This window comes from Anomaloglossus baeobatrachus, chromosome 8 (genome assembly GCF_048569485.1).
Source record: "Anomaloglossus baeobatrachus isolate aAnoBae1 chromosome 8, aAnoBae1.hap1, whole genome shotgun sequence".
Taxonomy (NCBI): Eukaryota; Metazoa; Chordata; class Amphibia; order Anura; family Aromobatidae; genus Anomaloglossus; species Anomaloglossus baeobatrachus.
In genome coordinates this window covers 184,073,673-184,195,568 of record NC_134360.1, presented here as the reverse complement: position 1 = coordinate 184,195,568, position 121,896 = coordinate 184,073,673, and the positions used below count along the sequence as shown (strand labels likewise).

The window sequence follows — 121,896 nt, the reverse complement described above, 5'->3', positions numbered from 1 at the left end:
TTTTTTCACCCAGACACATATGCAACATTTCAGGTTCTTATATGAAGCCCATTAGCTAGATTGATACCTTATTGAAGCCTGTGATATCAGACTGTGACTGTGTTTTTCAATTTAGATATTTAGTTGAGTTAAACACACACAAGCCTTGCAGGATACTACACCGCATTTTCAAGATCCTACAGTGCCTGCGACAAGAGCAGGCAGTTGTGTGACCACAAGTTTGCTATATTTATACATGCAGCCACATACTGACAAGACTTGAGCAGTCTAGTCGGAACATGGCCATATTGCATACTTGTGGACACAGGACCGTCCACTCTAGTCTCCCAAACTGAAGAATCCTGGCACTGCGGGATGCACATACTTTGAGCAGAAAGTCTGCAGACTTTTATTCTAAAGATGGACAACGATTTTAAGGGCTGGTTTGCATCCATTTGTATTCAGGAGGCAAGTTGCTTTGTAATGGTTAGAAGATGAGTAGGGAATCATTTTGAATTGTGTTCTATACCAGGTTGTTTTTGTGACTGTCCCAGATATAGGGGACCAAATGCCCATAAAGGAGAGAAAATATAAACTACCCTGATAGAGACTTTTCCCTGAGAGAAGTGCTGGGGAACAAGGGCGAATGTGTCGCGGGCGGCGGGGCGCTGCGATCACTAACGCTCGGGTCCGGCGCTGCTGCTGCTGCTCGGTAGCTCGAGCGGTGGGCCGGATCCGGGGACTCGAGCGGCGCTCCTCGCCCGTGAGTGAAAAGGGGGTGGTTTGTTTGGGGATTTAGTCTGTAACGCCACCCACGGCGGGTCACCCGCTGCTGGTGACAGGGATCCCGGGAGCGATGGTAGGAAGCAGCTGGGATGTTGTTCTCCCCCTCCGTGGGTAGGGGTTGGTGGTCCCGGGGCCCGGTGGTGTGACGGGGAGGCAGGGTTGGTGAGGTGCAGGGTTGCAGGGACAGCGCGGTGCGGTGCCGGATGGCACTGGTGTACTCACTCAGCAACAGATGCACAAAGTCTCCGGTAAACCAAACGGCTGGATGGACAGGTCCCGCAGCCGGCTGCAGTGTCTCTCCCCGGACAGGTGATGGTGGCTGTCTTTCCCTGCACCTTTGTGTACTGAGTTGACTACTATGGGTTCCCAACGGTAGTCCACTCCCCGGTGTAGCCTTTAGCCTGTGGTGGTGGCTGTATACCCTCACGGTGCAGACGGTTGCCTTTTGACGGGACTTGGGTAGTTAGGAAACCCCTGGGGTTCCTGTCACGCTCGGATTTGACCGTTGTCGGCGGCTCCAAGCCTAGTCGGGGTCCGATGGCCCTGCCTGTGTGCTTAACTTCACTCCACTCACCGGTTCGGTACCGGTGGGCCACCACCCAACCCCGGTCCTACGGTTCCGCAGAGATCCGTCACTCCTGCAGACGACCACCACCGTCTGCCAACCTTGCTGTCAGTGCCTGGGCTCCTACCCAGGCACACGCAGACCTCTTACTCCTCTCACTTTCACCTCCCAAACTCAACTCTCCTCACTCCTTCACTCCTAAACTGAACTCACTGCTTTTCCCGCCTCCAGGCCTGTGAACTCCTCGGTGGGTGGGGCCAACCACTTGGCCCCGCCCCACCTGGTGTGGACATCAGACCCTGGAGGGAGGCAACAAGGTTTTTGTGTCTGACTAATGTAACTGTCTGGGGTGGGGGTGTGTATGTCTTCTGTTTGTGGCTACCTGGCTAGTCCAGGGCGCCACAAATGCATGCTGTGACATCTGGTTTGCCCCTCCTACATACCAAGAATAAAAGAATGCTGTTGTGATCTTGAGTCTATATGTCTATCTATCTATCTATCTATCTACTAGTTGACACAGGCAGAAAAGGGTCCATGTGTAAGACCAATATATGGGCATTGCAGCCCAAGAGCTCATCAAAATACACAATTCCAAATGCTTTGGAGGTGGACATGGACCCCCTAACCTCTTAAGCCCTTGTTGCACCAATGTTATGTCCATCCCCTCTATCTATCTATCTATCTATCTATCTATCTACTGTATCTATCTACCTACTGTATCTATCTATCTATCCATTGTAGACTCTATATACTAGCTAGATGGATCATCTAGCTTTTTATTCATCGATATTGATTGATATATATTGTATAGTGTGTGTGTGTATATCTAACTATCTATCTGTATAGTGTAATATATATATATATATATATATATATATATATATATATATATATATGATCCAGGTTCTCTTGCCTTGTCCATTTATGGTTTGTTCCAATAGCCCATCAGAAGACAGCAATGATAATAGAGGTGGCGGTGCCTAATGACAGTAACATCAGAAAGAAGGAATATGAGAAGCTGGAGAAATGCCAGGGCCTTAAAGAACAACTGGAGAAGATGTGGAAGGTGAAGGTAACAGTGATTCCAGTGGTGATAGGAGCACTTGGAGCAGTGACCCCTAAGTTGGAAAAATGGCTGCAACAGATTCCAGGAGCAACATCTGAGCTCTCTGTCCAGAATAGCGCAGTGCTGGGAACAACTAAGATCCTGCGCAGAACCCTCAAACTCCCAGGCCTCTGGTAGAGGACCCGAGAATGAGGAAGGACAAATAACCACCCACAGGAGGTGAGAAGGTAATTTTATTTTTTTTTATGATTTATTATACAGCAGGATTAAAGATTGAAAAAAAATCCTTTTATTCACAATTCCCCTGGTCCAGATCGTCACCGGTGGCCGCCCAATATTGCATGATCATATCATTAACAATGTTTGCTTCCAAATCAGTTATTCTCTCAGGTTTATAGATATCAGGTTGAGGACCTGAGGGCACATTAGATACCACAAAAGAACCTCCTGGACATGTTCTGCTGAATTCTCCAACAATAAGATCTTCTTCTGCTATTTCAGGACGCGGAGGGTTCATAGTAATCGTACCTACAAAGAGAAGCAAGTGAAAGGATCATTGCATTTATTGGATGAACAGGGAGATTGGCGGATTTCCCCTAAATTATCAGTCTTATTACACATGGATTTTGGTAACAGTCTATTATAATAATTTATGTGCTGCTTTTGATGCAAGTGTGGACTGTCACAATGGAGCATTTCTTCTACAGAAGAATATACCTAACATATGGTGCTGCAAGGACCACCATACAGTGGTATAAGGCCAGTGGTAACTCCAATCTGGTATGTGTAAGAAGCGTAAGACTAATTTATATTTGCGTTTTATGGGTAGTGCTGAATAAGGGCAGCATAGCATTAGAATGAAAGTTTCTTCTAGTTTTAGAGAGCCCCTGACTTGTCAGATGTTATTGTCACTGGACGTCCAGATGTTTCGTCCCCTGTAATAATGTAGCTATATCAGAGCGGCAAAGCGAGATGACAATATGGCTTACAATGGCTACTCCTATCCTCCTGAAGCCAAGAGAAACCACAGAGACCCTAGGTTTCACATTACTGATGACTTAATGTAAACTTAAAGAGGAACTGTCACCAGGTCAAAAGGGACCATGTTTTTGCTCTTTTTTTCTCTTTCCGCTACTTCCCTAAATAATCAATTTTTTTTTAATCTGCCAATTAATTACAGAGATATGGGTCTTTACATTTAGCGCTAATTTTTATAGTCGTTACCAAGGAGTTGAGGCGTATGGGATTACCCTGTGATCACCGACCCCTGGGTAAAGATCATGAAAAATTTGCAGTAAATATAAAGTGTCATATCTATGGAACTGATTGGAGGTTTTTAAAAAAGCAAATAGGGGAGTATTAAGGAGAGCAGTGGGAATAGACTGGGAGCTTCCGTTTTTGACCTGGTGACAGATCTTCGTATATAGATGATTTGCTTTTAAATTACGGTAGGTATATAAATTAATTTGTATTTTATTAAAGTGCCTGAAAAGTTTCTTACCGTCTATGATAAATCCTGGAACATAGAGAGCACGGTTCTTGGGAAGGATCAGGCGACTTTTACCCTTCTTATTGTTTTCAACTCGTACCTTTAGACCATATCTTCCATTTTCTGCGAAGTTCATGAAGTATTTGGAATATATTCCATCATTCTTCAGAATATCAGGCCCTGAAAACAAGATATTTACTGACATCTGTTTGCATCATTGTTTTAATTCATTTTTTTATTTCTATTGGTACCTCTATAAGGTAAAAAATACAATAACATAATATCGTTATTATTATTTGTCTTACAAGTATTTCACGGGGTTAGATAAAGGGCCAACCACACTCTCAAAGAGACTAGCCAATATATTAATATCAGAAATATTATTGCTCTTGATACAGTACTCATTATGAGTAGAGAACAGCAGACCCATTGAAGTCCAGATTCTGTGGGTACAACCGGACTTTAGATAAAATTCTGTTCTAGCTCCGAACTTGACCCAAACCTCATTGGAAGTCACTGATTGGTCAGTTCAAACACTTTGACCCAGGATGCTACCTCAATTTGTATAATATAAAAACAATTTTATTGATATTCATTAAAACATTCAAAATTCCACCTGTGAAAAAATGTGACACATAAACAAAATCCCAGGACCATGGGACAGCTCCAGTATATCCTACCAGAAGAATGAAAACAATCGTTCCACAGAAAAATCACATTAATAGTACTGCCAGGGGGGATAGTTTTAAAATGACCCTTGCTCTCTCTTTCCTCTGCCTGCCAATGGAGATGTAACTTAGGTCACGCACACCCTAAAGGTAAAAAGGTGCCCCCATTCCTCGGCGACTTTCCCTACTAGGATATCCCTGATCTCCCTCTTAATTGGGTAGAATCTGCGGGGTTATACCATCAATAGTCAGGGAAAATAGGGAAATAACACTTATCTGAGAAATGTTCGGGTCAAAAAGGTCCCTTAGCAGTATTTTTCATAACGTGAAGGTGTCCGGGCTTTCCATGGTCCTCAACCCAATAATATAAAATCACACAGCCTCGACGCGTTTCTCCCCATATAATTAATTGGGGTTCATCAGGAGATAATATTAAATAGATGGCCCAATCGCCTGTGGAATAAATAGATATCAACAAACCCCAAATCTAAACCATCATGCAGAATATCCTTAAAATGTTAAAAGGCAGGGATTACATACCAGAAAGCTGTTAAGGGGGCTACTCATTCCGCAGCACACACCTCTCCATGTGGATGTATATCATAGACGTCTTGCCCTGCGGCTACCCATCCTTAATTATCCCCAGTAAAGGTTAATTGACCAGGTGATTGCCCCCGGGGACGCCCCATTGCCATAGAAACCCCGGATGTTTATCATACAAACAATCGCCATTCAGGGAAAAGTGGAGCCCTCGCCGGAAGTAAATAATCCCACATGACCCGTCCGGGTCACGTGACCACACAGGCTATGTCACCGGGTTGTCCCAGGTTAGTTACAACCAGCGTGAAAGACCCGGATATGACGTGCGGTCCCAAACACTGTGTATCCCAGCTGGTACTGCCCACGTGGGCGTCATCCCCGGAGTCACCTGACAGTATAATCCGTCCCCATCAGCTCCGAGGTGCATCCCCGCCCCCCTCACAGCGTCACGCAGGATCACAGTGTTTATCCATTTAAAGAATCTCTATCGATTCACATCATTCTAATCTTATACATGTATACACTCATATAAATGTGTGGCAGCTTTTATTTTGAGGAGGGAATCACCATTCAGGGAGAAACGGAGCCCGCGCTGGAAGTAAATAATCCCACATGATCCGTCCGGGTCACATGACCGCACAGGCTACGTCACCAGGTTGTCACAGGTTAGTTACAACCAACGCAAAAGACCCGGATGTGACGTGTGACACTGTGTATCCCAGCTGGTAACGCCCACATGGGCGTCACCCCCAGAATCATGTATACACTCATATAGGTGCGTGGCAGCATTTATTTTGAGGAGGGAAGGAAACGGGGGGGGGGGAAGGGGAGGGGAGGGCAAAACATCCCATCCGCAAACGAGCACACTGCTCTTGTCATACAAATGGCTGGTCCCGTTCAATACAGGATCCCCTCTAGATAGAGGAATTTAATGCTAATTATTCCATTAACCAGTGAATCTAAAGACAAATAAGGGAAGCTATAGATGAACGCACAAACCTCCCATTGGGTTGGCTCTGCATGCACCAACAAAAAGACGCTACATGGGTTCAGATATGGGGTAATTATGGATAGAGAAATTACATAAATTCAAGATATCATATGGAGGTGAAAATGATTTCACCAATCCAAACATGGCTTATTCCTTTACGGAATGATATTAGCCTGACGGGTATAGATCAATATTTATTTTGATGCAGTCTAAGGTGTCTCCGTTTCCGGACAGATGCCTCTTATAGAAAACATCCAAACGTCAACTGTTCATTCAAGCCCTTAGGATGTACGCAATCAAAGCGATATATCCACTTGCTTTCCCTTTGTAGGAGGAGTTTGTTCCAGTTACCTTTTCTGATTGGCTCTGGGACAACTTCGATGATTTTAAAGCTAATGGAGTTCAGATCTCCACCGTGCACCTGTCTAATATGTCGATTACCCCCTCGGTACTGCAATTGGCCCATGATTACCTTCCAGAAGGGGAGGTCCCTCAAGGACAGGCTGGTACACAGTTTTTATCAGGCTCCCCAAAGAGAAGGGACGTAGCTAGATAGGAAGGTGAATGGAGTTTATAGATGCGGACCTTGTAAGTTCTGCAAGTGGATCTCACCGGGGAAGCAGGTGGTGTCCGCATGTACGCACCGTGAATATGCGATTCGAGACTTTGCCAATTAGAGTACCGAGGGGGTCATCTATGTGGCTAAATGCACTTGCCCCCTGGACTACATTGGCAAGACAAAAAAAGAACTAAGAAAGCGGATAGGGGAACACCTGGGAGATGTACGGAATAAGAGAGATACTTCGATCTCACGACATATTGTATTGTATTGAGGGTGCAATGCAGAGGTGCTGGAAATAGCTTGGCACCAGTGGGACACTAATGATGTCCAACAGCCACTTTTAGGATGCCACTAAGTTTTCTCAGTGTTTGCTATTATAATGGCTTAGTATAAATGAGCTTGAGGGTGCAATGCAGAGGTGCTGGAAATAGCTTGGCACCAGTGGGACACTAATGAAGTCCAACAGCCACTTTTTGGATGCCACTAACTGGCAGCACTCTGCAATTAAAATGGCTTTGCTAAAAAGGGCAGGTGGGTACAGTGGCCGGGTTGTGCATCAGTGTAGAGGAAAGGAAGCCTCACTTTCTATCCCTCCTAATGGTGAAATGCAGCAAGGAAGTCCCTGAGCTTAGCTACACAGACGCTGTTATCTGTAGCTGTTAAAAACTGTTTCCACGGACCTGACTGTCACCTATGGCTCTGAGCCGGATGAAATGAGCCCTGAAAAGGGCTGAATTAAACTTCTATCTCTAATCTGTAGAGCGCTGTGTGTAGAGCGTACAAAGCAGAATCGGCGGCAGGAGCTGCGTCAGCGGTGACTGACACCCAGACGCAGAAGGCAGATAATGCCGTGCTGGAACAAAATGTCCGTTTTTATAATGCGAGGACATGTGACATGGACAACCTATGACACATGCCCTTGCTTGTCTGGCAAAAAGTCCACTTAGCTGTGTGTGTGTCTGGGATTGGCTGACATGCTGGCCCGCCCCACTACACGCACGCTTAGGGAAGGAAGAAAAGGAAAAAAAAAAAATGGCGATCGCCATTATCCCAGCAGCAGTGACCTGAACGTGCAGTCCCCGCACACTATACGCTGAAATTTCATAATAGTGTGAGTCACAGAGTGACTTACACTATTACAGCGAAAAGCCAGCTAGTAATTAGCTTGGCTTTTTGCTGATAAAACCGTTCTCGAACGTAACTCGAGCTAACGAACTTTTAGCAAAAAGCTCGAGTTCTAGTTCGATCTAGAACACCCCCCAAAATCACTCGAACCGCGAACTGGAGAACCACGAACCGCGCTCAACTCTACTCACTGCTGGGTCCAAACTCGGCAACAACATGTGGCTGATAATTCCAAGTATCTTATACAAGGAGACCTGCGATAACTCCGTCGGCAGCATGTACAAGCTGGTGGAGACAGAGTTCGACAAGGTAATTGGACCGGTCGTCTCCGCTTGCTACACTTCAGTGACATAAAAACAGAAGTTGAGACCTCATTGCTTCGAGCGCTTCTCAAGTTGGTCATCTATGGTGCGAGCCGTAGCTCGTCTTATTCTCATCGCTCACTGTTTCTACAAGTCTTCAACGTGCCACGGCTGGAACATATGCGTGAATCATCCTAGTGTCACCGAACTCGTGCTACTTTTACCGAAGGAGGACATTACATGAACTAACTTTGACGTTGGACACTGCCACGGCGGGGAGCGTACTTTTCCTTACCCCTGCTGTACTGAGACACAACTGTCCATGTCCAATTGAACCTTGAACTTTTCCTTTGGACTAAAACTTTACCATTGGATTATTAGGTTGGAGGAAGAGTTGGCATGTTTGCGGCTTCCCCAATCTAAAGATGGGTTTGTTGTACTTGAATTCATTTTTTCCATTTTTCTACTTTTACATTTTTACGCAAGGACTATGCATTATCAACCAAGCATGGACTTGAATTCAGTGCATTACCGTTGCATTTTTTTCGTGTTTGTCTCTTTTCTCGTAGGGTAAACCAGCTGAGCAAGGTGTGAATGAATGTGGTAACAATATAAAATGTAACCTTTAATATACTGATTAAAAGAGTAACAAACCACACAACATAAATGGTTGTAGAACCAACCTATTAAAAAGGAGCAATTTTTTACAGGCTCCTATTATTATTCAGGACAAACTCCACATTTAAGCGGGAAAGAACCAACGATTTCCTCCCTCTGTGGTGATGAAAGGTAATGACAGCACTAGAGAGGCTGTCAATTGCTATAACCAGTATTCAGCAGGGTCATGTAGACAGCACTTACTAAATCTTGATACAACAAGGAAAAAACAATGTGGTCCAATGTAAAGAGGGGGGAGCCAATTTTTGCCTCACATTACCCCACAATTGGCCACCATCTGACCTTATATGCTCCAGGACCTCCCAATGCGTTTCATAATTCGCTTACTCCTCAGGGGATAATGGTCATAAGGGAGCTTCAATAAAGAGGACCTCCAGCATGCTCTGTCTGGGCCTGGCATAAAGCTGGCATAAACCTGTTTATATTTCTTGCATTGCATATTTTTCCTCCTATCAGGAAATTCCTTATTGTTACTAGGTAGATTAGACTGTATGAAGTTTGTCCCTATGTTCTTCCCTTAGTTGGCTTCTGTATAGAAAGCTCCTCCCTTCTCCTTCAGTTTAGTCTAGAGAGGAACCATTGCTGAACACATGTCTACAGCCCTGTACAGATTATTCCTTTTCACCTGCCTTTACTTTGTACTTAATACAAGATTCTAGAAGAAAACTACAGCGTTTCTCCTGGTCTTCCTACAAGTCATCGTTTCAGGCTGAGTTAAACTATATGTTGATGCCGGAAGTGTGAGTACAATCATACAGTTATCTAAGGGACTGATAATTAGAGCGCTTAGGATTCACAGCTTCTAGGATGAGACAGAATACTTAGAGTCCAAACATTATTCATATGCTCCTTTAATATATACATTTTAGTAGTAATATAAAGGAGTAAAATGGTTTTTGCAAATCAAGTTTATTCAATGCATGAGAATAGGTTTCCAGTAAACACTGTGCATCAATTTATCATAGAAATCAAGATCTCTTGCCATAACCACCCGGCGCCGCTGTAAGCATCTGTATTTGGAACTCCCTTATAAGTGATAGAGAGTTATAGGGGTATTCCCATCTTTATACATTCTTTGCATATCCACAAGATAGTTTTAAATATATATTAAATGCAGATACCACCCATAGGAACCTGATGTATCTCAAGAGACCCCATTGCAGGCTGATTTAAGTGGAGTGGTGGTACAATGAAATAGGAAAGGGAATTCCAACCGCCTCTCTACTGACAATTGCTTGCATCACGGCCCCGTTCTCGAGATAGAGGCAGGTCCAATTGGTGGGTCTTGCATCTATTATACAGTACATTTACAGCATATCTAGTGGATATGCTATAACTGTATGAGATTGGGATACCCCTTCAGGCATACATGTCCACTTCTACTTTCTCAGTGGCTGCAATACTAGGTACGATGGCGGTTGGGGACCTTAGTTCTGCAGGCAGGTGTGAGACCCAGAAGGGAGACCTACATCTTTCAGAGGTTTATTGCATACAGGGAATATGCCATAAATGTACTAAATTGAAATAACATTTTAATATTTATCCTATATTAGCACAGGCAATGCTGATGTTCTTATAGTCTCATTTCCGGATTTCTTTTCTTCCTTTGGCAGCTGGCAATACCGACAGTAATACTTATAATGATGCAGATGATGATGACGCTGCCACAGACTATCAGTGTAAGTATGGTTATGTTTGGTCCATCTGAACTGTCAGCTGTAGGGGCAGTTGTAGGGGCAGTTGTAGGGGCAGCTGTAGGGGCAGCTGTAGGGGCAGTTGTAGGGGCAGTTGTAGGGGCCGGTGTTGGTGGGATGACGAGTGCCGCCTGCGCTATGTTAGAAACATCTGATCTTTTATCAGCTTTATCAACAGCAACTAAGGCAAAGAAAAGTATGGTTCCATTTTCTATTACAACATTTTCTGGCACGAAGGAGAAAGTTTCTCTGTTTCCAGCTTGTTGTGGAACGTAACTGGAAATGTTTACTTGGATTGATCCATCGAAGTTATCTCTAAGGTCTTTAGGGTTGACGCTCATTCTCAAGTCATAACTTGTAGCTGGTGACAGAAATATAAATATACATCAGGTTAATTATTACAATAATGTTGCATTAACAGTTAACATTTTAGTGGACTTTTTGTAAAATAAATGAAAGACCCATCCATTTCCCATTTTAATCATTTGGTCGGAGACAAAGACATGTCTTTTTGTCTGAAATAAAATCTTCTTATGGCTTTAAAATGAAATTAGAGAAAACACCTACTCATATGTAAAAGGATGTCATCGTCTACCCTACCTAGTGCAGATAATTGGCATAAAGTACATTGCCAAGCAATCAGCCATAAACTACAGTCATACAAAAAAGTTTGGGCACCCCTATTAATGTTAACCTTTTTTCTTTATAACAATTTGGGTTTTTGCAACAGCTACCGTATTTCAGTTTCATATATCTAATAACTGATGGATTCAGTAATATTTCTGAATTGAAATGAGGTTTATTGTACTAACAGAAAATGTGCAATCTGCATTTAAACTAAATTTGAGAGGTACATAAGTATGGGCACCTCAACATAAAAGTGACATTAATATTTTGTAGATCCTCCTTTTGCAAAAATAACAGCCTCTAGTCGCTTTCTGTAGCTTTTAATGAGTTCCTGGATCCTGGATGAAGGTATTTTTGACCATTCCTGTTTACAAAACAATTCCAGTTCAGTTAAGTTTGATGGTCGCCGAGCATGGACAGCACGCTTCAAATCATCCCACAGATGTTCAATGATATTCAGGTCTGGGGACTGGGATGGCCATTCCAGAACATTGTAATTGTTCTTCTGCATGAATGCCTGAGTAGATTTGGAGCGGTGTTTTGCATCATTGTCTTGCTGAAATATCCATCCCCTGCGTAACTTCAACTTCGGCACTGATTCTTGCACATTATTGTCAAGAATCAGCTGATACTGAGTTGAATCCATGCGACCCTCAACTTTAACAAGATTCCCGGTGCTGGCATTGGCCACACAGCCCCAAAGCATGATGGAACCTCCGCCACATTTTACTGTGGGTAGCAAGTGTTTTTCTTGGAATGCCGTGTTTTTTTGCCTCCATGCATAACGCCTTTTTGTATGACCAAACAACTCAATCTTTGTTTCATCAGTCCACAGGACCTTCTTCCAAAATGTAACTGGCTTGTCCAAATGTGCTTTTGCATACCTCAGGCGACTCTGTTTGTGGCGTGCTTGCAGAAATGGCTTCTTTCGCATCACTCTCCCATACAGCTTCTCCTTGTGCAACGTGCGCTGTATTGTTGATCGATGCACATTGACACCATCTGCAGCAAGATGATGCTGCAGGTCTTTGGAGGTGGTCTGTGGATTGGCCTTGACTGTTCTCACCATTCTTCTTATCTGCCTTTCTGATATTTTTCTTGGCCTGCCACTTCTGGGCTTAACAAGAACTGTACCTGTGTTCTTCCATTTCCTTACTATGTTCCTCACAGTGGAAACTGACAGTTTAAATCTCTGAGACAACTTTTTGTATCCTTCCCCTGAACAACTATGTTGAATAATCTTTGTTTTCAAATCATTTGAGAGTTGTTTTGAGGAGCCCATGATGCCACTCTTCATAGGAGATTCAAATAGGAGAACAACTTGCAAGTGGTTACCTTAAATACCTTTTCTCATGATTGGATACACCTGCCTATGAAGTTCAAAGCTCAATGAGGTTACAAAACCAATTTAGTGCTTCAGTAAGTCAGTAAAAAGTAGTTAGGAGTGTTCAAAACAAGAAATTGATAAGGGTGCCCATACTTATGCACCTGTCAAATTTAGTTTAAATGCAGATTGTACATTTTCTATTAGTACAATAAACCTCATTTCAATTCAGAAATATTACTCAGTCCATCATTTATTAGATATATGAAACTGAAATAGCTGTTGCCAAAACCCAAATTGTTATAAAGAAAAGAGGTTAACAATAGGGGTGCCCAAACTTTTTCGTATGACTGTATGTGCTGGGCAGATCATGTTCTTTCTTTCCATGCTTGTAGGGAACCTGTCACCAGTTTTTAGTGTATGAGCTAATACCACCACCCTACTCTGCATCTGTGCTGCATTCTAAAAAGTGGTGTATTATGTCCTGGCCCCCTCTATATCCCCCCAAAAACCTTTTTGAATAGTTCCCGTGCTGTATGCAAATGTGACCGGTCCAGTCCGATGGGCATCATTGCAGCAGCTCTTGTCCCTCCTCTCCACTGGTAATTACTGTCCTCCCCATGTGATTGATGTGCATGGTGTCTCCTGCGTCATTCCCATAGCCAGACAAAATCTTGCACCTGTGCAGGTAGATTGCGGTTCGCGCATGCGCACTTTGCTTTGCCCTACTGTGGACAGAGCCTGAAACCTAACTGCACAGCAGTGCAGAGGAAACCGCAATCTCCCTGCGCAATTGCGAGATTTTGCCCAGCAATGTGGATGACACAAGACAAGTCATCCACATGAATCGCATCGGGAGGACGGCGATTACCAAGAGGGGCAGGAGCCACTGCAATGACGTCGATCAGACCAGACCGGTTGCATTTGCATACAGCACGGGAGGTATTCAAAAGATTTTGGGGGGGATATGCAGGGGGGTCAGGACATAATATACAATCTTTTAGAATGCAGCAAAGACGCAGCATAAGGTGGTGTTATTAGCTTATACACCATAAAACTGGTGACAGGTTCCCTTTAAGAGCGTCATGCTTTGTGTCAACACTAGTGACAAATCTGATGTACTTCTGGATTTCTAAAATTCTATATTACAATCCCTATTTAATAACATCATATTCTGCATTAGGCTCTATACAAGACATCCCCATCTTGCTTTGTAGGGATGTATCACCTGTATTATTTAAAATTCAATAGTGAAACATACTATATTTTTTAGAATCTTTTATTTTCTGATGGTAGAATTTTTCAATCGAAGTCTTTCTTAATCTAAAACATTGGGGAGGGATCCGTTAGGTTTGTCCACACTGGAAATCATGGCTTAGTAGCCTCAGCCTGGTTTATGAGCTCTGTATGTTTCCTCATCGCATCTTTCACATGCATTTTGTATTTATACACCCCCTACTCTCAATTTGAATTTCCAATAGGACTTTGTTTGGCATATTGTGCTTTTCATTAGTGATGGGCGATCCCCCCGATGGTCGGGATCGGGAGCCTCGCCCGTTCGCTTTGTAAAGATCGAGATGACACGATCTTGCATCCGATCACCAATCTCGTGCTTTACAGTTATGGGATGGGGCGGGGGCTGTAAAATAAAGAATATAGTTAATAATAAATATTGTCATTATACTTACAGGTCCTGTGACGCGTCCTGCAGACTCTTCCTCCACTTCTGCTTCTGTGTCCGATCATTGGTGTGCCACCGGTAACCAGCACTGACTTACAGGACCTTCAATGACGTCATAACCTTGTGACCAGTCTGGTATGAATGTTGTACAGACATTGGCTTACAGACTGGTCATATGACTATGACATCTTTGAAGGTCCTTTTAACTAAACTTTGACTGTCACCATGCAAGGGTCGCATCACGCCGCAGAATCTCCCCACAGGTGCAGGTTAGCTGCTTATATTTCCATGCAGCTGAGGCACTGAGATTGTCAGGCCGTGCGGGGTGATGCCAATGCGAGACTGCAAGAGTCATACCGTCAGTGTCAGCCTGCTTCATGCTCTGTACAGAGCGATGTAGCAGAGCTGACAATGCTCTGTCTACTTCTCACTGTGTATAGACTATCTGTACAGAGTGATGAAGCTGACATTGCTGTCCCTGTGGATTACTTAGGACTAAGGATTTTTTGTAATAAAGATGGAGTCTCTAAATTTTTTTGTTTTATTTCTAATAAAAAAGAATTTCTCTGTGTTGTGTTTTTTTACTATTTACTAGAAATTCATAGTGGCCATGTCTAATTTGACATGACACCGTGAATTTTGAGCTTAGTACCATCTGAGAATACAAAGCTGGTATTAACCCCTTTATTACCCAGCGTGCCACTGCCTCCAGGGCAGCTGGACGAGCCGGGTAAAGCACCTGGAAATTGCGCTAGGAAACAATGCGCCATTTCCAGGGGCGGCTATGGGCTGCTGAGAATACCAGCCCCCAGCTGCCTGGCTTTACCTGACTGGCGATCAAAATACGGCGGGAGCCCACACATTTTTTTTTTTATTATTTTTTTAAACAATTAAAAAAAATAATGGGCTCCCCTGTCTTTTGATTTCCAGCCAAGGTAACGCCAGTCAGATAGGGTGGCAGCCCATAGCCGTCCACTTTATCTGCACTATGTCATTTTTTTAATGATTTATTTTTATACAATTATATATTCTGTACACACATATATATATATATATATATATATATATATATATATATATATATATATATATATACAGTGCCTACAAGTAGTATTCAACCCCCTGCAGATTTAGCAGGTTTACACATTCGGAATTAACTTGGCATTGTGACATTTGGACTGTAGATCAGCCTGGAAGTGTGAAATGCACTGCAGCAAAAAAGAATGTTATTTCTTTTTTTTTTTTTTTTTTTAAATTGTGAAAAGTTTATTCAGAGGGTCATTTATTATTCAACCCCTCAAACCACCAGAATTCTGTTTGGTTCCCCTAAAGTATTAAGAAGTATCTCAGGCACAAAGAACAATGAGCTTCATATGTTTGGATTAATTATCTCTTTTTCCAGCCTTTTCTGACTAATTAAGACCCTCTCCAAACTTGTGAACAGCACTCATACTTGGTCAACATGGGAAACACAAAGGAGCATTCCGAGGCCATTAGAGACAAGATCATGGAGGGTCACAAGGCTGGCAAGGGGTACAAAACCCTTTCCAAGGAGTTGGGCCTACCTGTCTCCACTGTTGGGAGCATCATCCGGAAGTGGAAGGCTTATGGAACTACTGTTAGCCTTCCACGGCCTGGACAGCCTTTGAAAGTTTCCACCCGTGCCGAGGCCAGGCTTGTCCAAAGAGTCAAGGCTAACCTAAGGACAACAAGGAAGGAGCTCCGGGAAGATCTCATGGCAGTGGGGACATTGGTTTCAGTCAATACCATAAGTAACGTACTCCACCGCAATGGCCTCCGTTCCAGACGAGCCCGTAAGGTACCTTTACTTTCAAAGCGTCATGTCAAGGCTCGTCTACAGTTTGCTCATGATCACTTGGAGGACTCTGAGACAGACTGGTTCAAGGTTCTCTGGTCTGATGAGACCAAGATCGAGATCTTTGGTGCCAACCACACACGTGACGTTTGGAGACTGGATGGCACTGCATACGACCCCAAGAATACCATCCCTACAGTCAAGCATGGTGATGGCAGCATCATGCTGTGGGGCTCTTTCTCAGCCAAGGGGCCTGGCCATCTGTTCCACATCCATGGGAAGATGGATAGCACGGCCTACCTGGAGATTTTGGCCAAGAACCTCCGCTTCTCCATCAAGGATCTTAAGATGGGTCGTCATTTCATCTTCCAACAAGACAACGACCCAAAGCACACAGCCAAGAAAACCAAGGCCTGGTTCAAGAGGGAAAAAATCAAGGTGTTGCAGTGGCCTAGTCCGTCTCCTGACCTTAACCCAATTGAAAACTTGTGGAAGGAGCTCAAGATTAAAGTCCACATGAGACACCCAAAGAACCTAGATAACTTGGAGAAGATCTGCATGGAGGAGTGGGTCAAGATAACTCCAGAGACCTGTGCCGGCCTGATCAGGTCTTATAAAAGACGATTATTAGCTGTAATTGCAAACAAGGGTTATTCCACAAAATATTAAACCTAGGGTTGAATAATAATTGACCCACACTTTTATGTTGAAAATTTATTAAAATTTAACTGAGCAACATAACTTGTTGGTTTGTAAGATTTATGCATCTGTTAATAAATCCTGCTCTTGTTTGAAGTTTGCAGGCTCTAACTTATTTGCATCTTATATAACAGTTTTGGTCCTAGATCTCGGATCTTCATCATAAGGCAAACGGATTGCAGTAGATGTCTGATGAAGGTCCGAGGTCTAGGACCGAAACAATATTCTTTGTGCAGCTGGATTGTCTCATTAAAATACTTTGATTATTTCACTGCTCAACGTTTAAGTGCTCAATCTTTCTATGTATATTATATATGTATAATATTATAGACTGTATTCCTACCTCAACTTACACAGAGTACTATTTGAAGTTATAGGTATGTTATGTTATAATCTAGTTTGGGCAGCAGATGTCACCCACGTTCTCCTGGTAGAACCACACATTAATTTTAAGTATCTAATAACTGAATTGTGAGTAAGATTTGGCATGTGTTTAACCATTGGGCTATGTGTTGTTTACACAATTTTGTAGGGAGGGGTTTTTCAGCAGATCATCTCCAAAATCGTCATTAAAACAATTGCAAAACTTGTCCACTTCATTTCTTTGAGGAATCCAAGTTGCTGTTAATGTGATGTGCCACTTCTTGGGTGGCTTCGGGCTGGTATATTTAGGCTGGAAAAGCCCCAATAAACATAGACCTTCCCAGTCTGGTTATATCAGCCAGTAGCTGTTTGCTTTAACTTTGCTGTTTATCAAAAATAGAGGGAACCCCACGTCATTTTTTTTAAGCTATTTATGTATTGGGTTAGGGTAAATAAACACCCTTCACTGTCACATGAAAACTTCTTTCAAGAAGACATATGGCTGTACTAGCTCAAAAGGGGGCTTCTACTCAATACTGAGCAAAGGGTCCGAATACTTATGACCATGTGATATTTCAGTTTTTCTAATTTAATATATTTGCAAAAATGTCTAAATTCTGTTTTTTTCTGTCAAGATGGGGCGCAGAATGTACATTAATGAGAAAAAAATGAACTTTTTTGAACTTACCAAATGGCTGCAATAAAACAAAGAGTGAAAAATTTAAAAGGGTCTAAATACTTTCCGTACCCCCTGTAAATAGAGTATTCTGATATTAAAAACACATTGCATACAGATGACATACACAAGTCATATGTGTGTCATATGTGTGCTATGCAAGAAAAAAGAACACACTCGCAAAACAGTCACATGACATATGCATGATACTCGTCCCACTTTTCGGGATGAGTATCGGAGATATTATTTATAAGCAAGTGGGAGCGAGGCCCTAGAATGAGACTATGTTGGCATGGTTTGTAAAAGTGACATCCTGCTCACACACGGAGGGTCTCCCCATGTGATTGGTAGAGTCAGACTTTCAGTCACATGAGAAAGAAGAGGACTGTACCACAGCTGGAAACCAGAGAAGGAGGGGATCGGTGAGTATATTATTACACTTACACTATACTACAATATAAATTTAGATAGGTTAGGGAATCAAACATTTTGTCGGACTGCTTCTTTAAGGCTAAATTAATGGTATAAATAGTTTCCTACACTTGCATTGGTTGATCAAGGTAACCGGATTTTCTTAATAAAGCTTTATGTATTTCCCCAGCAAATATGCGATTTTTTTTTGCCTAGCTAAGACAACATATCAATATAAATGAGTGGTAATGCCAAAGCACTGACTGGTCATTTATCATATACTAAATTACTAGACCTAAAAAATAACACATTTATTCCATAGATATGCCTCACCTGTTCCTTGGTCTAGTTCATCACCGGTGGCTGTCCAGGATAAAGAAACACTGTTATCCACTATCTTTGCCTCTAAATCAGTAATTTTCTCTGGTGTAAAAATATCTGCCGGAAGTCCAGGGGGTATATTAGATATCGTAAATGATCCTCCCGATGCCGTTCTGCTAAATGTATCCACATCAAGTTGCTCTTCATCAATTACTGGTCTTGGTGGATTCATGGACACCACTCCTAAAGAAACCAGAGTCCACATATGTGTTACAGTTGTTTTTTAACATTTTTTTTCCTGTGTATATTAACCTTAAGCCTCATACAGACGTCTGTGGAACATGGTCCGTGTACGAGCCATGATGCCCGAACATTAATCATAGAAAAGAAATTTACTCCTAAAATACAAATTTTATTGAGGTACAAAGTTAAAAAGTAAAAAATGAAAAAACTCCCAATAACAAACAATGTGGAGAGAACGCCCACTATCCAAGTAGGAAAGGGGTATGGTGTAGAAAAACCAGCTGGTTGAAAGTGAACCAGTAGGTGATATATCTGGATAAGGATAATTATACCATAATACTGATTAACTTATGCTAATATCTGCATAACCAAATTAGACACAAGTTACAACTACCAGACAATCACCCTCAAAAAACATTCAAACCAGTTGATATTACAATAGTCAGATAATGGACAATATTGTCACAGGTCTGTCAGTCAGTCAGATCAGTCTATGATACATAGTCATCGATCACATTGATTCAAATATCAGATTTGAGCATCCCCAAAGGATCTGGGGAGCAAGATAACATCAAGAGAAAACCCAACGCGTTTCACCTCTCAGAAGAGGTTCATCAGGGATATATATATATATATATATATATATATATATATTTATATGGAATAGACTATTTAGGTACTCATAGATAGGTATATTCGTTCTGTCATAAAAACAAAGATTCTATAGTATGGGACCACCAAAAAAAGGTTATATGAGGATAATAGGCTAGGTGCTTCTGATGTATCAGCACTCAGGGTGCTCCTTTATAACATAGCTGTTGGATTAGGAGGCCTCTTTTGCAGGAAGGTCCATTATCATCTCATCTCCATTAAGTAGAGTTCAAAATATCATAGATCCACGGTAGCAGCCAAACGGTGGTATTTTATTTCCCATAGGGCTTGTGACATATACAGTAAATGTATTCAATGGAAGCTGACAGCACAGCTAACAATGTGTGCACATTATAAGTCCTCACTATCTGCTGTATATCAGATTGGATACCAAAGGTACACAGATAACAGATGTCCTATACTCCAGAGAGACTTTGCATAGACCGAGTTGCTATAGCTCCAGTGTCTGTCCTCAAAGTGGCCCATGATGCCCGAACTGACAGCAGGTCTCCTGACTCAGTCACAGCCATATAGGAATATCTATGAGGTTGTCAAGTTCAGATCAGAAGATCCGCATCCAATCCCATACGTCACCATCTTAAGGTTGAATTAAAGCCCCCTGTAATGTGTCTTTAATATTTCTGGTTAGCTTTGCATGTTTTTGTAAAAATGGAAAACATTGTGATCAGATGTTATAGGACAGTAAATAAGTCATTCTGAAACACAATATAAACATTATAATTTTTTAATTTTTTTGTGATTTTTTTTTAAACAGAATACTTTTTTATTGGAAACAGTTAATTTAATGGTTCAGTTTGATTTCACCACATTAATATCCTAAGTTTCTGCTTTTATTTATCCTTTTATTTTAGCCTATATGATTGCAGACTTCTGAATTCTCCTAATGTGCACAACAGGCATTGTCAGATTGTCTAGGGCCAGCAATGAGACTGTGAGGAGGTTATGTAACCGCAAGTACAGCTGGTGATATAAGTATTGAAAATGTCATCAATTTTCTAAGTAAACATGATTCTCAAGGTGCTTTTGACATCAAATTCTCACTAGGTGTTGGAAACAACCCATGCAATCCATACATGCAAATAAATCAAACCATAGATTCTACAAATTAAGTTATGTGTAATAATGAGAAATCACAGGGAAAAAGTACTGAACACATGAACAAAATGAGGTGCAAAAAGCCAAGGAAAGTCATGGCACCGGCTGAAATCAACAGTAATTAAAAAACAAAACTCCTGCTTAGTGGAAAAATATTACCAACTGGTTCAATTGATGGCCTATACAAAAGTGTCTCATTAGCAACATGGCACACAAAAAACATCTTATGATGAGTAAAACCAGTGAGGTGTCTCGAGACCTTTATAACCTTATTGTTGCAAAACATATTGATGGCATTGGTTACAGAAGAACTTCTAAAATACTTAAGGTTCCAGTGAACACTGTTGGGCCACAGTCCAGAAAAGGAAAAAGCATCATTTCAACATAAACTAACCACGACCATGTGTTCCTTGCAAGATTTCAGACAGAAGAGTGAAAGCATTATCAGTTGAGTTATCCAAGAGTCGAGGACCATCTGTGGAGAGCTACAGAAAGACCTGGAATCAGCAGGTACACTTGTTTCTAAGAAAACAATATGTAATGCACTCAACGTCAATGACCTGTATGCATGCTCACCACCCCAGACTCATGTTCCAGCAGGTTTTCAGTTTGCTCAACAACATTTTGACAAGCCTGTGAAATACTGGGTGAGTATCGTCTGGTCAGATGAGACAAAAATTTAACTCTTTCGATGCCATAAAGCACACCATATTGTGAGGCCAAAAGGCATTGCATATAACCTCCAAAAGATGATACCAACAGTGAAGTTGGAAAGTGGGAACATCATGGTGTGGGGCTGTTTTTCAGCATATGGCACTGACAAACTTCATATAATTGAAGGAAGGATAAATGAATAAATCTAACAAGACATTCTTGATACAATCTGCTCCATCTACCAGGATGATGAAGATGAGATGAGATTGGACATTTCAGCAAGACAATGATACAAACACGCAGCCAAAGAAACTCTCAATTAAAAAAATTAACCTGTTAGAATGGCCCAGCCACTTACTTGATCTGAAAACAATATAAAAAATATGGAAGGAACTAAAGCTCAGAGTTCATAGGATGAGCCCTTTAGGATTTGAAGAGTGTTTGTTCGGAAGAATGGACCAAAATCATACCTGATTAATGCATGTGACTAGTTTCTCCATACAGGAGACCTCTTAAAGCTGTCGCAATCGTCACCAACAAAGGCTTTTTTTCAAAGTATTAAATACATTTCAATAAGCGTGTTCAATACTTTTTCCCTGTGTCATTTTTTATTAATACACATCACTAGATTTACGGACATCTATGGTTTGATTTCTTTGCCTTTGTGGATTGGTTGGATTGTTACCAACATCTGGTGAGAAGTTCATGTCAATAGCACCTTTAGAAATATACTTACTTAAAAAATTGGTGACGTGTTCAATACTTATTTCACCCGTTGTATGTGACACGTATACTCACAGCCACATTCCGACTAGACGTGCGTGGCCTTGATCAATTGACTTGTATTGAACGAGGACGTGCATGTTGCAGAGAACATTGTAAGGGGCACTTTGCACACTACGACATCGCACGTGTGATGTCGGAGGGGTCAAATCGAAAGTGACGCACATCCGGCATCGCACTCGACATCGTAGTGTGTAAATCCTAGATGATACGATTAACGAGCACAAAATCGTCGTAATCGTATCATCGGTGTAGTGTCTGGGGATTCCATAATTACGCGACAGCGACAGGTACGATGTTGTTCCTCGTTCCTGCGGCAGCACACATCGCTGTGTGTGAAGCCGCAGGAGCGAGGATCATCTCCTACCTGCGTCCTGCAGCTCACGCCGGCTATGCGGAATGACAGAGGTGGGTGGGATGTTTACGTCCCGCTCATCTCCACCCCTCCGCTCCTATTGGTCACCTGCCGTGTGACGTCGCAGTGACACCGCATGACCCGCCCCCTTAGGAAGGAGGCGGTTCGCCGGCCAGTGCGACGTCGCAGGGTGGGTGAGTGCATGTGAAGCTGTCGTAGCGATAATGTTCGCTACGGCAGCAATAACATGATATCGCACCTGCGACGGGGGCAGGGACTATCGCGCTCGGCATCGCAAGCATCGGCTTGCGATGTCGTAGTGTGCAAAGTGCCCCTAACTCTTTGCGGTAATTTAGCGGTTTGCAGTAGATGGAAGAACACCATCAGCTACAAATAAATTGATACATGAAGCTGCAAATTTATTTCAGTCTCATTTTGATTTACTCTCCAGCCTCTATTGCCATTTTGATTAGCAAACTGCAAACAATAAGAACATTTGATGTATAAGAAAATACATTCATTTTACAATGTCTAAAATGTAGCAATATTAATAATTTTTCATACCATTCTCCACATAGCCTGGTATATAGAGAGCACGATTTTGAGGAAGAACCAAACGAGCCTTTTTTTTGTTGCTTTCAACACGCACTTTTAAGTTGTATCTTCCATTAATTGAGAAAGATGTAAAGTACCTCGAGTAGACACCATCATTCTTAGCAATATCAGGACCTTGGAGGAAAATAGAATATTTTAAGTAGCACAATAAATAATAGTACATAACTGTTTATATAAATACTACTTAACTCCTTAAGGATCAACCCTAACTTAGCCTTAATGTCTAAATATCATTTTATTATTTTATGTCATTGCGATCCAGAGGCCATTATTTATTTGTTTTTCTCAATATAGCTATTTGAGGACTTTTTTTTGCAGGATAAGTTGTGTTTTTCAGTGAATTTTAGGGTACGTACAACACAATGTCTAACTTTTATTAACTTTTGAAGGGAAGAAATAAGAAAAAAATTGAAATGTTTCTGTTTTTTGCATTTTAAATTGTAGGCTTTGTATTTGCAAATTCAAGTTTTAATTTTATTCTATGAGTGTTAATTTTATTTATGTCGATACAAATTTTGTCTAGTTTTCTTTACATCTTATTACTTTTGTACAATAAATACTCCGATGGAAAGAAAAATTGTTTCGTGTTGCCATAAGTTAAATATGTTTCTTTCAACTAAGCTATCTGAGGCCTTCATTTTTGCATGACAAGAGGTAGTTTACATTGCTCCCATTTTGAGACTTTGTTTAATTCTTACTGTATTTTTTGGGAAGTGGAATGAGCAAAAAAATCCTATAATTGTCTTTTTGTTTTGTCTTTTTAAACACTATTATCATTCAGTGTAATTCACATGCAGATTCTTTTCTGCATGTTGATGTGATAATGACAGTACCAAATGCATTTATTTTTGTTCTGTTTTTATTATTTTTGTTAAAAACAAAAACCCTGCAAGTGCAGGTTTTCCTAAATCATCCCAGCTATATGTTTATCCAGTTTCTGCTTGAAGATTTCCATGGATAGAGAGCTCACTACCTCCCGTGGCCGCCTGTTCCACTCCCTGACTGCCCTCACAACATCCCGTGGTAGCCTGTTCCACTCCCTGACTGCCCTCACTACATCCCGTGGTAGACTGTTCCACTCCCTGACTTACCTCACTGTCAGAAAGTTTTTCCTAATGTCTAATCTGAATCTCCTTCCTTTCAGTTTCATCTTGTTGCTTCTTGTACTTTCTTGTGGTAATGAAAATAGAGTGGTTCCCTCCGCACTGTGACTGCCTTTCAGATATCTGTAGACCGCTATTAAGTCTCCTCTCAGTCTTCTCTTTTTCAAACTAAACATTCCTAGTTTTTTTAGCCATTCTTCATATGACAGATGAGTGACAGCTCAGTGATCAATTCTATACTGTGAGGTGCTGTGTTTCTGCAGGTGTTCCATTTTCCTGTGATTTCCTAGCTACTTAACTGAAATTGATGTTGGGAAAAGAAGGGTTAGTTATCCGCTTCCGATGTACAAGATGCACAGGATGTAAAGAAGACATGCCAGGTAGGTATAATCCAAAAAGTTTATTGTGCCTATGTGTTTCAAAGTATAAAACTTCTTCAGGAGAGAAACTACTGTGACTATTTATGTCCTGAAGAAGAACCTTTGGGGGCAGGTCAAAGTAATTTAGTGCGCATACGCGGATGGTCTTTGACCTTTCACTGCACCTGCGCATTACTGTACTTTGCTCTGCCATCAGCAGTGCAGAGAGACATGTCCATACACAGGATCGCAATGGAGACCTCTGTGGGGATGACGTACGATGCATTATCCACACAGAGCCGAGAAGGAGGACAGCGATAGATGGAAAGAGGAGGCGCCAAACCAAGACCAGCGACAACCATTGGACCCAACCACCCCCCAGATGAGTATAATAAAAGATGTTTTTACATTGTACAAAGCTGCCTGGGCACTTACTGTATATACAGTATTCTGAAATGCTGTGTATAAGGACTTACTGGTGGTGGCCGCAGCTTACAAGGGTCAAATCTGGTGACAGGTTCAATTTAACTCTAACGTGCTTAGTTTCTGACCCCAGAATACTCAACCACCCCACAACATGACTTGTTAATGTTAGGACTAGCACCACATTAGTGACTACCATCACAGGTACATTTGACATTTTGATCAATTTTTATTCCATCTTTTGATATGAGAGATGAACAAAAATGAGCAATTTTGGCATTGTATTTTGTATTTACTGTATGGGGTAAAGGAACTCTGTCATGAGGATCAACTTTTCTGAGCTGTATATATTGGCATGAAGGTCTTAGGAAGCTGAATACAATGATACCTTGATATTAGTGATCTTATGTCTTATTGTAGAGAAATCCATGTTTTTTTATATATATGTAAATGAGCTGTTTCAGAATGTAATGATTTTGAAATCCGTTATAGCCATATTTTATTCAAAACAAAACATAGAATTGATAATTTAGAAATTGATGTCAGCAATACAACTCAAAATAAGTTGGGACAGGGTTTAGAAAAGGCTAGAAAAGCAATAATTACTAATGAAAACAAATGGAGGATCAAGACTGCGTATAAAAAGTGCATGTTAGAAAGGCAGAGTCTCTCAGAAGCAAGGATGATCAGAGGTTCACCTTTCAATGAACAACCATGTCTAAAAATTGTGGAACAATTTTCAAAAAATGTTCCTCAATGTAAATAAAAATAGAAATAAATGTCCAAATGTCTAACATTTAATGTCTGATCTGTGTTCTATATTTTGTTGTGAATAAACTATGGCTTTAAGAGATTTCGAAATCATCGCATTTTTGTTTTCTTTACACTGTCACAACTGTTTTGGAATTAGAGTCTTATAAATAATTAAATTTTAAGTAACAAAATCTTTTAAAAACTTGTTAGTAAATTAAAAAAATGCAACATTGAAATTAATTTCATTATAATATCCTAGTATTTAGGATATAAAGCTGTCATTCAGACCTATACAATAGACTATTATACAGACAAAACCTGTGTAGTCTGATCCTGACGTCATACTGCCTACCATCTTTGTAGGACCCTCCCATTAAAATTAATCATATTGAAAAGATGCAAGTAAAATTGTAAATATATTTCTTATTATTGGCTCAGAATAAAACAACAATGGTCAAAACTACATAACATAAATTTAAAGGGAACCTGTCACCACTTTTTTGGCCTATAAGCTGCGGCCACTACCACCGAGCTCTTATATACAGCATTCTAACATGCTGTTTATAAGAACTCGGGTCGGGAGTATAACATAAAAAACACTTTATAATACTTAAATAACGGTCGTGCGGTGGGCCTAATGGGCGTCTCCGTTCTCCGGTGCGGGTGCCTCCCCTTTCGGCTATCTTCGTACTCTTTCTAAAGCCTGTGTGCATGATGCGGCTAAGTCATACACACTCGCCCCGGTCCTGAGCAGGCGCACTACAATACTTTGATCTGCCCTGATCAGAGCCTGAATGCCGGCGAGTGTGGATGACATCGGACTCGAAGAAGGAGATCAAAGATGGCCAAAAGATGCGTTACCGGGAACTGGACAACGGAGACGCCCATTAGGCCCACTGCGCGACCGTTAGGTTAGTATTATAAAGTGTTTTATATGTTATACTCCCGGCCCGGGCTCTTATATACAGCATGTTAGAATGCTGTATATAAGAGCCCGGTGGTGGTGGCCGTAGCTTATAGGCCAAAAAAGTGGTGACAGGTTCCCTTTAATACAGACTATTAAACCAACTATTACTGCATCTAAAATATTGCCTTGGTGTTGAGAAACAGTTACCATTGTTCTATTTTTTTTTAGCCTCTTGTGACTAGTAAAAATAAGGTTTTGTCTGAGGCTTCCAAGTTACAATCCAGACCTCAATGTGAAGAAGAATTTTTAGCTGGACTTTTGTATCACGTAAACAGTTTAGCAAAGAAGAAATGGTATTACTGAAAAACATCCACGTTGCCAACCTAATTTTCTCTTTTTTGGGGGGGGGGGAATTCATCAAGAAATCAAGGCCAGTCAACATTTTATAAACATTTTAGAAAACCAGAATATATAATATAGATTACAAAAATGTATTACTACTATTGCGCAGGTTCTAATATTAACCCCATTGTTAATTTTTGCTCTTTTGTTTTTTCTCGCTCTTCTTTCTATTGGCGCAGTAATATGTTTTCTGAGACCTGTAACTTTTTTACTCTTCAGTCTGTGAATCTGTTTATAGCCTTATTTTTGCATGCCAAGCTGTTGTTTTTTATTGGAACCAGTTGGCAACACACACAACATTTTTATTGTTTCTTGTTGAAAATTGAGATTAGGTGCAGTGACCCAACCCAGTCCCCCAAAAAAGTTAAATAATTGTATCTTTTCATAGATAGGGCAATATCAAATTTGCTTCATCACTTTCAGAATACACTTCAGCACTGCAGTATACAGTGTGTCCACCCATATCATGTCACTGTCATTAACTTGAGAACGGCGGCAGCTATAGGCATAGAAGTGGTGTCTAGGTATAGTAAAGTAGCCATGCGCTGTGCAATGAAACCACCTATAGCGCCACCAGGTGGAAAACAACAGAGTTAGTATTTTTATCTCGAAAATGGAACGAGATAGAGAAAAAAAGGGAATTAAAAAATTGTAGGGCATCATCAATTCAATACAAATCGACACCTTGCATACAGAAATGCTCTGATACGAAACCCATGACCCCCCCAAAACATTGAATGCTGGTCACGCATATGGCGCTCATTTAACTTTGATGCTCAAAGTGGCCCCTGTCAGCTGCAATGCACATCTGGACTCTGGACAACATACTGTATCTTGCTGCACGTTGTGCAATATGGTAGGTGACACGTTTGCACAAGCATCTGTGATACGTCGTCGTAGGTCCTGCAATGTTGGTGGAGGGATTGCATACACCTGCTGTTTGATGTGACCTCACAGAAAGAAGTCCAATGGGGTAAGGTCAGGAGAGCGAGGAGGCCACTACACGCAGCCACCATACCCAATGACTTGTAGGAAGATCTCCATGAGGTATCGCTTCACGTCCGCAGCCTTATGAGTTTTACATGTTCTAATCATAGCATTTCTGTAAGCTAGGTGTCGATTTGTGTTGAATTTATGATGCCCTACAACTTTGTAATTCACTTTTTTTCTCTACCTCCTTCCGTTTTCGAGATAAAAATGCTAACGCCGTTGTTTTCCACCAGGTGGCGCTATAGGTGGTTTCATTGCGTAGCGCATGGCTACTTTACTATACCTAGACACCACTTCTATGCCTATAGCTGCCGCCGTTCTCATGTTAATGGTGGTGGACAGGATATGGGTGGACACACTGTATAGTAAAAATCACAATTACCTATGAATCATAGAAGGCTTTGGAATTCATCGGCACTTCCCGATTGCCTGAACAAACTCCCCTTCAGTATTGCACCACTCAAAATTCTGTTATCAAAGATTGAGAGTGACATTTAAATACTTAGGCAGCAGGGATCAGAGCTAGCTCCAATCGCTGCCTTTGGAGGAAGGTGCCGATTGTGTAGGATAGCCTGCACCTGTCCTTCTGAAACTGATCTATACACTGGTACCTAGTCCATGCTGAATGTATATGTCATGGAGCTGAAGGAGGTTTGCACAACAGTGTTTATGAACACTAAAATGGGCTCAATGTTAATGGCCTGTCCAGTGAACCTAACAATTACTTAAAGGGTACATAGTGAAAAAACAAATATCCGTTACATGATAGATAATTGCAATGAACGCAGATTATGCATGCATGATCTGCTTTCACATTGACAAGTAATACATTTTTTAACTCTACATATATATTTAATATTACCTGCTCCATTATCCAGAAGTTCTAAATCTTGCGAAATTCCATTAGTTGCTTCAATGATGGCGATAACTTTTACATTAATCACGGGCAGTAGACCTTGACTGACGGAGGCATAGATTACTATTGGATTAGGGAAGTTAATGGTGTCTTGATTCATATGGGCATTTACAGCAACAGGAGGAACATTTGCATCCACAGCCTTGGAGGTTACTGTTATTCCAATAGCTTGAGATGATGACAAACCATTGCACAGACCGTAATGCCAGGCTCCTATCTAGAAAGTCAAAATAAGCAAATGTTAACACTATAAAGGGCTGTTAGGTTAAGTACCCATGATATATTTTTGAAGAGTTTATGACATTATATATTTTCATGGCATAAAATTAATCATCATACAGTTCCAATAAAATGAATGGGATTTATAGAAATCTCCTGGTCACTGTGCTTTTTTTTAACACAATGTATACTGACCTGCAGTTTTTGAAATCCACAATATGTGTCAGTTTATCTTGTGGGTATGCTGAGTTTTTGTGTGGGTTTACGCCCCATAAACTAGCAGCAGATGCTGAAAATCCATATTTTAAAAATGCATATGTTTTTAGTGCATTTTAACTGTGGAAACACACTAAAAATTAAGGTAAACCACACAATGATATCAATTTAGTTTCGTCAAAGCCAAATACCAGGAACTATCCAAAACAAAGCAGCTTCATATGAAACATGATAGATCAAAAAGAGACTGCAGTGTCAACATTGCAATAAAATGCATGTAAAAAATGCACTAAAAAATGCAATGGAAAAAAACACAAGTAACCTCATTTAGCTAATAGGTGCAGAAATGCTGCAGAAAATCTACACCAAGAAAAACTCATCTAATACTTATCACACGAATATGGCCTTTAAGGAAATCTGTCAGTAGGTTTTTGCTACCTTATCTGAGAGCAGCATGATGTAGAGACAGAAATCCTGAACACAGACACAGTGGAACACACACACACACACACACACACCAGATTGCTCACACACACACACACACACACACACACACACACACACACACACACACATCAGATTGTACACAAACACATCAGATTGAAAACACACACTCATCCCATCCGGCGATAACAAATTGTTTCTGGCTGGCAGGTGAACCTGGGACACAGTGGAGTGGAGCGCTAGGACCTGCAGTGGAATACATCAATGCGTACCACCCAATATCCTTGTGCTCCACTGTACTGCGTCCGAGGTTCCCCTGCCGACCGGAAGCAATAGGTATCTTTGGATGTTATGTGTGTGTGTGTGTGTGTGTGCAATCTGATGTGTGATTGTTCAATCTGATTTGTGTGTGTGTGTGTGTGATCTGATTGTGTGTGTGATCTGATGTGTGTCGGTGTGCGATCTGATTGTGTGCATTATCTTATGTGTGTGGGTATGTGATCTGATGTGTGATTGTGTGTGCAATCTGATGTGTGTATGTCTGTGTTTCACCGCAGGTCCTTGATGCGTTCTGCCACAGGTCTTCCCGTTCAGGGTCTGTTAGTATGATTGCGAGATCTTCTATCTTCTTTCTTCTATCTTTTGGTGGGTTCTGCTTTTTCTAATGAAGTGTCTTGCAGTATTCTTTAACTTTTTTTAGCTACATGGACACTTCATTATTGGCTACAGAAAAGATTAAACTATGTATGAGCCATGTCTTCATCACCAGTGACATTTTCATTGATTGGAGGACCTTGTCTAGTGCCTTCATTGTTCATTTGCCCATAGCTATTTTCCTACTGACTTCCAGTGTCGTCCCTGCATCTTTAGTGATCATTGATCTGAGTAGGTTGAAGTCCTTTACAATTTCCAGTTTTTTGTCATCCATCTCAAATGTGTCCCAGTTAAACCTGGCAATAATCAATATCTTTGTGTTCAGTAGTTGAGTATCAGTCCGATGATCGAGCTTTCCATCTTGACACTCCGTAATAAGTCCTTCATTCCATCCACGCTCGTTGTTATCAATGTTGACTCATTTGCGTATTTAAAATTCTTGATTATTCATCCAACAATTTTGATTCCTTCTTTTTCAGCAATTTCAGCCTTCCTGAAAATACCTCTTGCATATAAATTGAAGCAACATGGTGACAGGATGCCGCCTTGTCTGACGCCTCGCTCTACTTTGAACCATGCTGTGTCACCGTATTCCATTCGGACTGTTGCTTCTTGGTCGATGTAAAGGTTCCACATGAGGCTGATCATATGGTTAATCACACCCGTGTCCTTCATGGTATTCCAAAGTTTCTGGTGATCAACAACGTCAGGATACATATAACCTAATTATTATGTCATTTTTACATTTTTAATTTTTCCGATATCGGAGAAAATGTAAAAGTAAAGTATTAAGAGGGTGAATACATCTTAAATTGTTCTCTCTTTTCTTACCATTATTTATTAGACATATACAGTTAGGTCCAGAAATATTTGGACAGTGACACAATTTTCGCGCGTTGGGCTCTGCATGCCACCACATTGGATTTGAAATGAAATCTCGACAACAGAATTCAAGTGCAGATTGTAACGTTTAATTTGAAGGTTTGAACAAAAATATCTGATAGAAATTGTAGGAATTGTACACATTTCTTTACAAACACTACACATTTTAGGAGGTCAAAAGTAATTGGACAAATAAACCAAACCCAAACAAAATATTTTTATTTTCAATATTTTGTTGCGAATCCTTTGGAGGCAATCACTGCCTTAAGTCTGGAACCCATGGACATCACCAAACGCTGGGTTTCCTCCTTCTTAATGCTTTGCCAGGCCTTTACAGCCGCAGCCTTCTGGTCTTGCTTGTTTGTGGGTCTTTCCGTCTTAAGTCTGGATTTGAGCAAGTGAAATGCATGCTCAATTGGGTTAAGATCTGGTGATTGACTTGGCCATTGCAGAATGTTCCACTTTTTTGCACTCATGAACTCCTGGGTAGCTTTGGCTGTATGCTTGGGGTCATTGTCCATCTGTACTATGAAGCGCCGTCCGATCAACTTTGCAGCATTTGGCTGAATCTGGGCTGAAAGTATATCCCGGTACACTTCAGAATTCATCCGGCTACTCTTGTCTGCTGTTATGTCATCAATAAGCACAAGTGACCCAGTGCCATTGAAAGCCATGCATGCCCATGCCATCTTGTTGCCTCCACCATGTTCTACAGAGGATGTGGTGTGCCTTGGATCATGTGCCGTTCCCTTTCTTCTCCAAACTTTTTTCTTCCCATCATTCTGGTACAGGTTGATCTTTGTCTCATCTGTCCATAGAATACTTTTCCAGAACTGAGCTGGCTTCATGAGGTGTTTTTCAGCAAATTTAACTCTGGCCTGTCTATTTTTGGAATTGATGAATGGTTTGCATCTAGATGTGAACCCTTTGTATTTACTTTCATGGAGTCTTCTCTTTACTGTTGACTTAGAGACAGATACACCTACTTCACTGAGAGTGTTCTGGACTTCAGTTGATGTTGTGAACGGGTTCTTCTTCACCAAAGAAAGTATGCGGCGATCATCCACCACTGTTGTCATCCGTGGACGCCCAGGCCTTTTTGAGTTCCCAAGCTCACCAGTCAATTCCTTTTTTCTCAGAATGTACCCGACTGTTGATTTTGCTACTACAAGCATGTCTGCTATCTCTCTGATGGATTTTTTCTTTTTTTTCAGCCTCAGGATGTTCTGCTTCACCTCAATTGAGAGTTCCTTAGACCGCATGTTGTCTGGTCACAGCAACAGCTTCCAAATGCAAAACCACACACCTGTAATCACCCCAGACCTTTTAAGTACTTCATTGATTATAGGTTAACGAGGGATAAGCCTTCAGAGTTAATTGCAGCCCTTAGAGTCCCTTGTCCAATTACTTTTGGTCCCTTAAAAAAGAGGAGGCTATGCATTACAGAGCTATGATTCCTAAACCCTTTCTCCGATTTGGATGTGAAAACTCTCATATTGCAGCTGGGAGTGTGCACTTTCAGCCCATATTATATATAGAATTGTATTTCTGAACATGTTTTTGTAAACAGCTAAAATAACAAAACTTGGGTCACTGTCCAAATATTTCTGGACCTAACTGTATTTTTTTAATCAAAGCCAGGACAACAAAGAGTGATTTTGTATGGCCGGGGCTTTCATTCTTTTTTCAAACCTGTGTTAGTCGGAAAGGGCTTACCTCAGCTGTTCCTGGAATTTGAAGTCTGGAAGATTTGGTGGTTGTGTCACTGACAAAATCTGCTGTTGTATATAGTTTCCCTTTTGGATCCTGTAAGTTAATGACAGGTACTGCAGACTGCCAAGTGATCAGGAAGAACGTGTCATTCCCCACAGTTTTATCAATGAAAACTGTGCCGTTTAAGCAATTCCTACTCATAAGTGTGGATGCCGTGCTCTCCAGCTGTATGAAAAAGGTATAGCAAAACATTAATGAAAACTTTATCATATTGACTTTATTTGTACAAATACAACACAATCATGCCTAATATTAAACATAATGAACAAGCTTTTGGAGTGATAGCAGTTATCTTGCCATGTATTGGACTAAAGGAGCAGTTAATTTAGACCAAGTGGGTGTTCTCACTTAAAGCATGTACTGTGTTTTTTAGACTATAAAACCTGCTTTACATGTTACGATTTTGCATACGATATCGTATGCGATCGTAACCGCCCCCATCGTATGTGCGGCACGTTCAATTTTGTTGAATGTGCCGCACAAACGATTAACCCCCGTCACACGCACTTACCCGTCCATATGACCTCAATGTGGGCGGCAAACGTCCACTTCCTGGAGTGGGAGGGACGTTCGGCGTCACATCGACGTCACGCGGCAGCCGGCCAATAGAAGCAGAGGGGCGGAGATGAGCGGGACGTAAACATCCCGCCCACCTCCTTCCTTCCGCATTGCTGGCCGGGAGCCGTAGGACGTAGATAAGATCTGATCATCATTCCCGGGGTGTCACACACTGCGATGTGTGCTACCCCGGGTACGATGAACAACCTGACGTTCAATTCATGAGGAATGTACGACGTGCATGCGATGAACGTTTTAACATTCAATCGCAATCGCACGTAGCTGTTACACACTACAATGTACCTTATGATGCCGGATGTGCGTTACTTACGACGTGACTCCGCCGACACATCATAAGATATATTGTAGTGTGTAAAGCGGGCTTTAGTCGCACTGGGCCATAAGACGCAATTAGGTTTTAGAGAAGGAAAAATTTGAAGCAAAAAATGTCATGGTGCACTGTTATGGGGAATCTACTGCTGACACCGTTATGGGGGTAATGTCCCCCAATTCTGTACCAATGTCCCCCATCCTAGGCCCCGTCCAGGTATATATGTCCCCCTTCCTTGTGTATACGTCCTCCATCCTGGTATATATGTTCCCCATCCTGGTATATTTTTCCCCCCATCGTGGTATATATGTGCCCCGTCATGGGCCCATCCTGGTATATATGCCTCCAGTTGTTGCCACTTATTTTTAACACATAAAGATAAATAAATGATTCTACTTACCTTTCCTCTGCTCCCCTGGTGCGCGACGTACTCTTCTAATGCTGACAACTGACTTCAACGTGTAAGCGACAGGCAGTGCATGATGTCACTGCCATGCGCCATCAGTGACATGTCAATGTCAGCTGCCAGCTAATCCAAAATGAATATTCACTGCTTCCCACACCCATAATCTCACCCACCTCTCAGTGCTGGCTTCATTATTGAGAGGTGGGCAGGATTATGTGTGTGGTGAGAAGTGTATATTTATTCTCTTTAATACCGGACACACATGGGTGCTCCAACTGCTGACTTTCTGCAGCGGGGACCCTGCTCCTGCCTCCTATGCCCCGCTCCACCCTCACAGAGAACTAGGTACATTGAAACCATAAAGTGCACCCCCCACTTTCCTTCCAAATTTTGGAGAAAAAAGTACATCTTATAGTCAGAAAAATTAGGTACTTCTTCCTGTGAGTTGCTATGTGATGTTACTATCTGATAACAACCACTTGAACTTAATAAGTTAACTCATAAGGTACCAAATACATTAATTGCTAATATCTTGACAATAAAGGCATGAAAAAAAAATGTTTCTCTCCGCTCTGTAGCCACTATTACATTGTGTGTCCAGTTCAACATGAAAAAATGTGTGAAAGGTCATCTTTAGGTGCAACAATGGAAAATCCTGTGATCAGTTGATTGTTGAGAGCCCACCCGCACAGAAACACAGTTAACGATTTGCCCGTGACGCACAACTGATGGGGGCGGGTGCTTTCACCAGCGACATCGCTAGCGATTTCGCTGTGTGTAAAGCATCCTTAACGTAAAGCTTTGCTTAAACCGTTACATACATAATACATGGTTAGCAAATGGTAAAACATCATTCATTTGCAACAATCAATGAATGCATATCACATCAAAGAAAGAACATACAATACCTGAATAGTCTGTTTACTCATGTCCCCAGTTCCAGATGCAATTGACGCAAAAGCATCAATCAAACCATTCGCATTAAAGCTGTCAGTAGCAAAAAACTTTAAGCCACCTGAAAAAAAGTAGACATTTTTTTAAAGGCTGTCCATAATCTTGGAGTAAAAAAAGTTATATTCTAAACTTTTAGGCTGATATTTCTAGAACTGAAATGCATTGGTATGTATTTAATCTATCTATATCAGTAGTAACTTGAAGCTTCAGCACCAAAATGAAAAATCTGCAGTAGCTCCCTCCTTGTAAAGTTCGGGGTTCAGACTAGAACATAGACATTTCACTGTACGTCTAGTTCCTGTTCAGGTTTGTTATCGAAATAAATTTTTGAAAAGCTGCAGAGTAGCCAATCAGCAAGCTTTATTGATGTGGATACTTTCAGCCCCATCAGAGCCATGTCATGGATTAGCATGGCTGTAATTGGCTGGCACATCGCTTAAAATAAATAAATAAATAAATAAATAAATAAAATGATGTGGGGTCCTGCCCTATTTTTTTATAACAAGCACGGGTAAAACAGACAACTGCGGGCTGCAACCAAAAGCAGTCTGCTTTACCTTGGCTAGTTATCAAAAATAGAAGGGATCTCACACCAGTTTTTAATTATATAAATAAATAATTAAAAAAAAAAATGACTTGAGTTTGGTTCCCCCTCATTTTTGATAACCAGCCACGGTAAAGCTGACAGAAGGGGGCTAGTATTATCAGGGTGGGAAGGGCCATTGATCTTGACCCTCCCAGCCTAAAAATATTAGCCTGCAGCTGCCCCAAAATTGGCGCATCACAATAGATGCTCCAATCCTGGTGCTTTACCTCATTTCAATTACCCTAGTGTGGCAATTGGGGTAATATATGGGGTTGACGATAGCTGTGAATTGTCAAAAATCACAGGTACCATCAAGCCCTAGGTTAGTAATGAATAGTTGTCTATGAGACACCCCCGTTACTAACTTTGTAACTCAAAAGAATTAAACACAAATACAGAAAAAGCCTTTATTTGAAACAAAAAACAGACATGGAGAAATAAAGTTTCAGCTCACTGGTGGAAAACAGCTCCAATCAACAGTCCAAAGGATAATAATAGCACCAGCACACTTTCCATAAAATTCAAAACATTTTCTTTATTTCCACAGCACCAGGGAAATTGGGAAGAGTCAGGCAAAGCACCAGAATTGGTGCATCTAAGGGTTGCACCACTTCTGTGGTGGCTGCGGGCTGCTATTTTTAGTCTGGGAAGGACCAAATAGCCATGGACTTTCCCACCCTGGTAATACCAGCTCCCAAGTGTCTGCTTTACCTTGGCTGGTTCTAAAAAATAAAGGGGAGGCCCATGCCATTTTTTCGTAATTGTTTATTAAAGGAATGGGTTCCCCTCTATTTTTGCTAAGCAGCCAAAGTAAAGCAAATAGATGGGGGCTGGTATTATTATTCAGGTAAGGGCCATGGATATTGGCCCCTTTTCAGCCTCATATCACAACACAGCTGCTGCTTTACCTTAGCTGATTAGCAAAATAGGGGGGTCCCTTTTACACTACACGTGCAGCTGTCACGTTAGGAGAGCAGACAGCCAATGTAAGAATTGCAGGAATACAGCAGATTGACAGCAACTAACTACTGACGCCAGCACAGAGGATGGAAGGGGGAAGCAGTGAATATTAATTTTGTTTAAACAGGAGACCAGTACAGCAGTCTGACTGCTGTCTTATCTACAGGGAAACATGGTATGTACAGTTGAAACCAGATGTTTACATAGACTATCTAAAAAGACATATGCATGTTTTCTCACTATCTGACATGAAATCAGAATAAACCTTTCTTTTTTAGATCAATTAGGAACCAAAGTTATTTATATTTGCCAAATGCCAGAATAATGAGAGAGAGAGAGAGAGAGAGAGAGAGAATGTTTTAAAGCATTGTTATTGCTTTCTACAAAGTCAAAAGTTTACATACATTAAGAGTACTATGCCTTAAACAATATGGGACAGCGCATATGATGATGTCATCTCTTTTGAAGCTTCTGATAGGTTTATTGGCAACATCTGAGTTAATTATAGACATAACTGTGGATGTATTTTAATTCACACATGAAACACACTGCTTCTTTGTGTAGCATCATGGGGCAGTCATAATTTCTGTGAGATTCCTGGGCCATCTTGCATGCACAGCTCTTTTGAGGTCTAGCCACAAATGTTCAATGATGTTCAGATCAGTGAACTGTGAGGGATATTGTAAAACCTTCATCTAGCGCCTTTTGAGGTAGGGGTACTTTACATGCTGTGATCTCGCTAGTGAGATCGCAAGCGATCGTACCCACCCCCGTCGGTTGTGCGACACGGGCAAATCGCTGCCTGTGCCACACAACCTTGCTTACCCCCGTCACACGCACTTACCTGCCCTGCGACGTCGCTCTGGCCGGCAATCTGCCTCCTTTCTAAGGGGGCGGTTCGTGCGGCGTCATAGCGACGTCACACAGCGGGCGTCCAATAGAAGCAGAGGGGCGGCGGAGATGAGTGGGATGTAACATCCCGCCCACCTCCTTCCTTCCGCATTGCTGGTGGAGGCAGGTAAGGAGATGTTCGTTGCTCCTGCAGTGTCACACACAGTGTTGTGTGCTGCCGCAGGAACGAGGAACAACATCGCTAATGTCGCGGGCGGGGAGGAGGCCGCTGCGCTCTCGCTAACGCTCGGGTCCGGCGCTGCTGCTGCCTGCTGCTGGCTGCTCGGTGGCTCGAGCGGTGGGCCGGATCCGGGGACTCGAGCAGCGCTCCTCGCCCGTGAGTGAAAGGGGGGATTTTTGGGGTTTGGGGAGTTGGTCCGTGACGCCACCCACGGTTTGTGGTGAGGTTGGGGCACCACCGCTGCTCTGGACGGGGATCCCGGGAGCGATGACAGGGAGCAGCCGAGATGTTTCTTTCCCCTCCGTGGGTAGGGGGATTTGGTGGTCCCGGGGCCCGGTGAGGTGAGGCGGGGAGGTACGGTTGGTGAGGTGCAGGGTCGCGGGGGCAGCGCGGTGCCGGACGGCACGGTGGTACTCACTCAGCCAATGATGGATACAGAGTCTCCGGTAAAACAAACGGCTGGATGGACGGGTCCCGCAGCCGGCTGCTGTGGTTACTCCCGGTAGGTTGGTGGTGGCTGCCTTTCCCTGCACCTGTTGTGTAACTTCGGTCCCGATGGCTTCCCACCGGTAACCCGCTCCCCAGCTTAGATATGGGCCGGAGGAGCCCCTTTTGCCCGCAGGCTCTGGCCCTGGGAATTCTAACTATGGCGGTAGCTGTATTTCCCTTTCTCGGTTTGGACGGTTGCCTTCAGTCGGGTCTTTGATGCTAGGAAACCCTGGAGGTTCCGGTCGCTAACGGATTTGACCTGTTTAACAGCGACTCCAAGCCTGGTCGGGGTCCGCAGGCCCTGCCGGTTTGTGCTGGCTTCTCTTCGCTCCCCGGTTCGGTACCGGCGGGCCACCGCCCATCCCCGGTCCTGAGGTTCCGCGTCGATCGGCCTCTCCTGCAGACGGCCACCACCGTCTGCCAACCTTACTCTCGGTGCCCGGGCCACGTACCCGGACACAGTTAGTCTGCTCCTCACTTGCCACTTCTTTCCTCTCCTTCACTCTCCCTAACTACACTCTGACTTCCTTTCCCGCCTCCAGGACTGTGAACTCCTCAGTGGGTGGGGCCAACTGCCTGGCTCCACCCCACCTGGTGTGGACATCAGCCCCTGGAGGGAGGCAACAACGATTTGTGTGTGACTGATGTGCCTATCTCGGGGTGTGGGGTGTGTTGTTGCAGTACCTGTGACGACCTGGTTTGTCCAGGGTGCCACACTAATATGCTGAGAACGATTTTTAGTTTCAGGATGACCTCTCCGCGGCAAACGATTTTGACCGCTTTTGCGATTGTTTAAGGTCGCTCGTACTTGTCACACACTGCGATATCGTTAATGACGCCGGATGTGCGTCACAAACACCGTGACCCCGACGATAATTCATTAACGATATCGCAGCGTGTAAAGCCCCCTGTAGTCTATTGTGAATTTTGACGTGTGTTTAGAATCATTATATATTTGTAGAAGCCATTATCTTGGCAGTGAGCACAGCTTAGTGGGAACCTGTGAGAGGCCTAAACAGGAGAATATGTGGCAGCAATGGTGGAACAGGGTTACTTGTGGTCCTGAGACTGCTATAGACTGTGTGACATCTGTAACTATGCCCCTGCACTGACTGACTGCCGCTCATCTTTAGAACCAGCTGTCAGTCAGTGTAGCGGGTGTGGTTACAGTCACCGCTCTAGATTCACAGAGCGGTGACTGAACCCGACCGGCGCCTCTCATGTGACTGAAGTCCAAACACTGCCGGGATGATTAAAATTCATTCCCTCCCAACAGCGTGGTTCAATGTGCAGGATTTAAATGCTAGTAACCTGCAGATTAACCCCATATCGGCAGGCTAATAACGTTTTTACAGGTGACAGGTTACCTTTAAAACTGAAATGATTTATGGCACTGGAGGTACAATTTGAGACATGTCATATGTGTTGTGCAAAAGCAAAATAACTGACTGTTACCTGTTATATGATGTATAAAATATGAGACAATAACACTTTTCTTCCTAATGGGATTTACCTGTATCTGTTGCAATTCCCTCGAGGGCCGCTGCAGCATTAGGTCCAAGGGCGATCACATGAATAATTGCTCCACTGTCTATTATTTCTTTTTTGCAAGCTGCTGGAAAATTGCCATCTTCTCCATCTGATAGTAGAACTATTTCAGTACCATATGTGGATTTATCCTTGGATGCCTTATTTACCTAAAATATAAATTTATTTTTAATTCACATTTTTTGGTCAATGTGCGACTACAACATTTGGTATTATTGTGATTTTTTGGTGTCGAAATTCTCAATGTTAATATACACTGACATACAGTACAACTGAAAGGAAAACTATGTAAAGATGAATACGTGGATGGACCACGCTAATCAACTGTAGCCACTTTATTAGGGTGCACCAATTGTACAATGCACTATTCTGCTCCATTTTACAGACCAGAATAGTATATGCACCAAAAGGCAACTCTTTTTTTAGTCATCTGGTCCTTGAATTGCTAGTCCTGAGTAACTCACCAAATATGCAACGTGTGCACGTGGCCTTAAGCGGGCTTTACACGCTGCGACATCGCTAATGCGGAGTCGTTGGGGTCACGGATTTTGTGACGCACATCCGGCCGCATTAGCGATGCCGTTGCGTGTGACACCGATAAGCGATTTTGCATCGTTGCAAAAACGTGCAAAATCGCTAATCGGCGACATGGGGGTCCATTCTTAAAAATTGTTACTGCAGCAGTAACGAAGTTGTTCCTCGTTCCTGCGGCAGCACACATCGCTGCGTGTGACGCCGCAGGAACGAGGAAGCTCCCCTTACCTGCCTCCCGGCCGCTATGAGGAAGGAAGGAGGTGGGCGGGATGTTACGTCCCGCTCATCTCCGCCCCTACGCTGCTATTGGGCGGCGGTTCAGTGACGCTTCAGTGACGTCGCTGTGACGCCGCACGGACCGCCACCTTAGAAAGGAGGCGGTTCGCCCGTCACAGCGACGTCGCCGGACAGGTAAGTATGTGTGACGGCTGTTGTGCGGCACGGGCAGCGATTTGCCCGTGTCGCGCAACAGATGGGGGCGGGTACCCACACTAGCGATATCGGGACCAATATCGCAGTGTGTAAAGTAGCCTTTAGAATATGTGCATGCAGTGTCTTTTTTAAGGCAGATTCTTTCCATAGCCCTCCTGAAAAAGCGCTCAATAAATGTAAAAATAAGATATAAGATGCCATGTGCACGTACCCTTAGGGGCGGTTTTTACATGTTCAGGTTTTTAGACATTTTTTGAAGCCAAAACTGAGAAGAGTCTGATGATTATAAATCCATTCTTAGCTTTGGCATGAAAAACTACATGAAAAACCTGAACATCGAAAAACACATTAAAGCTTTTTGCACACGGCGTCTTATAGACACTGGTGTAGATGCTAATTTTTCCCAGGCGAAGCCACTTCAGAGAGTCGCTGGAGGTCACTTGCCTGATGTGCTTCTTGTGGCGGCTCACCAGCTAGCATGTCTAAAGGGTGTTTTACACGCTGCAACATCGCTAGCGATTGTTAGCGATGTCGTGCGCGATAGTACCCGCCCCCGCCGTATGTGTGGCATGTGTTGATCACTGCCGTAGCAAACACTATCGCTACGGCAGCGTCACACGCACATACCCGTTCAGCGACGTCGCTGTGACTTCTCAACCATCCCTCCTACAAGGGGGAGGTGAGTTCGGCGTCACAGCGACGTCACTAAGCGGCCGCCCAATAGCAGAGGAGGGGAGGAGTTGAGCGGTCGGAACATTCCACCCACCTCCTTCCTTTCTCATTGCCGGTGGACGCAGGTAAGGTGATGTGCGTCGTTCCTGCGGTGTCACACACAGCGATGTGTGATGCCGCAGGAAGGAGGAACAACCAGCAGCATGCAACAGCAACAACACTTGGAAAAGGAGCGATGTGGAAATGATCAACGATTTTTGCCGTTTTTGCGATCGTTGCACGTCACTCCTAGCTGTCACACGCTGCGATGTCGCTAACGGCGCCGGATGTGCGTGACAACCACCGTGACCCCGACGATATATTGTTAGTGATGTCGCAGCGTGTAAAGCACCCTTTACTCTATATTATGCAGACATTGAAATATAGAGCATTTGAGACTTCAGAATTTCTACCAGAAGAATGATTCAAATTGTCTCTCCAGTAAAGGAGACAAACTCTAGCACAGCGCCACCTATTGGAAGTAGCGATCCTAAAAGTCACAAGTGGATTTTCGACAATCCTTTGCAATATGACTCAGGATATATAAGCCAGATCAGAATCCCAATTTGCAGACACGGTGTTTCGGGGTGCTTGCCCCTCGTCAGTGCAAAGTATGGGGGTGTCTGATCTGGCTCATGAGAAAGCTATGTGGGGACCACGGGGGAACACTATTCTCCTTAAGGAGACTTTGCAAGCCAGTCTGGCTGCCAGGTAAGGGGACTTATAGCTGCAATGCCCCTAAAATTCCACGGGGGAACACTATTCTCCTTAAGGAGACTTTGCAAGCCAGTCTGGCTGCCAGGTAAGGGGACTTATAGCTGCAATGCCCCTCTGGGAAATATTCAAATTGTCTCTCCAGTAAAGGAGACAAACTCTAGCACAGCGCCACCTATTGGAAGTAGCGATCCTAAAAGTCACAAGTGGATTTTCGACAATCCTTTGCAATATGACTCAGGATATATAAGCCAGATCAGAATCCCAATTTGCAGACACGGTGTTTCGGGGTGCTTGCCCCTCGTCAGTGCAAAGTATGGGGGTGTCTGATCTGGCTCATGAGAAAGCTATGTGGGGACCACGGGGGAACACTATTCTCCTTAAGGAGACTTTGCAAGCCAGTCTGGCTGCCAGGTAAGGGGACTTATAGCTGCAATGCCCCTAAAATTCCACGGGGGAACACTATTCTCCTTAAGGAGACTTTGCAAGCCAGTCTGGCTGCCAGGTAAGGGGACTTATAGCTGCAATGCCCCTCTGGGAAATATTCAAATTGTCTCTCCAGTAAAGGAGACAAACTCTAGCACAGCGCCACCTATTGGAAGTAGCGATCCTAAAAGTCACAAGTGGATTTTCGACAATCCTTTGCAATATGACTCAGGATATATAAGCCAGATCAGAATCCCAATTTGCAGACACGGTGTTTCGGGGTGCTTGCCCCTCGTCAGTGCAAAGTATGGGGGTGTCTGATCTGGCTCATGAGAAAGCTATGTGGGGACCACGGGGGAACACTATTCTCCTTAAGGAGACTTTGCAAGCCAGTCTGGCTGCCAGGTAAGGGGACTTATAGCTGCAATGCCCCTAAAATTCCACGGGGGAACACTATTCTCCTTAAGGAGACTTTGCAAGCCAGTCTGGCTGCCAGGTAAGGGGACTTATAGCTGCAATGCCCCTCTGGGAAATATTCAAATTGTCTCTCCAGTAAAGGAGACAAACTCTAGCACAGCGCCACCTATTGGAAGTAGCGATCCTAAAAGTCACAAGTGGATTTTCGACAATCCTTTGCAATATGACTCAGGATATATAAGCCAGATCAGAATCCCAATTTGCAGACACGGTGTTTCGGGGTGCTTGCCCCTCGTCAGTGCAAAGTATGGGGGTGTCTGATCTGGCTCATGAGAAAGCTATGTGGGGACCACGGGGGAACAGAAGAATGAGCATGTAACTTTTTTTTCAACTGCTTCAGGGTTTGCAAACCCTGAAGAGTTGAAAGAAGTGACAGAGATGGAATACACTGACTTTTAACTTTCAGGCTCGATATCTCACCATCCACTGCAGCTTTAAATGTGATACTACCACTACCATCATTTTATAGACAATCATCTTAGCTAGCTCATACATAAATTTGATTTGCAACTATGTAGTATATGAAGAGTTATGCAAGTTCTTGTCATGTCACTGCATTGTTACAGTTTTGCTCCTAAAATTCTAAGTTTTAATTTTTATTATTTTGTAAATCCACCTTTGGTTTTCAACACTACCTGAATCCTTTTGATGAGAATTGGTGGAGGAAGGTTGAACTAGATGGACCTAGTTCTTTTTTCAACCTATGTAACTATGTGACTCAAGCATGTCTCAACTGAAAACTGATCCTAGGTCTCATCTACACATTCCCATGTTGGTGCATATTGGTCGACTCCCTTGCATATGTATACAGCTTTTTCTTAAACTCTACCCACAAGTGTTAGATTGGGTTGAGGTCTGTGGGCTGTGGGAGCCAATCCACCTCCTCTACTTCATTGTCATTGAACCATTTCTTCACCAATCTCGACTTATGCTTTGGGGGTTGTCTTGTTGGGACACTATGTTGTCATTTTAATACCCATAGTACTCAAATGTACGAAATAGCTTGTCTTGTAGGATACTCATATATAGCTCAGCATTGAGCCAACCATCGATCCTGGTCAAATATCCAACTTCTTTTGAATGTGAAACAATCACATATTATCAAGCTTCCTCCACCAAACTTGTCAGTTCATCAATTTTTTTGATATATTAGCCCATTTTTCCCTTGTTTCTTCAAGACAAATTTGCACCTAACATAGCATAGTCTATTGACTTTTATCTTATTGCTCCAAATCATCCATTTCCAATCTTTTCCTGTCCTCTTTTTGTGCTTTTTTTGCAAACTCGAGCAGACAATTTGTATGACAATATTAAAGTCGAGGCTTCTTCACCCTTTTTCAGGCCTCCATTCCAGACTTGTGTAATGTGCATTGCTCGCAGCTTGTGTGGACATCTGTGGTCTCACTATTATGAAGCATACGAGCCGCCTCCACTGCTGTGTTTACCACTAATAGACCTTGTGATGAGCTGACTTGTTGACTATAATACTTTGTTTGGATTTCACCGCTTGACTTTTGAATGGATAGAAGGACTTCATTTCATATTCTTCCAACTGTCATGGCACTCACATGATACAGTTTGCCAATTTTTTTCCCCACAAATCTAAATTCAATATTAGTATTGTTTTGAAGTGGGGGAGGAAGCTGGAGTACTTGGAGGAAGACTGACGCAAGGACGGGAAAAACATATAAACTCCTTCCAGATGTTGTCCTTTGAACTCAGGACTCCAGATGCTAAAGCCACCACACTACAGATGTGCATTTTTTCCTTTTGGCTCAACATGGGAACTGGCAATCTGATTTTTTCATTTTACTAGTCATTTTTTTCATCATGTACATTTTTAATGATAAAAAGTATTTTATGAATAAATTGGAAAACCAAAATGTTTAAAATCTATTTATATGAGTGTATGGAAAACCCCGGTACCGCAGCTGCAGCTTGTTCTTAGAAACTATTTACTCACCCTCCCCGGGTCTTGTGCTGAGTCTCCGTTGCTTTTTTCAGTGACTGTTGTTGTCTGTATCACTGGTTTCACATTGACAAAGCTGCAGCCAATCACTGAGCTCAGTTGCTCTTTCCGCACCGCACACAATGCTTAGGTGCTGAGCTCAATGATTGGCTCTAACACTGTTGATCACATCAGCGCTGCAGGCAATAATATACAGAAGCAGCGGCAGAGACTCAGTGCTGGACCCAGGGAGAGCGAGTAAAGCCGAGGAACAAACTGCAGGCGAGGGACAAGGGTTTTCCGAAATCAGACAACTCCTTTAAATTTAAAAAACCATATTTTTCGGATTATAAGACGCACTTTTTCTCCCAAAAATGTGTGAGGAAAATGAGGAGTGCGTCTTAAAATCCGAATATAGCCTACTGGTGGGCAATCTGTGCGGCGACCGGGTGCGTTCGGGCGGCCGGGTGCCTGTGGCTGCGTGCGGGCAGTAGGGTACCTGTGGCTGCGTGCGGGCAGCTGGGTGCCTGTGGGTGCCGGCTGCCTCTCTGTGCGTGTGTGCGGGCAGCGGAAGGCCTGCTCGCTGTCACTCTGTGCATGCGTTCTTCGTGTGGGTGACTTTGCGGCAGGTGTCCCAGTGTGTCTGCGGTCCCAGTTTCAAATGATGACTTCGGGAGTCAGCGCGTGCGCAGATGGAGCTCTTGGATGAGAGCTCCATCTGCGCAGGCGCCGCTCCGGGAGTCAGCGCGTGTGCATATGGAGCCCTTGGATGAGAGCTCCATCTGCGCATGCGCCGCTCCAGGCGCCATCATTTGAACCGGAACAGCGGACACACTGAGACACTCACTGCACCACCACTCACCCGCCACCACTGTTGCCGCCACTGCTGCCGCCACGGACCCACCGCGGCTGCCGCCACGGACGCCACCGTGCTTGCTGCCACGGACACCTGCCGCCACTGACCGCCACTGCCACCACGGATCCGTCACGGCAGATGCTACTGACCCGCCGTGGCTGACACCACGGACCCGCTGTGGCTTCCAACACAACCTCTGCCTCCTGTGATCCCGCTTCACCACCACTGCTGCCCCCCTCCAGTAAGACAACACCGGATTATAAGACGGACCCCATTTTTATTTTTTTTTACCTTTTTTTATGTCTAAATTTGGGGTGCGTCTTATAATCCAGTGCGTCTTATAAAACGAAAAATATGGTAATTTCAATATTCTTAGTGATTCTTTTTATATATCACTACTATGTTTTTTTGTCAGCAATATAAAATAAGTATAAAAATGTGTTAGTTACCTCAAAACCTTTCCGAATGCCATCACATATGTTTGTTCCTCCACTAGCTTTCCTTTTCAGAAGACGTTTTAGATGTTCGCGGTTAGCATCATTGATTATTTGTACTAGGGGTGAAATAATAGAAGCAGCACTGTGAAACTCCACAAGTCCAACGAATGAGCCGTCTTCTACTATCTGCATGATAAATACTTCTGCAGCCTGGACAAGTCTTAAATCTCGTTCACTCTGTAAATGCATGAATTATTGGAAAGATTTAACTAAAGTTAAACTGAAGTTAGGTCTAAATAAGTATAGTGAGCAAACCTGTAGTGAGCAAGATGTTATCCGATCAATGCTGAGAGCTCCAGCAAATAGTAATAGCCAGCATCAAACACAAAGAGCCCTAAATTTAGTCTCCATTAAAGCCCATATGGGGACTTAAGGCTCCGTTACACGCAACGACATCGCTAACGAGATGTCGTTCGGGTCACGGAATTCCTGAAGCACATCCGGCCTCGTTAGCAACGTCATTGCGTGTGATACGTACGAGCAACCGCTAACGATGCAAAATACTCACCAAATCGTTGATTATTGACATGGCGTTCATTTCGCAAATATCGTTGCTGCTGCTGGATGCAGGTTGTTCATCATTCCTGAGGCAGCACACATCGCTACGTGTGACACCCCAGGAACGACTAACAACACCGTCCTCCATCAATGAGGTGGGGGCGTAACTTTCATGCGGCTGCTCTCCGCCCCTCCGCTTCTATTGGACGTCTGCCGTGTGACGTCGCAATGACGCCGCACAAACCACCCCCTTAGAAAAAAGGCTGTTTGTCGCCCACAGCGGCGTCGCTAGGAAGGTAAGTATGTGTGACGGGTACTAGCGATATTGTGTGCCATGGGCAGTGATTTGCCCGTGATACACAAATGATGGAGGCAGGTGCTTTTGTACCGCCCTGAGAGGGGCTCGACTGCTCCCTGGCCAAGCTGAGCCGCTCAAGGTCCGGGCTTGGGATGTCGGTGGCTCGAGCACCTCCGGACCGGGGGCCACGTCGCTCTGTTAAGGGGAGGTAATGGGGTGGTGGTGTGGGACGAGGTCCACAGCCGGGGGGCCGCGTTGTCGTTAGACGGGTCGTGACGCCACCCACGGGTCATGGTGACGGCATGCACCACCGCTGCGGCTGGAGTGAAGGGGGCTCCTGGGATCGGTGTTGAAGGCGCAGCCTGGATGTTGATGTTAGCCCCTCCGTGGGTAGGGGCGGTGTGTCCCGGGGTTGTCGGGGTGCAAGGTGCCGTACTGTGGTGTGGTGTTGTGCCCGAATGGCACTGGTGTACTCACTATTAATTCACACTCAGAGTCACTGGTAAACCAAAGTTCGAGTATGGTCGGGTCCCGCAGCCGGCTGCTTGTGTCCCTTGTGAGGCTGATGGTGGCCCCTTTCCCTTGCACCTCTTGTTGTGGTTTTCAGCTCCTCTGCCTGGGCAGTGGTAGCCCGCTCCCCGGCATTTAGCTGCCGGAAGAGCCCTTGGTTGCCCGCAGGCACTGGCCCGTCGGATGTTTGGCCATTGGCGGTGGCTCTCACCCGGTATCGGTGGGCTGTTGCCTTCTTTCGGGATTATGGGTGACGATGAACCCGTGAGGTCCAGACGGCAGTCAGTTAATTTGCCTACACTCAATGGCTTCTAAGCTAGGACGAGGTCTGAGTACCCGGTTTCTGGTGCTCCAATAAACGGTTGACTCCCCGGCTCAGGGCCGGCGGGCTCCAACCCTGGCCCGGTCCCTACGGTTCCGCCGGTTGCTATACCGGTACTCCTGCAGGCGGACACCACCGTCTGCCTGCCTGACGTTACGGGGATCCCAGGCTCCAACGCGGGTCCCTGACAGCTCTGCTCCTCACACCTCCTGTCACTCTCACTCTACACTCTGTTCTGTTTGTATTTCCTGCCTCAGGACAGTAGTCTCCTCGGTGGGCGTGTCTTTCCACCTAACTCCACCCACCTGGTGTGCCCTTCTTGCCCTGAGGGAGGCATCAGGTCTCCCTTTCGGGTGACGGGTGTATCCTCACAAGGGATGGGGGGGGTTGTGTTGGGTGGTGGATGCTGTTAACTGTGACCCCTGGGGTCCAGGGCATCACACTTTCGCTAGCGATGTCGCTGTGTGTAAAGCGCCCTTTACTCTCTGAGTCTCATATATAAGCTTCTCAAGCCTTCTATCCAATGGTCGGACTCTTCGCCAGGCCCAGGGAAATGGGTCTCTCAGTTAAATAATTGTCCAGTAAAGGACCTCTTGCAGGCCACGCTACGTATTATGTCCATGTTACCATACGATAGTTGCAAAACTATGGTGCTCATTATCTTTCATAGAGTATATATTTCCCCGGCAGTTAAATCTAGGATGTCCCCCTCTGGTAACTACACTTGCCCTAAATGCATGCATTCCCCAGCTGATATTTTCCACTGTCTGTGGGATTGCCCGAGGTTGAGGTCTGGCGTGCACTCCCACAACACCTAATACCTACTGATGTTTCTATTCCCTCTCCCCTGAATTGGCTATCTTCAATATTCTTCCACAAGACCAGCTGTCCATCAGCGCCGCACTTTATTTCAGCTGGGCGGCGGCCACCCGTAAAAGTATCTTACACCTCTAGGTGCAGAACGCAGTCCCTACTGTTAGTCTAATTAGTACGAAGGTGGCCTACCTCTATAAAATGGACTGGATAGAGTCCTTACTTAACAAAGAAAAACTCACCACACGTTTCTTTCTTACATGGTCTTCTTTTATTAATGCCAAAACACTGTCTACATGTAACGAGGCGAGCAGCTCTGACTGTTTTGTGATTAAAATGGACATGGAGACTGACATTACACAGGATGGTGCTGCCACCTTGTGGACAAGTGCTGAAACTGCTCGAGAGGTGGACGCTGTAAAATCTGATCCCCTCCCTCAGGCACTTGTTGTACAGGAAGTAAAAGTGTGGGAAAAGGACACTGAGCTACCGGAGCTGGACCTGAGCAGACCTGCCTCGGACTGCCCTCATCGCTGAAGCGTGAGGGATTCCCAGAACTGCTGCAGATGGGATACTGGACACAAGGGACCTCCGGACCGTCTCCTTCCTCCGTACCAAGAGACTGTAAGCTAGTCCACTGTTGTGAAGGCTGAAGATCTTCCCACTTCTCTCCCTTGGAGTCGTCGCCATTTACCCGGAGTCGAGGCCTGCTACGTGGGAGCCCTCCCTCCTTGTGTTTTGGACTGGTAATATAACCTATAGGGCAAGTCAGGGACAGAATTCTTGTTTATCATTGCTGTTTTTTTGTGTTCTGCGCCGCGCGTCTGAAGTTAAAGACCTGGATAGTAAACCCTGGTTATGTGTGATGTTAAGCCAGCAGCGTGTGTCATTGAGATGTTTACCAGTAAAGAAATGTCCCCCGACATAAAATCCGAGCGTGGGGATTTTGTTGGCGCAGATCATGGAAACTCTGTCACGGCCTTACCCGAGGTCACTTCACACACACCAAGCGGTGAATGACTGTTTCCAATTTACTGACTGGTACATGAGGCAGAGTTCCAGTTAGGCTTGTGTAATGTTTTGTCAGAAGACTTTTCTATGCGTGCCATAGGGAGGAGTAGAGGGGTTCTGGGAAGTTCTCCCTATTTGTTGGTTCATACTTAAAATATGCCGTCTTATCTCCCTTTTTTCTTTTTTTGTACTACTGACAAAGTGTATTTCCTTTTGTTTCCTTTTATTTTATCTTGGATATGTCTGTGTACCTTGTTTTTTCTTTCAAGAAAGACGGTTTAAAAAAGAAAAAAAAAAACACAAAGAGCCCTGTGTGCACTGCGGCAGCACTTGTCTTTGTCTGTGTGCCACAGTGGCCCGTGTTAGAGTTAGCGTGCACACAACACACACACTTCAAGGGCCGGCGGCATTGAACGGTAAAGTGGGCCGCCGGCCCTTTAAGATTCCGGCGCAGAATCCTGTGCGCGCACACACAGAGACAGAGGCCGCGGTGGCCCATTATGCACATTTACTTTAAAACCCAGAGGGTAAATACCCGCTGTGCCAGATCATCAGATGCTACTGTCATAATGTCTTTTTGTTGGCAGAGTTCACCCTCTCCTCACCAGTCTCGGGGATTCCAGTCCTCTGCGTGCCCTACTCCCGATGCCCATCATCCTACTCTGAACTCTCTGCAGCTCTCCATCCTCCCCCTATCTCAGAGATCTGGGTTATTTTCAATACAGAAACTTTTTTTATGTACATACAGCAGTCACAAGATCACCTATATGATGTACTGCATATAGTCTGCTGTATGTACATTACATAGGTGATGCTGCCAGCAGTCACAGTATTAGCTACATACAGCAGTCGATATACAATTTATAAGTGATACTGCAACTGCTGTATACACATTACATACTGTATATGATACTGCCACCAGTCACAGTACTCAACTATATAATGTACATACAGCAGTCTATATACAATTTATAGGTGATACTGTGACTGCTGTATGTACGTTAAGTAGGTGATACAGCGACTGTTGTACGTACTTTACATATATGATACAGCCAGCAGCCACAGAATCACCTATGTAATATATATACAGCAGTCGCTGTATCACCTATATAATGTATATAGACTTCTGCATGTACATTATACAGTATGTCCACCCATATCCTGTCCACCACCATTAACTTGAGAATGGCAGCAGCTATAGGCACAGAAGTGGTGTCTAGGTAAAGTAAAGTAGTCATGCGCTACACAATGAAATCAGCTATAGCGCCACCTGGTGGAAAACAACGGAGTTAGCATTTTTATCTTGAAAATGGAACGAGATAGAGAAAAAAGTGAATTACAAAGTTGCAGGGCATCATCAATTCAATAAGAATCGACACCTTGCATACAGAAATGCTATGATATGAAACCCATGACCCCCCCAAAACATTGAATGCTGGTCACGCATATGGCGCTCATTTAACTTTGATGCTCAAAGTGGCCACCGTCAGCTGCAATGCACATCTGGACTCTGGACAGCATACTGTATCTTGCTGCACGTTGTGCAATATGGTAGGTGACATGTTTGCACAAGCATCTGTTATACGTCGTCATAGGTCCTGCAATGTTGGTGGAGGAGTCGCATACACCTGCTGTTTAATGTGACCTCACAGAAAGAAGTCCAATGGGGTCAGGTCAGGTGAGCGTGGAGGCCACTCCACGCAGCCACCATACCCAATGACTTGTAGGAAGGTCTCCATGAGGTATTACTTCACGTCCGCAGCCTTGTGAGTTTTACACGTTCTAATCATAGCATTTTTGTATGCAAGGTGTCGATTTGTATTGAATTGATGATGCCCTACAACTTTGTAATTCACTTTTTTTCTCTATCTCGTTCCGTTTTTGAAATAAAAATGCTAACTCCGTTGTTTTCCACCAGGTGGCGCTATAGGTGGTTTCATTGTGTAGTGCATGGCTTCTTTACTATACCTAGACACCACTTCTATGCCTATAGCTGCCACTATTCTCAAGTTAATGGCGGTGGACAGGATATGGGTGGACACACTGTATAGCTGATACTGTGACTGCTGGCAGTATCATTTATGTAAAGTACATACAGCAGTCGCAGTATCACATATATAATGCACATTACATCAGTCTATATATATTATGTAGGTCATACTGCAACAGGCTGGCATTATCATCTATGTAATGTATATACAGCAGTCACAGTATCACCTACATAGCATATATACAGTTGTCTATATACATTATAAAGTTGATACTGTGGCTGCTGTATATACATTATGTAGGTGATATTGTGTCTGCTGTATATACTGTACATTACATAGATGATACTGTGAATGCTGTATATACAATATGTAGGTGATTCTGCGATTGGCTGTATCCCACTCAAAATGTACACAAATGAGTTGCAGTATCACCTATGTAATGTATATATAGCAGTTTGTCTCCTATGTAATGTATATACAGCAGTTGCAAAAGGCTTCAAATCTGCAAGGAAAATATAAGCAGCTTGTGCTTTAGATTTCAGAAATCTCATTCATTTTGCTGGTACTGTAAACTACACTGTTTTGGTGGGGCAGTTTTGGTGCTGAAATCTCTGCTGGAAATACCAAATGTGTGCACATACCCTTAGCATTGCAAAGAGAGAAGAGCAGGAATGTTCATATCTAAAATGGAAATAAATGTAAGAAAACATGGATGATCTAAACACTTACTGCGCTCATACTGCCTGACACATCAGACACTAAGGTGACCACCCGGTCTGATACCCGATGAAGAGTGATGGTGGGTTCAGGAATATTAGTATTAGATGCTTCTGGAGTAGTCTGTATATCAGCTGAGTTCATGATGACTTCCCATGTACTGCGATAGTTGCACATTCTGTTTTGTAAATTTGGAGCTTCTGTGTTGTGATTCTGAGCATCACAAAATTCAGATACCTGTAAACAACAACATTTGTTAATATAAAAGGTTCAACATTGTTATAGTTGTGGTTCATGAGTTAGGGAATTGCATACAAGTTGTAACACTGGTGGGTGTTGACATATTGTGAAACAGGCTGGACTTACCCTGGAGGGCCATGACTAAATGACTACTGGGTATTCACTGGAGCCTCTGTTGATCAGGATAGGCTTGGCCACCGGTAGTCACCAGGTACCACACCAGTGCAGTCCTGGATTTCCGTCAGCTGACAGGAGGGTCAGAGGCTCGGTTACAAGGTACAGGTGGGTGAAGGCAAAGGCATGGTCAGGGATTCGGGATCAGGACAGGCAGTGCAGGTTCAATATATATATAGACGAGGTCAGGAGTAGAGTTGAGCGATGTTCGATTCGAACCATTCGCCAATTTCAAATTCGAGTGATTTTGGGCGGTGCTCGAGTCGTTCGACGAACTCGAACGATTTGCTTCAAGTTTGGCAGTTCGAGTTACCGTTCGATAACGGTTCGATCACCAAAAGCGTGGCTTTTCACAGTAAGGCTATGTGCACACATTGCTGTCTGCATGTGTCCTGCATCCCCAGCACAATCCCTCTCTCTTTCCTACTCACCGATCACGGGCGCGAGGCTGCACGGCTGTCACAAATCTGCGGCATCTTTTCCTCTTTTGAAAATGGCTGCCGCTTCATTATTCAATCAGTTATTCCGTGCTTTCCCCGCACACCGGCGCCCATGATTAGTTGTAGTCAGACATGCCCCCACGATGAGTGACAGCTGTCTCACTGCAACTAATCACTGCCGCGGGCGGGCAGGTCTATATCGTGCAGTAAAATAAATATTAATAATAAAAAAAAAATGCGGTTCCCCCCGTATTTGATACCAGCCAGGATAAAGCCACACGGCTGGAGGCTGGTATTGTCAGGATGGGGAGTGCCACGTTATGGGGAGCCCACCACCCTAACAATATCAGCCAGCAGCTGCCCGGAATTGCCGCTTCCATTATATGTGACAGTCCCGGGACTCTACCCGACTCATCTCGAATTGCCCTGGTGCAGTGGCAATCGGGGTAATAAAGGGTTAATCATGACAGGCGTCTCCCCGAGATACCTTCCATGATTAATGTGTAAGTGAAAGTAAATAAATGCACACAACGAAAAATCCTTTATTTGGAATAAAAGACAAAAAAACACCCTCTTTCACCATTTTATTAAAATCCCCAAATACCCCTCCAGGTCCGGCGTAATCCACGAGGTCCCGCGACGCTATCAGCTCTGCTACATGAAGCTGACAGGGAGCACCGTAGAACACGAGCGCTCCGTGTCAGATCAATGCAGGAACTGACATGAGCCGCGCTGTCAGCGAGGACGTCACTGAGGTAATGCCTGCATGTGCGGTGATGATTGGGGTTGTAGTGCCTGCGTGTGTGCGGTAGTGCCGGTGTTTGCCCTCCCATCCATCCCTTCATCCATTCATCCCTCCCTCCATCCCTCCATCCCCCCATCCATCCCTCTATCCCTCCTTCCATCAATCCATCCTTGCATCCATCCCTCCATCCATCCCTCCATCCATTCATCCCTCCCTTCATCCCACCCTCCATCCCTCCCTCCATCCCTCTATCCCTCCATCCATCCCTCCATCCATCCCTCTATCCCTCCATCCATCCCTCCATCTATTCATCCATCCCTCCATCCATTCATCCATTTTGGGATGTTTTATTCACGGTGTTCACTATATGGTAAAACTGATGTGTGGGTATGATGCCTGAGGTCAGTGCGAGTTTGTAGACACCAAACATGTATAGGTTTACTTGTATCTAAGAGGTTAAAAAAATTCACAAGCTTGTCCAATAAAAGTGGTGCACGTTTTGCGCCATTTTCCGAAAACCGTAGAGTTCTCATTTTTTGGGATCTATGGCTCAGTTACGGCTTATTTTTTGCGTCGAGCTGACATTTCTAATCGTACCATTTTTGCGCAGATGCTACGTTTTGATCGCCTGTTATTGCATTTTGCGTAAAACTTGCGGCGACCAAAAAACGTAATATGGGCGTTTGGAATTTTTTTTGCCACTACGCCGTTTACCAATTAGATTAATTGATTTTATATTTTGATAGATTTCTGAACGCGGCAATACCAAATATGTGTATATTTTATTATTTTTGAACCCTTTAATTTTAAATGGGGGGGAAAGGGGGGTGATTTGAACTTTTAGGTTTTTTGGTTTTTTTTTTAAACTTTTTTTTTTTTTATTTTACTAGTCCCCCTAGGGGGCTATAGCGATCAGCAATCCGATCGTTCTTATCTATCTGCTGATCACAGCTATACAGCTGTAAACAGCAGATTCAGTCACTTCCTGTTTCTCTCTGCTCCCGGCCGAGGGAAAACGAAAGTGAAACTTCATAGCTGCAGGCGTCATCACATGACCCTGTTCTACGATGGCAACCACCGAAAGTCACGTGATCACGCACGTGACTTCCGGTGGGGGCGGCGGTAAGTAAAAATCATCGCGCATATAGATCTCGCTGCCAGACTTTGGCAGCGAGATTTAAGGGGTTAAATGTTGCGAGTGGAAGCGATTCCACTCGCAGCATGCAGGCACACATGTCAGCTGTTGAAAACAGTTGATATGTGTGCCGACCGCCGCCTGCCCGCGGCAGGGGGCGGGGCTTAACGGTACACGCTCCATGACGGATATATCGGTCCATGGTCGTGAAGGGGTTAAACAAAATTTGACCGGTGCAAAAGTATGGGCACCTCAACAAAAAAGTGACATTAATATTTTGTAGATCCTCCTTTTGCAAAATTAACAGCCTCTAGTTGCTTCCTGTAGCTTTTAATGAGTTCCTGGATCCTGGATGAAGGTATATTTGACCATTCCTGTTTACAAAACAATTCCAGTTCAGTTAAGTTTGATAGTCGCCGAGCATGGACAGCACGCTTCAAATCATCCCACAGATTTTCAATGATATTCAGGTCTGGGGACTGGGATGGCCATTCCAGAACATTGTAATTGTTCCTCTGCATGAATGCCTGAGTAGATTTGGAGCGGTGTTTTGGATCATTGTCTTGCTGAATTATCCATCCCCTGCGTAACTTCAACTTCGTTACTGATTCTTGCACTTTATTGTCAAGAATCTGCTGATACTGAGTTGAATCCATGCGATCCTCAACTTTAACAAGATTCCCGGTGCCGGCATTGGCCACACAGCCCCAAAGCATGATGGAACCTCCACCAAATTTTACTGTGGGTAGCAAGTGCTTTTCTTGGAATGCCGTGGTTTTTTGCCTCCATGCATAACGCCTTTTTGTATGACCAAACAACTCAATCTTTGTTTCATCAGTCCACAGGACCTTCTTCCAAAATGTAACTGGCTTGTACAAATGTGCTTTTGCATACCTCAGGCGACTCTGTTTGTGGCGTGCTTGCAGAAACGGCTTCTTTCGCATCACTCTCCCATACAGCTTCTCCTTGTGCAACGTGTTCTGTATTGTTGACCGATGTGCATTGACACCATCTGCAGCAAGATGATGCTGCAGGTCTTTGGAGGTGGTCTGTGGATTGTCCTTGACTGTTCACACCATTCTTCTTCTCTGCCTTTCTGATATTTTTGTTGGCCTGCCACTTCTGGGCTTAACAAGAACTGTACCTGTGTTCTTCCATTTCCTTACTATGTTCCTCACAGTGGAAACTGACAGTTTAAATCTCTGAGACAACTTTTTGTATCCTTCCCCTGAACAACTATGTTGAATAATCTTTGTTTTCAGATCATTTGAGAGTTTTTTTGAGGAGCCCATGATGCCACTCTTCATAGGAGATTCAAATAGGAGAACAGCTTGCAACTGGCCACCTTAAATACCTTTTCTCATGATTGGATACACCTGCCTATGAAGTTCAAAGCTCAATGAGGTTACAAAACCAAGTTAGTGCTTTAGTAAGTCAGTAAAAAATAGTTAGGAATGTTCAAATCAAAAAATTGATAAGGGTGCCCATACTTTTGCACCGGTCAAATTTTGTTTAAATGCGGATTGCACATTTTCTGTTAGTATAATAAACCTAATTTCAATCCAGAAATATTACTGAGTCCATCAGTTATTAGATATATGAAACTGAAATAGCTGTTGTAAAAACCCAAATTGTTATAAAGAAAAAAGGTTAACATTAATAGGGGTGCCCAAACTTTTTCATATCACTGTATGTTCAAGTGAAGACTGGTGGGAGGAGCTGCCTGGTAAATCCTATATCTAGGGATAGGCTGAAGACAGGAGACAGCAGTGTTATGTTTCTGCAGGAACTAGCTATACCTTCCTATAGCCAGGTGGGGACAGTAGAGAATGCAATATGCAGGAGAGTTGGGAAAGCTGCATAGGGATTCAGTGCAGCTGCCTGAAATGGGAAGGGGCAGAGTGGCGAATGCATGCATGATACCACTGTGACACAAATGTATTGCAATTATGTGTTTGTATAAAAAATCATTGTCTTTTTTCATTAATAATACCCAGTATAGATGAGCAGATCTTTTGAAATTGCTAGAAAAAAATAGGAGAGGAAGAACCCAACTGACCATAAGAGCTTACACTCTACAGGAGAGGACCCCACTGACCATAAGAGTTAAGAGGTTACACTCTATAAGCAAGATAGAAAGTGAGAGGACCCTGCTGACCATAAGAGCTTAACTTTTACAGGCGAGAGATAGAGAACATAAAAGCTTACACTCTACAGAGGAGAGAAAACTCCTCCATAACCATAGGATTTTACACTCTACTGTGTCGCCCCCGTGCCAGCAGCCGGTGCTGCTCAGATCCGGATCTACGGTACGGCTCGAAGGGTTCTCCAGACCCGGGGGTCGCGTGGACGCTCCGAATAAAAAGGGGATGTATTTATACGGGATTGGTTGTAAAATGTCTGTGACGTCACCCACGGTATGTGGTGAGATGCAGCACCACCGCTGCCGTTACGGGGCTCCTGGGGACGTTGGGCTGGCAGCTGGATGTTAACCTCTCCGTGGGTAGGGATGGATGTCCCGGGGCCCAGTGTATCTATGCTGAGGACGGTGATTGTAGGGGCCGGTGCATCTGGTCAGGCCGGGGATGTTACTCATGGTCGAATAAAGCACACAAGTCCTGTGGTAAACCAAGGTGATGGTGGCCGGCTGCCGCAGATGGGTGTATCAGGTCCCACACCCGGGCTAGTAGCCAATGCCTTTCTCCTCTGCACTTCGTGTTGCTCTAAGATGGACTTTCCATTGTGTAACATGGGGAGTCCACTACCGGTCCTTTGGTTGGGAGCCGTGCCCGTCTGACGCTGACCCTTGGGATCTACGGGCCCTGGCGGTTGCCCTATCCCTCTCTGTGGGTGGTTGTCTACTTTTTGGGACTTAGGTTGGGACAGGACTTAAAATCCTGCCCTCAATTGGCTAATTAGCTAGGCCGTTGGTGCCGATCCTGGCTTCAGGGTCCAAGTGCCCCCTCTGTGCACGGTTTCTGGGTCAGTTCTCCGGGATCGGCACCGGCGGGCTACAACCCTGTCCCGATCCACCTCGGATCTCCGACAGCCGTCTTCCCGTCTCCTGCTGGCACTGGCTACAGTCTGCCACCTAGCCAAGGTGTCAGGGCTCTGACCCTGGCACCTGTCAGCTTGCAGTTCAGGCCTTGACTGCCTGAGCTCGCCTCCTCCACTCTGAACTTGACTCTAGACTTATCTGACTGTTTTTCCCGCCCCGGGTTCTCCAGACCCCTAGCAGAGCGTTCCCTTACCGCCTGGTCCCGCCCACTAGTGTGCCTGTCCTACCCTGAGGGGTGTGACTAGGGTTTCAGGTAGGCTGATTTAACCCTTTGTGGGCTAGGTGTTGTGCGGGGGCCTATGTGTACATCTACCTTGTTTTCCAGGGCGTTACACTACAGCTAAGTGAACAATTGGTTGATCATAAGAGCTTACATTCTACAGGTGAAAGATAAAGAGAGGATTTATTGACCCTAATAGCTTATACAGTATAGAGGAGAGATAGAGAGAGAGGACCCCAATGACCATAAGAGCCTACACTCTATAGAAGAGAGAGAAAGGACCCCACTGACCATAAGAGCTTACACTCTACAATGGAGAGAGGACCCCACTGACCATAAGAGCTTTCACTGTACAGAGGAGAGAGGACCCCACTGACTATAAGAGCTTACAATGTACAGAGGAGAGAGGACCCCACTGACCATAAGAGCTTACACTCTACAATGGAGAGAGGACCCCACTGACCATAAGAGATTACACTCTACAGGAGAGAGAGGACCCCACTCACCATAAGGGCTTACACTCTACAGTGGAGAGAGGACCCCACTGACCATAAGAGCTTACACTCTACAGTGGAGAGAGGACCCCACTGACCATAAGAGCTTACACTGTACAGAGGAGAGAGGACCCCACTGACCATAGGAGCTTACACTGTACAGAGGAGAGAGGACCCCACTGACCATAAGAGCTTACACTCTACAGTGGAGAGAGGACCCCACTGACCATAAGAGCTTACACTCTATAGGAGAGAGAGGACCCCACTGACCATAAGAGCTTACACTCTATAGGAGAGAGAGGACCCCACTGACCATAAGAGCTTACACTCTACAGAGGGTAGAGAGAGAGAGGATTTCGCTGATTAAAAGAGCTTATACTGTACTCTACAGGTGAGAGATGGAGGACCCCACTGACCATGAACACCTACACTATACAGAGGAGGGAAAGGTTGTTAATTGATCATATGAAATTAAAAACAACTGCCATTTTTTTAATTCAAACACACTATTAAAGGGAACCTGTCAGTCAGAAACTTTAACCCCCCCAAATCCTTTACACTCCCAGACACAATTTCAAAATGCATGCTGCTGGATCAGTACTTTGGGGTCATAAAAGAATCGACTGGCTTATGTTTTAAAGGTACTTGTATGTACAATCATATTAATGGTTTGGTTGGGGGAGTTCTTGACAGGTTCTCTTAAAATATCGCACTTTCTGGTTTGTTTCTAGCACAAACATGCTATTAGCCATTGTTTTTGTCCTTGGGGCAATTCTGCAGCCTTATACAATGAGAAACTCTTATGAGTGGGCAGGTGACAGCCTAGAATCTAAAATTTTCTTTTTTTTCTTAAATAACAAACATTGATCTGACTTTAATTAGACAAGAAAAATCTCCAGATTTCAGACAATGCTAAAGATTTTTTGATCTATAGCAAGACTACAATATCTGAAATTATTGTAGATGTTTATCAAAGATTTCATAGTTTGCAATCTCAAATCGGTCACAAAATATATGAAAAAATCCAAGTCTCGTGTCTGTGCCATTACGATGAAGGCAGCAAAAACACACAAAAAAGGTTTTTTCAAGTATGATAAATTAATAAAGTTATATATTTCTTTAAGGGGGTGTTCTTTTTTTATTGTTCAGGAGTACCCACTCCCCTACCTCCTGTATCCTGTTTCCTGGGGGCCAGTGTGCTCCTGCTTGATTGTGACTACACTAGCACAAATTTTTGCCTCACGGATTGGGAGCTAACAGAGCGATCTGGGCACATTCACTCCATTTTTGAGAAATGAGAGGATTTTTAATAAAAAAATATATAAAATATATGGCAATGTTGCTTGATTTTTCAAGAACTTTCCAAATTATCCAATAAAGAATTGAGACAACTCCATTAAGAAGAAAACTTTCGTTTGCAAAAATCACTGTATAATGTAGTACATCCAAAAACTATTACCTTGTTGACGGTTTTTAGTTCTGCTCTATTTTTATTCCTTTTTACCCTGCCTGTGCTGGTATAAGGTTGGATCCTGTGCATATGCAACCAAGAAAGGTAAGAATATTGGCAGGCTGCCAGTATGGGGAGCTGGAGCCCTGCAGGATAGACAGTGAAGAATAAGCGAGGAGATGGAAACACCGTGTGTGCTTGGTGCAATACAGCACCAACCGTAAAGCAGATCCCGCGAGGCGTGCGTGGGATGGTCGGGCAGGCCGGGTCAAATACTAAGCGGGGAGAAAGAAGACCAGAGCGACGAGCAGAAGTGAGGTCGGGGTCAGGCCGAGGTTAATACCAGAGGAAACAACCTAGTGAGAAAGGTAGGAATGGGGAGACAACCAGAGTCAGATAGGAAGGAACAGAGGTGGGACCGGGGAACGGATGCAGAACTAGGGAACAGAACACAGACAGAGGGAGAAGACACAGGGGAGGCAGATCAGGATCAACACTTACAGGGACCAGCAATTACAGGCAGAGCAGCGCTAAGCTTATAGCTGGCGGTGGTTCACCGGAGATGACACTGCATGAAGCATCCTGGGTCGGCAAGTGAGGCCTGGAAAAAGACTCCACCCCTAGCCATGTGGTCGGGGGTGCGAAACTTTGACAAATATAACTACAAACATAAAGAACTCTATTGCATCCTTGTAACTTACTGTCGGTAGAGCTTGCAGATACATTATGGACTGTTTGGTAGGAACATTTTTGTCAGGAACAAACACACAGCCGTCTTCATACAGTCCGGTTTCTTGGTCCCTTTTGCACTCACAATTGTTTCCTGTACATTTTTCTTTAACATAAACACCTTTAAGTCCGACAGGACACCTGATAGAAAAAGGTAAAATCATCATCGTCTATTTATATGCATTTATTTATGTGATATACGTCATTGTAAATCCCAGAAGTTCCCATCAGGATCTGACTTCACTCCGAGAGTACAAAAAGATACTCTAGGGGGCCCAAACCCTGGTACAATACTGGACCCCTATTACAACAGGGCCCCAAAAGTCAGGGAGAACAGAATCTGATTTGGAGGTGACTTTTTAACAAATTGTTTGCTTGTTGATGATTTTGTATTAGCTGTTATTGATTAGATATTTTGTAAAGCAATGATAACAGCAACAATATGCATGGACACATTTAGTATAGAATGAAGACTCATCACTTGCCATACATTTGTAATTTTTACCTGGTGTTAATATCCATATTCTCCTGAATCTGGTATTGTTTTACTTTTATTTTTACTCCCCTATATTTCTGAGATATGATTAAATCTTCCCTACATGTAAATCTAGCCTTTTTAGCCAAGTAGGTGTGGTCCTCAAATCTTCTTTATGGAAGTCTTTTTGAGAACTATGACCAGTGCCTAAAAATGCTAAATTTATATACAGGTGATTAGGGGATATACCAATAATAAAGAGGAATAGGAACAGAAAACAACTTTGGATGCAACAGAACCAGCATTTACACTAGGTAAAAAAAATTACATACTTAGGCTGATATAAAAAGTTACAGGTCTTATTTAAATGTTGGGAAAAAAACCTGGCCAGTTCCTCCTGACAGGATAACGCAAGTGTGAACAGTTACAAGTTACTGTGACTGCAGGAAGTACAAAGTAAAAATTTCATCAGACACTGTGTGTTCCCAAATACAGTGGGTGAAAAAAGTACTGAATACTTCAATTTTCTAAGTACATTAATTTCTAATGGTGCTATTCACGTGAATTTATCACCAGATGTCGGTAACAACCAATCCAATCCATACAGGCAAAGAAATCAAACCATGTTTGGAGGCCAAAAGGCACTGCATAATCCTCCAAAAACATACCAACAGTGACATTTGGAGGTGGGAACATCATGGTGTGGGACTGTTTTTCAGCATACGTTACAGGCAAATTTCACGTAATTGAGGAAATGTGGGGACACATACTTGATAAAAATGAACTGCCATCTACCAGGATGATAAGGATGAAATGAGGGTGGAGATTTCACAAAGACTATGATAGCAATCACACAGCCAAGGAAGCTCTCGATTGGTTTCATAGAAAAAAAAGAAAGCTGCTTAACACTAGAGCTACTGAGGTAGTCATTTTGACTACTTTGCACCATGTATTTCTATATAGGTGTCACGAGTCCAGTAGTTCTAGTGTTAAATGGCCCAGCCAATCACCTGACCTGAATCCAATAGAAAATTTATGAAAGGAACTAAAGTTCAGAGTTCATAGAAGGAGCCCACAGAACCTTCAAGATTTGAAGAGTACTTGTGTGGAAACATGGAACAAAATCACACCTGAGCAATGCATGCCACTAGTTTTTCCATACAGGAGGTATCTTGAAGCTGTCATCACCAACAAAGGCTTTTGTATGTAGTATTAAATAAATTTCAGTAAACATTTTCAATACTTTTTTCCTGTGTAATTTCTCATTATTACACATCACTAAATTTCTGGACATCTATGGTTTGTTTTCTTTCCTTGTGTAGATTGGATGAGTTGTTGTTACCAACACCTGGTGAAAAATTCATGTCAATTGCACCTTTAGAAATATATTTACTTAGAAAAGTGGTGACATGTTCAAAACTTATTTCACCCACTGTATATGAAAACATCCAATATACAAAATATAAACTGTACAACTGCTGAGCAGAATGTAAGTATAATGTCACGATGACTATGGGATAGTGGGGAACTCGGGCTCCTAAGCTGACCCTCAAGCTAGGGGGCCCTATGAAATCCCTAACCTCAGGGATACTCCTAATGGTGGTAAGTCATGACTCTCCTTCCTGGCCCTGCTCCTGACCAGTCCTGATCTGATAACCGCTCCAACTCCCCTCAGGGAGGGACGTGACAGGAGTGTGTTGAAAACTATAGATAAAGACAGACAAGGGAAAACCAAAACTCTGACAGACAGCATGCACACACAAAGGTAAAGACAATAAGAGATTCAGGAGGAAAAACAAGAACGGAAAGGAGGTACAGAACAACAGGGGTAAACTCCACAACTGCTCCAAGCAATAGGCACAACTTAAGCAAAACTTTCGCCAGAGGACACCATACCTCACAAGCCAACACAGTATAGCTGGCATGGGTAGAAGGATTCCACCAGCATAAAAAGGAGGGGAGAAGTTTTGATAGGTCTCCCCCCAACATGTGATTAAAGAAGCAAGCAGAGTAGCAGAGTTTAACTCTTGCTAGCATGACTATGAATCAGCACATAGAATGTCGATGCCCGAGTCTGCCTGTAATGATCCCAGAAACCAGAGAAACCATTGGGTGGAGTGTCAGAATCTGCAATATGATGAACAAAGCCCAATGCAGCCATGACAGTTGGGGAAGTTTGTGCAAAACTCCATGTGACATATAAACTTAAAGTTCTTTCTCCTCAAATTGTCCAATTTGTGTATGACCACCAACCATAACAAGGTGACCTTTCTTTGATGGCGTCCAAACCTTTTAATCTTTTTAAAGGGTGAGTCTTCAAAGACCTTTTCAGTGTTGTGTCCCAGGTTATGCTGCTGGTCTGAAATACAAGCCCTCTAATGCTGGCAGAAGAGGCAGCTTTGCCTCTGTAACAAGGAACTATAGCTGTAAAGGCAAATGGAAGTTTCCAGGGTCCTGCTCGGTGCAGTCTTACTTAAGAGGTAGGGGAGGATACAATATTGCGGACCATGAAATTTTGTAAGCCCTGAGTTGGAGTGGTGTAACCAAGGATAGTTTTAAAAGAAGCTATCATTACAAAGCAACCTATTGTTTAAATCAGGTTTATGTGTTATGTATTTTTAAAACATTTTTAGCATTTTCTTTTTTAAACCATATTTAATTCTCCAGTCAACTATTTTTAATTATAACCTCTTTAGCAGCAGAATGTTATGTGATGGGAAAAAAGGATTGCTTTTGTTGCCCAGTTTCAATATTCTATTTACTGGTAATTAATAAATGCATTTTTTCCATACCTTGTAGCTTCTACCTGACCACTATTAGCAATGTAGAATGGGGATAGTGAGTTGTACTCATCAAAGACGCCCCATCTGAGATGAGCCCATTCATGGACAAAGACTCTTCCTATAACAGAAGCAAGATTCATGAAAGCTGAACACATGCAGAAAGATTACATTTCAACTTGGGAATAATATATACAGATTTAACAATAAGTATACAATACTAATATTCTAAGACAGTAAATTTTAATAAATCATAAGTATAGCCAGCAATTAAAAGACTGCAGAATGATCTATGTTATTTTGCATTCAGTACATTTAAAGAAGAATTGTTGTCAGGTCAAAATTAGCAAGGTTTTGCTTTTATTTTATTCCCTTTACTCCCCTAAGTACTCCATACTTTGTTTTTGTAAATTTGCCATAAAGTTCCAGAGATTCAGGCCTTTTTATTTAGTGCAAATTTTTCTAGTCTCTAACCAGAGGGCGTGGCTCAAGGATCCTCTGGGGCGTGTCTTTAAGCTGCTCTGAATTATTAACTTGTCAGCAACTCCGCTTTGTTAGAGGCCAGGTGTTACATCACCGCCGAAGTCTGCTCCAGCGACTCCTGCTCTGATCGCCGGGTGACGCCGTGTTCCTGCCGCGGATGGTGCTGGTGATGGGAGAGGAGTCGATGCCGGCAGCACCGGTGGGCGCGGGCTCCGATCATCCACTGGGCTGGGTTATCTTGGGATCTGCTGTGCCGCTGGCTGACTGTGGGTGGCATGTGTCTTCCATCTGAGGTTGCCAGTGTTCGGCTAAAGCCAATGGGAAGACACCACACCCTTCTTATTCCCCCTCCTGTCACATGACCACTGCCAGAGATAGTTCTCATTTTCATGGCTCCTGTTATGTCCTATTCTGTTTGGTTATTCCTGTGTGCTGACTTCTGCGTGTTTTCTGACTACCCTCCTGCCTACTGTTTTTGTACCTCGCTGCCCGATCCGGATTTGACCTCTGCTACGTTTGCTGACTACGTCATTGCCTGCCGATTCTGTCCCTGTTCTCCAATTCCTGGTTTGACCCTGCCTGACTACTACTCTCATCGGACTGCAGCCTTCCACAGGTAGTGATCACCAGGGCCCTTTGTAATTCCAAATTCCTGTATAGGGGTTAAAGGGTTTCAGGGTTCTGGGGGTCCTGCTTGGTGAGTGGCTTCCCTCTAGCCTCCCCATTACAGCCCATCTGAGTCTGTGGATCCAGGCAGGCGTTATACCACGACAATTTGCAGTATATAAAATTCCCCTATCTATAGAACCATATGGCAGATTTACAAAAAAACTAAATATAGACTACTCAAAGGAGCAGCGAGAATGAAATAAAAGCAAGACCTGGCTAATTTTGGCCTGGGGACAGGTCCTTTTTAAAGAGGACTTAGTAAATACTTTTATTCCTAGAAAATACCTATAATCGATAGATAGAGATAGAGAACCTGAGGTTTGGTGTTTATTTTTCGTTCCAGACTCAGACTTTACAAAAAAAAAAACAGAGTTCATTTTTCGGTGTTCGGGTGATTTACATATGAACACCACTCATGTGAGCATCGTTGTGCTGGGTACACTCGGTGCTCAGCCCAGTACGAGCCGCTTGCAGTGTTTGATCGGCTCACACTGGAGGTAACAACTGCATGATCATATGTAGTGTGCACCAAACAAAAAAAAATGGAAAAACTCTGCCCACCCGCCCCCGGAAGTGATCTCTTTATGGTTGGCTGCATGTGGGCGGAGACTCACACTGCCCAATCAGTGACTCCCATTTGGGTTCAGGCCAAGTCCATGTCCCAAACCAAATTTTATCTAAAGTCGAGCTGAACTCATCTAACTGAACTTCCACAGGTCCGCTCATCTCTAATAAACATTTCTTAGAATGATCTATTGTGCTGTTCCTCTGTTATTCCTCCTGGATATTTATGAATAATTATGGTCAAAAACACAGGCATTAGTAATTTTTTTAATGTAAAGCAATTATATAAGTTTAATAAGTTTGACTGTAGTTACACAGCAATAGGAAATGCAACTTCATTAATATCTATAAGTGTTGAACAACTCTTTTGATTTACTTGTTGGTGATTGTTACTCGTGCCAGAGACGCTCAAAATAGTATAGTCTGCTGTGATTTTTTTTTTTCCTGTGTACTATAATTGAAGTGAGTTTTGGAAATCTGATTAGTCTTAAATATGTTTGAAAATATTTTTTACTAGTTGTAGTACCCGGGCGTTGCCCGGGATAGTAACTGTCTCTCTTCGAGTTTCTGTCTGTCTCTATCTGTATCAGTTTCTATGTCTGTATCGTCTCTCTGTCTGTCTCTCTCTATCTCTGTGTCTCTCCCTTTCTCTGTGTCTGTCTGTGTCTGTCTGTCTCTCTCTATCTGTCTGTCAGTCTCGTTCCAAGTCTGTCTCTGTCCCCGGCTGACTCTGTGCCAGGCTGTCTCTGTGCCCGGCTGTCTCTTTCCAGGGCTGCATCTTTGCCCATCTGTCTCTTTGCCCATCTGTCTCTTTCCAGGTCTGTCTCTTTCCTGGTCTGCCTCTTTGCCCGGTCTGTCTCTTTCCGGGGCTGTCTCTTTTCCCGGCTGTCTCTTTGCCGGGCTGTCTCTTTCCAGGGCTGTCTCTTTGCCCAGCTATCTCTTTCCAGGGCTGTCTCTTTGCCCGTCTGTCTCTTTGCCCGTCTGTCTCTTTGCCCGTCTGTGTCTTTGCCCGTCTGTCTCTTTGCCCGGTCTGCCTCTTTCCAGGTCTGTCTCTTTGCCCGTCTGTCTCTTTGCCCATCTGTCGCTTTGCTCGTCTGTCTTTTTGCCTGTCTGTCTCGTTCCAGGACTGTCTCTTTCCAGGGCTGTCTCTTGCCAGGGCTGTCTCTTTACCCGGCAGTCTCTTTGCTCTTCTGCCTCTTTGCTCGTCTGTCTCTTTCCAGGGCTGTCTCTTTCCATGGCTGTCTCTTTCCAGGGCTGTCTCTGTCTGTGTCTCTGTCTGTCTGTCTCTGTCTCTCTCTATCCGTCTCACCACTGACATCATATTACCATTTTGTTCCTATAGCAACCACTGACAGTTGCTATTAATGACCTTTAGCTCCCACCTCCATTCAGTTAAATGGAGACATGTTTTTTTGAGTGTAACTGTAAAGGCGTTAAATTTTCCTGTCAAAGCATAGTCTATGACGTTCCCTGAGTCACATGGAGTGTCTGTGCAAAATTTCATGATTGTAAATGCGACGGTGCAGATTCCTTTAGCAGATATACATACATACACACATACACACATACACTGAGCTTTATATATTAGATTTACCTCTGGGTCCATATACTGATAGTAGTTTATCATCTACCAGGAAATCTGGGGTAAAATGAATATATACGCCTTTATCCCCACATTGACCGTACTGTAAAGTGTATGGGTCATCTCCATTTTTCAAATGTGGTGTTGCTATAATAATGTCTGCCTAGTTTAACAAAATATACAAATGAGTGAAAATGTAAATGTACATATTATTCCATAATTAAGTTTCCTTTTTCCTTAAAATGTGACCGTTGTTTTAATTTTTATTACATAAATCAATAGTGCACATGAAAATAAACAACTTTATAATATATCTTGAGAGAAATTAACTTCTTTTTCCTTCTAAATTGATCTTTCCTTCTCAAAATTCTCATTTTCCAAGTAAAATCGGTCTTAAGTGAATACAGATTTTTATATTACTGAGATACCCTGTTTCCCCGAAAATAAGACAGTGTATTATATTAATTTTTGCTCCCAAAGATGCGCTAGGTCTTATTTTCAGGGGATGTCTTATTTTTCCATGAAGAAGGATTCACATTAATTGTTGAACAATAAAAAATGAACACTTATTATACACTGTGCAGTAGTGGTCATCACAAACCAGCATAAACAGACAAACTGTGAATCCTATCAAGAATGTCTTGCTACTGCCATTATTTCCATGTACAACATGCCCTGGTGTTCTGTTCGGTGGGCATGCTTCCAAACAAAAAGTTTGCTAGGTCTTAAGGGTGCTTTACACGAGACGAGCTATCGTGCGATGCATCGTCGGGGTCATGGTTTTCGTGACGCACATCCGGCATCATACACGATGTCGTTTTGTGTGAAACCTCTGAGCGACGCAGTATCGCTCACAAATCGTGAGTCGTGTACTCGTCGCTCAGTTTCATAATATCGTTTATTTTTATTTGTGCCGGTTGTTCATCGTTCCCGTGGCAGCACACGACGCTCCGTGTGACACCACGGGAGTGATGAACTCTGCTTACCTGCGTCCCACGGCTTCCGCCGGCTATGCGGAAGGAAGGAGGTGGGCGGGATGTTTACATCCTGCTTATCTCCGCCCCTCCGCTTCTATTGGCCGGCCGCTGTGTGATGTCGCTGTGACGCCGAACGTCCCTCCCCATTCAGAAAGTGGACGTTCGCCACCCACAGCGAGGTCGCTCAGCAGGTAAGTACGTGTGACAGGGGTTTCACGACTTTGTGCGACACAGGCAGGGGGTTGGTACGATCGATCGTGAAATCGCACGATCGGTCGTCCCGTGTAAAGCAGGCTTTACTTTCGGGGGAGGACTTATATTTAGCAATTCAGTAAAACCTCTACTAGGTCTTATTCAGGGGATGTCTTATTTTCAGGGAAACAGGGTAGGAGATAGCTTCTGTTTCTACCGTAGTTAGGTAGTAGGGGGCATACTCTCTCGCTGTATGTACTTTATTCTTTCATTTGCTATTTTGTACTTTTACTCACTCTGACAACCCTTTCTATCTCAGCACTCCTTCCTTTATGTAGGTATATTGCACTCTACTCTGCCCTCCGGTTCCTTAGGAGGAACGTAAAGCACTCGATGGCCAGTCAGGTAGCAAAGGTCCGAGTTGCCATAGTTTAGTCTGGGCTTAGAAGGTGTATCCAGTATCCACAAAAATTATTCTCCAAAAAATTTCTTAAAAACATACCTTTATTCATGCCATAAAAATATAAATAAAAAAAGATAAATGGCAGACAAATGGGTCAACGCGTTTCAGGCGTGAGCCCTTAATCATGACAACGTCTGAACAGTGGTCTCCACCTTATATACACAAATCTGTAACTCAGATCACCAATGAGAGAAATACACACATATGGCATCAATTAGAAGTTAACAGTGTCTAGAATAGTCTGGGGTTAGGGTTATTCTAACCCACGCAGGAACCACTAGGGACTGCGGGTTCCAAATCTCTAGTCTGTACATGAACCGGCTGAGTCAGTTGTAGTATTTTCGGTGTTTTTCATACTTATATAGTGTGAGTTGATTACACAGTCATAACACTAGGAAGAGAAAGAAGTATATTTGCCTGAAAATATATTAAAGTTACTTATTTTCATGAGTACTATTACGGTAATTTATTAAATAAAAATTAAAACAATGGTTACACTTTAACACAAAATATTGGGTAGAAATATTTTTTTTCCCTGTTAACATTATTCTTTAATTTGGAAAAACATCTAATACTAATAGAAAAAAATAAAAAAGCTAGACTAAGAAGTATACTATAAAATCATATAGTTGACAATATGTTATTCCAAATGTTGTTATTCCAAAAGCTGAAAAGAACCTTGATCTTCAAAAACTTAAAAAGCAACTGCAAGTACACAAAACCTTTAACATTCAATAGAGACATGTCAGAAGTTTTAATTGGTCGGATTTGGGTAAAGAGATCCTCATCGATCATTAACATGAAGGTGCAGAAGTGTTAAAGGGAATCGGTCAGGTCAAAAAAGCATTATAACCTACAAGCAGGAGCATGTGTGAGCTATTAACCCCTTCCTACCCATCCCTGTGTTGTAATAATGTGTAATATGAAAGTAATAAAATAACATTTTATTACTTACATGTTCCCTGAGTAAATGAGCAGGTCTCTAGCCCCTTCGGTGTCGCATCGCCCTGTGGGCATTTGCTTGCTTTCCGTGGTATCATGCCCCTGTGGCCGTGGCTGATGCCATAGATTTACATGAGCGATGTCACCGTCAGCTCCTTCAGAATGTTTACTTGCCAGGTTCAGATGCACGCTGCGCATGTCCGGAACCGCAGGAGTCTTCTGAGCATGCGCAGTGCCCGTCTGAAGCCCCGACAGGGATAGGTAGGAAAGGGTTACTAGCTCACACATGCTCCTGCTTGTAGGTTAGGCCCGTTTCACACGTCAGTGAAAAACACTGACGTTCTTCACTGACGTGTAAAACACGCACATGTCCCTCCGTGTTCCGTGATTCACGGCACACGTGGGTTGTCCATGTGCAATCCATGATCCGTGATTGCATATGGACATTACTCACCTGCTTTCACTGCTGCTGTCCATGGTGCTGATCTCCTCGGGTCTCCAGCGTCCGGCCACCGCTCTGTGCAGCTACTTCCTGGTCGGGTTTTCCTGCCCCTCATGAATATTCATGAGCCAGGCAGAAGCTGCCGAGAACAGAGGCTGCACAGCGAATCACAGGCAAGGTGAGTTGAAAATATTTAATATTTAATATGTCCGTGATTTTCTGGTACATGTTTCACTGATCACACACGGATCACACCATAGTGTGGTCCGTGGGTCATCAGTGATGCCATAAAAAAACTGACATGTCTCCGTGCAGAATCACAGCCACGCGTGAATGCTGCACGGAGACACGTTCAGTGAAAAATCACTGATGTGTGAGCAGACCCATTGATTATAATGGGTCTGCGTATGTCAGTGATTCTGGTACGTTTTAAAAAAAGCACAAACGTACCAGAATCACTGAAGTGTGAAAGGGGCCTTATAAAGCTTTTTTGACCTGACAGGTTCCCTTTAAGCCAAGCAATGTTCTACTAGATGCCTAGTGTAGGCCTCAATATAAAGTCTGTAAATCCAGCTCCACTTTCTGGGCATAGCTGCGCTTGGCTGAGCACTTCTGCCCCTTTCAATGATCCAAGGGAGTATGAGCACTTGGAAGCCACCATACTTTGATATGTCTCAAAGAAATTTCCGTTACACATTTTATGTATTTATATTCACTCAAAAAAATTATTTTTAATGGTAATTAAACAATTTTGAGTTTCCTACCTTATCATATGTTTCAGTTCTTGTTTTGAGATATGCAGAGTTTTTTCTCCAAGTAAGTGGAATTAAGATTTTGGCACTCTGTATGAAAAGTCTGTTTTTTGTGGCCGAGAACATATAGTTTGAGCCCTCTTTTATCATATTCTTGTTAGGATAAATTGTAAGAAGAATAGTTAAAATTCATATAATCAAAATATTATACAACTAGAGCAAAAATGTACATAACGCCATTGTTTAGCGATTATGTCAGTAGTTCGTGGCAGATTGACTGCAGCCCATGAAATGTCCCCCAATGCCTCTTCTGATTGGTAGGGGCGCCATGTCATCATTGTGGCCTGACACATGTATAATGTCACATCAGGTCTACTAATTAAAAAAGTGCAAGGGATACTGGAAGGTAGGAGGATATTCACCAAGCACTGGTCCTGCTGCTACCGAATAATGACATTTCCGCATTTCCATTGGACCTGGCTCTGGAAAATTATTTGGTTCAACTATATAAACAATATACTACTTTTTATTATTATTATTATTTATTGAATATATGTTTATAATTTTATTTAACATAATTAAAAAAAATAATATACATCTTGCAAAGTAATTTTACATTTTTTTTTTTTTAGCGATCTAACATACTGTATATATTTTTACCGAAGCAGGAGGACAAATAGAGTAAAGTGCAAGTAAACAGTTTATTAAGGAACAACTGGAATGAATAAAATCGGCAGCACAACAAGCCGATTGTGCAGATAAATCTGGATCTTGGTACCCCCTTAGGGGTTGTTTCCCTTGCGGCCACTGTCTGGCCTGCAGCAATGTCCTCCGCATTTCCTCCTTCACTTCCGCGGATGGTCTGCGCAGTTTTCATATTCGCCACTACATATCGTGCGGTACCAGCAATGTGGTATATTATGCCACGTGCGGGTGCCGCATGATATATGTGGGCCTTACTAGCAGAGAACTGCGCAGACGTGTGAGGGAGCATGTGAGGGACATTGCTGCTGCCCGGACAGTGGTTGACATTTCCACCTTAAAAACCCTCCCTCGTCATTTTCATGCCGCCTATGACTGTGACCCAATGTCCCTGAAGATCAGGGGCATTGATGTCATACATGGGGGGGCGAGGGGTGGGAATGTACGCAAAGTACTCACCCAGCGCGAAACACGCTGGATCTATACTTTGGGAACATTATCACCAAGGGGGCTTAATGAGCATCTGAGTTTTGCGCCCTTCTTACGATAATCGCCTTCCCCTTTTATCCCCCTGGTTTTTGTGCCTTGTTTTTAATTCTATTTTGTTTACTTTAATTTTCAGATATATTTATTTCTCTTTTTCTGGCACTCAAGTGGAACCTACACTTTTTTGGTATCAGCTGATGGACATGGACATATGGTTTATCTACTTTCCTTCCTTCATGTGCCACATCTGGGATGCTGGAAGCGATACTGAAAACTTGTGCTGCTTTATATGATGTGTCTCCCATTTGTGCCTTCACCGCTTGTAATTACCTTTTCCTTGTTCTATATGTGCGCTCCCGCTTCTCCTCCCCCTGTCTGTGCGAGTGCATCAATGACTTGCTGGCCCGGCCCTGTCGGCGCCACTATCGCCTGCGCGCATGCGCAGATTCCGGGTGACGCGTCCCTGTTTTCCGCGCATGCGCGCTACCGATTTGGGGCATTGACGGCTGACGGCGCCAGGTGCCAGCCGCGATTGGTCCATTCGCGCTGACGCTTTGGGGGGCGGAGCAGCTGGAGCGACAGGGCGCCATGTATAAAAGTACATGGCTGCTCCATGGCGTCCCACCACTCCCCCTGATGAAATGATCCTACCTGCTTGACCGTGAAACGTATTCGTCGGGGCTCTTTTTCCAGGGGGTCTCTGCTGCACTCTAAGCTTTTTGTGCAATCACCATGGGTATGTTTATTTAACTAATCAGGGTCTGTTTGCTCTAATCTGTTGTGTTCTATGTGGTACTCGCTAGCACCACCATGTGGTTCAATTTTGTATAGCTTGGTTTTGCATATTTAATATCGTCACCTTAGAGCTCCTATACTTCTCTGTACTGGTTCTTTTGTGAATTGCTTAAATATGATACTTTTAAATACTATTATGTCAAATATATGTAGCAATTCCTTGTAATGTCAGAGTGTATAATTACTTATTTGCAAAACCCCTATATTTATAATCATTACATGTGGGGTGTTCGAGTTTAACCATTTAAAAGGACCCAGATCTCAGTCTCCTTTTTACATTCTTATATTTGTATTCCGTATCCTTACAATTTTTATCTGCCCAATCGGCATGTTCTGCTGCCGATTTTATTCATGCCAGTTGTTCCTTAATAAACTGTTTACTTGCACTTTACTCTATTTGTCCTCCTGCTTTTGTAATGCCTTGAGTGTGCCTTACAGGTGCCATGTTTTGGTATACCTGTTTTTTTACCTTTCGGTCAATTCTTGTATATATTATATTTTTACCGGCAGAATATTTATCATTTCTTTTTCTATTGAAAAAAAAAAACTAAACACGTGTTCAGATTGTGTTATAAACTACTTATGGATATATTGGCTGAATTATCTGTTTATTAGTTTTTATTACCATGCTATTTAGTTTCAAAGTCTTTCTTTGTAGCCGCAGTAAAATGTTAAGTCAAATAAGGCCAGATTGCTTTCCGGGAAATAAAGCTAGATCCTGGAAGCTAAGTTTCTGTAAGTTATAGCATGGAATATATATAAAATAAGTTTTGGTACCATTAAAAGTCAAGTCCCAAACAAATCATAAAATTGCATTGCCGAAGACAAATTTCAATTATTGCCTTTCAAGGCTAAAATAAGTTAATCATCTCATCTTGCCCTTAGGATATTCACTTTTGTATAAGATTATTTTAACAAATTTGCCCTTGACATTTTCATGAATTTTCTGCAGCTTATTTCTTAACCTCTATCAGTGATTGTTTTGTCTTGTTGGTCTACTAGGCATTGCTCCCACCTAGCCAAAATCCTACTCCACACTGATGAGGGGCAATACCCCGAAACAGCTGTCTGTGGATGGATACCTGGCATTCGTATTTCCCTTGTCATATCTTTAAACTCGTCAAGAGTTGGATGTTGACTAAAGGGGCCACTTAATATGGTGGTTATGATGGTCTCCTAAAAAGAGCCACTCCTTTCCATGTCGAGACTCCTAACAGAGGCTGCATGGACTTTTTTGATTTTCATACTTCCCAGGGGGCAATGCACCTAGGATTTCACTGTGTTGAGCGCCTTTGCTGGCTGCCGGCAGTGTTTTCTCTGGCTGGTCTCCTCGAGATCAGTGATTGTTTTGTCTTGTTGGTCTACTAGGCATTGCTCCCACCTGGCCAAAATCCTACTCCACACTGATGAGGGGCAATACCCCGAAACAGCTGTCTGTGGATATATACCTGGCCTTGGTATTTCCCTTGTCATATCTTTAAACTAGTCAAGGGTTGGATATTGACTAAAAGGGCCACTTAATATGGTAGTTTGGTGGTCTCCTAAAAAGAGCCACTCCTTGGCTAGGTCCTTCCCGAAGGGATATTTGGCTACTTTTCCATTTCGAGACTCCTAACAGAGGCTCCATGGACTTTTTTGATTAACCTCTATTTTAAGGAGATGGACATTTTTCCCCTTTTTTTTTTTTAAATATATTTTTCTGTTGGCTTCTCAAGCATAGACTTGTATTCTTTTCCCCTCTTCAAAAAATACAAACGTTAATATGAATTTCATTTTGCTGTGTCTGTTTTGTTACAATTTTGACATAGTAAATTTCAACTCATGTTATTCTATAATGGCTTGTGGAGACAACCATATTTTCGATCTAAGTAGAATCTGATAAAACATTGGATAGCACTCGGACCAATGTTATTTTATGGAGTTGTGCACAAGTCCTACTTTTTCCTCCGACCAAGTCTGTATGAAGAAAACAAAAATCGCATTTTGCACGAGTTGCCTCCATAAATTGGATTGCACTTGGCCATGTAAGTCAATGAGTCTGTGAAAAAAATTGAACAACATTCGGATGAAATCCAAATGTAGTCCGATTTTCACGGACTTGCAGAATGAGACAGATAGAAATTTATGTGTAAATATATACAGATCCGGCAAAAATTAAGAGACCACTTCCAAATTGTCAGGTTTTCTGATTTTTCTCTTTATAGGTATATTTTTGAGTAAAATGTAAATTGTTCTTTTATTCTATAAACTACTGACAATGTCTCCAAATTTCCAAGCAAAAAAATTTGCATTTATTTTCTGAAAATAAAAAATGGTCAAAGTAACAAAAAAGGCATTGCTTTCCGACTGCAAATAATGCAAAGAAAACAAGTTCATAATCCTTTAGAAACAACAATACCAATGTTTTACCTCAGGAAGAGTTCAGAAATCAATATTTTGTGGAATAATCATGACTTTTAATCACAGCTTTCATGTGTCTTGGCATGCTTTCCACCAGTCTTTCACCCTGCTTTTGGGTGACCTAATGCCACTCCTGGTGCAAAATTGTAAGCAGTTCTTCTTTATTTGATGTTTTGTGACTCTCCATCTTACTCTTGATTATATTCCAGAGGTTTTCAGTGAGGTTCAGGTCTGGAGATTGGGCTAGCCATGACAAGGTTTTGATATGGTAAAGGGTTATTATTAATTGTAATATGGAGGCAGTCATTTGTCACGCTACTTGCCCCTGTGGACTGATTTATATTGGCATCACCACATGGAGCCTAAGGGTTCGCTCGGAAGAGCATGTAAGAGATATTAGGAATGCTGCAATATCCTTAGAGCTTGAAAAATTGAAAACTATTCCAAAACATTTTTTCTACCATCATGCCAGTAACATTTATGATCTATGTATACGTGGAATTGACCACGTCTACATGAGTATTAGGGGAGGTGACATGAAAAAGAAACTCTTACAGAAAGAGACAAGGTGAATTATTACCTTGGAGATAGTCACTCCCCCAGGTTTAAAGAGGCAGTTACAAGTATTTTCTGTAACTAGTTTTGTGTACATTTTATTGGGTCTTTTTGTGGCCATTTTTGTGTGTTTTTAATTTTTGTTTTTAATATTGTGGGTTTATGTTTTCATAGGCCCTCCATCACATTCTTTTTCTATGTTGCTGAGATTCGATAGCAGTATATGGCTGAAATCTCGGACCGGAACAGATACAACTGATAAAGAGCTGCGGAATACAGCTATCTGGCCTACATTACTCTGAAGACTTTCATATATTTTTCATAATTTTTTGAATTTTTTGTATTTGATTCTGACTATAATATATGTATATTTTGATTATGCCTTCAATATGAGACATTAAAATTTTTATGTGTCTCTATAACAGATATTATATTTTTAATGTGTGGATTATGAGGCTTAATTATTATGTTGCTGTTTATTTTTGTGCTTTTTGTCAATAATCTTATAGTCCGTTACAGCCTTAGGTCAGTCACCTTTCATCTTGATAGTCAATTTATCTGTTTATGTTGGATTGACTTTACCTGCTTTCAGATATTTTGGCATGCTACTATGGTGAGTTGGGAGTTGTCTCTTTTACCCTCACCCTTCTATGATGCTTACATTTTACATCAGAGTGGGCGGGATGATACAATATCTCCATATATCTTTTTTACTCCTTGATCAAATAGGGTGCTATTTTTATGTGTCTCCAACTCTTGATGCATTCATCCGGCCCCCACCTCAATGTTTTATCCATATATCCTTGCATTGAGGTGGATGGGCGGCCTAGCATTTTTACACACTTCCCTGCTGTGGCGCGGGCGGTGGGGTGTCTCCATGTTATTGGGAGCTATCTTGTTCCTCCCTTTCTTGGAGATGGGCTCTGTCCTACACTTCGGCGCACGGCGGGCGGGACTATGCTTTTGGACTGCTTCTTCCCGGCACAGACGCGCTGCGTACCTGCGCTGCTCACGTCTCCTGTGGTGGGGCCCTGGTAGTGCTTACGGGCCAAATGGGGGGATGATGCATGTCCTCCGGTTGTTTACACCTGATTCGCTCTGCGTGCTCCGCCGCGGGAGTTGGGTATCATGATGTGGAGCGCGCTGATTTGCCTGTTGGCCTTTGTATATTCACATATAAACCTCAGCACTTTGCACTTTGGCCATGCCTTCTGATGAAGCCACATGTCGAGGCCCCGCCCCTGCAACCTGTCTTGGCTGTTGCAGTGGCGTATATTATGTCTCAAGGTAACAATATGCTGATATGATTATGCCTGGTTAGGGAGGAAGCACTTTTGGGGTGATCTTTATTTATTAATTTGTATATGACACCTCACTCTCCCCCTTGGCTTATGTGATAGTGAATTCTATGTTGTACCTTGGACCAGCAGCTTTTCCTGCCATCAGGTGGCGCGCTTGTGTGCAACTCTATGTCAGGCAATATTTTCCATCTTGATTGCCCTCACTGTCTGTCTCTTGTTCCCTTTTATTATTAATAAAAAATTTTGTATTTCGCCAATAACTTTCTTGGTTCCTTTTTTGTTCAGTGGCCCTTTTATTGCTTACATAATTCTGGGGTAGTCACTGGAGCTTTAGTTTTGTGTCCGATTAAACTCTGATCAGAGTGGGGCTAGGATAATTGATCTGATTTTCTTGGATGAGAGAAAGATGGTCGTGTGACCATGGCCTGAGAGATAGAAATGCAATCACATCACTTCTAATGGGAAAAATTCAACAAAAATGCAGGTGCTAAAACACAATATTTAGTAAAAATCAAAAACATTTTATTGATAAGATCCTGGAAATGGCTATGTTTCTGTAATCAGTTATAGTGTGGAATCTATATAAACTAAGCTTACATAGCATTACACAGTTAAGACGGAAACAAGTCATAAAATTGTATTGCCGAAGACAAATTCCATAACCAATTATTGCCTTTCAAGACTACAATAAAATAGTCATCTCATTTTATCTCTTAAGATATTGACTTTTGGACCAGAATATTTTAATACATTTTCTCTTAACACTTTCAAGACATTAACCAAACTTTCTTCTTAAACTTTATTGCCAGAAGTCAGACACTGTGTGCTCGTTCCCTATTTTTTTTTCCAGAGGATGTGGTGGCTTGCTATTGTGGGTGCAGTCATGGCTGAAAGTGTTGGCACCCTTGAAATTGTTACAGAAAATTAAGTATTTCTCACGGAAAATTATTGCAATTACACGTGCTTTGTTATACACATGTTTAGTTCCTTTGTGTGTATTTGGACAACACAAAAAAAATAGAGTAAAAAGGCAAATTGGACATGATTTCACTCAAACCACCCAAAATGAGCTGTATCCATATCAAATTTTAAATCTAATATATAAAGCTCAGTGTATGTATGTATGTATGTGTATATGTATGTGTGTATGTCCGCTAAAGGAATTTGCACCGTCGTATTTACAATCATGACATTTTGCACAGACGCCCCATGTGACTCAGGAAACGTCATAGAATATGTTTTGATGGGAAAATTTAACCTCGCGCTTTACAGTTACTCTAAAAATCCTGCCTCCATTAAACTGAATAGGGGTGAGAGCTGCAGGCTATTAATAGCAACTGTCAGTGGTTGCTATAGGAACAAAATAAACTGTTAGTATAAGAAGCTTATGTGTGAGGTAATATGATGTCGGTGGTGAGACGGATAGAGACAGACAGAAAGAGACAGACAGAGACACAGGCAGAGACACAGACCGAGACAGACGTGGAAAGAAACAGACAGAGACAGATGGGCAAAGAGACAGATGGGCAAAGAGACAGATGGGCAAAGAGACAGATGGGCAAAGAGACAGACCTGGAAAGAGACAGATGGGAAAAGAGACAGACAGGAAAAGAGACAGACGGGGAAAGAGACAGACGGGGAAAGAGACAGACGGGGAAAGAAACAGACGGGGAAAGAAACAGACGGGGAAAGAAAGAGATGGAGAAAGAGACAGATGGGAAAAGAGACAGACATGGAAAGAGACATCCGGGCAAAGAGACAGGCGGGCAAAGAGACAGACGGGCATAGAGACAGACAGGCAAAGAGACAGAAGGGCAAAGAGACAGCCCTGGAAAGAGGCAAACGGGCAAAGAGACAGACGGGCAAAGAGACAGACGGGCAAAGAGACAGACTGGCATAGAGACAGCCAGGCAAAGAGACAGCCGGGCAAAGAGAGAGCCGGGCAAAGAGACAGCCGGGCAAAGAGACAGATGGGCAAAGAGACAGACGGGAAAAGAGACAGTCCTGGAAAGAGACAGCCCGGGAAAGAGACAGATGGGCAAAGAGACAGATGGGTAAAGAGACAGCCCTGGAAAGAGACAGCCCTGGAAAGAGACAGCCCTGGAAAGAGACAGCCCTGGAAAGAGACAGCTGGGCAAAGAGACAGCTGGGCAAAGAGGCAGCCGGGCAAAGAGACAGACGGGCAAAGAGACAGATGGGCAAAGAGACAGACGGGCAAAGAGACAGACGGGCAAAGAGACAGACGGGCAAAGAGACAGCCGGGCAAAGAGACAGCCGGGCAAAGAGACAGACGGGCAAAGAGACAGCCCTGGAAAGTGACAGACCTGGAAAGAGACAGACGGGCAAAGAGACAGATGGGGAAAGACACAGCCAAGAGACAGCCTTGGAAAGAAAGAGACCGGGAAAGAGATAGCCCTGGAAAGAGACAGCCGGGCAAAAAGACAGCCGGACAAAGAGACAGACAGGCAAAGAGACAGATGGGCAAAGAGACAGACAGGCAAAGAGACAGCCCTGGAAAGAGACAGACGGGGAAAGAGACGGCCCTGGAAATAAACAGACCGAGAAAGAGACAGCCCTAGAAAGAGACAGCCCTGGAAAGAGACAGCCGGGCAAAAAGACAGCTGGACAAAGAGATAGACGGGCAAAGAGATAGACAAGCAAAGAGACAGACAGGCAAAGAGACAGCTCTGGAAAGAGATAGCCCTGGAAAGAGACAGACGGACAAAGAGACAGACGGGGCAAGAGACAGACGGGGAATGAGAAAGACGTGGAAAGAAAGAGACAGACAGACACACATATAGAGACAGACAGAGATAGAGACAGACACAGAGCTGGAGACAGATAGACTGATACAAATATAGAAAGAGAGATAGAAACAGACAGACAGAGACATAGACACAGACAGACAAAGAAAGGTACAGACAGAGAGACAGACAGACAGTGACACACAGACAGAGACTGGGAGACAGACATAGAGACAGTTACTATCCCGGGCAACACCGGGTACTACAGCTAGTAGAAAATAAATGTGAACTTTTATTCCATTCATATAGTTTTGTTTTCCCTTCACTGGATCATTTTTTCCTCTTCAATTGTGGTGCTTCATATCCAAGCGGCAATTTGTTTTTCCTGGACAAAATTGTTGGCACCTTCAACTTTGGAATAAATATCAGCATTCCACCACTTGCTATAACTATCAACAAGCTTCTTACACCTCTCAACTGAAACCATTTGTCTTTTGCAAACTGCTCCAGGTCTCTCATATTTGAAGGCACCTTCTCTCAACAGCAATTTCTCGATCTCTCCACAGGAGTTCAATGGGATTTAGATTCAGACTCATTGCTGCCACTTCAGAACTCTCCAGCTCTTTTTTTCCCATCCATTTTTCGGGGCTTCTTGAAGTGTGTTTGAGGTCATTGTCCTGCTGGAAGACCCATGACCTAAAACGCAAACCCAACTTTCTGACAATAGGCACTACATCGTCATCCAAAATCCTTTGATAATCTTCAGATTTTGTGATGCCTTGCACACTAAGTGCCAGAGGCAGAAACAAAGTCCAAAACCCCTCCATCATATTTGACTGTAGGTCCTGTGCTCTTTTCTTTGGAGGCCTCATTCCGTTTTTTGGTAAACTAGAATATTGTGCACCACCAAAAAGCTCTCTCTTGGTCTCATCTGTCCACAAGAAACTTTTCCAAAAAGATTTTGGCTTACTCGCGTATATTTTGGAAAACTGCAGTCCAGCTTTTTTATGTCTGTGTCATCAGTGGGGTTCTACTGGGGCTCCTGCCATAGAGTTTCATTTAATTGAAATTCGGATGGATAGTTTGCGCCGAAACTGATTCACCCTGAGCCTGCAGGACAGCTTGACTTTCTTTGGAACTTGATTGGAGCTGCTTATCCATCATCCGGACTATCCTGCATTGGAACTTTTCATCAATTTTTCTCTGCTGTCTATGTCCAAGGACATTAGCTATAGTGCCATGGGTTGTAATGTTCTTGATTATCTTGAGCACCATGGATAAAAGGACATCAAGATCTCTGGAGATGGACTTGTAACCTTGAGTTTGTTATTTTTCAACAATTTTTGTTCTCAAGTCATCAGACAGTTCTCTTCTCCTCTTTCTGTTCGCTATGCTTAGTGTGGCGCACACAGACACACAATGCAAAGATTTAGTTAACTTCTCCCCTTTTTATCTGGTTTCAGGTGTGATTTTCAGATTGCTCACACCTGTTACTTGCTCCAGGTAAGCTTGAAGGAGCATCACATACTTGAAACAAAGTTGTTTACCCACAATTTTAGAAATGTGCCAATAATATGGGAGGTTTTGTATGAAATTATGTCCAATTTCACTTTTTTTTCCCATTTTTTTGTGTTGTTTTAATACACACAAAAGAATAAAACATGTATAACAAAACATGTTTAATTGCAATAATTTTCTTTCTGAAATATTTCATTTTTTGGAACAACTTTAAGGGTGCCAACACTTTCAGCCATGACTATATATGTACTCCTGATTTGACATTTAGTGTAGTAGTATTTTGTTGGTAAAACAAAGTAATCAAAAATGATGTTGGATATAAATAAGGTTTCAAAACTTTGCCTACATCTAAAGGGAAAACAGCAATTTAAATATAGATAAATAACTAAAGAAAACAGTGTTTCATTGTTTTTTTTTCAGGGTTTTAAAAAATTCCATGAATTTTAAGTGTTTTTGTAAGCATTTCTCTTTTTAATTGTTTTTGTTGTTTCTTTTCCTTTTGACACATTTCTAACTTAAGCCCTTTTGATGAATTTTCAAGTCATTAGGAAAATATGAGGCTTATTAAGCACACTTTTTTTTATTCATTAATTAACTAATTTATTTATTTATTTCCTGTCCGTTTCTCTCCCACAGACCTTGATTACTTTTTTTCTCCACTTTAAAAAAAATTAATGTGTTAATTTGAATTCCAGTTTTTGTTGCGTTTTTTGTTACAGTTTTGACATTATAAATTTCATCTTAATTCTATGATAAATAGAAATGGAACCACATGACTTCTAATGTGAAAAACGCAATGAAAAGGCAGGTGATAAAACACATCATTTTGAAAAAAAAACTGCAAAAATACACAAAATATAATAAAAAAAATTCATAAAGGAGCTGACAAGGACAAAAAAAAAAAACCAAAAAACATTTTGCACTAAAAGCTGTAGACAAAAATTGGGCATGAAGGTTCCCTTATAACGGAAAAGTGTAGGTGAAATCAACAATACGTTAATACCAATTTCTTAGATTCTTACCTGTAAATTTTCAACAATTTTTTGATTTTCAGGTATTCCTGGGTGGATTGCAAGGACAATATCCTGGTATCCTCCATTTTTTAGCTGCACTAGAGAACTGCTGCCTATGGAAAGCACGTGGAATAGCAAAGATAAATAGAAAATGACGCGGCACGCCATCTCACTTCTTTTACTCTCAATTCTTACGCTAAGTGCCTAAAAAACCTATTTATACTGCCATTTCTTTATCAGCAGCTCTATATGGACCTTGTTACTGTAGATTATTTTTCCTTCCATATTAGTGTTTGTAATACAGTGATTTGTAACTTATTATTAAAAGTCAGCAATTTGCCATTGTAATAAGGAAATGAATTATCAAAGAACAGGAAAAATTAGATTTATGAGGAGAGAGGATAGTTTAGTCACAGAAGCTATGGGTTCTTTATATTGCCGTGTTTACAACTCTGAAATTGCTGTAGGTGAGATAGAATAAGTATTTCTTATCAAATAAGCAATCAACTATGCTGCAATCTAGTAGTTATATTTGTTTAGGGTGGGGGAACCCACCATCCTTGCATTCTAGAGACTTCTGCTTGGTGCCCTTTCCCTCTCGTGAAATTCTTTGCCAATACAGTTGTGATTTTAGAGTACAAATTCAACTAAACTATGACATGAGGAGTAAAGGCCGCTTTACACGCAACAACATCGCCAACGAGATGTCGTTGGGGGGTCACGGAATTTGTGACGCACATCCGGCCTCGTTAGCGGCGTCGTTGCGTGTGAAACGCGTCGTTCCTTTCCCGATTATCGTTGCTGTTCCAGGACGCAGATTGTTCGTCGTTCCTGCGGCAGCACACATCGCTACGTGTGACACCGCAAGAACCGAGGAACATCTTACCTGCGGCCGCCCGCAATGAGGAAGGAAGGAGGTGGGCGGGATGTTCGTCGTGCTCATCTCCGCTCCTCTGCTTCTATTGGGCGGCCGCTTAGTGACGCCGCATGAACCGCCCCCTTAGAAAGGAGGCGGTTTGCCACAGCGACGTCGCTAGGCAGGTAAGTATGTGTGACAGGTGTAAGCGATGTTGTGCACCACGGGCAGCAATTTGCCCGTGACGCACAACCGACAGGGGCGGGTACGTTCGCTAGCGATATCGATAGTGATATCGCTGCGTGTAAAGTGCCCTTAAGGCTAGGCTGAAATGGACTCCCCTATTTTAACATTTCTTGCCATCGCCACCCCTTCCTGTCCCCTTTAGAAAAGAAACTTAAAAAGGTTGTCCACTGCTTTGACATTGATGGCCTCCCATTTTATTCAACAGGAGGCGGATATACAATTCCCAGCAGCGGCCGCTATAAGAAGATGGAGCAGCTCCGGAACTGAACATTTCCGGCCACCTGCTACCGCCACTGGGACACTGGGAGATCAGCTGATAGGTGGGGGTGCGGAGTGTCAATCTCCAGCCAATCAGACATTGATAACCTATCCTAATTTGCACACTACGACATCGCAGGTGCGATGTCAGTGGGGTCATGTCGAAAGTGACGCACTTCCGGCGTTGCTCTCGACAACGTAGTGTGTAAAGCCTAGATGATACGATTAACGAGCGCAAAAGCGTCGTAATCGTATCATCGGTGTAGCGTCGGCGAAACCATAATTACCTTGCTGCGAAGGTCCGATGTTGTTCCTCGTTCCTGCGGCAGAACACATCGCTGTATGTGAAGTCGTAGGAGCGAGGAACATCTCCAACCTCCTTCACTGCGGCTCCTGTTGGCTATGCAGAAGGCAGGAGGTGGGCGGGATGTTTGCGTCCCACTGATCTCCGCCCCTCCGCTTCTATTGGCCACCTGCCCTGTGACGTCGCTATGACGCCACACGGCCCGCCCCCTTAATAAGGAGGCGGGTCGCCGGCCAGAGCGACGTCGCAGGGCAAGGTGAGTGCATGTGAAGCTGGCGTAGCGATAATTTTTGCTACGCCAGCTATCACCACATATCGCAGCTGCGACAGGGGCGGGGACTATTGCACTCGGCATCGCAGCATCGGCTTGCGATGTCGTAGTGTGCAAAGCCGCCCTAAGGATAGGCCATCAATATCAAAGTAGTGGGAAACCTCTTTAAAGAGGTTTTCTGGCTTTGTGATGTCAGCATTGCAGAGAATAATAGACAATGGGAATGGCAGCAAAGATTCAGTGCTGGACCCAGGATGGGTGAGTAATGGACAGTTTTCTTTTTAAACAAACTGCTCCAGGGATGAGATGTTTTCTAAAACTGGATAATCCCTTTAACTAGATGAAAAGCTTAGATCTTATCTTTGAGTATGGTAAAAATAAAAAATGGGACCTAAGTAGCTCACCTTTTTTCTGTTGTGATCAGTCATAGCCGGGGTTGGCCTTAAGCCTGCTTTACACGTTGCAATTTCGCATACGATATCGTATGCGATTTGCAACACCCCCATCGTATGTCTTGCACGTTCAATTTGTTGAACGTGCCGCACAAACGATTAACCCCCGACACACGTACTTACCTTCCATACGACCTCGATGTGGGCGGCGAATGTCCACTTCCTGGAGTGGGAGGGACGTTCGGCGTCACATCGACGTCACGTGGCAGCCGGCCAATAGAAGCGGAAGGGCGGAGCTGAGCGGGACGTAAACATCCCGCCCACCTCCTTCCTTCCGCATTACCGGGCTGGAGCCGCAGGACGCAGGTAAGATCTGTTCATCGTTCCCAGGGTGTCACACACTGCAATGTGTGCTACCCCGGGTACGATGAACAATCTGACGTGCAATTCTAGAGAAAGGTACGATGTGTATGCGATGAACGTTTTAACGTTCAATTGCAATCGCACGTAGCTGTCACACCCTGCAATGTACCTTACGATGCCGGATGTGTGTCACTTACGACGTGACCCCGCCGACACATTGTAAGATACATTGCAGCGTGTAAAGCAGGCTTTAGGCTCAATGATGTCTTGTGCCTTTATCTGCCTTTTCTACTACTATATTATGTTGGAATACATAGTAACTGACTAATATAGCAATTACAATAATAATAGATCACATTAAAGGGAATATTAACTTGCAAAAGACATTTTAAGTGTGTATTTAAAATTAGACATTAACAGTGGCTAAAATACTTGGATTTACAAATATACTATGATTCAAAGATATCAGCACCACTCCTAGTACCTAAAGGTACCGTCACACTAAGCAACATCGCTAGCAACATCGCTGCTGAGGCACAATTTGCTAGCGATGTCGCTGTGTGTGACATCCAGCAACAACCTGGCCCCTGCTGTGAGGTCGTTGGTTGTTGCTGAATGTCCTGGACCATTTTTTAGTTGTTGCTCTCCCGCTGTGAAGCACACATCGCTGTGTGTGACAGCGACAGAGCAACAACTGAATGTGCAGTGAGCAGGGAGCCGGCTTCTGCGGACGCTGGTATCCACGGTAAACATCAGGTAACAAAGAAGCCCTTTCCTTGGCTACCCGATATTTACCTTCGTTACCAGCGTTCGCCGCTCTCAGCTGCCAGTGCCGGCTCCCTGCTCCCTGCACACGTAGCTGGAGTACACATCGGGTAATTAACCCGATGTGTACTCTGGCTAGGAGTGCAGGGAACAGGGAGCCGGCACTGGCAGTGTGAGAGCGGCGGACGCTTGTAACGAAGGTAAATATCGGGTAACCAAAGGAAGGGCTTCTTGGTTACCCGATGTTTACCGTGGTTACCAGCGTCTGCAGAAGCCGGCTCCCTGCTGCCTGCACACGTAGCAGAGTACACATCGGGTAATTAACCCGATGTGTACTGTGGCTAGGTGTGCAGGGAACCAGTGCTAAGCGGTGTGCGCTGGTAACCAAGGTAAATAGCGGGTTGGTTACTCGATATTTACCTTAGTTACCAAGCGCAGCATGCTTCCACGTGTAGCGACGCTCCAGCGATCCCTGCCAGGTCAGGTTGCTGGTGGGATCGCTGGAGTGTCGCTTAGTGTGACATCTCACCAGCGACCTCCTTGCAACTTACCAGCGATCCCTATCAGGTTGTATCGCTGTTGGGATCGCTGGTAAGTTGTTTAGTGTGACTGGGCCTTAACAGATCCACTTTGGTCTTCTGTGCAGCGCAGGAGAGAACATCCTTTGTCAGTATGTGGCCATTGTGGTGTTTGATAAGGGCTGAATGCTTATTGCAATATCCAAACCAGTCCACTCAAAAGCCAAGACAGAAGAAGGCTAGCTCAGCTACCTCAAAGGAAAAATTAAAAAGTCTTGAAAACTGAGTAATGTGAAAATAAAAAAAAATGTGGCTCTTCAAAGCCCAAAAATACCTACATCCTCAATATGTTAAACCCACTAATTTCTGCTTGCCATCTGATAGAAAGAAAACAAAGAGCAAAGTGCTTGAACATACTTTTTGTTCAGCAATGGAGTCTTACGTGGTGAGCGAGCATGGAGGCCATGGAGATTGAGTGCATTACTTGTTATTTACCTTGAAACAATTACACCAGCTGATTCCAGGTCTTTTTGAAGCTCTCCACATGTGTTTCTTGGCTCTTGTACAACTCTTCTGGTAATTATTTTACTCCTCTGTCTGAAATCTTGCCTTTTTATGGTGAAATTATGTTCTTTCCACTTTCGGATCATGGCCCCAACAGTGCTTACTGGAACCTTCAGTAATTTTGAAATTCTTGAGACAGCTGACAAGTTTTACCCATCATGAGATCTTTCTTACATGGCACTTTGGTAATCAGACACCTTTTTATAGGTCATCACTTCAACCAGCAAAGTTTAGTTTTCTCTAAGTGGCAGGATTGCTTTCTAATTACTGATAGATTTCAGCTGCTGTCATGACTTTCCATGTTTTTTTGTACCTTTCTCTTTTGATGTGTTCAATACTTTTTTACGTGTATCATTTTTTATTATTACACATAATTTATGGACATCTATGGTTTGATTTTTTTGCATGTGTTGGTTGGATGGGTTGTTACCAACATCTTGTGAGAAATGTATCTCAATAGCACTTTTAGAAATATATTTACTTTGAAAATTGATGACGTGTATAATACCGTATTTTTCGGACCATAAGACGCACTTTTTTCCCCCCAAATGTTGGGGGAAAGTAGGGGGTGCGTCTTATGGTCTGAATTTAGGGCTGTGGCTGGGAATGAGGGTGCTGTGGTGGAGCGGGTCATCGGGGGCACGAGCAGGCTGTGGCAGCACCTGCCGTGACCACGTGGGCCCGCTCATTACATATGCACGCCCATCATCCCGCCCATCATCTCTCAGCGCTGAAGCCAGCACTGACAGGTGGGCGGGGTGATGGGCGGGGCGTGCGTGCATATTAAACATCTTGCCGTGATCACCCCTGGCAACTACAGCCTGGAGTGATCATGTGCGGGTGTATTCACTGCCCCCCGCGCATCATCATCAGTGCGGGGGGCATTGAATAAGTACGGTACACTCACCCGTCACCGTTCTCCTGCAGCATCGCGATCTCCTCCTGTCTGCCAGATGATGTGTGTAGCGAACGGTGAGCACTGTCAGGTTTCCTGGTTTTCCAGTTCTCTTTTGAATGAGCTTGCCCTCGGTTAACATGGAGTTTACTGTTCTGTTGCCCTACTTCCTGTCCAGCTGCTTAAAAGGCCGCCTCTAAGCCTAGTCCAGTGCCTGAGTATATTGCTTGCTGTGTGCTCCTGCTTTGCTGCTGCTAATCCTGATTGCCTTTGGATCCTCCTAAAGACTACCGACCGACCGACTCTGGACCTTACCCGGTTTCTCAAAGCTGTGCCCGGATTCCGTCTGCCATCTTCGGTCAGCACTCTGCCCGGTTCTCTCTGGTTCGTAACCACTCTGGACAATCATCCCGTACGGACACTCCTGGACTTTTACCGCTTGCCCCTTGTGTCCCGGCTGCTGCGCATTTAGGCCTTCCGGGGTGATTGCCGGACAGTCCCTGTATAGGGGTTCGCTCTGGTGGTCTCCCTGGGGGAGTCCGGTGCGTGGCCCCGGGAATTCCCTTCGCTCCGTTTCGGGAAGGTATTTTGTGTATTTGTACCGCTGTGTTTTCCGTTGTGTATCTACCGTGGTTACATATTATAAAATATCTTGTACCAAGAACTCGTCTCTGATTGTCATTGCCCTACGCTATCGAAATCCTCAGAACATATATAAGTATTACATTATACTCAGGCCTTAAGAGGATTTCGCTGGGGCAATGACTGAGACACGAGTAGACCAGCTCTTCTCCATGATTAACTCCCTGCAGCAGGAGATGGAGGCGGTGCAGAATAAACTTAGAGATGTGGAGGCACAGCTGGGCCATGATCACCAGGTACTGGGGCCGGCTATACAGGATTTGCAAGTCAGAGTGGAGGCTCAGGAAGCCGTCCCCACTACGTCCGTATCAGCTGCCGGTATGCCTAGGTTACCTCCATTCCGTTTCAATGGTGATCGTAGTCAGTTCCGTGGATTTGTTAACCAATGTATACTGTTTTTCGATGTACATTCTGATTATTACCGTTCTGATCGGTCAAAGGTGTTATGTATCATCATGTTATTAACCTCACGAGCACTGGCTTGGGCTAATCCCATGATAGAGAATCGGGACATCCGTTTGAATCACCTGGATGACTTTCTGAACGCAATGGCGCAAATGTTTGATGATCCGAATCGCCGTGCTACCGCTGAAGCGGCTCTCCTTTCCTTACGTCAGGGAAAGCGTTCTGTCGTTGAATACGCCACTGAGTTCAAGAGGTTAGTGGTAGACACCGATTGGGGAAACAATGCCTTATTGTCTGTTTTCAGAAAAGGTTTGTCCGGTACCATCAAGGACGAGTTAGCCCGTTCCGAATCTCCAGGGGATTTTGAACTGTTTCTCCAGCACTGTGTGCGCATTGATACCCGTTTGACGGAACGTAGACAGGAAAAATGGGCAGCTGTAAACCGTGTAAACAATATTGCGTTTCCTTCCAGAGAACCCGCTCTCAGGACGCCACGGGAGGCCGAGGACGTACCTATGCAAGTGGACTCTCTGCAAAAACGAGAGACCAACGAACGTCGTGAACACCGGCTCCGTGAGCGTTTGTGTTTCTATTGCGGTCAATCGGACCATTTCTTGATCGACTGCCCGAAACGTCCAAATCGCCCAAATAAGGTATTGGCAGCCATGGCAGAGTGTGACAACACGGACGCAGAGTCCGATATCTCTGAGGCAAGTGGACACTTGGATGCGGTATTTCCCTTGACGGTAATGTCCACCTCACCGAAGGACTCAGAGGGGAAATACACCCATTGCTCACTCCCCATTCAGATCCGTTGGGAGGGACAGCTAATTCCTACCTCTGCAATGATAGACTCTGGGGCAGGGGGAAATTTCATGGACTCTTCCTTTGCCAGGAAACACGGTATCCGGACTCAGCAAAGATTCTCACCGGTTACCATGGAGACGGTAGACGGATCCCCGTTAATCTCTGGACCAGTGGATCGAGAAACAGTACCGCTCGAATGCGTGATGAAGCCAGGTCAGCAGGGGACCCTTGTTTTCATGATAATTTCTTCTCCTCATTTTCCGATTATTCTAGGTATTCCGTGGCTACGGTCTACAAATCCCGTCATCGATTGGGAGACTAAAGAAATATCCTTCCCACCGCAGAGCGGTCCGACCATTTGTCCAACTGTTCCGGTTCCAGTAACATCAAATACGGAGGGCACTGTACAGGTACCTGTTTTACCCCCGGTTTACCGTGACTTCGCTGATATATGCGACAAAAGAAAAGCTGATCGGCTTCCCCCGCATAGACCGTATGATTGCCCCATAGACTTACTCCCAGGGGCGGAGATTCCGTTTGGTCATGTCTACCCGTTGGCGGCACCTGAGCTAGAAGCACTTAAAGAGTATATTGATGAAAGCCTAGCCAAGGGATTTATTCGTCCGTCTACCTCACCCGCAGGGGCACCCATCTTTTTCGTGAAAAAGAAGGAGGGGACTCTGAGACCCTGTATTGACTACCGGGAACTGAATAAGATAACCATCCGGAACCGGTATCCGTTACCGTTGATTCCTGAGCTATTGGAGAGGGTCCAACAGGCAAAAATATTCACCAAATTAGACCTCCGTGGGGCATATAATCTGCTTCGTATACGTCCCGGAGACGAGTGGAAGACCGTGTTCCGATGTCGGTACGGACATTTTGAGTACCTAGTGATGCCTTTTGGACTTTGTAACGCTCCCGCGGCATTTCAACATCTGGTTAACGATATTTTTAGGGATATCATGGACCAATTCATGGTGATCTATCTGGACGATATCCTAATCTTTTCTGATTCTCTACAGGAACACCAGGAGCACGTTAAGACCGTACTTACCCGTCTGAGGGAAAACCACCTGTACATTAAACTGGAGAAATGCGAGTTCCACTGCTCACAAATACAATTCTTAGGTTATGTCATCTCTCCTCAGGGACTGAACATGGAATCTAGCAAGATACAAGCCATTCTAGACTGGCCGGAACCGGGAAACATCAAAGAGGTACAACGCTTTGTCGGTTTTGCCAACTTTTACCGACGCTTTATCCGTAACTTTTCAGAGATTGTTCGTCCCATCACTCTGTTAACCAAGAAAGGACAGAAGTTTGTGTGGTCCGCCCAGGCCCAGGAAGCATTCCATCGTCTCAAGGTATGTTTTACCTCAGCGCCAATATTAGTACATCCGAATCCCGCACTTCCCTTTATCGTGGAGGTCGACGCTTCCGACTATGCATTAGGGGCCATTCTTTCTCAAAGGACCGGGGACAAGAGTCTCTTGCATCCGTGTGCCTTCTTTTCCCGCCGGTTGTCCCCTGCAGAAAGGAACTATGACATTGCGGACAAGGAATTATTGGCGATTATTTCCGCTTTCAAGGAATGGAGACACCACTTACAGGGAGCCGCGCAGCAAGTGATAGTACTCACAGATCATCGTAATCTGGAATTTCTTAAGTCTGCCAGGTGCCTGTCTCCACGGCAAGCCCGTTGGAGCCTATTTCTTAACCAATTCAATTTTATCGTTACATACCGTCCAGGTTCACGTAATGGGAAAGCCGATGCCTTGTCCCGAATCCACGCCGTGGACTCCGTGCCTGGAACCCCGTCTCAGACCGTGTTATCGGATGCCAATTTCGTTGGAGTAATCCAGGACCAGGACTTGTGGAAGGACATCAAGCTGGCCTATGATGGTGATGTATTTCTTGCTGCCCCCCGAAGGATGTAACGCTTGTTCTTCGGAATGGTGTGTGGTTGAGAGAGCGACGCATTTATGTCCCGGAGGCCGTAAGACTTCGGGTTCTCAAATTGGTCCATGACTCCGTGTTGGCTGGTCATAGGGGGGTACTGAAGACGCAGGAATTTCTGAGCCGTTTTTTCTGGTGGCCTACCTGTTTAAAGGATGTGAAGGACTATGTCCACTCATGTGTGGTTTGTGCCCGGTGCAAGGTCCCTCGTGTGGCTCCTACGGGACTCCTCCAACCGTTACCCGTGCCATCTCGCCCTTGGGGGTCTATCTCCATGGATTTTATTATGGAGTTGCCAGTCTCAGGCGGGCACAATACCATTTTAGTGGTGGTGGATCGATTGACTAAAGCTGCTCACTTCATTCCGTGTACCGGTCTTCCCTCAGCCGCAGAGACAGTGGATTTGGTTATCCAGAACGTATTCCGATTGCATGGGGTACCAGACGAGATCATCTCTAACCGGGGCGTGCAGTTCACGTCTAGATTCTGGAAGGGGTTTTGTACGGCACTCCAGATTGATGTCTGTTTGTCTTCTGCATACCATCCTCAGACAAATGGGCAGACCGAACGGACGAATCAAACCCTGGAACAATACCTTCGATGTTATGTCAGCCATCTCCAAGACGATTGGTTGAAGATGCTTCCGTTGGCGGAGTTCTCATATAACAACACTCAGAGCAGCTCCACTAAGGTAACGCCCTTTTTCGCTAACCTGGGTTACCATCCGACTGTTTTGCCTAGGTCACCGGTTGCGGTTTCGGTACCAGCGGTGGAGGACAGATTGACGGAACTACGACAAAATCTGGAGGTTCTAAAGGACACTGTGGCTACGGCCCAGGAGCGTTACAAGAGGTCGGCAGACACTCACCGGAAACCGGCACCCATGTACAAGGTAGGGGACTCTGTATGGTTATCCACCAAAAACCTGAGATTGGGTGTTCCTTCGCAGAAGCTGGGACAAAAATTCATTGGTCCGTTTAAGATCACCGGGATCGTGAGCCCTGTGGCCTGTCGGCTACGGTTACCGCACCATCTAAAGGTACACCCGGTCTTTCATGTGTCTCTCCTCAAACCCGTTTCCCCTAATACGTTTCATGGTCGTGTTGTGCCTCCTCCTCCGCCTGTGATGGTCGACGGCGAGGAGCAGTTCGTGGTTGAGGACATTATTGACTCCCGGCTCCATCGTCGTCGGCTTCAGTATCTGGTACGTTGGCAGGGGTACGCCCCCGAGGACGATTCCTGGGAACCGGTGGGTAACATTCGGGCACCCCGGAAGATTGCTCAGTTTCATCAGCGTTTCCCGGACAAGCCAGGCCCTGATCCGTCCTGAGGCCGTCTCTGGGGGGGGGAGTAATGTCAGGTTTCCTGGTTTTCCAGTTCTCTTTTGAATGAGCTTGCCCTCGGTTAACATGGAGTTTACTGTTCTGTTGCCCTACTTCCTGTCCAGCTGCTTAAAAGGCCGCCTCTAAGCCTAGTCCAGTGCCTGAGTATACTGCTTGCTGTGTGCTCCTGCTTTGCTGCTGCTAATCCTGATTGCCTTTGGATCCTCCTAAAGACTACCGACCGACCGACTCTGGACCTTACCCGGTTTCTCAAAGCTGTGCCCGGATTCCGTCTGCCATCTTCGGTCAGCACTCTGCCCGGTTCTCTCTGGTTCGTAACCACTCTGGACAATCATCCCGTACGGACACTCCTGGACTTTTACCGCTTGCCCCTTGTGTCCCGGCTGCTGCGCATTTAGGCCTTCCGGGGTGATTGCCGGACAGTCCCTGTATAAGGGTTCGCTCTGGTGGTCTCCCTGGGGGAGTCCGGTGCGTGGCCCCGGGAATTCCCTTCGCTCCGTTTCGGGAAGGTATTTTGTGTATTTGTACCGCTGTGTTTTCCGTTGTGTATCTACCGTGGTTACATATTATAAAATATCTTGTACCAAGAACTCGTCTCTGATTGTCATTGCCCTACGCTATCGAAATCCTCAGAACATATATAAGTATTACAAGCACAGAGATGACGTCATCCCTGGGCGCGCTCTCCACACACATCAGCCGGCAGACAGGAGGACATCGGGATGCTGCAGCGGAACAGCTCCACACAGGTCAGCGCCGGGGAGCAGTGAATCAGTACACTCACCCGTCACCGTTCCCCTGCAGCACCGCGATCTCCTCCTGTCTGCCGGCCAGCTGATCTGTGTAGCGAGCGATCATGACGATGACGTCATTGCTGTGCGCACCGCTAGTCACGCAGGTCAGCTGACCGGCAGAAAGCAGGACGAGCGATGCTGCAGGGAACAGTGACTGCTCCACACAGGTCAGCAGTGCTGCTGCCGCCACAGACAGGGGGAGGAGCAAGGAAAGGTGAATATAAACGTTTATTTTTTGTGTGATACAGAATGCATGCCATATAGCAGGATGGGGCCATATAGCAGGATGGGGCCATATAGCAGGATGGATGGGGGTATATAGCAGGATGGATGGGGTGTATAGCAGGATATGGGCATATAGCAGGATGGCAGTATATAGCAGAATGGGGGTATATAGCAGGATAAGGGCAAATACCAGGATGGCAGTATATATCAGGATGGGGAGCATATAGCAGGATGGCAGTATATAGCAGGATAAGGGTATATACCAGGATGGGGTACATATACAAGGCAGGAGGATCATTACCAGAATGGGCTACCTTAGCAGAGAATTTGGGGACATTACCCCCATAACAGTGTCAGGAGCAGATCCTCGCCCCATAACAGTGTGTCATGACCACAGGGTGTGTCTTATGGTCCGGTGCGTCTTATAGTCCGAAAAATACGGTACTTATTTCACCCTCTGTATGTGGTTCCTGTGTGGTCCTGTGACATCACTAGTATTGCCTTGATCATCTATTGAACTATTAGCCAGTTTTTAATAAACTCAAAGTAAAAATTATATACTGCTTGTGGACTTAAAGGTCTTTCTTTTCTTTCTTTTATACAGAAGAAATTTTTAGATAGCTTTAAATACGAGACTTTCAGAAAACACTCCCTGTTTTGAAATGTTATCAACTGTTTCAAAATGTGTTGATCAGCTGATACAAAGGCCCTTAAAGGAAGTCCTTTCTGCTTGTAACCTTGCTCTAGAACATACCCTATACTGTATATCAATTCCTATGAAGCCCTAATTGTATTTGTTTCGCCAGACAATAATTTCTGACTGTGGGAAATAAAATCCACATTGAGTGTATAAGGAAGCAGTGCTCATGATACTGGCCAGAAGTATCAGGTGTATTGTTAGAAATCCGCATGCTCTAATATGACTTGCCCCTTAGAGGATAGGAGAAGCCATTGTATTATCCCTTGTTAATGTTAATGTATTATGTTGAGGTGTGCCATCCCCGTGTCACCAGCTCGGATCCAGATCCGCGGTGGCTCGAGTGGCGTTTGGACCCGGGGGTCGTGCGGCCACTCAAATGAAGGGGGTATTTACAGGGGATTATTTATTTAGAGTTCGTGATGCCACCCATGGTGTGTGGTAATATGGTGTTTGGGGAGTGCCGTTGGGAGTGAAGGGGTCACTTGCGTACTCACTCAGTCCATAAAGCTGACACCGACAACTGGGTAAACCAAAGTTCTGGACACCGCTGCCGCTGAGGGGAGCTAGTACAGGTCCCGTCCCCACTGGTGTTGCCTGGTGATCCGTGACCTTCCTCCTGGCACTAAGTTCACTTGTCAGTTGGTCCCAGTAGTATAGAACTAGTCCGGGTCCCGATCCCCAGTGTGGCTAACTGTGGGAGCTTGCTGTCAGGGTTCACGCTTGGGATTTTCTGGACCATTTTAGTGGAAAGTCCTATCCTCCTCGTTGCGCTTTTGGAGCAGGTGGAGAGCGGATCTTGAAGGCTCCGTTCTTGTCGGGTAAATTGTTAGGTTGCCAGAAGCTACTCCCTGACCTAGGGTCCACGTACCCCATCATACCCTGGTCCCAACCCGGTGATGGTACAAAGCCGCCAGCTGTCCTCCTCGACAGTTTCGTGCCCCTTGTCACGATCCCCTACGACCGGGGGTCCAGCTCCTACTAGGCCCAAACCACTGTCTACTACCTACTTAGTTCCAAGGAGCCCGGCTCCTGACCTCATTTCTCCTTCACCTCCTACATTTCACTCTCCCTTTCTCTGACTGACTCCTGACACTCCTGACCTCCCCTTACCAACCCCCCAAGCGGGCGACCCTATTCCACTCAGGCCATCCACTAGTGAGTCTGGTGGGTGTGGTGCAGAGTGTACCTGTCACGCTCCCCGGGTCCTCGGTTCCGCTCCCCGGGTCCTCACCCCCGCTCCCCGGCTCACCTGCCACGCTCCCCGCTCTCCAGCCTCCGGTGCCCGTCCTTCCCAGGTCCCCTGGTCTCCGATCCCGGCGCCCGACGGCTTCCCAGGCCCTGGCCGGCTCCCCTGCGTCCTCCTCTCAGCTTCCTTCCCTGGCTTCTGGCACCCGGGCGGCGCGCATGCGCATTAGGGCGCGCGCGCGGTCACTGACCCTTTCTTAAAGGGCCAGCGTCCATTAACAGGAAATGAGGCTAAACAGGTACAGGGTATAAAGGGGGTTATTGTCCAAGGGGGCGGGGCCTGATCTTCGTGTTTCCTAAGCTAGGAGTCAGGTCTCCTGGTGTATATGTGTATATACTCACCTATCTCTCTTGTAGAGCCGTGCCTGCCTCGCCATCCAGTCCTGCCGTATCCTGAACCCCGAACGCTGTCCATCTGCCATCCTGACAGTCCGCACCATCTCGGATCCCTGCGGTGACCCGTCATCTCGCTCCAAAGGTTCCGGACCCCGCCTGACATCATCTCGGCTTCCGAACCTGAGCTGCGTCACCCGGACTACCACCCGTGACTCCATGGTCCCAGGGACTTCTCCGCTATACTCGTGTGCACGGACTGTTCGGCTGTTTATAGTGTTCCAGCTACCGGACTCTCTACTACCATCTAGGAGTTCGGCCCAGTGGATCCACCTCCTGGGTCTGCCCGTCCACCTGGCCGTGACAGTAAGATCAGGCCATGGATCCCGCTGCAGCACTAGCAGCCGTACAGGAGGAACTCCAACGCCAGCGTGAAGTCCAGACCCGCATGCTGCAATTCATGTCTTCTGTGGACGCCCGCCTGAACACGCTACAAACGGCAGTGACGACTTCAACATCCCGGGCTTCCACTAGTCAATCCACGGATCCAGCTCCTGTGGCGACTTCTTCAGATCCCACCAGACTTCGGTTGGCTTCACCACCCCGGTACGCCGGAGACCCCAAGACCTGCAGGGGATTCTTAAACCAATGCTCCCTCCATTTCACGCAGCTGCCGCATTTGTTTGCCTCCGACCAAGCCAAGGTCGCCTTCATCATGTCCCATCTAGAGGGTGAGGCACTGGCGTGGATGAACCCCTTGTGGGAGAAGGGGGATCCTGTGACCACGAACATCCAGGACTTCCTGCAGGCATTCCGTGGTACTTTTGATGAGCCCGGACGCGCCTCCGCGTCTGCTTCGTCTCTTCTCCGGTTACGTCAGGGGACTCTGACGGTGGGTCAATACGCGATCCGGTTTCGCACCCTGGCCTCAGAACTCGGGTGGAACAACGAGGCTCTAACCGCCGCCTTCTGGGAAGGACTCTCAGGGCGAATTAAAGACGAGCTGGCGGGTCGTGACGTACCGACCACCCTGGATGCCCTGATTGCCCTAGCGACTCGAGTGGACATTCGCTTTCAGGAGCGATCCAAGGAAGTGTCCCGTGAGAGACGTCCAGTACGGCATTCCTCTCCTCCGCAGAAACCCTCCGTACTTCAGTCATCGACAGCTGGGGCTCCCGTCCACGAGCCCATGCAGATCGACCGAGTGCGTCAGTCTGAACAACGTCGAGCAGAGCGGCTCGCCAAGGGTCTCTGCTTTTACTGCGGTGAGGGCACACACCTGCTACGCTCCTGTCCAGAGAGGCCGGGAAACTCCAAAGCCTAGGGTTGGTAGGAGAGGCCACCCTAGGTGCTGGGACTCTCTCTGACCCGGTTACATGGACAGTGCAAGTGACAATGGGAGAGACGCGGTTCACGGCTGATGCCTACCTCGATTCCGGGGCAGCAGGCAATTTCATCCAGCAGGCCACGGTGGACAAGTACCGGGTGCCTGTTATTCCACTCGACAAGCCCCTAGTGATTGCCTCGGTGGATGGGAGACCCCTCTCTGACACCATCTCCTGGATCACCAGGCCGGTCGAACTGCGTATCGGTGCCCTTCACACCGAGAACATCGCTTTCTACGTTCTCCCACACATGTCCCACCAGATCCTGCTGGGACTGCCATGGTTGCGGACACACGAACCATCAGTTAGCTGGGGCACTGGCGAAATCACCCGATGGGGCTCTTCGTGTCATGAGAGGTGCCTAAAGTGCATACAACCCATCCGACGACCTCCGGTTCCAGAGAACCTACCGGGGCTGCCCTCGGCCTATTGGTCCTTTGCAGATGTCTTTGATAAAAAGGAATCCGAGGTACTGCCGCCACATCGTCCATACGATTGTGCCATCGACCTGCTCCCAGGAACAACACCACCACGAGGACGCATATATCCTTTATCTCCAGCCGAAACAAGGGCCATGTCTGCTTACATCTCAGAGAGCCTGGCAAGGGGGTTCATTCGGAGATCCTCCTCTCCTGCTGGAGCAGGTTTCTTCTTTGTCAAGAAGAAAGAGGGCGACTTACGCCCATGCATAGACTACCGGGGTCTGAATCAAATCACCGTAAAAAACAAGTACCCTCTGCCGCTCATTCCCGAATTGTTTGACCGGCTTAGAGGAGCTCGTGTGTTCACCAAGCTGGATCTTCGGGGTGCTTACAATCTGGTACGCATCCGCTCTGGTGACGAATGGAAAACCGCGTTCAATACGCGCGATGGACATTATGAATACTGCGTGATGCCCTTCGGCCTGTGTAACGCTCCTGCCGTCTTTCAAGAACTGGTGAACGACGTGTTCCGGGACCTTCTCTACATCTGTGTGGTAGTGTATCTAGATGACATCCTTGTCTTCTCTCCGGACCTCCAAACCCACAGAGAAAACGTACAGCTGGTTCTACAAAGACTGAGAGAGAATCGTCTGTACGCAAAGTATGAGAAGTGTGTCTTTGAGCAGTCTTCTCTCCCCTTTCTGGGGTACATCATCTCTGATACTGGACTGCAGATGGATCCCAAGAAGGTCTCCGCCATTCTCAACTGGCCTCCTCCTTCTGGACTGAAGGCAATCCAACGCTTCCTGGGATTCGCCAACTACTACCGCCAGTTTATCCCTCACTTCTCTGCCTTGACTGCTCCTCTCTCCGCTTTGACTAAGAAGGAGGCTAATCCAAAGGACTGGTCACCTGCGGCTGACGCCGCGTTTGGCTCTCTGAAGCGGGCTTTTGCTTCCTCTCCTGTACTCCACCGTCTGGAGTTAAACCGCCAGTTCACCTTGGAGGTGGATGCCTCCTCCTCAGGAGCCGGAGCAGTGCTCATGCAAAAGTCCTCCTCCGGGAAGATGGTGACTTGCGGATTCTTCTCCAAGGGCTTCTCAGCGCCTGAACGCAACTACACCATCGGTGACCGAGAGCTCTTGGCAGTCAAACTGGCTTTGGAGGAATGGCGCTACCTCCTGGAAGGTGCAGTGTACCCCGTGATTATTTACACGGACCACAAGAACTTGGAATACCTACGGTCCGCTCAGCGTCTGAACCCACGGCAAGCCAGGTGGTCCCTATTCTTTGCCAGGTTTGATTTCCAGCTTCACTTCCGACCCGCGGACAAGAATGTACGCGCTGATGCCTTGTCCAGGTCTTTCATGCCCATGGAGCAGGAGGAAGAGACTACCCAACCCATCATTTGTCCTAGTAAAATCATTCCGGTGGCCCCTGTCACCCTGGCCCAGATACCGCCCGGGAAGACCTATGTCTCCGAGGTAGACAGGGAAAAAGTGTTACACTGGGGTCATGCCTCGAAAACAGCCGGTCATGCTGGTCAGAAAAAGACATGGGGTGCGATTGTACGTCATTATTGGTGGCCATCCCTTCGCACGGACGTCGCTGCTTTTGTATCCGCCTGTTCCTCTTGTGCCAGGAACAAGACGCCCAAACACCTCCCATATGGCCGTCTTCTGCCTCTGCCGATACCCTCAGTTCCGTGGCAACACATAGCAATGGACTTTATTACGGACTTGCCATTGTCCTCCGGACACACAGTCATATGGGTCGTGGTGGACCGGTTCTCTAAAATGGCCCATTTCGTCCCTATGGCTGGACTGCCCTCTGCTCAGGAACTCGCGGACGCCTATATACAACACATCTTCCGCTTGCATGGCTTTCCATTACACATCGTATCCGACAGAGGAACTCAGTTCACCTTCCGCTTCTGGAGGGCTCTCTGTAAACATCTGGGAGTGACTCTGGACTTTTCATCTGCATACCATCCTCAGTCTAATGGCCAGGTAGAGAGGGTCAATCAAATCTTGACCTCTTTCTTACGTCACTATGTTAACGCCCATCACGACGACTGGTCCGCTCTTCTTCCTTGGGCTGAATTCTCCCACAACCACCACATCAGTGAGTCGTCCTCCAGCTCTCCCTTCCATGTCGTTTACGGACTTCAGCCTTCCATCCCATTGCCTGTATCCCCTTCTTCGGATGTCCCTGCTGCAGATACAGTAGCCCGTGACTTTGCAACCATTTGGGACTCTGTCAAAGCGTCCCTTAGGCGTGCTTCCCTGCGGATGAAAAGACACGCAGACAAGAAACGTCTGGACCCGCCGTGTTTCTCTCCTGGAGATCTCGTCTGGCTTGCTTCCCAGTACGTCCGCCTGAAGATACCATCATACAAGCTGGGTCCTCGCTACATTGGGCCGTTTAAAGTCCTCAACAAGATCAATGAGGTCTCCTACAAGCTACAGCTCCCGGCCACGATGAGGATACCCAACTCATTCCATGTCTCCCTGCTCAAGCCGGTTGTCCTTGGTCCCTTCTCCGCTGCTGCCAGTCCGGCTCCTCCACCTATTGCCGATGACGACATCTATGCGGTAAGGGATATCGTGGCCATGAAGACCGTACGAGGTCGACAGTTCTTCCTGGTGGACTGGGAAGGGTATGGTCCTGAGGATAGGTCCTGGGAGCCCAGGGAGAACGTGGGCACTCCTCTGATCCGTGCCTTCATGTCCCGGTTGCGGGGAGGGGGGAGTGGGGGGGGGTACTGTCACGCTCCCCGGGTCCTCGGTTCCGCTCCCCGGGTCCTCACCCCCGCTCCCCGGCTCACCTGCCACGCTCCCCGCTCTCCAGCCTCCGGTGCCCGTCCTTCCCAGGTCCCCTGGTCTCCGATCCCGGCGCCCGACGGCTTCCCAGGCCCTGGCCGGCTCCCCTGCGTCCTCCTCTCAGCTTCCTTCCCTGGCTTCTGGCACCCGGGCGGCGCGCATGCGCATTAGGGCGCGCGCGCGGTCACTGACCCTTTCTTAAAGGGCCAGCGTCCATTAACAGGAAATGAGGCTAAACAGGTACAGGGTATAAAGGGGGTTATTGTCCAAGGGGGCGGGGCCTGATCTTCGTGTTTCCTAAGCTAGGAGTCAGGTCTCCTGGTGTATATGTGTATATACTCACCTATCTCTCTTGTAGAGCCGTGCCTGCCTCGCCATCCAGTCCTGCCGTATCCTGAACCCCGAACGCTGTCCATCTGCCATCCTGACAGTCCGCACCATCTCGGATCCCTGCGGTGACCCGTCATCTCGCTCCAAAGGTTCCGGACCCCGCCTGACATCATCTCGGCTTCCGAACCTGAGCTGCGTCACCCGGACTACCACCCGTGACTCCATGGTCCCAGGGACTTCTCCGCTATACTCGTGTGCACGGACTGTTCGGCTGTTTATAGTGTTCCAGCTACCGGACTCTCTACTACCATCTAGGAGTTCGGCCCAGTGGATCCACCTCCTGGGTCTGCCCGTCCACCTGGCCGTGACAGTACCTAGGATTTTACTAGCTGTTGTAGGCAACACCATGTAGTTGGGGACCCATAACCAAGAATGAGGGGGATATTACACAGAAGAGCAGATTGCACAATACCCTGTGACGACCTGATAGGCCAGGGCGTCACAGTATTAGCTATGGAAAATGTAATGTGCCCTAATATGGGCTCAGCGCTTTTAACTGGAATGGTACTCATGTTATATTTTTGCATATTATAGCTTTTCATATGCCATTTACCATAGGGGTAAACTATTCTCATAATCATTCCACAAAAGTAATATTTTATACCAGTCTTTTTTATTTTTGTCATAACAGGACATATTGGGATAAGAGATAGAAAAAAAACAAGGAACATGTTGCACATTTCGATTTCTCTGAATAGCAAACTAACAGATAAATACTTCTATAAACTGCAACACAAGGTATGTAACTTATTGTATCTCCTAAACTATTCGTAATATTAAATATAGAGTTTGCACAGTCCAAAAATTAAAAAGGAGAATAGCAGAGCATGTTACAAATATTGGGAACAAGAATGCATCCTATTCAGGTGTGCAAAAAAGCATGTTGCAGAGATGCATGGAGGTGAATTAACAGGTTTTTTTTCCTTTTATGATATAGAAAGGGTTAAGAAGCCCATACGTGGGGAAGCACCACCACCACTGATGCCTGATGTTCAGGTAGCAATACTATCAAACACATTCCACAATTGGCCTCTTTTACCTCTAGCATGTGTATTAGTGGGGACAAAGTAAAAGACATTATGAAATAAATGGCACATCCTTTTCTTAGTCACAGCAAGATGATGTTTGTTACCTCTGACAGAGACACCATCAGTTTGAGTCAGTGTTCTGCACAGAATAGAATAAATGATCACATATGATTACTATCAATAATTGTAGACCATTTTTTTGTATTATTTTGAAACATTAAAAATCTGCCAGTGCGCTGTGTTCTAAAATGTACTGTTGGTTACTACTGGGTTACCATTTGTTTCTATGGTGAGGCCATTTTAACATTACTAAGGTTGTGTTTGTGTTAGATAGCTTGAAATGATTGGGTACAGTCCTAGGAAATATCAGAGCGTTACACATGGCTTTTCAGGACAACTGGAGACTTGCAATGGGAGTATTACAATTCTCTGAAAATCAATTTTTTTTTTTAAAAACTTAATCTAACTAGGTATCTCCCATAGTCTAAAGGGGGCTTTACAAGCGATATCGTTAATGAATTATCGTCGGGGTCACGGTGTTTGTGACGCACATCTGGCGTCATTAACGATATCGCAGTGTGTGACAAGTACGAGCGACCTTAAACGATCGCAAAAGCGGTCAAAATCGTTTGCTGCAGAGAGGTCATCCTGAATCTAAAAATCGTTCTCTGCTTATTAGCGATGTTGTTCCTCATTCCTGCGGCAGCACACATCGCTGTGTGTGACACCGCAGGAGCGACGAACATCTCCTTACCTGCCTCCATCGGCGATGCAGAAGGAAGGAGGTGGGAGGGATGTTACGTCCTGCTCATCTCCGCCCCTCCGCTTCTATTGGACGCCTGTCGTGTGACGTCGCTGTGACGCCGCACGAACCGCCCCCTTAGAAAGGAGGCGGATTGCCGGCCAGAGCGACGTCGCAGGGCAGGTAAGTGTGTGTGACGGGGTAAGCGATTTGCCCGTGTCACTCAACCGAGTACCCTTAAGTCATGTTAGTGGTGTTTTTCTTTTCTTTTGCTCTACCTCATACATTTCCATTTCTACTTTTTCTTTTACCAATATTTTGTACCACATTATAACTACATTTTAACAATCTTTTAAACCAGATTGTTTTTTGGGCATCCTTACCAAAAAGGATGTAGTAATAAGTGCTAGGCAGGTACACATACAGAATACAAATCGTGGAAACATGACGCAGTATACGCTGTGGCATGTATGGTTGTCAAATTGAACTAGTTAAAAAGAAGTGCAAAAACAGATATGCTGAGTCAAATGTCTACATTTTTTTAACAAAATTCTACCCTTTTCCTAAAAATGACATGTTAGGAAATGCTAGGTAGTAGTGATGAGCGAGTACTAAAAAGCTCGGGTGCTCGAAGCTCGGGCCGAGCATCCCAAGATACTCGTGTACTCGGGCCGAGCAACGAGCCCAATGTTATCCTATGGGAGACCCGAGTATTTTTGTGAAATGACCCCCCGGCAGCATGGAGAAACCCTAAAAATGTCACAAAAGTCTCAGAAGAGTGCTCAAATGACATGGCAACAGCATGGGGAAGACCCCTTGAAGCATTTATCACTGAAAAGTCACAGCTGTGAACAATTTTGTCCGCGTTTTACGCCATTTTTACGGACTCACCAGAAAACCTTCCAAAATGACCCCAAAATGATTTTTCATGGCGGAAATGTTAAGGGCACATACCCAATAGTGAGATAGAGCTGGTGTATGTTACTTTTTGAGATTAATACATGAAAGATTTTACGTGAAAACATTGTGTGGCACTCCGATGTCCCTGAGAAGAGACGTACATGAAGGCCTCTTGAGTCTAATGTGCCCATTTTGAGGAAGTGAGTCTTTGTAGTATTTTCCTTTGCCAGGGCAGTCCAAAATTGTGAGGTTCACCAATGCCCCTGCATACAGACGTGCATGAGGGCCTGTAAACCTGAAGTGCCCATTGGAAGGAAGTGGGTCTATTGTAGTATAGCCCTTAGGCAGGGCAGCCAAAAATTGGGAGGCTCCACGTTGTCCCTGGGTAGAGACGTGCATGAGGGCCTTTAAACCTGAAGTGCCCATTGTAAGGAAGTGGGTCTATTTCAGTATAGCCCTTTGCCAGGGCAGCCAAAAATTGGGAGGCTCCACATTGTCCCTGGGTAGAGACGTGCATGAGGGACTCAAAACATTAAGTGTCCATTTTAAGGAAGTGGGTGTATTATAGTATAGCCCTTAGGCAGGGCAGCCAAAAATTGGGAGGCTCCACGTTGTCCCTGGGTAGAGACGTGCATGAGGGCCTCAAAACATTAAGTGTCCATTTTAAGGAAGTGGGTGTATTATAGTATAGCCCTTAGGCAGGGCAGCCAAAAATTGGGAGGCTCCACATTGTCCCTGGGTAGAGACGTGCATGAGGGCCTCAAAACATTAAGTGTCCATTTTAAGGAAGTGGGTGTATTATAGTATAGCCCTTAGGCAGGGCAGCCAAAAATTGGGAGGCTCCACGTTGTCCCTGGGTAGAGACGTGCATGAGGGCCTCAAAACATTAAGTGTCCATTTTAAGGAAGTGGGTGTATTATAGTATAGCCCTTAGGCAGGGCAGCCAAAAATTGGGAGGCTCCACGTTGTCCCTGGGTAGAGACGTGCATGAGGGCCTTTAAACCTGAAGTGCCCATTGTAAGGAAGTGGGTCTATTTCAGTATAGCCCTTTGCCAGGGCAGCCAAAAATTGGGAGGCTCCACATTGTCCCTGGGTAGAGACGTGCATGAGGGCCTCAAAACATTAAGTGTCCATTTTAAGGAAGTGGGTGTATTATAGTATAGCCCTTAGGCAGGGCAGCCAAAAATTGGGAGGCTCCACGTTGTCCCTGGGTAGAGACGTGCATGAGGGCCTCAAAACATTAAGTGTCCATTTTAAGGAAGTGGGTGTATTATAGTATAGCCCTTAGGCAGGGCAGCCAAAAATTGGGAGGCTCCACGTTGTCCCTGGGTAGAGACGTGCATGAGGGCCTCAAAACATTAAGTGTCCATTTTAAGGAAGTGGGTGTATTATAGTATAGCCCTTAGGCAGGGCAGCCAAAAATTGGGAGGCTCCACGTTGTCCCTGGGTAGAGACGTGCATGAGAGCCTCAAAACATTAAGTGTCCATTTTAAGGAAGTGGGTGTATTATAGTATAGCCCTTAGGCAGGGCAGCCAAAAATTGGGAGGCTCCACGTTGTCCCTGGGTAGAGACGTGCATGAGGGCCTCAAAACATTAAGTGTCCATTTTAAGGAAGTGGGTGTATTATAGTATAGCCCTTAGGCAGGGCAGCCAAAAATTGGGAGGCTCCACGTTGTCCCTGGGTAGAGACGTGCATGAGGGCCTCAAAACATTAAGTGTCCATTTTAAGGAAGTGGGTGTATTATAGTATAGCCCTTAGGCAGGGCAGCCAAAAATTGGGAGGCTCCACGTTGTCCCTGGGTAGAGACGTGCATGAGAGCCTCAAAACATTAAGTGTCCATTTTAAGGAAGTGGGTGTATTATAGTATAGCCCTTAGGCAGGGCAGCCAAAAATTGGGAGGCTCCACGTTGTCCCTGGGTAGAGACGTGCATGAGGGCCTCAAAACATTGTTCCCATTGCAAAGGAGCGGGTCTCCTGTCGTTGTAATGTCCATTCTGCAAAGAATGGGCGAAAAAATTTACCACTGGGGGTATACCTGAAACAAAGGCCTAAGTATTGCAATTTGTAACGGTCATCATCATGGTGGCGCATGAGGAGAAGGAGGAGGAGTCCAGCGATTATCCAAAGTCCAGAAGTGTGTACCCATGGGTGAGTGGAGGTACATGGCAAACTTTAAATTCCGCTCTCATTTGCTGGTGGTGTGGTGAAGTCTGGCCCAATCCAACCCTTGTTCATCTTGATCAGAGTCAGCCTGTCAGCATTTTCAGTTGACAGGCGGGTGCGTTTATCTGTAATGATTCCACCTGCGGCACTAAAAACACGCTCTGACAAAACGCTAGCAGCAGGGCAGGCCAGGACTTCCAAGGCGTAGAGAGCCAATTCATGCCACGTGTCCAGCTTGGATACCCAATAATTATAAGGCACAGAGGAATGTCGGAGTACTGTTGTTCGATCTGCAAGGTACTCCTTCAGCATCTGGGCAAACTTAGGATTTCTTGTGGCACTACCCCGCACCTCAGGGGCTGTGGTACGTGAGGGGCTGAGAAAACTGTCCCACATCTTAAAGACTGTTCCCCTACCTCTGGCGGATTGGACTTGTGCCTCTCTCGGCTGTACGCCTCGGTTGTCCACTGATTCATGACCTATGCCGCTAGCGTTTTGTGAGGGGAATGCTTTGCCTACTTCCGTGAGTATGGCCTTCCGAAACTGCTGCATTTTGGTTGACCTCTCCTCCACGGGAATAAGAGACAAAAAGTTCTCCTTGTAGCGTGGGTCTAACAGTGTTACCAACCAGTAATGATTGTCGGCCAAGATGTTCTTAACGCGAGGGTCACGAGACAGGCAGCTTACCATAAAGTCAGCCATGTGCGCCAGACTCTTAACAGCCAGGACTTCAGTAGCCTGACCAACAAGATGACTGAACATGCTGTCCTCCTCCTCCTCCTCCTCCTCCTCCTCATCTACCCTGTCCTCTGGCCAGCCACGCTGAACCGAGGATATGACTGGTGTGCATGTCATATCCTCAATTTGGCCGGAGAGTTGCTCCATGTCTTCATCCTCCTCCTCGTCATAGTCCTCCACTGCACGTTGTGATGAGACGAGGCTGGGCTGTGTGTTATCACCCACACCCACTACTGTTTCTTGCTGCAACTCATCGCGCTCCGCCTGCAATGCATCATGTTTGTTTTTCAGCAGAGACCGTTTTAGAAGGCAGAGTAGCGGTATGGTGACGCTAATAATGGCGTCATCACCACTCACCATCTTGGTGGAGTCCTCAAAGTTTTGGAGGATGGTACATAGGTCTGACATCCATCTCCACTCCTCAGGTGTTATGTGTGGAGTTTGACCCATTTCCCGACGGCTTAGGTGATGCAGGTACTCAACAACTGCCCTCTTCTGCTCACATATCCTGACCAACATGTGCAGAGTTGAATTCCAACGCGTGGGGACATCACACACCAGTCTGTGAGCCGGAAGATGCAAACGGCGCTGAAAGCCGGCAAGGCCGGCTGAAGCAGTAGGTGACTTTCGAAAATGTGCAGACAGGCGGCGAACTTTTACCAGTAGATCAGACAGCTCTGGGTATGACTTTATAAACCGCTGAACCACGAGGTTGAGCACATGGGCCACGCATGGAACATGTGTCAGCTGGCCTCGCCTCAAAGCCGCCACCAGGTTCCGGCCATTGTCACACACGACCTTTCCTGGCTTTAGGTTCAGAGGTGTGAGCCAGTGATCTGCCTGCTGTTTCAGAGCTGTCCACAGCTCTTCTGCATTGTGGGGTTTGTCACCTATGCAGATTAGCTTCAGCACAGCCTGTTGCCGCTTCGCCGAGGCAGTGCTGCAGTGCTTCCAGCTTGTGACTGGTGTGGAGGGCACAGTGGATGAGGATGCGCAGGAGGAGGAGGAGGCTGAAGAGCATGACATTCCGGAGCTGTAGAGTGTGGGTGAAACACTGACTGAGGTAGGGCCTGCAAACCTTGGTGTGGGAAGGACGTGTTCCGTCCCTCGCTCAGACTGGGTCCCAGCTTCCACAATATTAACCCAGTGTGCCGTCAACGAGATGTAGCGGCCTTGCCCACAAGCACTTATCCACGTGTCTGTGGTTAGGTGGACCTTGGGTGAAACAGCGTTGTTCAGGGCACGTGTGATGTTTTGTGACACGTGGTTATGCAACGCGGGGACGGCACACCGGGAGAAATAGTGGCGGCTGGGGACCGAGTAACGTGGGACAGCTGCCGCCATCAGGTCACGGAATGCTTCAGTCTCCACCAGCCTAAAAGGCAACATTTCCAGCGCAAGCAGTCGCGAAATGTTAGCATTTAGAACTGTGGCATGTGGGGTGTTGGCAGTGTATTTGCGCCTGCGTTCAAAGGTTTGCTGAATGGATAACTGAACGCTGCGCTGGGACAAGGACGTGCTTGATGATGGTGTTCTTTCTGCGTAGGCAACTGCAGGTGCAGGAGTGGAGGAGGCTTGTTCGCAGGCAGCATGGACAGAGGATTGGCTCGCATGCACAACCAGCGAAGACGTAGCAGTGACATCAGCAAGCACTGCTCCTCGACTCTGTTGTACTTCCCACAAAGTCGGGTGCTTGGCTGACATGTGCCTGATCATGCTGGTGGTGGTCAGGCTGCTAGTTTTGCTACCCCTGCTGATGCTGGCACGGCAGGTGTTGCAAATGGCCTTTTTTGAATCATCTGGATCCAACTTAAAAAACTGCCAGACTCGGGAAGACCTAACATTTGTACAGGCACCTTGTGTCGTCGTGTTGTTCCGGGGAACGGTTGCCTGACTTCTGCCTGGGGCCACCACCCTGCTTCTTACTGCCTGTTGTGATGCTACGCCTCCCTCCCCCTGTGCACTGCTGTCCTCGCTCTGCATATCCTCCTGCCAGGTTGGGTCAGTTACTGGATCATCCACCACGTCGTCTTCCTCTTCCGCACCCTGCTCCTCCTCCTGACTTGCTGACAATTGTGTCTCATCATCGTCCACCACTTGTTGAGACACGTTGCCAACTTCGTGAGAACGTGGCTGCTCAAATATTTGGCCATCTGTACAGACGATCTCCTCATGACCCACTTCAATATGAGCTGGCGAGAGGCCAGAATGTGTGAATGGAAACGTGAACAGCTCTTCCGAGTGTCCAAGTGTGGGATCATTAATGTCCGAGGAGGACGTGTACTCAGCCTGGTGGTAGGAAGGAGGATCAGGTTCAGAAATGTGCGGTGCAGTATCACGGCTACTGACATTTGACCGTGTGGAAGACAGAGTGTTTGTGGTGGTGCCAATCTGACTGGAAGCATTATCTGCTATCCAACTAACAACCTGTTGACACTGGTCTTGGTTCAAGAGCGGTGTACTGCTGCGGTCCCCAAGAATTTGGGACAGGACGTGCGAGCGACTAGATGTGGCCCTTTGTTGTGGCGAAATTAGAGCTTGCCCACGACCTCGGCCTCTGCCTGCACCACCATCACGTCCACTTCCTTGTTCCTTGCCAATGCCCTTGCGCATTTTGCAATGCTGTGCACTGCTGACGTGTATATTCACTACTTGTGCGTTATATCAAAGTGTGTGGAAATTGCACACAAGTGCACCTGTACGCTGCCACCGACAGGCACACACGTGCGGTTTTAAAAACCAAGCACGGATGCAATAATAACCTAACAGGTTTTTTTGGGGAGCGACAATTACAGACAAGTCAGACACTATCTGGACTGTTTTACACTGTGTACACCAGCCCCAGATATGATGAAGGCTGGTATACGGTCACCACTACCCTGCCTGCCTGCCTGCCTGTATACTGGTACAATAGTCCTGACAAGGACTCTTTTGGTCACTAGCCTGTATTCAGACCTGGCTATACCCTGCCTGTATATAGCAACAGTAGTCCTGAGAAGGACTCTGCTACTGTACTCCGACCTGGCTATACCCTGCCTGCCTGTATACAACTAGAATAGTCCTGAGAAGGACTTTTGGTCACACTGTTTGCAGCCCTGCAACTGAAAAAGCTATAAAGGGCCGCAAAGCTTTCCCTGAATCAGCGACACTCTCCCTGCACTCACTGTCTGGATAGCTGTGAGCAGAGCACAGCGCGCCGGCCGATATAAAGGCTCGGTCACGCTGTGCAGGCCGGCCAATCACTGCAATTCCACAACTAACAGGGCTGTGGTATTGCAGTGGTCTGCCAGCCAATCCCTGCATGAGGGCTGGCTCTCAAAAGAGCGCCAACATGCAGAAATGAAGACCACGAGTACAGCACGAGTATCGCGAGATTACTCGGTCCCCGCCGAGCAGCCCGAGTACAGCGATACTCGTGCGAGTACCGAGTAGTGACAAGCATGCTCGCTCATCACTAGGTAGGTACACATCCAAAAAGCCAACAATTGCGACAGGGTAGAGTAGTGATGTGGCATTTACAGGTGTAAAATTTGACTAGCAGAACAGACCAACATAAAAAATTGTTTTCAACACACATACTTTGTGAGGCAGAAAATCACAGTTAATTGTCTGATTTTGTGGAATTGTCTTTAGTATATTTTAAAAAACAAAAATATTACTCCTTTAAAAAAAAAAGGATTTTGCAAGAAATGCAAAAACCGACCGAAATACAGTCTCTTATGACAAGCAAACAGTGTCTCCCACTGACACTTTTTTTGCGATTTTTTTTTTTTTTTTTTGTATAAATTATTGTATGGTCTTGTTTATGATTTCTAGTGCATTAGGAATGAACAAAAATGTGTGATTGTATTTCTAAATGAAACAGGATAGATGTCAATTGCGCTATATGACTAATCAATCACACTGACACTGCTGCTAGTAGCTCTCTTATCTTTCCTCCTATCTCTACATTATTCACAGAATTTTAAGTATTTGTGCAATGTTGTAAGGCCTGCTCTTACTATCATATTATCTTCTGATTGGCTGCTCTATACTATGTGATATTATAGCTGTCTGCAAGCCATTAAGAGGAAGTCCATATGTCTGAACTCCTGTGAACCTTCTGTGGCTGATGAAATCTTCTATGATGTGTAAAATAGGTTGTTGGCATTACGTTTTGCAATTTGTGTGAATTGAATCACAAATTGTTTGAATTCACTGGGTCTTACCAGTTTCATGAAGTTTGAGTCAAGTTCAATTTTACATCAAATTGATTTGCTCTTTTCTAATAAGTAAAAATAACTAAACTGATTTGATGTGAATCAAATGTGTCCAAATTTAAGGAACCTAAGTGAATTACCAAGAATGTTCACCACCTTTTTACATACTGCAGAAGATGGCAATAGCCAGATAAGGATTGCGAGCTTCCTTAGGCTGGCCATTTATTGTGGTCAGCCTAAAGGTTCAGTCACACATAACGAGATTGTTAACGAGATTGTTACTACGTCACAGTTTCCGGATCGTTGTTAAATCGTTGGTGAGATCGTTGGTGAGATGTCCCACAGTTATTTTCCCAACGACTTTAGTCATTGGTCGTTGGGACCCTGTTACACAGCAGCTATGTAACAATTCCGACCTCGAATAGGGGCGTAGTGTTTGACGCTGTAAGCCACATAGGCGTGCATATGCGTCACCTTTTCCACATCCTTCCGCTCCGATTGGTGGCCAATACTGCGTTCTGATTAGGCGGCCGGCCTAGAAGGCAACTTTGTATCGCTTCATCCTCTGTCCCTTTTTGAGCCTTGCTTTGAGGATAGAACCTGCAACTCCACCCGGATTCATTCCTACTTTGTTCCCGGTTGCTTGCTTGCTTTTCGTATCGAAGCTGTATCTGCACCCGGATTCATCCCTCCGTCGTTCCCGAGTGTTTGCTTACTGTTCTCAGTGCCAACCAATCGGAGCAGAGGGGGTGTGGAAAAGGTGACGCAACTACACGCCTACATGTCACACTTTAAGTTCTCATCTAGGTTGTTAACGAGATCGTTGGTAGGTGTCAAACATACAGATCTATCCTGCCCAGCAGGACTCCAACGAGAAAAAATGGCCCAGGACATTCAGCAACGACCAAGGATCTCACAGCAGGCTGCGGATCGTTGGTACATGTCAAACATAACGAGATCGCTGGTGAAGTCGTTGTTTCATCACAGAAACTGTGACGGAGCAACAATGTCGTTAGCGATCTCTTTATGTGTGAAGTGGCCTTTGCAATACTGCACACCTTTGCAATAATCATGATGTCTAATCAGCATCTTGATATGCCACACCTGTGAGGTGGATGGATTATATCTCTGAGCATGCGCAGGGCGCGTCTGAAGCCAACAAGCAAACATCCGGATAAGAATGTGTCGCGGGCGGAGGAGGGGACGCGGTGCTCTCCAACTGCTCGGGTCCGGCTACCGCTGCGACTGCTGCGGCCTGCTGCTGCTGCTCGGTGGCTCAAGCGATGGGCCGGATCCCGGGGACTCGAGCGGCGCTCCTCGCCCGTGAGTGAAAGGGGATTGGTTTTTGGGATAGTTTATTGTCCGTGACGCCACCCACGGTTGTGGTGATTTGTTGACACCACCGCTGCTCTGTATGGGAATCCCGGGGACTGATGACAGGGAGCAGCAAAGTTGTTGGTTCTCCCCTCCGTGGGTAGGGGGTAGTTGTCCCGGGGCCCAGTGATGAGGTGGGTGATGAGGGATGGCGGGGCCAGTGCAGGGCTTGGTGGGGTGCAGGGACGCGGGGGCAGCGCTGTGCCTTGCGGCACTGTGGTACTCACTCAGCCTGAGACAGGGACACAGTTCTCGGTAAAACACACGGCTGGAAAGACGGTTCCCACGGACGGCTGCACTTGCTGTTCCCCAGTAGTTGACGGTAACGGTCCCTTTTCCTGCACCTGAGATGATGATGGTAACGATGGGTTCCCACCGGTAACCCGCTCCCCGGCTTGGATATGGGCCGGAGGAGCCCTACTTTGCCCGCAGGCGCTGGCCCTGAGAAACTGGTGCCCTGGCGGTGGCGGTGTCTCTCTCCAACGGTTGGACTGTTGCCTTCAATCGGGACTTGGTTGTTGGGAGACCCAGAGGTCCCTTTCACTAACGGATTTGGCAAATTCACGGCGACTCCTAGCCTTGCCGGGATCCGAAAGGCCCCTGCCACTGGTGCTGGCTTCACTTTGTATACCGCTCCGGTACCGCCGGGCCACCACCCGTCCGCGGTCCTTTCGGCAACCTCCGGTCAGCCGCTCCTGCGGACAGTCACCGCCGTCTGCTGACCTTGCTGTCTCAGTCCGGGGCACACACCCGGACCAGCTTCAGGCTTTACAAACTGTCCCTTTGCACTGTCTCTACTCTTACTGTCCTCCTTTACCACTTCCTTCTACTTCCACTAACTTTTCTTATCTTGCTTCTCACTCAAGCTCTGCCTGAGCTAAACTGCCTGGTTTTCCCGCCTCCAGGGCTGTGAACTCCTCGGTGGGCGGAGCCAACCGCCTGGCCCACCCCCTGGTGTGGACATCAGCTCCTGGAGGAAGGCAACAAGGATTTTAGGTTAGCCTTGGTGTTCCTAACTGGGGTGTAGGGTGTGGTGGTGTTATGACCTGTGACCCCTGGCTTGCCCAGGGCGTCACAAATGCTGCGGGAATGGTAAGTGCGCACGCGCGTGATCTCCAGGAGCTGACGGTGACATCACTCATGTAAATCCATGGTATCACACAGACTCTCAACTGTGTCATCAGAGAATACTGACAGTGTGTGGCACAGGCGTTAAAAAGGAATCAAAAGTCTGCAATTACACAAAGCGACTGCAGACTTTTATCAGAAGACCAGACAAACCCTTTAAAAATTATGAACCTAGAAACAAAACAACTTTCAAAGTTTAACTAGTCCACATTCTTGATATGCTAACAAATGTCCATATTTTCATAACAAAATATATTTTATATCCGTATTTTATCCAGAAAAAAACGAGCAATGGAAACATTCTGATAGGATTTGATTATTTCTTTTCTGTTTCCTTCTCTTCTAGTTTTTTTCTGATATTTAGCGAGGTTATCAGGTTAGTCATTGTGTAATGTGCTTCTAATCTGCCTGCATTATGTCTTGGCATCACAAATGAAAGCATGATAGTGCAAATTCCTTCTAACCAATAAAATGATGCATGCAATCAAACACACTCATGGGGGCATGATTACAGCACCTTAGCCCAGAATTTTAAAGTGCTGTTCACCAGGCTAAAACCAAGATATTTGCATTTACTGAGCAATCAAAATGAATATTTGTAGCTCTTACACACACTTCACTGGGACATCAGGGACATTACGTTGGTAGTGGTTTAGAACTATGTAAAGGGTGCTTTACACGCTGCGACATCGCTAGCGATAGCACCCGCCCCCATCATTCGTGCGACATTTTGGTGATCGCTGCCGTAGCGAACATTATCGCTACGGCAGCGTCACACGCATATACCTTTTCAGCGACGTCGCTGTGACCGCCGAACAATCCCTCCTTCAAGGGGGAGGTGCGTTCGGCGTCATAGCGACGTCACTGCGGCGTCAGTAAGAGGCCACCCAATAGCAGAGGAGGGGCGGAGATGAGCGGCCGGAACATGCCGCCCCCACCTTCTTCCTTCCTCATTGCTGGTGGACGCAGGTAAGGAGATGTTCATCGTTCCTGTGGTGTCACACATACCGATGTGTAACGCCGCAGGAGCAACAAACAACCAGCGGCATGCACCACCAACGATATTATGAAAAGGAGCGACGTGTCAACGATCAACGATTTTAGACGTTTTTTCAATCGTTGCTCGTCGCTCCTTGGTGTCATGCGCTGCGATGTCGCTAACAGCGCCAGATGTGCGTCACTAACGACGTGACCCCGATGATATATCGTTAGCGATGTCGCAGCGTGTAAAGCACCCTTAATGGTAGCAGTTTTGGAGGTTTGTTAAACTTGATAGGTTCACTTTAAGTAGCTTTAAAAAATACTTGAAAAATCACAATCAAGTTCCTTATACAACCATGTAACAAGGCTAAACGTCTTGATTGTATCTTATATATTCCTGTTGGCTTTCATACTATTTTTGTCTGACAAAATTGCTGGATTGTCATTTTGGACGGTGTAATAAACATTTGCTAAACATTTGCAAAAATTTGCATTCTTATATTGAAGTGCAGAATTATTCACCCAAAAAAGCTAAACATCTTGTTGTGGATATGTGACTACAATGAAGGAAGGGGCGCCAGACCGCTGGGGCGCTGCGCTCTTTCACCAAGGAGACTTTGTGTGCGGATTTGACTTTGGTTGGGGCGCATGACACTTACTGGTTTATGCACATTGGTGACCATCCCCACTCTGGCAGTTGTCATCGTAGACAGTAATACACGCAAAACCAAAGTTCACTTAGCCAACCAGAATCGTTCCCTTTTATTCTTCACACTGTTATGTACCAGCGAGTTCCCACTTGCTTGAGGAGCACACATACAAGTAGTGAGACCCCTAGAGGCCATACAGCATATACATATTGCTACAATGACAGACATGGATTTCCTTTCCTTCCTTCCTCTCAGTGTGGGGTACTGCACTTCTACCTGGCTACCTTGGATCCCGTCCTCAAGCTCCCAGTCTGTGCCTTCTTCCCACTAAATCCATTCACCTATGTCCAATTCTGGGCCTTGATGGCTCTCTACCTGGATGACTCTCTAAGCCCGTCAGGGTGAGCTGTAGGCTACGGATCTCTCGAGGTTACCTCAGGGTTCCCTCACTGGACCTAGCATTGAGACCACGTCTTCTCATACTTGAACCCTATTCTTTACTAGTTCCCTCTCAAGCCTCGTTTCCTGTTCTCTTGCTCGCCATCTGCCGCTTCTCCTTTCCACTACCTTAAAGGGGTGGTTCACCCATATTTTTTATTGTCTAGTTCGATATTCTATTGAGAAACAATGTTTCTCTCAAATACCTTGTGTTAGTGTGAAGCCCCGCGAAGCTGCATTACCTTCAGGGACTCCATGTGGAGGGATCTTCTGGTCACAGGTAGGGTCAGGTTGACTTCTATGGGAAATTTCGTGACACCACTCTCGGTATTGCGGTCAGGGGACCGCCACTGCACATTAGGGGATGCCTGGGGCTGATGGAGGGTGCAGCTAGGTGTAGTGGCCTCCCGAGAGTGAGGCTGGCCCCAGGGCCCAGTGTAGGTGTGTGGAACCACAGGTCACAGAATGACTCACACGCACAACAGATTGGCAGGGTGAGTAACCCGGGCATAGCTATGATGAACAAAGCAGGGAACCAGGCTCCTTCAGGCTGACTTGTGAGGGTGACTACAGACTCATTTCCTAGCCCTCTGTTGTTTGTGGTGACCCAGACTTGGAGTCCTACGGGGTCACCAAGGGAAGTTGATCTCTGCCTGTTCTCCCCTTTTTCGGCCCGTTTGCTTGTAGCCTGGACCAGGTCACTCCGGCTGCTTGCCTCCTGCGAACTATGGGCCCTCTTGTTGCTATGTGGCTCCGGACTCTGTGGTGTTTTGATAAGGAGCATTAAGTGCCTCCACCTGCAGGTTTAGCAGGCCTAGTAAATAGGTTCCTGCTCTGGGGACCTGTAACCCCGTGCGGGCAGAGTCTACCAGGCAGTCCCCTTAATCCACCACCTCTCAGCCCTCCTGGCTCTAGGCAATGTTTCAGGCGGCACTATCAGGTAGCCCTTTCTCCTCCGTCAGTAGCCACTGCACCTGCGGTGTCTGACTAGTGACAGCCTGAAGGGTTCCTCCTTGCGACTGCTCTCCCTCAGCTTCACTTCAGACTGACTCACTACTCCTCTCCCCATTGTGCCTGTCTACGCAACTTAGCAACCAGGCTCTCAACCACACCCCTTGAGTGGACATGGGGGCCCGCCCCCTCCTGGATTCCCCAGGAGTCCCTATCAAAGGTCAATGTGGGAGACCTGCTTACTATGCACCTGTGAACCATGCCTCGGTCAGCCTTCTGGATTACCTGTCTTGTACTCACTCAGCATGAGTGCAGTACTCATTGGTGCCTGACCAGGTCAGGGGCGCCACATTGGCAAGAGTGCCTGTGAGAGGCGCTATTGCAGACCACTGTTCCTCACTCCGGTGACGTCACGTCAAGTTCTGCACACATCACATCTCTGCGGCCGGCTGCAGTCTTCCTGACTCACTGAGCTGTGAGCGGTGTTTCACCGCTCGTCACAGCCCATCTGCTCCCTGCTTCTTTCTCCCTCCTCCCTCACAGCAGAACGCTGCAAGCAGGAGACGAGCTGTGCTGTGACAAGCGGTGCAACACCGCCCACAACTCAGTGAGTCAGGAAGACTGCAGCCGGCCGCAGGCATGTAACATGTGTGGCACTTGACGTGACATCACCGCAGCGGGGAACAGCGGTCTGCAATAGCGCCTCTCACAGGCACTATTCCCAACACAAGGTATTTGAGATAAACATTGTTTCTCAATAGAATATCGAACTAGACAATAAAAAATATGGGTGAACCACCCTTTTAACCCTATCTTATCTAACATCTAATCTAAAGCCGACTTGCCACTGGATGGAAGCAGTTGATACAAACACATACATCTTATAGTATTCAAAAGTCTGTAAAACAGGGTAGATGTACACGGTACAGTGCACTCCACCTACTACAGCAATGTAGTAGTCTGAAAAGAGAACATGGAGAAGATAATGGTTTTTTTCTTGGCGATAAGAAGGAGGACTTTGATAGCAGTAATAGTATTGTCATATCTCACAGGATTACAGCTAAATAAACATGTTTCTCATCATATCTGTAAGGATTCATGTGCATCTGCCCAGGGAGTGATTGAAAACCATGTTGAAATGCAACTTCCTCACATATTTGAAAACACCACTGTTTGTGGGAAAACCAGATATTGCACAATTTACAGCCCAACTGAATTAATGAGATGAAAATTGCTGAAGTGAATTGGAACAAAAACTTACATAACATGAAATATACTGTAGTTGATAATATGAAACTGTTCCCTCTGCTGCCAATTTTAATTTCTGAACGCTCATGATTTCCTCCCCTTCTTCCTAGACCTATAACTTTTTCATTTTTTTTTACTGTTAATATAGCTGTATGCGTACTTGTTTTTTCCAGGGTGAGTTATAATTTTGAATGACATAAATTAAATTTTCATAGAGCGTACTGGAAAGTGCAGTGAAATTTGTAAAATAAAAATGCAATTCCATCATATTTTGGGGTGGGGCGGGTTGTTTTTACAGCATTCATTGGGCAGTAAAAATGACTGAGTATTGCAATTTTAAAGAGTAATTTAATTTTTTTTCCAAATAATTTTATTAAGCATGCAAAATTATGAAATTTTGCAAATTATTTTATCTGGGGAATTGCATGTAAGTGACTTCCAAACCACTGATTTTTCCCATTCTATTTGTCTGCCTTTAGCTTTATTGATGTCAGGATTTGATCATTTCGAGTACAGATGATGGCAGTGAAATGGTCCAACCTGTGTCTCACTAAGGGCGGCTTTGCACGTTGCGACATTGCACGTGTGATGTCGGTGGGGTCAAATCGAAAGTGACGCACATCCGGCGTCGCAGTCGATATCGCAACGTGCAAATCCTTTTTGATACGATGAACGAGCGCAAAAGCGTCGTTATCGTATCATCGCTGCAGCCTCCGACATTTCCATAATGCCGGTGCAGCGACAGGTACGATGTTGTTCCTCACTCCTGTGGCAGCAAACATCGCTGTGTATGAAGCCGCAGGAGCGAGGAACTTCACCTTACCTGCCGCCGGCTGCAATGAGAAGTACGGAGGTGGGCGGGATGTTTACAACCTGCTCATCTCCGCCCCTCCACTTCAATTGGCCGCCTGCCGTGTGACGTCGCTGTGACGCCGCACGACCCGCCCCCTTAGGAAGGAGGCGGGTCGCCGGCCAGAGGGACATCGCACGGCAGGTATGTGCGTATGAAACTGCCGTAGCGATAATAATCGCTACGGCAGCTTTCACTAGATATTGCACGTGCGACGGGGGCGGGACTATCGCTGCAGCATCGGTAACACATTGTTACTGATGTCGCAGCGTGCAAAGCCCGCCTAACTCTGGGGACAAACTGCTGTATGAGAGTGCCAATCCTTTCACTGCCATCAGCAGTACTCTGTATAAGTACGTCACATGTTGGGGATGGGTTACCAATTTGACGAGACAACTGTTGTTAGGCTGCTTTCTCAAATTAGGACTTGAAATTCAATATTTCTGATACTTCTTCACCCAATCTCAATATAATTAATTGATTACAGCAATCATGTGTCCTTATGACTAGAACAGGCCGTTCACAGACCAGCTCTGCATATTCTGCATTTGCAAAACCTTTGGATGTTGGTAATAATTAGAAGAACCAATTGAACTATGCCGCATGGGCTCCGTGTTGGCTTGGATTGTGACCTTTGATAAGTTTAAACCAAGCAGTGGGACTTTATGATAGGATCTGATTTTTTTCTTGTCTGTTTCCGTCTACACTTCTAGCAGGAAAACATTTTTTTTCTGATATGTAGTGAGATTATCAGGTTAGTCATTGTGTCATTTGCGTCTAATCTCAAAAATGCTTCACCTGTTATCTTCCTAGTAGTTATTTCATTATAGTCCAATGTGCTCCATGTTAAGAATATTGTATTGGGACACTTTGAATTGTTAAACCGAAGAAACACATTTATATAACCCCAAAATGTAAAATGTAGAAAAGTCTACGTAAATTTCATTGACTTATTTGTTGGGTAAACTGTGACTGTCTCCCAGGGAGAACTGAGAGAGGCTCAGCAGGCATGAGTGTGTAGGAGGTGGAAAGATTGCCCCACTTCTACTAACTGTATATTGTGTTCATAAGTATGTTTATATACCTTTTAGTGTAAAACAGTGAATTAGTCTACTCTGACCTAGCTGCTATAAGGTGTTTTATTACAGGAAATATTGTATGAATCATGTGTAAAGTATGTTAAGTAGGATAATATATAGTAAAATACAAATAGTACTACGGTAGCTATAGGAATAACAATATAGAATGTTTTAGATTTAGTGCAACATAGGGACTAGTGTGTCGGAGGGGAAGTCAGTGGTAGATAGTGTGTTATTAGAGGGAATATTAAGTGCTGGTTTAACAGACTAGAAATTGATACAGTAGTAGCCTGGGAGACAGAGAATGGTGGGTGAAGTAAGGAGTGAGTTAGCAAAGCAGACAGGACACATGAGTGTAGTTTAGTAAAGATGCAGTTGTGTTCTGCACAGGAGGTCCTGGGATCATGAGCTCTGGATCAGAGTTTACCCAGGCTTCAGGAGGTATCCTCCATTGCATCCTACGGACACGGCTGCGAGAGATAAGCCCGCTGTACATGCTGCAATGTATCTTACAATGTGTCGGCGGGGTCATGTCGTAAGTGACGCACATCCGGCATCGTAAGGTACATTGCAGTGTGTGACAGATACGTGCGATTGCGATTGAACAGTAAAACGTTCATCGCAAACACATCGTACCTTTCTCTAGAATTGCACGTCAGATTGTTCATCGTACCCGGGGTAGCACACATCGCAGCGTGTGACACCCCGGGAACGATGAACAGATCTTACCTGCCTCCTGCGGCTCCCGGCCAGCTATGCTTAAGGAAGGAGGTGGGCGGGATGTTTACGTCCCGCTCAGCTCTGCCCCTCCGCATCTATTGGCCGGCTGCCGCGTGACGTCGATGTGATGCCAAACGTCCCTCCCACTCCAGGAAGTGGACGTTCGCCGCCCACATCGAGTTCGTATGGACGGGTAAGTACGTGTGACGGGGGGTTACTTGTATGTGCAGCACATTCAACAAATTGAATGTGCCACACATACGATGGGGGCGTTGCAAATCGCATACGATATCGTATGCGAAATTGCAACGTGTAAAGCAGGCTATAGGGATTATAGATATCAGACTTGGCTGTTGGAGGAATGTTACCCAGGGTGAGGGTTGGACAGAAGTACTTAATTGAGCTGCGGCAGCACAACGGTACCACAGGAGAAAGTGGCATATCTATCCCAGGAAGGTTATGGTGAACTTGTTTATTGAGAAGATTGAGAAACTTTACTGTGAAAATGTTTAATATGAAGAACGAATGCTGAATAAAAGAAGTTTAAGTTTGAGTTCAAAAGAAACTGTTTTCTGTGTTACGTGTTGCCTAAGTGCGATGTCTATAATGGTGACCAGTGAAGGGGTGGCGGACGAGCCATCGAAGGTGCAAGTAACTGTCGCACCCCCCAGCCGGGGCGGAACATATGCATATCACCCGTTTGATGAAGCAAGTGGAAGCGCTGCTGGCCATAACCCGGCTCCCCTCTTCAACTGGATGCCAAAAAAAAGTACCTGATCAGAGGTAAAATGTCTGGCAGTG

General features: G+C 45.1%; 1 protein-coding gene across 2 annotated transcripts; it reads right to left on the bottom strand.

Moving 5' to 3' along the window:
- Positions 1 to 2,634: 2,634 nt before the first annotated feature.
- Positions 2,635 to 83,174, bottom strand: LOC142250154 (calcium-activated chloride channel regulator 1-like). Of its 2 annotated transcripts, XM_075322288.1 has the most exons (15): positions 83,010 to 83,174; positions 71,499 to 71,639; positions 67,731 to 67,881; positions 64,433 to 64,541; positions 61,138 to 61,306; positions 52,493 to 52,717; positions 46,273 to 46,497; positions 39,691 to 39,874; positions 35,025 to 35,131; positions 32,765 to 32,986; positions 28,580 to 28,850; positions 22,730 to 22,894; positions 18,376 to 18,606; positions 3,898 to 4,065; positions 2,635 to 2,924 (listed from the first exon to the last, which is right to left on the bottom strand). In XM_075322288.1, exons 1-15 carry the CDS (start codon positions 83,166 to 83,168, stop codon positions 2,686 to 2,688), a joined length of 2,766 nt encoding a protein of 921 aa, XP_075178403.1. In that variant the 5' UTR covers positions 83,169 to 83,174; the 3' UTR covers positions 2,635 to 2,685. The 2 variants fall into 2 exon arrangements, with proteins under 2 accessions (XP_075178403.1, XP_075178402.1); XM_075322287.1 differs by lacking the exons at positions 2,635 to 2,924; positions 3,898 to 4,065 and adding an exon at positions 9,644 to 10,806.
- Between the last annotated feature and the right edge of the window lie 38,722 nt (positions 83,175 to 121,896).

Excerpts from the sequence above, each read along its gene's own strand:
- LOC142250154 (XM_075322287.1), bottom strand. The coding sequence starts at position 83,168 with ATGGCGTGCCGCGTCATTTTCTATTTATCTTTGCTATTCCACGTGCTT. Across the intron at positions 52,718-61,137 it reads ATCTGCAAGCTCTACCGACA|GTATCTGAATTTTGTGATGC; the intron begins GTAAGTTACAAG and ends TGTTGTTTACAG. Across the intron at positions 39,875-46,272 it reads GCATTCGGAAAGGTTTTGAG|GTAAATAAGGCATCCAAGGA; the intron begins GTAACTAACACA and ends TTTATATTTTAG.